The 144179-nt window shown below is 40.0% G+C and overlaps 1 protein-coding gene across 3 annotated transcripts; it reads right to left on the bottom strand.

Annotated features, from left to right (window-relative positions):
- Positions 1-37266: 37266 nt before the first annotated feature.
- On the bottom strand, positions 37267-136429 carry LOC126263694 (SHC-transforming protein 1). 3 transcript variants are annotated; one of them, XM_049960819.1, is made up of 11 exons: positions 136128-136429; positions 124441-124628; positions 115718-115788; positions 100531-100591; positions 71162-71335; positions 67590-67768; positions 57218-57411; positions 52121-52243; positions 51827-51936; positions 38492-38602; positions 37267-38385 (listed from the first exon to the last, which is right to left on the bottom strand). In XM_049960819.1, exons 2-11 carry the CDS (start codon positions 124555-124557, stop codon positions 38263-38265), a joined length of 1263 nt encoding a protein of 420 aa, XP_049816776.1. In that variant the 5' UTR covers positions 124558-124628; positions 136128-136429; the 3' UTR covers positions 37267-38262. The 3 variants fall into 3 exon arrangements, with proteins under 3 accessions (XP_049816776.1, XP_049816777.1, XP_049816778.1); XM_049960820.1 differs by having other exon boundaries at positions 136134-136429; XM_049960821.1 differs by lacking the exon at positions 136128-136429 and adding an exon at positions 133487-133632.
- Between the last annotated feature and the right edge of the window lie 7750 nt (positions 136430-144179).

Below are 144179 nucleotides of genomic sequence, written 5' to 3'. Positions count from 1 at the left end.
TTATTACCGTCTACTGCGCCAGGTATATCCTGCCTATAGATAGTGCAATAGGTCTACGTGAACCACATGACCACCTACAATTTATAGTAGGTGGACTTGGTGAACCAGTACGTAGTTACAGATATGCCCGTTTGGGGCGCTGGTGCATAGATGTACGGATTAGGCGCATCGTGTAAAAGGGACTTACATGCTTCCTGTAAATGTCCTGGTATATACATTAAGCGCCAAAGAAACTGGTAAAGGCATGCGTATTCAAATAGAGATACGCAAGCACGCAGAAGACGGCGCTGCGGTCTGCAACGCCTATATAAGACAAAAAGTGCCTGTCGCAGTTGTTAGATCTATTACTGTTGCCATAATGGCAGGTTATCTTATCAAGATTTAAGTGAATTTAAACGTGGTGTTATAGTTGGCGCACCAGCGAAGGGATACAGCATATCCGAGATAGCGATAGGATCTTGAAGTGGGGATTTTCCCGTACGACCACTTCTCGAGTGCACCGTGAATAGCAGGGATCCCGGTAAAACAGATCTCCGATATCGCTGCGACCGGAAAAAGATCTTGCAAGAACGGGACCAACGACGACTGAAGAGAATTGTTCGACATGACAGAAGTGCAACCCTTCCGAAAATTGCTGCAGATTTCTATGCTGGACAATCAAGTGTCAGCGTGTGAACCATTCAACATACATCATCGATATGGGCTTTCGGATCCGAAGGACCACTCCTGTACCCTTTATGACTGCACCACACAAAGCCTCGCGTGTCCCGTCAACAGCAACATTGAAATGTTGACTGGGAACCTGTTGCCTGGTCGGACGACTCTCGTTTCAAATTGTATCTAGCGGATGGACGTGTTTCGGTATGGAGACAGTCTCATGAATCCATGGACCCTGCATGTGAGCAGGGGACTGTACAAGCTTGTGGAGGCTCTTAATGGCGTGGGGCATGTGCAGTTCGAGTGATATGGGACCCCTGATACGTCTAGATACGACTCTGATAGGTGACATGTACATAAGCATCCTATCTGATTACCTGCATCCATTCATGCCCATTATGCATTCCGACGGACTTGGGCAGTTCTAACAGAACAATAAGACTCCCCACACGTCCAGAATTGCTACAGTGTGGCTCCAGGTACACTCTTCCGAGTTTGAACACTTCCGCTGGCCACCAGAAAATGGCTCGGAGCACTATGGGCCTTAACATCTATGGTCATCAGTCCCCTAGAACTTAGAACTACTTAAACCTAACTAACCTAAGGACATCACACAACACCTAGTCATCACGAGGCAGAGAAAATCCCTGACCCCGCCGGGAATCGAACCCGGGAACCCGGGCGCGGGAAGCGAGAACGCTACCGCACGACCACGAGCTGCGGACGCTGGCCACCAGACATGAACATTATTTAGCATATCCGGGATACCTTGCAACGTGCTGCTCAGAAGAGATCTCCATCCCCTCGTACTTTTATGGATTTATGGACAGCCCTGAAGGATTCATGGTGTCAATTCCCTACAGCAGTACTTCAGATATTAGTCGAGTCCATGACACGTTGTGTTACGGCACTTCGGCGTGCTCGCGAGAGCTCTACACGATATTAGGCAAGTGTACCACTTTCTTTGGCTCTTCAGTGTAACTTGTCATTTTCCCCTTTGTTAGAAAATGAGCCTGTCAAATAAGTTGTCTCTGCTGAAACTTATTCATGGTTCAAATGGCTCTAAGCACTATGGGACTTTACATCTGAGATCATCGGGTCCCCTAGACTTAGAACTACTTAAACCTAACTTAACCTAACGACTTCACACACATCCATGCCCGAGGCAGGATTCAAACCTGCAACTGTAGCAGCAGCGCGGTTCTGGACTGAAGCGCCTAGAACCACTCGGTCACAGCTGCAGGCGAAACTTATTCATGGCTGGATGGCTTTGTCGATAAGTTTCACATTTTTTCCATATAAATATTTGCATGTCATTGTTTGATACATTCGTTCTATAAGTATGCAATAGAACCTCACTTAATGAGCACCTCCCATAACGCGCAATTCGCATAAGGATCATAAAAAATTGTACAAGAATGACTCACTTAGCGAGAGACGTTTCGTACAACGAGTGACGATTTAGTGAGACGTCACCAGCCATTCACGCGCGGCGTGGGAAACGTTCAACAATATGAACACCTTTCACTGTCGGCAGCTGCATATCAACAATGTCTTCAGAAAGTACTGCAGTCTGGGCTTAGAGCTCTTTCTGCTAGTCTCTTCATGCAACTTGTGATTACACGTTTTTGTAAACTTACGTTTAACTTTTTTGTGTGCACATTTTAATAACCTTCGTAGAAATGTCCCCGAAGACAAAGCTGCAAGATGACCATAACTGAAAGAAAATGACCTTAAAAGCGAAACGTAAATTCATTAAAAAACGCGAATGTGGTGTGAGTGTTGCTGGTTTAGCATCCACAAACAATCGGTCTACATCAACTATTTGCACTATCCTCAAGAAAAAGGACAAGGCGTAGTAGATAGATTCTTCAAAGGGAGTGAAAGAGTAGCCAAACAACTGTTTCGTATTCTGGATGACGTCGAATGGTTGCTCCGTGCAGGGATAAATGAAAAGCAATTGCAGGAGACACTATTAACGAGAACATAATGTGTGAGAAGGTGAGAATAATTTTTGCCAACGTCGTTAAGAAGATGCCAAGGTAATCAGCGGCCAAAGAAGTGTTTAAGGGAAGCCGTCATGGTTCGAGAAGTTTAAGAGAAGAATCAGCATCCACAGTGTTGTGAGGCACGGCGAAGCAGCCAGCTCTGACACAAAGGCAGCAGAGAACTTCATCAGCAACTTCAAGATACTCATAGATTCTGAGGGTTACTGCTACAATAGGTTCTTAATTGTGACGAGGCTGGTCTAGTCTGGAAAAGGATGCCAAAGCATAGCTTTTTAACAGCACAGGAGAATGCATCGCCCAGTCACAAGCCAATGAAAAATCGCCTCATACTGCTGTTCTGTGCCAATGCAAGAGGAGATTTGAAAATTAAACTGCTGCTTCTTTACCATTCAGAAACCCCACAAGCCTTCAAGAAGTGTAAAGTCCAGAGGAGCAGATTAAATGTGATGTTGAGGTCCAACAACAAGGCTTGGGTGACACATGATCTTTTTATGATTGGATCAATGAAGTGATGTGGAGGTCCAACAACAAGGCTAGTGATTGGATCAATGAAGTGTTTGGTTCTTTGGTGAAACAATATTTCCTTGAGATGAATCTGCCACTCTATTTCTTGCATGTTGTGGACAACACTCCTGCCCATTTTCCAGGCCAACAATAAACCTCTTACAAGGGAACCTCCCCATCGCACCCCCCTCAGATTTAGTTATATGTTGGCACAGTGGATATGCCTTGGTAAACTGAACACAGATCAATTGAGAAAACAGGAAGAAGTTGTGTGGAACTGTGAAAAAATAAGCAAAATATACAAACTGAGTAGTCCATGGGTCGCATAGGTAACATCATGGACAAGATGAGCTCAGGAATGTCGTGGTCCCGTGGTAGCATGAGCAGCTGCTGAGCGAGAGGTCCTTGGTTCAAGTCTTCCCTCGAGTGAAAATTTTATTTTCTTTATTTTTGCATAGTTATTATCTGTCCGTTCGTTCATTGACGTATTTGTTCACTGTAATAAGTTTAGTGTCTCTGTTTTGCGACCGCATTGCAAAACCGTGCGATTAGTAAACGAAAGGACGTGTCTCTCCAATGGGAACCGAAAACATTTGATCGCAAGGTCATAGGTCAACCGATTCCTCCACAGGAAAACACATCTGATATATTCTATACGACACTGGTGACGGCATGTGCGTCACATGACAGGAATATGTTGTCGACCCACCTAACTTGTACACTTGGTGAATGGGTAAAAAGATTCTTCTACCTTGCCCGATTTAGGTTTTCTTGTAGATGTGATAATCACTCCCAAAAAAGTGATGAAAACATAAGAGTTTGTCACATAAACTGAAAATAAAAAATTAAACTTCACTCGATGGAAGATTTGAACCAAGGACCTTTCGTTCCGCAGCTGCTCACGTTACCACGGCGCTCCTGCACTCCCAGTGTTCTTGATGTTGCCTATCTTCCCATGAACAACTCAGTTTGTATATTTTGCTTATTTTTTCACAGTTCCACACAACTTCTTCCTGTTTTCTCAATTGATCTGTGTTCAGTTTTTCAAGGTCTATCCACTGTGCCAACTTATAACTAAATCTGAGGGGGGTGCGATTGGGAGGTTCCCTTGTTAGAAGAATCTAAATTCATCCCGATCCAATTTCTGCCTCCCAACACCACTCTGCTATTCCAGCCTATGGACCAGCAATTTATTTCTAACTTCAAGAAGCTCTACACTAAAGCGCTCTTCGAGCATTGCTTTAAGTTGACAGAAGCTACCAATTTCACTATCAGAGAGTTTTGGAAATATCACTTCAATATCATCGCTTGCATGGGAGGGGGTTACCAAGAGAACTCTCACTTCTACTTGGAAGAAGTTTTGGCTGGAGCGCATTGTAAAATGTGGCTCTGAGGCATTTGAGTCAGTACCTGTGGAGCCTGTAGTCAACGAGATTGAGTCTTTGGCCAAAAGCATGGGACTAAAAGTGGTGAGCTTGTGAAAGATCACAGCCCAGAAACGACCATCGAAGAGCTTATGAAGTTGCAGTGTGTTTCACAGTGGGAAGTTGTGGAGAGGAGTTCTTCAGAGGAGGAGGAGGCAGTAACAGCAAAGTAGCAATAAGAGAATCAGTAGCATGAGAATCAGTTGCCTTGTACATTGAAAATCATCACCCCAATAATGCAGTGGCTATGGGTGCTACAAATTTATTTGACGATAATTCTGTGTTGCATTATCGCCAACTGTTGAAGTGTCGGCAGAAACAAATGACTATAGATAGCTTCCTAGTAACAAAGATTTACTTATATATTATGAATAATAAAGTACATAATACTGTATGTATAATTTTCTTTGAATAAATGGCATGAGCAAGATAAAACTTTTAGTACTTTTTCTTTATGGTACACATTATAGTATTTTACATTAATTTACATGGGATAAATTGTTTCAATTAACAAGTGTTTTGCACTATGAGTAAGATGGAATGAATTATGCTCGCTATGTGAGTTTGAACTGTGTTTGTTTTAGACTGACTATTGGTTCTGTAACAGAATGCCCAAAACTTGGCATTTTGAGAATAATGTTCCTTTGGATGAGCATTGCCTGTAGAAAAATAACTGCAAAGATTATCGTGACTGCCGCAATTTAACACTAATACCACTGAAAAGATGAATGAAATAAGTCAGTGGTGTTGAGAAACAGCTGAAATCATTAAAATTGAACAAAGCTCCACGGCCCAATGGAATCACTGTGATTCCATACTGGATATGTGGCAGAGTTAGCCACTCTTTTAATTATAGTCTGTCATAGATCTGGAGTATCTTGAACAGAATGACCTCCTCAATGCCAACCACCATGGATTCTGAAAACACTGATCATGTGAAACACAACTCTCACTTTTCTCTCATGACGTACTGAAAGCTTTTGATCAAGGCAGTCAGGTAGATGCAATATTTCTTGATTTCCGAAAAGCATTTGACTCAGTATCATGTTTATTGCAAAAAGTACGATCATATAGGGTATAAACTAAAATTTGTGACTTGATTGAGGATTTTTCAGTAGGGAGGATGCAGCATGTTATCTTGGAGGGAGAGTCTTTGTCAGATGTAGAAGTGACTTCAGGTGTGCCCCAAGGAAGTGTGTTGGGACCCTTGCTGTTCATGTTGTATATTAATGGCCTTGCAGACAACATTAATAACTATCTCAGAACTTTTGCAGATGACGCAGTTATCTATAATGAAGTACTATCTGAAAGAAGCTGCGTAAATATTCAGTCAGTTCTTGATAAGATTTCAAAGTGGTGCAAAGATTGGCAACATGCTTTAAATGTTCAGAAGTGTAAAATTGTGCACTTCAAAAAATGAAAAAAATATAGTATCCTATGACTATAATATCAATGGGGTACTATTGGAATTTGCCAACTCATAAAAATACCTGTATGTAACACTTTGTAGGGATATGAAATGGAATGATCACAAAGGCCCAGTTGTCGGTTAAGGAGGTGGTAGACATTAGTTTATTGGTATAATACTGGGGAAGTGCAATCAGTCCACAAAGGAAACTGCTTATGAATCACTTGTGTGACCCGTTCTAGAATATTGCTCAAGGGTGTGGGACCTGCGCCAAACAGGACTAACAGGGGATAGTGAACATATACAGAGAAGGGCAGCATGAATGGTCACAGATTTGTTTGATCCGTGGTATGGTGTTGCAGAGATACTGAAGGAATTGAAGTGGAAGACTCTTGAAGATATACATTAACAATCCAGAGAAACTCTATGAACAAAGTATCAAGAACTGGTTTTAATTGATGACTCTACCCTATGTGTAGCTTACAAAGGGATTTTGAGGATAAGAGAAATTTCAAACAATCATTCTTCTAATTCTCCATATGTGAATGGAACAGGAAGAAACCCTAATAACCAGTAGAGTGGGCTGTACCTGCTGCCATGTACCTTATGGTGGTTTGCAGAGTATACATGTAGATGCAGATGTAGATTACTGTGAGAAGGAAGAAGGCACAGTCATATTGATAAAAACTGATGAAATTAAATCTTCACTAAAAATCAGACTGTAGCTTCCAAACACAACAATATCAAAAGCAATTATTGGAAGCATACAAAAAACATAAAGAAATCTTGGGAAAAAAAAGAAGGGTTAATGTCCTTATGGATGACACAGTCATTAGCAATGTAACACAAGCCCAGATTGATCGATAAAGGGAAAGCAGGTTGACCACATAATTTCCTCTGGAACCATATTGGTATTTGCCTTTCAATAGTTAAATTAAAACACATTGGTGTGTGACTGGAAGAACCACAAGATCCTTTGAAGAGGTTTCATGAAGATATTCAGTTATCAGTTTTGCGCAGTATTTCTACTGCACATTCTATCAGGTAAATACTTTTCTTAGCTGCATTGCTCCAGAAGATTACTCCACAAGGCAGCGTGCTAGCAGTCCTGCATGCAGTTCAACACAATGAGAGATATTTCTGAGTGCAAAGGAAGCAGAACTAAGTATTTTGGCTAACTTTTAGAGATGCTGTGAAGTAACAGAACCATTTGAAGAATGTCTTGATTACTCCAAGGAGCTGCTGATAAAATTTCATTACTGAACCATTGGTTTCAGTCCGTGGGCCATCATAAACATTTACATTATCGTACTGGGTTATATAAATTTGAAGGGATCAAGTAATAAAATCCAAATTGTATTGTCAACCACAAAAAAATTTATGATTAACAATGTAATTTATATTAAAAATTGACAACAGTGATGAATTCACAGATTTTATTATTTGACCCCACTGATTTTGTGTTGTCTAGTATCATGATGTAAATGTTTTATGAACCTGGTGAAGGTTTGTGGACTGAAACTGGTTGTCAAATAAAGAAATTTTATCAAATATATTATATTTATAGATGGATTTTTACAAATCCTTAACAGCTGTTTTCCTAAGGGAAAAAATAATACTTACAAGAAGTCAAAACAGACTAGGGATCAAAAAAGGAATCAAGGTTTCATTTACAGAAAAAGGACATTTACAGAAAAAGGACATTTACAGAAAAAGGACATTTACAGAAAAAGGACATTTACAGAAAAAGGACATTTACAGAAAAAGGACATTTACAGAAAAAGGAAACTGTATGATATGTTTGGGACAAGCAGAGAAGTAGGACCATTTTCCTGTCAAAAGAAATAATGTGCTGCATTAAGTATGTATTAAGGAAAGTGATTAAAAATTTGTAGAACATCTGAAATTAATAGTTCAGTTAGTAAAAATAAAGCCGCTGTGAGCAATAACCAAAGGAGATACTGAGGAATATGTTTGCAAATGTCAGGATTTTGTTATTACAGAATACAGCCAAATAAATCAAAGCAGTCAAATAGTTAATCATTTCTCACTTCCTAGAAGTATATTGCTATGGACAGTTCAATGTATAAATCAACAGAATAAATGCAAGAATCAGTGCCACATACATATAGACAAATCACAAGAATTACTCTATGCTCTCCCAAAGAAGTTAAGCATGTAATAAAAATCCCTCAAACATAAAAAAATTCTCACATAGTTGATACTATCTCAAGTAAAATACCAAAAACTCATTCTTCACATATATGCAATGTATTGGGTCACACACATACTAGATCACTGTCAAAAGGGATATCTTCCAACAGAATCCTTTACAAGAAAAGTGATAAAATGCATAATATCAATTACAACCAGTCTCATGACTTACCTCCTCCTTGAAGGCACTGGAAAAAGAGAATGTTTGAAGCAATCGTAACACACCACTTGTAGAACACGAAACAGTCTCAGTTTGAATTTCAAAAAGCTTCTCCACAGAACACACTGTTTTTTAATTGACAAATCAGATTATGCAAAATATAATGCCAAAATATTGCTAAATGCTATTTCCCATAACTTGTAAAAGGCATTTTTATTTGGTATCAACAAACCTTATTAGTACTTGGTTTTCATCCTATCCAACTAAAATGATGTGGTGTGCGCATTAAGAAACCTGGGAAGTGTATGCAATAAAACTACATTTTTAGGATGGGTAACAATTGTTACAGTGTACCAAAGGGATCGGCATTATGTCTTCTCTTGTTCTTGTAACACATAAATAACCTGCTAGTATATACCAAATAAGGAGAAATAGTTCTCTTTGCTGATGATGTAAGAATTATAATCAAACCTGATACAGAACCTTTGACACTTGAAAATTTAAACAACATTTTCCTGAAAATTGATCATTGTTTCTCTACAAATGGACTTTCTTTGAACTCAGATCAAGCATAAAGTATAAATTCTGTACTGCACAAGGCCCGACCATTCCAGTAAAAATAATGCAGGACTTAAATCAATAAATTAAATGGAATGTTGTTAGTTCACAGCAGTTTGTATCAGTAAGAACCTGAAATTGAAGTCACATGTTATTATATTATAATCTTAAACATCAAAGCTCTGCAACTTTTGTGCTGTGCATAATATCAGATTTTGGAGATAAACATGTGAAAAAGTTTACTTAGTTTTCCTGTTTTCATTCAACACTGTCTTTTGGCAAATGAACACAATCATATATGCTTGACAACTCCTACTCGACAGAAGAATTTCTGAATGTGTGGTAAAGATAATTATGTAAATGGTAAGCATGTTTATTACAGGATGTCATCTAAATGCCATGAGCCGCACTTGAAATGTTTGTTTGCCAAATCAGTATTTGAGAGTACACCCCATTGTCAAGAGCATCTGATACAGAAGAACAAACTATTGTATGTACATCGATTTCTACAGCATGATAACTGTCAATGTAACAACAGAAATATAAGTCCACTCACATTATGTATCTCTATAGCAATGACATACGTGTCAGTTTATGTCAGACGATATGAAGTCCATCCTATCACATAGTAAACAGTTTATTGTGTATGTCACTGCTGTCAAATCTTAGGCAGTGACAATTCTTGATCATTAATGACATAACCGTCATATAGTGTTAATATGTTAATGACAGGTCAAAGAGTTACATTATCTGTCTTTTGTCATTTCTAAAATCATATTTATATATATCTCGATTTTTTTGTGTATAATTTTGTAACTAGTACTAGGTCATAGCCATTATTAGATGCTGCCTTCTCCAGTGTGTGAATTCAGCAATAATATTCACCTCATTTAAAGGGTATTTGACTAACCTGTCAATCACTGAGTGGAAATATCATATCATGGAGGGTGAGAACTGCTGTGAATTATACAGTCAGATGTACTGGGTTTCTGAAATATGTTGAAAAGGTGGGTATCTCCTTCTATTTTAGTTGCTAGGGCTAAGAAGGTAATACTCCAATTGTCTTCACGTTCTACAGTGAAGGTGATGTTCTTATGCAACAGATTAAATCTTTGACAATATCTGTTACCTTTGGCAAGAGTGCCATAAAATAAGACTAGTGTACCATCTACATAGTGGTGACTGTATATTACTCTTTAGTCAGGCCACTGGGGTTTTCAAAAAAATTACTCTTGATACAATCTAAAAATATAATTGTGAGTATTCTTCATATGCACTTCCCTGGTGTTGTCTGAATTAATTTGACTATTTGAGAAGAAATCATTTCAGTTGGACTAAGACTAAAGAAGAGTTAATTATTATAAAGAGTAGGACAAAGGATGTGCGTTGACCCTAGCAACGAGGTCAATAATGAAAGATCTTTACCCGTTTTAGTAACCTCTGGCACATGAGTAGAAAAGAATTTCATCAACAGCATGGAAGAATTCCACTTGATGATTTTGAGACTAAAACTGCAGCAGCAATCTCCGACAACATCCCTGCAGCAGCTGACCAGCACACTGTATCACTTAGCCCAAGCATGACACATTAGCAGTGCAGTGGAGTCAGCTGATTAGGTGAGCTGTAAATAGCTCCAACATGAGATTTATTTTTATTAGTAATTCATTCTGTGAAGAACTGTAAAAACACTTTTCACTGGCTTTAAGTGATGATGTCAAAACCTAGTAACATTATTTTTAAGTGCTATTCAGTGAATTTTTGTTGTGTATACTGTATGCCGGTTACTACCTACAAGACAGAAGGCATTTTATCAGAAATGCCGAGAAAAATTAGAAGATTTAACAAATAGTGTTAAAGCTACCAAAGAAGAATTGTCTATTACAACCCAAGGGGATGAATAAAAAAAAACTTAAATTTGCACTTCTCAAATTTAAAAAGAAGAGTGAAGGAAGCAGCTACAAAAGTAGAAAAAATTTCTAATATAGAAAATAAGTTACCTGAGGATTTACAAATGGAGATAATTAAGCAATGTGACTTAGGAATGAGGTTCAAGAACAATTTAAAGAAGTAAACGGAAATATACAAAAAATAGAGGAACTGTCAAATCAAATAGCAGATACACAAGGCCGAGTAGAGGCATTAAAATGAAGCAGAGAATTTGGTGAAGTAATTAGTGATCCAAACATTTTGACTAGTTTGGAGGAATGTCTACAGGAACTAGTTAAAGAGAAAGTACAAGAGAAGGTTGAGTCTACTATTGCTACACCTAGTTTCATGAATGAAGTAGCAGGAAACCAAAAAGAATATCTGTATCCTAGCGAGAATAGTAGAGTACATGACGATTGTAACTATAAATATCAAAATTTTTTTATCCACACTGATGGGAAAAATTGCATTACCAAAGTATAATTAATGGAGGATAGCAAAAATTCGGGAATACATTTATCTAGCTAACACATGTAAGTCAAAAAATGGAAAATCCAGGATGGAATGTAACAGTATTATGAAAAGGGAAGTTTCCTCTCTCACTATATAGCGGAGATGCTGAGTCGCAGATAGGCACAACAAAAAGACTGTCACAAATAAAGATTTCGGCCAGTAAGACCTTCGTCAAAAATAAACACCCCCCCCCCCCACACACACACACAGTCTGCAGTCTCAGACAACTGAAGCCACACTGCGAGCAGCAGCACCAGTGCATGATGGGATGGTGCCTGGGTGGGGGTAAGGAGGCGGCCTGAGCGAGGAGGTGGAGGGATGGTAGGGTGGTGTGGCGGACAGTTCAGTGATGCTGCGGAGCGCATATGGACGAGATGGAGAGGGGGCTATGTGCAGTCGGGAGGTTTCGCGGAGGACAGGGGAGAGTTGGGGAGGGGGGGGCGGGAGTAGCAGAAATAGAGAGAAGTAAAAAGACTGTGTGCGATGGTGGAATGAGGGCTGTGTAGTGCTGGAATTGAAACAGGGAAGGGTCTGGATGGGTGAGGACAATGACTAACCAAGCTTGAGGCCAGGAGAGTTTCAGGAACGTAGGCTTTATTGCAGGGAAAGTTCCTGCTTGCGAAGTTCAGAACAGCTGGTGTTGGAGGGAAGGATCCATATGGCACAGGCTGTGAAGCAGTCATTGTAATAAAGCATGTCATGTTTGGCAGCATGCTCAGCAACAGGGTAATCCAATTGTTTCTTGGCCACAGTTTGTTGGTGGCCATACATGCGTACAGACAGCTCGTTGGTTGTCATGCCCGCATAGAATGCAGCACAGTGGTTGCGGCTTAGCTTGTAAATCACATGAGTGGTTTCACAGGTGGCCCTGCCATTGAAGGGATAGATGAAGTAGGAATGGATGAGTAAATTGTTTAGGTTCAGTAGATGGTGCAATACCGCTGTGGGAGGGGTGGGAAGGATAGTGGGCAGGACATTTCTCATTTCAGGGCATGATGAGAGGTAGTCGAAACCCTGGCAGAGAATGTAATTCAGTTGCTCCAGTTGTGGGTGGTACTAAGTTATGAGAGGAATGCTCCTCTGTGGCTGGACAGTGAGACTTTGGGAGATGGTGGGAGACTGGAAAGATAAGGCATGGGCGATTTGTTTTTGTTCAAGGGTGAGAAGATAATTATGTTTTGTGAAGGCTTCAGAGAGACCCTCAGTATATTTTGAGAGGGACTGCTCATCACTGTAGATGCAATGACGATGGGTGGCTAGGCTATATGGAAGGGACTTCTTGGTGTGGAACAGGAGGCAGCTGTCGAAGTGGAGGTATTGCTGGTGGTTAGTAGGTTTGATATGGATAGAGGTACTGATGCAGCCATCTTTGAAGTGGGAGTCAACATCTAGGAAGGTAGGTTGGGTTGAGTAGGACCAGGTGAACCAAATGGAGGAGAAATTGTTGAGGTTCTGGATGAATGTGGATAGAGTGTCCCCCCCTCAACGCAGGTCGCAAAGATGTCATCAATGAATCTGAACCAGGTGAGGGGTTTAGGATTTGGGTGTTTAGGAAGGATTCTTCTAGATGGCCCATGAATAGGTTGGCAAAGGATGGTGCCATGTGGGTGCCCATGGCTGTACCTTGGATTTACTTGTATGTAATGCCTTCAAAGGAGAAGTGATTGTGGGTGAGGATATAGTTGGTCATGGTGACTGGTAAGGAGGGGCTGGGTTTGGAATCTGACGGGCATTGGGAAAGGTAGTTTTTGTTAAATAGTATACTTCTTACTAATAAATAGTGTGCATCTACATAACATAATGTGCCTGACACAGCACAGATTACACTACTAACAAAGCTTGCTCTCTGCAGATATTTAGAAAATAAAGACTTAAGATGCTTTTATGCTCCTGACCCTAGAGAAGGATATAGTATGTTGTGTTGGGGGCACCTTAAGACCATTATGGGTGCAATATGCCTGAAGTAAACCAGTTGTCGACCTGCAGAAAGGTTGAAGGTTTATTTTAAAGCTATATTTTGAATTATTACAATTCTATTTTTACCTCAGGCTCTATAGCATTGTTACCTACTTATTTAATGGTTATGTTAAAATACATGTTCCCCACACCATGGGAACAAGGGGAAAGAGCATGCGAAAGGAAACCATCAGCCTAAGTGGAATGTGACATGCTAACATGCAAATGAAAAAGCAGTAGTTTGCCGAGTCAATTGTGTTACTGCCATAGCGGTAAAACAATGTTCGGTTGATTGTTATATCTGGTCAAAGGGTGCTAATGAGTAGTTGTTTATCAGCTGATGCACAAAAATAATAATAAAAAAAGAGTCAAGTTATCTTTGATGAGAGAAAAATAATAGATAAATGACTTAAGCGAATTAAATAAAAACTGAAAAGATTAAATAGAGACTACGAGCAAACCTAGCAAAACTCTCAACAGAGCTCTAGAAGCTACCGTTTAACACATATTTGTCACTGAGAAAGTGCATTATATCTATAAATCTGACTTATTAGATATCAGAGTAACAAGTTGTAATTACCATCTATGGAACATGGAAATAACTAATTAATTGGTGGGATTTTTTATTTTGCGTATTTAAAAACTCTTGTAAAGGTTAGTCACCCACAAAAATAATGGAGATTAACTCCAATAGACAGTCTGAGATCAGTTACAGAAAATTTCCGGAGAATTGGAAGCTGTCAGAGTAAGGAGGGCTAGATGCTTATGTGTTGCAACTATTGTTACAATCTTTTTAGACACATACAGAAAAGACCCTGACAATAGTAAAACTAAAACACTTTATAGGTCTTTTATGGGTGTTGTGCTCAGAACTGTAATGTACTTCCCTCAAATCTGTTACAACATCACAGCATAGCAAGTGATATGATGGTCATTCAAAAATATTTAATTAAAGTACATCCTCTAATTGAATCCAACAGTGTGCATTCCACAACTCAATGCAGTAACATTATTTAAGTGCTATTAAGTGAGTAGATTGTTCTCTATACTGTACACCAGTCTCTACAAGTGGCATGGAAGATGGTTTACCAGACATTTAAAAAAAAATTAGAAGCATTACCTAATAGTGTTAAATCCATGAAAGAACAGTTGTTTAATAGTATTAAAACCCAATGGGAAGCACTGTCAAGTAGTACTGAAACTCAAGGGAAACCATAGAAGAGACTTTATTGAAGTTACCTAAGGAGTTATAAACGGATATAACTAAACAATTTGAGTCAGAAATGAAGTTAAAGAACAGTTTAATGAGGCAAATGATAAGATGCAACAAATAGAGGAATTGTCAAATCATGAATTCGAAAGTATACATAGTTAAATCTCAGATACCCGAGGCCGAGTATACGTGTTAGAACAAATCAGAGAATTTGGTGAGTAATTTGTGCTTCAAACACTTTGACTAGTTTGGAGGAGTATCTACAGGAGATAGTTGATCAAAAAGTACAAGGGAAAGTTGAGGCTACTGGCGCTGTCACTAATACTTTGGGTGATACTGTGGAAACCAGATGGAATTTCAGAAGTTATGAGAAGTCTTCAGAAATATCCACAAGAACTTAGTAGGAAAATGACCTTCAATACTACTGGGGGTATCAAGTAATTCAATAGAAGGACTGCAACTAGCTCCTTAGCTAAGAAAAGGGAACATCGTAAGAAAACAGATTTTGCACTTAGTTGATTGGTAGGAGAAGTGGCAGAATGGGGAACTGCTCATTCAGAAGACTTTGAATCATGTGACGATTCTCACAAAAAAATTCAAGAGAGAATACTAGTCATCTAGCACACAGGAAAAGTTGATACTAGAATTACTAGAGCCAAAATATTACAACTATTCTTGGGGAAGTTATAAGAAATACATTGAGTGACATCTTACTTGATCTAAATATTTATGTAACCCAATAGAAGAATCATACCTTGTGCATGTATCGATATGCAGATTGCCGCAGTAGCCAAGAAAGGAAATTTAGTATAGAGGGTGGACAGCTGTAAGTCATTTGCTGACCTTCATTGAAGGGCTAGACACTTTTAAAAAAAGTATGCAGTGAAATTGTCAATGGAGAAAACTGGGGTGGTAATAAGATGGAGGGAACTATTTCCAAAAAAAAAAGGTAAACTAATTTATGTCATGTTCATAACTGAGGTATCAATCCACTAATATAAAAGCCCAGAGAAAAAAAAAAATATGCAGTCACAAGTGTTCGTACCAAACACAGACAGCAATGGTCTGGATAATACAAAAACTAAAAATACAGCTTTATCAAATAACAGGGTTATTAAAGGGAATTACCTGTAATTACAGCAGAAAATGTGGAATGTCCTGGCTCAGGGGCTAGGATACAGTATGTGATAATATCATTGTAGAACCATACATAGAAAAGTTTATTACTTTTACATGCAAGATACCTACACCAGAGTGGTTGTTAGGATAAGGAAAAAAGAAGAAAGTCAGCCAAAACTCATACTAGTTGGAATACATAGCAGGAAAGTGGATATTTATGTAGATTCTGGTAGTAAAAAAGCACTGATCTCACACGGTGTATCACAAACAATGAAAAATAAAGACCAGTGTCCCATATGACCTGTTTGTTACCAGTGTATATACTGTAGGGATTAAGGGAAGTAAAAGTAAGTTAATCAAATAAGAAATGCATATATCTGTAAGGGTAGGAAATTTAAATGATTAATGGAAAATCTCATATAAAGATGTGAAACAAATACTAACAAAGAGATAGAAGAGCTGGCCAGTACTTACCTCAGCTCAGTACAGCCGATAGATACACAAAATAGTACAGAAAATTTACATTCCTAGCTTTCGGAACTTTGTTCTTTCATCAGGAAGGAGAGGGGGGGGGGGGGGGGGGGAGAAGAGGAAGAAGGGAAAGTGGATTCAGTTACTCACAACCCATGTTATGAAGCAACAGGGAAAGGTAAACAGGGAGGGTAGCAAGGATGGAGGCATGGTTGTCAGAGGGAAGCCAAAGATATTCTACTGTAAGTACTGTGCCAGCTTCAAACAAAAGAGGATGCAACAGAAGTAAAGAGGTATGTAGTATAAAGATAAACACAACTATGTAGGATGAAAAGATGCGTGAATGGCTAAAGAGGAAAGGGAAAGAGGAGAAGAGTGAAGAGTAAATGGGAGTGAGGTTGGTTAACATAGGTTCCGTCTAGGGGGATGGCGGGATGAAAGGATGTGTTGGAGTGCAAGTTCCCATCTCCGCAGTTCCGAGGGACGGGTGTTGGGTGGGAGAAGCCAAATGGCACGTATGGTGTAGCAGGTTCCTAGGTCCCTAGAATTATGCTGGAGGGCATGCTCTGCTACTGGGCATTGGACATCTCCTAGGCGGACAGTTCGTCTGTGTCCGTTCATGCGCTCAGCCAGTTTAGTTGTCATCATACCGATGTAAAAGGCTGTGCAATGCAGGCATGTCAGCTGATAAATGACTTGTGTTGTTTCACATGTGGCCCTTCTCCTCCTTCCCTTTCCTCTTTAGCCATTCACACATCTTTTCATCCTACATAGTTGTGTTTATCTTTATGCTATATACCTCTTTACTTCTGTATGCATCCTCTTTGGTTTGAAGCTGGCACAGTACTTACAGTAGAATATCTTTGGCTTCCCTCTGACAACCATGCCTCCATCCTTGCTACCCTCCCTGTTTACCTTTCCCTGTTGCTTCATAACCTGGGTTGTGAGTAACTGAATCCACTTTACCTTCTTCCTCTTTTCCCCCCTCTCTCCTCCCTGATGAAGGAACAAAGTTCCGAAAGCTAGGAACGTAAATTTTCTGTACTGTTTTGTGTATCTATTGGCTGTACTGAGCTGAGGTAAGTACTGGCCAGCCCCTCTATCTCTTTGTTAGGGTAAGAAATTTACAGTTTATACAAACGTTATTAATAGTACCTAGTGTTGATCTATGAGTATTATTTGGTGTAGATTGGTTATCGAAACATAAAGTGACATTAGACTTTGATGCAGAATTACTGTTTAGCAAAACTAATTTTCATTTGGAAGTAGCACCTTTTAAAATGACTCCAAAAATTGTAAACAGCATATTATTAGTTGCTAATGCACAATTGCTAAGCAACAATGAATCTGGAGTAGCTATTCAGATTGGTTACAATCAAGTAGGTAGTATAGTTTATCAATCTAATCTCTTACAGGATAAGCAGGAAAAATAATTATACAATATTTCATGGAAGCGTAGATCAGTATTTTCAGACAAGGTGAAAGTACTAGGAGATTACATTTGTTTAAAATAAAAGATGAAAACCTATTCTTTTGTAATTGTTATTCTATACCTTTAAGTTTAATATTTGTAGCAAACAAGGGAATAAATAAGATGATAGACAATCAAATCACTGAACACAGTGTAAGTGTTTACAACAGTGCATTGTTGGTCATTAAGAAAGCTACAGATGGAGTGCACCTGGTCTTAGACATAAGTACTCTCAACTAGTATATAGAGACTGAAAGAGATAGATCAAAGTCAATTGATGAAATGCTAGCTACGTTTTAACAAGCCAGATGTTTCAGTCCAGTGGATTTGACAGATGGATATTAGAAAGCAAGATTACACAAACATTTGAAACACTATACAGCGTTCTTCTTTGAGAGTACATCACATCAGATGAAAGTAGCGTCTTTTAGGTTCCAGATTTGTTTTGTTATTTATTTGTGCTCTAGATAACACACTTGGGAAATAATTGTTACAAGAAATGATTATCTATGCAGATGATATTTTAATAGTGTCCAAGATATGGGAAGAGCACTGTACTCTATTAACAAAAACTCTGCAAAAGTCTTATAAGATAGGTACTCCCAATAAACTGTCCAAATCTCATTTTGGCAGAGAGAAATTATAGTTCTTAGGACATGTTTTATGGATTCATGGAATCATACCAGACCTTAGGAGGATAAGGGCTATAAAAATTGTCCAGATCCCCAGAACATGAAACAATTATGCTCTTTCCTTGGACTAGCAGGATTTTATCGTGTATGTGAGCATGGTCAGGTAATGAATGATCCTACACTGTTAACATTATTGAAACAAAGAGCTAAATGGATGTGGGACAAAGGGCCATTGGAAGCATTTAAGAATATTACAGAAGCATTAGTGAATGCACACCTACTGAACCACCCTGTGATGTATGAGCCATTTAAATTAGCAATGAATGTGTCAGAATGTGGCAGCATTTCAGAATTATTTCAAGGGGAATGTAATCCTGAAGTTTGGGACCATAAAACTGTTGTTTTCATAAGTAGAAGCCTTAATAAACACGAATTAAATTACCCAGCTACAGAAAAGGAGCTACCGGCTACTGTGTGAAGTATTTGAAAATTCCAAACACTGATTTGGGCATTGAGAATAATCATTTACACCGACCATCAGGAGTTCGCATTCTTGATGGAGAATAGATTATTACACAACTATTTAATGAGGTGGATCTTGGTTTCAAAAGAGGTCCAAATAGAAATTAATTACGTAATGGGTCCCAGAACCCAAGTTCCTGATGTGTTGTGAAGATTAGCTACAGGTATAATTAAAAGACATTTACATATAGTTTTAATTGTGGCTCTCTGCAATTTGATGTGTCTTCTTTTATGGTAAGTAGCAATCTGTCTTTTCCTCACATTGTTGATATTCCTACCTAGAGCTTCCATTGTTTGACTACCTTCTGATATGAATGAATTCAAACTGACAGACGGACCTGGTGTCATTTTTGCAGCCAAGTGTTCTAATCTCAGATTATATCAATAATGAAGTTAGAACCCTAGCCTTAAGAATAAAGCAGAGAATAAAAACAGATGAATATTTTAGTATTGAATTTCAGCAATGGGAACAAGCATTGTTGTTAGCAGCTGAGCCAGCATTATGGACAATAAGTGACGATAATTTGGCCTGGAGATTAAATAATAACATATCCAGTCGGAAATTATGCATACCACAATGTGCTGAAGAAGATATAATACAGTTTATCCATGAAGGATATGGACATTTCGGTATTCATACCTGCATAACGCATTTAAATGAAAATTATTACTTTAAGAATTTAAGCGAGAAAATAGTAAAACTACTGTGATCTGGGGAAGTATCTGGTTAAAGATGTTAATAGCCACCTACAGTATATCAAGTAATACTGCAAGAGTTACATGATTTAACTGCTTTGAATTTTTTGGACAGTTAAGTACAGACGGAGAAGGAGTCACATCTTTGTATTAATAGAATGTTGGTCGAAGCACATAAAACTGTATTCTATAAAGCAAACTAACACAGATACAGTAATAACATATTTTTGAGAGACTGTTTAAAAATGTGGGTTAGCCTTACTGATTCTTTTAGTATAATGGATCACAATTACAAGTAATAACTTCAAAGAATTTCTGATGTGGGCAGGAATAAAACATGCAGCTATTTCAAAATACCTAACCCTAGTGAATGAGTAATGAAGGACATTGGACATCTGTGTAGAATATACTGTTCTAACAAGCATACATAGCACATGGGCTGAGTTGACTACTGAATTCCAAACTATTTTGAATGAATTACCTCATATGTCTACAGGTTTATCACCAGTAGAAGTTAAGAATAAAACTTTCCACTATTAATGTTGTTTAAGTGGCCATCTTCAATAAAAACTAAAGTAGAACAACTTTGAATACTGTGAAGGAAACCTTACAGAAACAAATGGAAAGTAGGTTACAAAAATGAAATAAAAAAGCAATTACATCTGCATTCCAGATTAGTGACTTTGTATTAGTTCAGGATTTCCAGCTTAGTTCTAATTTGAATAAGGAAACATACAAATTTTTTCCACACTGTATGGCACCCTTCAAGGTGCTAACCATAACTTATCCAAAAGCGGCATTCTAATTAGGCCAGAGAGTGGTCAAGAAAAGGGATTATACAATATTTATATATTAATGAAATTCATATACCCAGGAGAATCTGCGATCTTTTCAGGTTCAGCAGATTGACGGCTGTCGAGTGTCCGAATTACCTGTTTCAGAGTTCCACATTTTGTTTTCCCTGGATTAGTTTTATTCTTATCTTACTATCCTGTTGTCTTTAACATAAATCCATCTCTTACTGTCCTGTCCTTCACAACAGTTCTATACAGCCCTAGAAGGTGTTAGGTAATAATAAAAGTATGTTACTTATGACCTTAGCATGTCTTGTTGCAACCCTTGTTCACTCAAGTACGAGCAGCCCTTGGCGGCTCGCCATCTTATTTACAACTATTCATGGAGTCGCCTTTCCGGCTTAGATTTTTTAAAATGTGACTTTTAAGTACTGCATCTCTTTCCAGTCAGTACAAACTTTAATTTTATTAATGTATTATATACCTAATATGTTTTAGAACAGTTAGTTTAATTCTGAAGACGACGCTCATAGTAGCATCGAAACCTGGTCAATTTTGACTTAATATTTGTGACCGAGGGCTTATTTATTCTAATATAATTCTGACGCGGTCACTGAACCTTAGCAGCTAAGTTCAAAGTTTAATGTCAAAATACATGTTAGGCACTTCAAATAAATGGCGAAGAGGACGGGAAAGGAACCATTTCCTAAGTGGAACATGGTGTTCTAACATGCAAGCAAGAAAGCGTTAATTTTCTGAGTCAATTGTTTTGCCATTGTGGTTAAGACTATGATTCACATAGGTAAATACTCTAAACAGTACTTTTGCATGGTTTTTGATGTGGGTGGAATGTGACCACTTTGATAATGAAGATAAAAGATGTTGTTGTTGTTGTGGTCTTCAGTCCTGAGACTGGTTTGATGCAGCTTTCCATGCTACTCTATCCTGTGCAAGCTTCTTCATCTCCCAGTACCTACTGCAACCTACATCCTTCTGAATCTGTTTAGTGTATTCATCTTTTGGTCTCCCTCTACGATTTTTACCCTCCACGCTGCAATCCAATACTAACTTGGTGATCCCTTGATGGCTCAGAACATGTCGTGCCAACTGATCCCTTCTTCTAGTCAAGTTGTGCCACAAACTTCTCCTTTCCCCAATTCTATTCAATACCTCCTCATTAGTTATATGATCTACCCATCTAATCTTCAGCATACTTCTGTAGCACCACGTTTCGAAAGCTTCTATTCTCTTCTTGTCCAAACTATTTATCGTCCATGTTTCACTTCCATACATGGCTACACTCCATACAAATACTTTCAGAAACGACTTCCTGACACTTAAATCTACACTCGATGTTAACAAATTTCTCTTCTTCAGAAACGCTTTCCTTGCCATTGCCAGTCTACATTTTATATCCTCTCTACTTTGACCATCATGTTATTTTGCTCCCCAAACAGCAAAACTCCTTTACTACTTTAAGTGTCTCATTTCCTAATCTAATACCCTCAACATCACCCGACTTAATTCGACTACATACCATTATCCTCATTTTGCTTTTGTTGATGTTCATCTTATACCCTCCTTTCAAGACACTGTCCATCCTGTTCAACTGCTCTTCCAAGTCCTTTGCTGTCTCTGACAGAATTACAATGTCATCGGCGAACCTCAAAGTTTTTATTTCTTCTCCATGGATTTTAATACCTACTTTGAACTTTTCTTTTGTTTCCTTTACTGCTTGCTCAATATACAGATTGAATAGCATCGGAGAGAGGCTACAACCCTGTCTCACTCTCTTCCCAACCACTGCTTCCCTTTCATACCCCTTGACTCTTATAATTGCCATCTGATTTCTGTACAAATTGTAAATAGCCTTTCGCTCCCTGTATTTTACCCCTGCCACCTTCACAATTTGAAAGAGAGTATTCCAGTCAACATTGTCAAAAGCTTTCTCTAAGTCTACAAATGCTAGAAATGTAGGTTTGCCTTTCCTTAATCTAGCTTCTAAGATAAGTCGTAGGGTCAGTATTGCCTCACGTGTTCCAACATTTCTACAGAATCCTAACTGATCTTCGCCGAGGTCTGCTTCTACCAGTTTTTCCACTCGTCTCTATAGAATTCGCGTTAGTATTTTGCATCCGTGACTTATTAAACTGATAGTTCGGTAATTTTCACATCTGTCAGCACCTGCTTTCTTTGGGATTGGAATTATTATATTCTTCTTGAAGTCTGAGGGAATTTCGCCTGTCTCATACATCTTGCTCACCAGATGGTAGAGTTTTGTCAGGACTGGCTCTCCCAAGGCCATCAGTAGTTCTAATGGAATGTTGTCTCCCATTTCATCTTCATCTACATCCTCTTCCATTTCCATAATATTGTCCTAAAGTACATTGCCCTTGTATAGATCCTCTGTATACTCCTTCCACCTTTCTGCTTTCCCTTCTTTGCTTAAAACTGGGTTTCCATCTGAGCTCTTGATATTCATAAAAGTGGTTCTCTTTTCTCCAAAGGTCTCTTTAATTTTCATAGTGAGATAAGCCTCTACATCCTTACATATGTCCTCTAGGCATCCCTGCTTAGCCATTTTGCTCTTCCTGTCGATCTCATTTTCGAGACATTTGTATTCCTTCTTGCATGCTTCATTTACTGCATTTTTATATTTTCTCCTTTCATCAATTAAATTCAATATTTATTCTGTTACCCCTCGTCTTTTTACCTACTACATCCTCTACTGCCTTCACTACTTAATCTCTCAAAGCTACCCATTCTTCTACTGTATTTCTTTCCCCCGTTCCTGTCAATTGTTCCCTTATGCTCTCCCCGAAACTCTGTACAACCTCTGGTTTAGTCAGTTTATCCAGGTCCCATCTCCTTAAATTCCCACCTTTTTGCAGTTTCTTCAGTTTTAATCTACAGTTCATAACCAATAGATTGTGGTCAGAGTCCACATCTGCCCCTGGAAATGTCTTACAATTTAAACCCTGGTTCCTAAATCTCTGTCTTACCATTATACAATCTATCTGAAACCTGTCAGTATCTCCAGGGTTCTTCCATGTATACAACCTTCTTTTATGATTCTTGAACCAAGCGTTAGCTATGATAAAGTTGTGCTCTGTGCAAAATTCCATCAGGTGACTTTCTCTTTCATTTCTTAGCCCCAATCGATATTCACCTACTATGTTTCCTTCTCTCCCTTTTCCTACTACCGAATTCCAATCACCCACGACTATTAAATTTTCGTCTCCCTTCACTATCTGAATAATTTCTTTTATTTCATCATACATTTCTTCAATTTCTTAATCATCTGCAGAGCTAGTTGACATATAAACTTGTACTACTGTAGTAGGCGTGGGCTTCGTGTCTATCTTGGCCACAATAATGCGTTCACTATGCTGTTTGTAGTACCTTACCCACACTCCTATTTTTTTATTCATTATTAAACCGACTCCTGCATTACCCCTATTTGATTTTGTATTTATAACCCTGTATTCGCCTGACCAAAAGTCTTGTTCCTCCTGCCAGCGAACTTCACTAATTCCTACTATATCTAACTTTAACCTATCCATTTCCCTTTTTAAATTTTCTAACCTAAGTGCTCGATTACGGGATCTGAAATTCCACGCTCCGATCCATAGAATGCGTTTTCTTTCTCCTGATAACGACGTTCTCCTGAGTAGTCCCCGCCCGGAGATCCGAATGGGGGACTATTTTATCTCCGGAATATTTTACCCAAGAGGACGCCATCATTTAACCATACAGTAAAGCTACATGCCCTCGTAAAAAATTACGGCTGTAGTTTCCCCTTGCTTTCAGCCATTCGCAGTACCATCACAGCAAGGCCGTTTTTGTTAGTGTTACAAGGCCAGATCAGTCAATCATCCAGACTGTTGCCCCTGCAACTACTGGGAAGGCTGCTGCCCCTCTTCAGGAACCACACGTTTGTCTGGCCTCTCAACAGATACCCCTCCATTGTGGTTGCACCTACGGTACGGCTATCTGTATTGCTGAGGCACGCAAGCCGCCCCTCCAATGGCAAGGTCCATGGTTCTTGGGGAGGGGGGGGGGGGGGAAGAGTTTAAAGATAAACTTTATAATCTAGTAGCAATGAATAGGTCCCTGGCAGACAGTCATGACCAGCAAGTATTTGTTGGAAGGTGAAGATTACCTGGAGAAGCATCCATTAATGTTATCAGTAACAAGTGGTAGAATGAAAAGAGGAAGAGTAACATGAGACAAAAGTTTATTATTAGACGATTTAATAGAGCATATTTAAGTTACGGCAAAAAGCATAGGTTAAGATATACAAAAAGAAGGAATCAGGAAAAACCTCACCATTAGGATGTATAAAGATAAAGGTCACAAGCTGTGCATATAGGAAAAGACGTAAGATGAGTGTACCAGTAGGTACTGGAGAGAAAGATAGATGAACCTACAGAAGGGATGGGTCTAATTCTCAGTCAGGTAAATTCATAGATGGAATGACCTGAACTGTATTTTTCCTGTTTTGGAGTGATTAATAAAGAGACATTTCCATTGAAAAGATGAACAGATATTTACACATTATCTCCCCATATAAGGAGGTGTAAGTGCAGCTCTTACAGAGGTAGGAAGTCGTACAGTGACTGCTAATCACACAGTTGAAGTGTTCTCCAAAATAGTTAAAGGCTAATACACTTACCTGGGCACTGATGATTCTTCACATATTCACATATACATTTCCACACATTTGACTTACCACAGAGCTGTAGAGAGTAGTGTACATTAAAATGTCAGCATGTAACTCCATATGGTAAAGGTGAACTTAGACATTTTTTGTCTTAAAAAAATTTGACACACTTATGCTGTTGTGATCAACAAATAAAAGCAAGTAAATGCAGTTGCCTTTGAGTAAGAGTACGGTAATAATGGCATAGCTTGATCAAACAGTGCAAATCTCTCTCATATTCTTACCTACAAAAGGAAACAAAGTATGTATAAAATAACTGCATGATAGTGCAAAGGGAATCAAATACAAATAGGACAATAAATTGCAAAATGAGAAATTCATTTACTAGTTTACTGCATGCAAAGCACAACTGTATGGTTGAATAGACCTACATCAGTATTTTGAACGAAGCGAGTTACGTGTGAAATGAGGCTATTAAAGAACAGTGTACCTTTTAATTACACAAGCTGAAATATGCGACATACTTTAAGAGTGGAAATGCAAAGGCATGAGCTAAGCTCTCATGAATTAAAAAGAAGTGTGTATATGAAATGATGTGTCAGGGCATATGTTACAAATAAAAGGAACGGTAAATGTGATGGTGATTTTTGTAATATGTACAGATAAGTAAGTAGAGATACTGTCGACAATAACTGTCATGTTTATCCTGGCAAAACCAAATATCCATCAATTAAAAAGGACTGAAAGAAATGAAATATGTTTATCCATGTCTTGGTTGTTTGAGGAAATAAGAGGGGGTTTCAAGGGACATTAAGCACAAATAAATAATAATAATTACTGAATGAAAATTATAACTTGTTATTTGATGAACAATTTTTTGTTATGTGATGTTTTTAATTAGTCAAGTAAGTTGGTTTATACAACACCATCTGTCTTAGTGGAGGATATCTGTGGCACATGTCGATTCTGCGGAATAACAGAATCCATTTCTAACCACATAGGCTGGCGAAAGATGTTTGTGGAAACTGTAAATATTGTTTAGGTAGTTGTTAACAGCCTAGTGTGCATGCTATGGTTTGCCATATATGCAGATATGGTGTAAAAGATGTCATCTCAGAACATGAACAAGGCACAATGGGGAGTGTGCATCTCCACATACTGTGTTGGTCCAATTATGCTTTGGTATCATGGCTTAGTGGTGCCTTCAAAGCCATGGAGCAAAGGGTGTGAACAATAATGCCAAAACCAAAAAAATTGAAGACATATATAAGAACACTCATTCTGAAATCTCAAATGAGTACAGCAGTACATATTATGATCTATTGCGAGCTACAAGTTATAGGAGATCTTTATCGCCCACAGTTGTAAATGAAATTGTACAGAAGAAACATTGCGAATACAATACAGATGGGTTATCGCAGAACTGAGTACATTAATTTAGTAGCTCTCTTTCCGCACCCGCCCACTACAAAAGTTGAAGTCACACGTCATGCACTAGTGGCTCTGCATAGCAGGTTTACAACAATAAATAACTTCAAGAGTGGCAACTGCAAGATATTTGTAAGGTATAAAAGTTGGCATACATATCAGCAGGTTGACAGATCGTATGGAGTGAAACACTTCACAATCAAACTCCAACCCTTAATACTCCAGTACCTCTTACAAGACAGCAACCTGTAACACACTCATGTCCCATGGGTGGTCTTGTTTCAGGCATTATACACCATGACAGGTGCACATGCCTGCAAGACAAATGAGCCATGCTCATTCTTCATGTTTGTAAATGTTCCTGACAACAACAAACAGGAATGCACCAATTTGTTGGCCTTGGTATTTCTGTCAGGTGCTGTGATCGCATGTACTATTTTCCTACGACGTCACAACCTTGCCAGCAGCTCACACCATATACATGTGCAGTCAAAGTATTTAGGCCAGCACTAAATCACGAATTGGCAGCTAACATTCAAGCAACTCCTTGGAGCTCCCTGGGCCAGGCGTTGGCTCCTCCACAGCCCATCAATCAGTAGCTCGCTAAGGATTCATCATCAGACAATTGCTGTGCTGTGTTTATCTTCAAATCCCTACTAAGTAACAACTGTGTGCTTAAATTCTGAACATTTCCAGGTCAAAATCTTCAGTCACTAATTCAGTACTGGATTTCCTTGTAAATAACTACTCCATGAAGCAGCTTTGTTTATGTTCTTTAATATTCTAATTAAAACTAGTCTACATTGTTTACCTGGACATCATTTTCATTGTGTCTTCAGTGGCATACCACATCTTCTTAATGTTGCTCATTTTTTCATCCCACAGTGCAACGTATTCATATCTCTTCTACTTAACATTGACGACAAGGATTTTTCGACTCTAGTGCCACCGCACTCTAGTGCTGCCAGCAGAATGTGCTTTAAGACCACAGCACTGCAATTGTGGGCACTATTTTCCTATAATCTGCAGATCGCCAGCTTGGGTTCAGCTTCTGAGCCAGTTATTTCATTGAGCTCTCTGGGCCAGGTGTCAGCTGATCCACAGCTTGAGTCTGCCAGGTATTCATCACACTCCTTGCGAGTGTGGCAGCAGTTTGCACAGACTATTGCTAATTGTTGTGTTGAATATCAGTGTCACCTTAAATACCAGAATTTTGAAATAATTCTGTGGTGTCCACACAATGCCTGTTACATAAGCACATGATTACGTTCCAACTTACAAGAATTCTGGTCGAGGCATTGAACTATTGGGACTCTGTTTATGGATGAAATTGAAATTAGACTATGTGACAACTTTCACAGACACACTAACTATGCACTTCATAAAGAAAGAGCACATAGGAAGACTCCTCACAGTTTATCATTTGATGTAAGTGATGGTGCTGCAGACAATACTGTACAGGTAGCTAGAATGTAATCTGTGGATGCAGTGCGTCCCACCTTACAATGCATCATTTCTGTGACACAATTTCACCAGTCAGATGCCATCCTCTGGGCACAAAAGTAGGAGCATCATCAGTTTCATGGCAGACTTTGCACCTGATAGTAATGATGGAATTAATCTTTGAGAGCCTGGGATTTTATCTGAATTTGTTGTGCCAAGTTACTGAGAACTTTTTTATCCGAAGACTGGCTTCCCAAACAGAAGATGAAATTACAGGAAGACACCCCCCTGCCCCACCTCCCCCTCCCATTTTCATGCTCACATGGCCATAGTCTACAGATATGGATCAAAGTTTTGTATTTGGTGCTGTTGTATTTCTTAAATCAGATTAACGAGCAGAAACTTTGAATAGTGATGGTGCAACATAGATTTAAACTACTGTCGTCTCAAATGCGAATCCAGTGTCTTGCCACCCTACCATCTCAACTGGTGTTTTAAAACAACTGCCATTCACTACATTAATGGCATATTTTTGAAACATTGTACTGTGGAAACTTCCTGGCAAATATGCGAGACAGTTGTTGTGAGTTAGGACAGATGTACTGTTAGAACTGAAGCTGTCAAGGTGGGTCTTGAGTTGTGGCTGGATAGCTCAGTTAATTATGATAATTTTAGCTGTGAAAAGCAAGACTCCGTGAGTTCAAGTTCTGATCTGAAAAAATTTTAACCTTGCAGAAAATTCAATACAGGTGACATTTCACTGCAGAGTGAAAGAGCCTTTCATTTCATTGTTTCTTACTACTATCAGTTTCTAGCATTTTATTCATCATTAGATGGACACCTTACCTTTACAGAGTGAACTTTTAATCAGTTGTTGACTCTTGAGTGCCATGGTGTTTATGAAAGTGTCCCAATTCCAACCAACGTTTTTACTTTTTTGTGTTGCACAGAATATGGACTTGATAAACATACCACAGTATTGCGTACCTCTCCCACCAAGATTAAAAATATTTTGAGTTTAGAAGTGGATCACAATTTGTATTTGGGCAACCTGACATCACTTATCTTCACATGTTTAACCCCTTAACATAAAATCCAGAGTTCTTATTTTTATTATTTTGGCAGAAGCTTAAAATCCTGAGTATACTCAAGTAACTTATTAACAACTCTTGAGAGAGAGAGAGAGAGAGAGAGAGAGAGAGAGAGAGAGAGAGAGAGAGAGAGAGGTTTTATTTTCTTCAGTGCTGACAGTTGAGTATTCAGCCCTCAGAGGGCATCCGGTCCTACATTTGTAGCCTAGCTGTCGAGTTTGGCTGAAATTATTGCCACTAGGTATCGCCTTTACTGTGTGCAGCTTTGGATACTCTACAGCAAAACACGGGCTTTTAGCCTCCGTACTGTATTGTTATTCAAGGAGTGCTTAGAAAAATGGATGGCTACAGTGAACTTGAATTTAGTGGCTCAGAAAGTTATGAAGAATGTGATGTTATTTCATTGGAGACTGACAGTGAAGACAGTTTGCCCGTTGTGCAAGATAAATATGTCTACTGTGCTCCACCCAGCTGCTTGAAGATTCCATTCACAGAAACACATGCTTCAACTTCACGTTTACATAGATACTAAAAATGACTAAGTTTCAGGATACTTCAGTCAAAGTACAGTGCACATGTATAGTCACGATTTTATTATTGGTGATCTTCAAAACTTTTAACTCATTTTGAGCTTTAAAAGCTATCTTTATATACCTACATGTAATGTTAGCCATTAAAGGGAATTTTTCATTAATGAAAAATATTACTTTTGGGAATATAATTTGTAAAACAAAATCAGTATTTTAAGGGGTTAGCATAAGAGTGTTCATGTGCAAGTGGTGATCTACTCAAAACATTAAATCATCAATTTACTGGAAGGTAGCTGTTTTAATATTCATCTTACAATACAACTACAGTACCTCCAAGTGTTGTCTGCTGATAAAATAGGTAAATTCAGATTTAAAATAATGCTCAAGTTCATTACCACCAATAGCACATTTTACAGTAATGAAAAGTGCTTTTGTTGCTGATGGCATGCTATGTAATGGAAGCACATCAAGTAACAACTTCATAATATTTTCTTTAGACCTTGTCACAAACAACCAATTCTGTAGCACATACGTCAAAGTAAATGCTGCACTATAATATTTTACTCCTATGCCAAACAAAGGCGCTTAATGGATTCTGATCCTTCTAAACCAAACAATTACTTACCGGTACACAAATTTATCAAATGAAAGTAAGGGTGCAGTCTCAATTCATATCCCAGTGGATTTGAGTTTCTTGTTCATTGCAACAAATACATCGCCTCCATTTCCCATTAGCCTATCCTTTCAAAATTATATATATTTTCAAAATCTCACAGCTATCAGTTTTGGGTTTTAGCTAGGTAACTTTCTGTAACTAATATTATATGAACACCACTGCTTTTTAGGACTGTTTCAAACACTGGGATTTTGTTGCAAATTCTTTGACAATAGATCACTAGGAACATTTTTGATTCTTTGGGGTCTCTTATAGGTATCACTACCTAAGTGGAGAATTTCTCTTGTGTGCAATTCACACACAGTCAGCCACCTGGGAAGTAAACTGATGTGTAATGCATCCCTGTCCCATTTAGGAGTATCCCACAATTCTCAGCCTTATGGTTTAACTCCAGGAAGTTACAGCCCAGCTTGTCACTGAACCTTCATGTCCCTAGTTCCATACTTTTACTCGGTTAAGACCCAGAGGTACCTGATTAGTTCTAGGGACAATGCTGCAAGATTGAGCACTTTGTTGAAACCCCATGAACAAGGTTGGTCTTCTCACATCACCCGTTACAAAGTGGGCCACAATCTGCAGGTGGTTGCACCTTTTCCCCATTAGTTGCTGCAACAGCATCTTCAACATCACTCCCTTATTGCAGTGTAAGTACTATGTGTTCAGTGAAGTAGTTCCATCTTTCTTCCTCTCTCTGACCAGTTTCATTGAAGTCGGTGTATTAAATTTTACAACTGTGATGTAAACGTACCACTTTTGAATTCAACTGCAGTATTGTAATATTCTGTTCTAAGAATATTACAATTGTCACATTGAGTTTCATTTACTTTCCCACTACATCAGTGGATACCACTGACATTTTGTCGTACATTACACTGTTTCAGACGCTGTTACATGAGTCTATCTGTGAGCATAAAAATTGATGACATTAAGTTTTTTTTAGGAATTCATCAAATTTTATAATTACTTACCCAAACCACCTTAGCACAATAGTTCCTGAAATTAAAGCATTGTTAGCAAGGCTAATTTAAAGTTATTTGTTTATAGAGCAGATAAACATAGCACTAATCGGAATGCAGCCCCAATGCAAATGCTGTACTTGGGTACGGGATGAATTACTTGCTGCTTGTAAGCAGACTGAAATAGCTCCCATTACTGTCACACAACTGGAAGTTGCTTTGAACAGGTGTTCTGGGTGAAATCCTAAGATTCGTGGACCAGAATATCAAAGGTATCTGAAGCACTGTCCTTTCCAATGGACACTGTTTGCGGGAAGTACAGAGGCCATCACTGCTTGTCCACTTCTGTAATGGGCAAGTCAGTGATACTCTAGGAGGAGGAGGATATTGGTGTTTAACATCCCGTCGACAACGAGGTCATTAGAGACGGAGCGCAAGCTCGGATTAGGGAAGGATGGGGAAGGAATTCGGCCGTGCCCTTTTAAAGGAACCATCCCGGCATTTGCCTGGAGTGATTTAGGGAAATCACGGAAAACCTAAATTAGGATGGCCGGACGCGGGATTGAACCGTCGTCCTCCCGAGCGCGAGTCCAGTGTGCTAACCACTGCGCCACCTCGCTCGGTAGTGATACTCTAGGCACCATTACAGAGTAGGCAGTGACCAGGAAAAACAAAGTACTACACCCATCCTCCAAACCAAATTCAATGTGCTGTTTTCAACTGAAACTGCCATCGAGTCAGTGAAACATATTTTACCTGCTGTGACCCGTGTCAGACGAAGGCTAGCACAAAAGGATAAGGGTCTGTTAATTGCTAGCAATTCAAATGCACAGTGAATGATGATATCCCTCAAGAAAATGGCAGCAACGGATGGGAAGGCTCATGTTGTGCACTGAGTGTGTATGCCTGCAGGCTTCATTCAACATGGTGAAGAGGCTGTTATGGCAGCCACTGAAGGAATAAGGAGAAGTCAACTGAAGCTTGTGGTGCACATTGGAGTGAATGATACCTGTTGTCCGGGCTCTGAGGTCATACTGTGATCATTACAGTGACTGGGAATACCAGCCTTACTCACCGAGTTTCAGCGAAGTTCACAATCTGTTGTATTGTGCTGAGAGCTGAAAGGCATGGTTTTTAGCTTGGGCAACTCTCCATCCATTCCAAATAAAGTAGTTGTACGAGACCCCAAGGTATTAGTGAAAGATTCCAAGAAATGGTCTCCACATATGCATGATTAAAATGCTAGTGATCAACTGTCTAAGTATTTATTATACAGTTTGAAGTAGTCCATATAAGCAGTAGACATCATACCACAATAGCTACAGAAAGCTGACTAAAACCTGATTTTTGGTGCAAGAAATAATAGGGCGCTGGGAAATGGAGTTGGTGTATTTGTCGCATTATGCAATAAAATAAAATGCATTAAAATAGAAATTTAAGCTGCATGTGAGGTTATCTGAGCAAGACTCCGTATCAAATGCGGGCATTGCAATTTTTTATCAACTTCTGTTTTATCTCCATGCATGTTATATAAAATTATTCAACATTATGTCACATACTCACGGTTTCACTGTCTTTCAATCACTTTCCATAGATGCTTGCAACAGTAATACACAAACAGATGACCAGCTTCACTGTTTTTAGATGCTCATTCCCAGGTGATGGGCCATGCCAATCAGTTCTTTGTCGAAGTCACTCACGTCAGTGGGTTCCCCCATTTGAGGTTCATATTGTCACTAGAATGATTTCCTATTCACCTCTGCTCCTCTTCTATACTTTCTGTACCAGCAATATTATCAAAACGATAAAATTGCTATTGAGCATTAGCAGGATGGGTGTCATACCGTGGGTCCTCCCCGGCCCCAGCCTCTGTTTTACAGGGGCCGTACACCAACCACTGACAGGCCACTTACAGTCAAATGAGTGAGTGTTGACAGATCCTGAACTTATTGAAGCAGAATCATTATTTGTGGGCGAAGACCCTACTTGAGATACTGTCGATATCTCTGGTATAGGTATCTCAGTAGCCTTCACAGCACACCCATTTGGAGTAGTTTCCAATCACTTGAAACAGTCAGGATAAATTGCAGTACAAAACAACAGAAACTCCTCTCATGTGCAAAAACAACATTCAGAGTGGGTCTACATACCGACTGGTGCAATTTTCATCTGAACATTAAACAAATAATTTTATATTTGCCTCATTGATATTATTATAAGTTTAGGATATGTTACCCTACAAAATTTACAAGTTTTCTCTGAGATCTGAAGCTGTAACACACAAGTAAATGATTTGTGTAAATAATTAGAAAAAAACCTGGGATAAAAGTAACAAATTCCTCTTCATTCATATAGGCAATTATCATAAATATATCTTCAGTTAACTGAGCAAGTTAATGAGGAAATAATTTTTTCATTTCATTTACTGCTCTTTAGATAATATCTCACATTTTCTTTTCTTTTTCAGATGCAAATGTTGCCAAAGTGATTGTGCAGTATTCTGTGATCTACACAATCATTATACAAATTGTACAAACATGTTTGAATTGTATATGGGTGACAACGATTTCTGCAAAATGCTTGCACACACGTTTTTCAAGCTTGCAGTAACTTTTACAGTTCCCTTAGTTTCATGTTGTTATTTTGCACGATAAATCGTGATGATGTAGAATGAGTCATTTTAAATTCACATCACAAATTGATTTGTAAATATGGCCACATGGCCATAGTTTACCTACAAAAAAATAAAATATTATAAAAAAGTACAGATGTTAGTACCCACCACATTTTACACACTAAAATAGTAGATATTAGTGCACACAATCAATTGAGGATGATAAACATTTTGCACAACTCAAATACGTATATACATTCAACAAATGGTCATATACATTTTATATCAAGGGAGGAAGACACGAGGAACAAGAGGGGTGAGGAAGGGAACTGAATTCTATGCTTTTCCTCAGAATTTCTATTTCACCCGCAACTGATAAGAGGAAGGAGTTTTACTTTCCTCATAATACAGAAGGAACAGGTACGCTCACTCAAAAATTAGCATCACTCGCAAACAGAATTTCAAACCAAGCAGATGGATATGTTCGCTAATTAAATAAGTCATATGATATGTTTAAATTTTATTACAAAATAATGAAATGTACATCTCAAATGTAATGAAGTATTACAATCTGTGGTATGAAATAACTTTACGTCTATTTCATAAATCTGCCATACAGGATATTTAACAGTCTCCTCTTATGAGAGCTGCTTAAATTTTATGATGTCTCTTAATCTGATAACATATATAACACAGATCAAATGGAACAAAATAATCATGCTTTCATAACATTCCTTAGTGGTTTACGAAACATTTAAAAAATGTATTTTGGTTTTGTATTTGTCAATGCATAATATCACAAAAAAAGTTACATCTGTAGGTAATGTAGAGATAGATTTGTGTATACAGGACAGATGCAACTGCACCAGGGTAAGATTTTGCAATATTTATTATTCTACTTTTCTAGGAAAGAATGCAGATGAGGAAGGAACAATTACTGAGATACTGTGCACCAAGTAATTACGAAGTACACTGATGCTCTAAAAAGCACATAAGTTGTTTGGTGGGGCTTTAATTCCAAAGCCAGGGTTGCCACAAGTTTCCCCAGGTGAAATTCCCTATTTCCCTGCTTTCCAGAAAATTTTAATATTTTCCCCTGAATTTTGAGATACCAGGTCAGTTAAGATGTAAGCTGCCAACCTGTTTTTGCAGCTAAGGTGCAAGAAACAATAGTGCAAATGAGAATCTAAAATAAATTTGCAAGCAGAGGGCGTTTTTCTGATTTTAGCAAAAATCTTAAGTACTAACATCAGCATCTTTTGTCATGAACTGTTTTTAGATGGAGAAAGCAAGCCAAATGGCATGTGTGTTCCATTAAGACCAATGAAATTATTTTATTTCAATAAAACGAAACACATTTGATGAGAAAAATACACATTTCCTTGGAGTTACAAGATGGATTTAAAATACCTTCACTGATTTCAGAAATAACCTCAGAAAAAAGTAGGCCTCTTGAAAGAAGTGTATAAGATGGGGAAGAATTGTGTAAACCAACACAGTAGGTGACCGCTAATAAAACGTTGCTTTTACTATGTTTGTTATTGTTGGTTATTACCTACTGTGTTGTATCTATTATTTTACAGGTATTGTGAAAATTTTCCTTTTGAGAAATGTACGAATACATAGCGTACAAACTTCCAGCGACTGACAATTTTCTTCTTCCTATCTTTCTATCCTTTCTAACACAAACTACTTTTGAAGTGACAAAATGTACTAAAACAAATAAACTGTCTATAAAATGCCACACTGCGCAACATGCTTGAGGTGAGATAGTTGCAATTCCTGAAATCCATCACCCATGGTCTCTAGCCTGCTGAGGAGCACTGCAGTCCGAGGGTCCATGGATAAACCATGAAAATCTGCTGTATTATGCCACACACAAACAGCCCTGGTCTGTGGGCACTTCGGTGAGACTAGATCCGATGGGCAGAGCCTCCACATTAGCAGGAACTGAATGGCTTCAGATCAACAGGCCTGATCCATTACAGATACCCACAGAAACGACCTGCCGTCATGGAAATCCACTTGCGTGGCCACAGACAGCATGTTGATGAAATGAGACCACGGTGATCAATCCATGCAACAGATAACTTGTTCAAATACTCTGAGAATCAACAATAATGAGGATAGGTAGCAACTCACTGTAAAGGTGATTGCTGAGCTGCAGACAGGCAAGTAGAAAAGACAATTACACTCACAGCTTAATTTTCAGCCATAGCTTTTTCATGTGAGATGACAGTTCTTTCAAGTCACAATAGCAAAAGCATTAGCTATTATTTTCTTCAACTCCAAGATCAAGATACTCGATTGATTACAATTACAGACCTTATTCTTTGCAGGATTCTAGACACTTTCAGTGGGATTTAGGTCTGGATGGTATGGCAGCAGTCTAAGTGGAAGAAGTCTGATACGGAGCTTTTGAAACACCACTTCTACAGTCTCTGAGAATCAGATCCAAACAAACCACTCTTCATCTCTCCTTGCCTCTTGTCGGCAGCTGTTAGGCTAGCAGCAAGAAGTGGTGACAGCACTGACTGCAAGCTGAGGGGAGTGGTAGGAAGGGGAGAAGCTGTAGGAGTGAGGGATTAGGGAAGCAGCGCATGTACTCAGCTGCACCCTCCCAGCAACAATGCAAGAAACCTCAGTAAACAAACCATTTCATTTACTGATACAAACAAGAGATTTTCCCAGTTTTTTTTTTTTTTCAAATTTCCCTGACATGTTTGAAATTCCCTGATTTCTCGAACCTGTGGCAACCCTGAAAACTATTCTTGCAATATTTGCTTGCCTGTATTCTGCAAGCATATATTACAAACTTATCACTTATCTTTCAGTACATATTTCCATAAGCTAACACATAATTAAACAATAATGCATTTCAGGTCAAATTTTTGGATCATTTTCCTCTCATTTATTGATAGCTTTTGTAGATTTTGAAATAGTACTACCATTTTTTCTGTGAAATTTCACTAACAGATTAAAAAAAAAAAATATGCTACTTACTGAGTGGCAGCAGACTAATACTCATGAGCAAATGTTTTCAGAAACAGTAGCTTTCAGACTGAGGAAGAAAACTGAACTGAGTTACAGGACATAGGAATATTCAACAATTAAACAGAAAAGTTAGCTGGTAAATTGGGTGAAACACCAGTTGGTAAAAGAGAGAAATAAAAAATGATATCCTAGCACTGTTTAATGTGATGTGCAATTGCTGTTGCCACATTATGAAACACCATAAAATTTATCACAGTTTATATCACATACAATTCCAATGCTAAACCAAGACACTTCAAACTGACAAATATGTCTGTAAAAGTAAAGTAGCACAACATATCTTCCATGTCACACTGGTTTATAAATGTTCTTATCACAGGTACAGTCTATAGTAAATCCATCATCAACTACATAGAAATAACTGTTATGGGAGATCTTGGTTTTACTACTCTGCAAAAGGCTTTCAACACATATTTCATGCAATTGTCTTACAATTTATAACTGCTTTCTTCAACGAAAATTCTACCAGGACTGGCAATAATTAAGTTTATTTTCTCCCAAAATTGTGCACTTCAAAAATACAAATGTATAGGGAAGAGGGGAAAAAAAAGAGACAATTGAACAAAAATTTTGTCTATGATGATAATCACGGTGATACGATCACATTTATTTCATTTACTGCAACCATAATAATTTACACATACAATGGAAAGTGACTACAGTAAATGATACCAGTATCATAACCAGAGATCCACACCCTTTGTATTGTTTTGTACTCAGTTTAACTACCTTGCTCTTCCAATTCACACCTAACAAGATGTGTCAGCTGATGTCTCATTTTCTTATTCAGATCACAAACAACTACAGTCACCACATTTAGTTACATAGCACATACAATTACATGATACAGTTAAAGTAAATGGCACAGTATATACTTATCAAGGTTGCTGATGTTTAGTCCCTTATAGGAACTATCCACCGTAAAATTAGAAAGGATACTTCGAAACATTACTAACACTACTTTTGAAATATAGCTGTAAGAACTAACTGGCACCAATGAGCACACACAATAATGCAGTTGTCTTAAAAATATGATACACTCTTTATAGAAAAGTAAATAAAATAAAATGACATACATAGCAACACTTATATGCTTTTAAACATTCATGGCTTACAAAACATGTTCCTCGGAAAAACAGTAATGTTCTCTCATAGTACAGCATATAATTTGCTCCCTTTAATTGAGACTGTCACTCCCAGAATACAATCAAATGGCTTTTTCTGTTCAAACTATATGCACCTGAACTACAATTTTATGAAGAGCAGGTAATCAGGTCATGCGTGAAACCATAATGAAAACTAAACAACTGGCGCATTTTGATAGTATCATTAAACCTATATAATAGGAAAATGCGATATCATATACAGTTAACTTATTAATCATCTAATAATAGTACACAAAAGTGTATTTAGTGCTACACAAAAAACAGCAAAAGCTGCACGGCACCACAAAATATACAACAGAGCAAACACAAACAGAAAAATCAATAATTTCCATACACATCTGAAAGTAACAACTGTCTGAACATTTACGAGCAAAAAGAAAATGACAAACCTGCTTCACTTGCAAACAGGACGACGCAGCACAAGTGCACTTTCCGCTGATATGATAGGGAGCTTATTGTGACAATGGTAATTTATGAGATGACTAACACTTTCGAACATCCGATCCTTAGTGCGAACCTGAAAGATTATTTACATCAGAAAATATATAAGTAAGCAAAAATAAAAATTAAAAAAAAATTAAAAAATAATAATAAAAGGTTGCAATTTTTTGATGGCAACTTACCACTCCTTCTGGATCTACAAGAAGCAGATGCTTCTTTACACCACCCTGCATTCCAGTGAGAACATACTGCCCAGGAGATCCCTGAGACTCGCGGACCAGGAAGTCACCATCCTGCCAATTGCATACATTAAAATGAATACAACCACTAACTTAAAAAAAAAGAGTACAATGCAATGCAAGTAATCTACTGTTTTATGGGCCGTGCTGAAATCAATACTTTTACAATATGGCAGATAAATCTTAGGCTGCCATAGAGAAGAAAGTTCAAATGAAAGACTATGGTTTGTATGGAAGTGATTTCAAAGTTAGAAGACACTGTAAAAAGTTCCCACTTTTGCTCAGGAGTGCTCTATGATCAAAACTTTTGTTAAAAACTGGAACCAATAAATTACAAATACAAGTCTCAATAACACCATATTAAGGGGGCCAGTATTACAAATGCAGGTACACTGCTGGCCACCGTAAATGCAACACCCTGAAGGAAGCATCCGAATCAAGTGAAATTTACACCATGGGTTTGCAGCGATGAGATATGCAACTGATTAGAATTTCAGCGCAGACGCACATCACGCGCGCCTGTGGCGCCACTTCATAGCGCCATTTAAGGCTTGGCGATTTCGGCAAGTGTACGTTCGGCACATGTGTTTTCCTTGTGGTTGTTTCACAAGACGATCAGTTATGCGTCGTAGACAACAGCGAACATCGTTTGATCAAGTATCCGAGTTCGACAGAGGAAGGATAGTGGCTTACCGAGATTGTGGATTATCATACAGAGAAATCGCTAGTCGTGTTGGACGAAACCAAACAACTGTAATGCGGATATGTGACCGTTGGATGCAGGAGGGTACAACGGACCGACGTGGTCGATCGCATTCACCTCGGTGCACCACTGCACGTGCTGATAGGCAAATTGTGCGCATGGCAGTGACGGATCGCTCAGTGACATCCCGAACCATAGCACAGCACATTGCGTCTGTAACGCATCATCCAATGTCTGCGCGTACCATTCGACGCTGTTTACAGCAGAGTGGTCTGTCCGCAAGACGTCCATTGCTTCGTCTACCATTGACGCAGAACCACAGACGTCTCCGTCGCCAATGGTGTGATGACAGACGGATGTGGACAGCAGAATGGAATGACGTTGTCTTTACTGACGAGGCACGCTTCTGTCTGCAGCACCACGATGGTCGGATTCGAGTGTGGAGACACCGTGGAGAGAGGATGCTGGACAGCTGCATTATGCACCGCCACACTGGTCTTGCACCGGGTATTATGGTATGGGGCGGTATTGGATATTACTCTCGCACGCCTCCAGTACGCATTGCTGGTACTTTAAATAGCCGGCGCCACATATCCGAGGTGCTGGAGCCAGTTGTCCTTCCTTACCTTCAGGGCTCGGCCACAGCCATATTTCAACAGGATAATGCGCGACCACACGTGGCACGCATTGTCCAAAGGTTCTTCGTCAATAACCAGATTGAATTGCTTCCCTGGCCAGCTCGCTCTCTGGATCTTTCGCCGATAGAAAACGTGTGGTCCATGGTTGCTTAACGAGTGACCCAGATTACATCCCCAGCTGCCACACCAGATGATCTTTGGCAATGTGTGGAAGCTGCTTGGGCTGCTGTACCCCAGGAACACATCCAACGTCTCTTTGACTCAATGCCGAGACGAGTGGCAGCAGTGATCTCCAACAATGGCGGCTACTCTGGCTACTGATTCTGGCAGGAACCACATGTCACAGACGTCTGTAAACGTAATCATTTGATACTTGGTCAACATGTTATCTACAAAATAAATTTTGTTGTGCTACCTCTTGTCTTTCTTGGTGTTGCATTTACGGTGGCCAGCAGTGTATATGCATTTGCTGTGTAAAACAGTCTGTCACTTACATCTTCAGGTCTATCATTAGACTTGAGGTGTTGATTGGTACTGTTGCAAAATTCAAATGCCAAAGGAGTTTTGTGATAAGCAAGAGATTTCAAAAAACATCATTTCAATAAATCATGTAATATGAAATGTTCCTGCATAACCTCTTTCAAGTTGAACATAAATTTTGTTTGTATCTTCTATTCTAAAACAAACCTCCTCAGGGGACACCGCCTTAACTTAGCACTGTCCGTGCGGGCGAGGAGGTTTGCGTGCTCCGGATCCGGAGGGCTATGCCGGTGGTAGCGTAGCTACCAGCAGGGTCACCCATGCCGGACAGGCCAAAGGGGAGGAGCCAGACAAAGTGTGTCCCACAACGATCTATCGCCCCCTTTCCTATCCCAAACCTGTCCTCACCATTTCCTTTTCCTGTCATTCCCTGGTATATGTACAAAAGGGCAGAAAGACCTCTATAGGCGTGGAGAAGCCAATCTTTCTACGGGAGAAAACCCCGAATGAAAAATTCTGGTCCTCCAGGTTGGGGGTTGGCGACGGGCTACCAACCCGTCCTGGAAAATATAATCACCGGTACTAGCATCACAGAAGAGCCTCGGATAGGACTGATCTCTGTAAAACGACCTAAGCAAGAACAAGGACTACGGAAGGAAATACAACTAGGGACCTGGAATGTCAGAAGCCTATACCAACCTGGGGCAGCAAAATGTGTAGTAAGGGAGGCAGATAAGTATCAAATTGATCTATTGGCCCTGCAAGAAACAAGGTGGACAGAAACCGGAGCTACAGAAATGGAAAACTATGTCATATTCCATGGAGCCTCAGAAACAAACCACTCACTACGAACTGGTTTTGCAGTGAAGATATCACTCTGTACCACTCTCATAGATTTTAAATCAATCAACCCCAGAATCTCACTCCTAACCATAGACACGGGAAAACACAAACTCACATATATAAATTGTTATGCCCCAACCGAAGAAAGCAATGACATCAAAAAAGATATTTTCTACGAGGAATTAGAAACGGTTTTAGACAATGTACCAAGTGAACATTACAAAATTATCCTTGGAGATTTTAATGCGAAAATAGGGAAAGAAGCAGCCTTCATGGGGACCATCGGAAAGCACAGTTTACATGATGTGAGCAGTGATAACGGCACTAGGCTGGTTAGCTTTGCGACTGCAAAAGGCTTGTTTATAAGTAGTACTGATTTCGACAGGAAGAGAATATATAAAGGAACCTGGGTGTCTCCAGATGGGAAAACAGTGAACCAAATTGACCACCTAATTGTAGAGAAGAGAATAAAGAAGTGGATACAAAATGTTAGAACGGCAAGAGGTGCGGAATGTGGATCAGACCAGTTCCTTGTCAGGGGAAGGATGAAAACAATATGGAGAGCCAGGAAGCACAAAAGAATGCAAAGAGTCACTCGATATGACCATGAGAGTCTGACTGAAGATAATATAAGAAGAACTTTCAAGATAGCACTAACAAACCGTTTTGAGGCTTTGAATGAAGAGGAAGGAGATACTGTGGTAGATCAGAACTGGAAGGTGATTGCAGAGACCATTAAAGAAACAGCCCAAGAAGTAATCCCAAAGCGAACTAGGGGAAAAAGAGTATGGTTCAATGAGGAGTGTGAGGGAGCTATCAGGGAGAGACAACGGGCCAAACTACTGTGGATACAAAGCAATATGCAAGAAGAAGTAAAATCGAAGTTTGAAGAAACACGACGGCAAACCCAAGCCACATTGAGGAAAGCAAAGAGAAAATATGTTAAAAGATCATGGAGGAAGCTGAACAAGACTTTCATGGAAATAGGTATAAAGAACTTTATAGAAAAGTGAAAAGTTTTAAAGGAGGGACATACCATCAACACAGATTCATAAAAGATGCCAATGGAAGAATGTTAACAGAAGATCAAAAAATTGGAAGAAGATGGATGGAATACTTCAGAGAATTACTAAACTCTGATGAACCAACCGAACTACTTGAGTTTGATGAACCAGTAACAGTAGACCCAGAATATCCTCCACCCACCATTGAAGAGATAAGGAACCAGATTAAAAACCTTAAGAATGGTAAAAGTCCAGGTGAGGACAGTATTCCTGCTGAACTTCTCAAGGCTGGAGACGAAATCCTCTGTTTCAAAATCCACAAGCTAATCGAGCAAATTTGGGTGAAACATGAAATACCAGAGGAATGGAAGGTAGCTGTGATATGCCCCATATATAAAAAGAAAGACAAATCCGTATGTGACAACTACAGGGGCATAGCGCTACTCAACACCTGTTATAAGATCTTCTCCAACTGCCTATTAGAACGAATAAAACCTATAGCAACAGACATAATTGGAGAATACCAAGGAGGTTTCCAGGCAGGGCGATCAACCACAGACCAGATTTTTGTCCTAAAACAGGTCTGTGAAACAATGTACGAATACGGACGAGAGGTACATCTCCTGTTTGTAGACTTCAAGAAGGCTTACGACAGTATACATAGACCTAGCCTGATTAGAACTATGACAGAGTTTGGTATACCAAAGAAGTTGGTCAAACTGGTAGACGTATGCCTAAATGACACAAAACTTAAGGTTAAGGTAGCAATCAAATGACAGAAAGCTTCCAAGTTGTAACAGGATTACGCCAAGGAGATGGGCTATCACCTGTCCTCTTCAACCTGGCACTTGAGAAGGTAATGCGAGATTTCAACAAAGAAAACATCAAGGGCATTCAAACTGGTAATGAACACATTACATATCTGGCCTATGCAGACGACATTGCACTATTAGCATGCACACAAGAAGATCTGAAGAGAAGTATCCAGACCTTGGAGTTATTGGCAGCTAGGATCGGTCTACAAATAAGCTCTGAAAAGACAGAGTATATGACCATAGGAAGAAAGATCCAGAACTCTCAAGATTTAATTGTGAACAACACCAGGTATAAACATGTGAAAGAGTTCAAATACCTTGGATCATTTTTTACAGAAGTAACATCAACTGAAGCAGAGATAAATGCACGACTGCAGGCGGGAAACAGATACTATCACTCTCTAGACCCTATATTAAAATGTAGAAGTGTCTCGCAACAACTAAAGCTATGGTTGTATAAGACATTAATAATGCCAGTAGTGCTTTATGGTTCTCAAACCTGGAGCACTCGAAAACAAGACCTTAAGCGACTGCTAACATTTGAAAGGAAAGTCCTCAGGAAAATATTTGGACCAGTCAGAGATCAGACTACTGGAGAATGGAGAAGACGCCATAACACTGAATTAGAAGAGCTGTACAAGGAGCCTAACATCTTGGGAGTGATGAGAAGCAAAAGACTGCAATGGGCTGGACATGTTGTTAGAATGGAGGCAACAAGATGGCCCAAAATCACAATGGACTGGATCCCGTCAGGCAGCAGACCAGTGGGAAGACCTAGAAAGAGGTGGATCGATGGAGTGAGAGAAGACCTGTTGCAGCTGGGAGTCACGGAAAACTGGAGACAGATAGCAGAAGACAGAGACGGATGGAGAGCTCTAACTGTGGTGGCGCGCGTTCCTCTGGGCCTGATCGCATGAAGAAGAAGATTCTAAAACAAATCTCCTGTGCATTTTCTTTCCAGCTTCAAACCACCTCCCAAAGTCCCACTGTCCAGCCACAGAGGAGGATTCCCCTTGTAACTCAGTACCACCCAGGACTGGAACAACTTAATTACATTCTCCGCCAGGGTTTTGATTACCTCTCGTCGTGCCCTGAAGTGAGAAATGTCCTAACCACTTTGTGGTATTCCAGCATCCACTGAACCTTACAAAACCCCTATTCCCAATTCTTTACCTCATAGCTCGTACCCCTGTAATAGATCTAGATACAATACCTGTCCCATACGTCGTCCCACCACCACCTTCTCCAGTCCTGTCACTAACATCACTTACCCCATCAAAGACAGGGCTACCTGTGAAACCAGTCACGTGGTCTACAAGCTAAGCTGCAACCACTGTGCTGCATTCTATGTAGGCCTGACAACCAACAAGCTGTCTGTCCGCATGAATGGCCACCGACTAACTGTGGTCGAGAAACAAGTCGACCACCCTGTTGCTGAACAAGCTGCCAAACATGATATCCTTCATTTCAATGACTGCTTCGCAGCCTGTGCCATATGGATCCTTCCCACCAATGCCAGCTTTTCTGAACTGCGCAGGTGGGATCTTTCCCTGCAATACATCCTACATTCCCGTGCCCCACCCTACCATCCCTCCCCCTCCCCGCCTCAGCCTTACCCCCAACAAGTGGCTACTCCCATCAAACACTGGTGCTGCCCCTCGCAGTGTGGTTTCAGTTGCCTGAGACTGCAGTCGCGCGCGCGCGTGTGTGTGTGTGTGTGTGTGTGTGTGTGTGTGTGTGTGTGTGTGTGTGTGTTGGCGGGCAGGCAGGTGGGCAGGTGCTCACACGTGTATGTATGCAAAGGTTATTGGCCGAAAGCTTTTAGTGTGAAAATCTTTTTGTCGTGCCTATCTGCAACTCAGCATCTTCGCTATACGGTGAGTAGCAACTTTCCTTCTCATAATATTGTAGCATTCCATCCTGGATTTTCCACTGTTTGATTTATTACACTTGACATGGATTTTATGTTAGCAGTTTACTCCAAAAAGTTTATTTCAGCTTGAAATCAAAATGCAGTCAGAACATACAAAATTGTTATATAACATGATTCCCTAGTGCATTTTTCCTTACTTATACCATTTATGGATGTCCATAAACTTAGTGAAATGATTATTATTTAATTGTGTGTTACATAATAGCCTAACTAAACGAACAGAAACAAATTGTGTTCATAATTCAACAGATAGAAATACACAATTCATGTTTAGGACAATAACAAAATATATTGAATAAGAATAAAGTCAAGTAAAAATTAATTTCTATATAACATAACACGGAAATTTATGACACAGAAACGAGAAGGCAAAAGAAAAATAGAAGGAACATAATTGTCCTAACAAGGCTATGAAATTCTTCTCACATTTGCTTTTGATCAACGTTCACCAAATATAGTATCCATCTCGTTAATTCTAGTTAATTTTCATGTACTTGCACCATAGTCTTTTCTTCTTATATACCTATGGTATCAGTTACTTCATTTCTGAATTTTCATTTGTAGTTAAAACTTTTGGGGTGTACTTCTGGTGGATCATCTTTAAAGAGACATCTAAATTCAGTTTTATAACTGAGCAGTAATTGTTTGCCTGAAAAACTGCAAAATAATTTGCTGAACGACTACTAATATCTGCTACATCACCCGTCCTATACATTGCAGCAGTAATAAGAGGAGAGAAAGGGAAAGGACTATGCAGGTCTGATGGTTGGAAAGAAGACTCAAGCAGATCTGGAGTAGGAGCAGGGAACAGGATGAGGCAGATTGGGGCAGGGACTAGTGAACGTTGAAGCCCTAGCAGGTTATAAGAATGAAATGTATATTGGAGGGAGAGTTCTCACAAGCTACATTTAGAAAAGATGTTGGTGGGAAGAATTTAGAGGCTATAGGCTGTGAAGCAGTCACTGAAATCAAGCAGATCATGTTGTACAGCATGTTCGGTAAATAGATGATCCAATCGTCTCTTGGCCTCAGTTTGGTGGTGGCCATTCATGCAGATAGATTGCTAATGTGTAATGTGTAGAATGCCACACAGTGGTTGCAACTAAGCTGGCAGATCACGGAGCCTCTTTCACAGGTGGCCCTCGACTCTGGCAGGATAGGAAATGTCTGTGATAGGAATAGAGTAGGTGATAGTGGGAGGACAATTACAGGGATATAAATCATGTGGAAATGGACAGGTTGACAGCAGCCTTGGTACAGGTCATGCAGACATCAATGAATCTGAGAAAGGTGAGGGGTCTGTGATTCTGGGGGCCATAAAGTATTCTTCTACACGGCCCACGAATAGGTTGGCACAGGATGGTGCCATATGGGGACCCACTGCTGTACCACTAATTTGTTTGTAGGGACTGCCATTAAAGGAAAAGTAACTGTAGGTGGAATATAGTTGGTCAGTCGTTGGTTAGTGCTTAACAGCAGCAAGACCATGGACACTGAGAAGTTAGTGTAGAGGGAGGTGCCCTCCCACAGGTAGCACTACATCTTCCCCATCCATACAGCAGCTAGCCCTTACCCTCCACAATGCACATCTTTTCTGTATCCACATCAGCCAACGCTGCTTCTCACTGCACACAGTGTCGCAGTTGAGCCTAAGCGCCTGTACATAACAGTGGCCCTTCTGTGGTGAGCAACGATCTATCCCTTTCATAACTGGATGGATAAACAATCTACTTACTAAGCGGTAGCAGGAGAACACATTTATAAAAGGTATTACATATGCAAGCTTTCAGAGCCAGTGGCTCCTTCTTCCTGCAGAAAGGTTGAACGGGAATAAAGATGGATGATGGAAAAGGACTAGTGAGGTTTAGGAAAAGGGGTAGAGCTCAGAAAAGTCACCCAGGACCCTGGTCATGAGAGACTTATCACACAGGATGAGAAGGAAAGACTAATTGTTGGGGGACTGCACCAGACGAGATTTGAAAAACAGAGCTTAAAGGTGGAAAATAGGGTAATATGCTAGACAGAGATTACTGCTAAAACATCATGCATGAGTTAGTAAGAGCAAAAAGATATTTGCATTGCATGTGAGAGAGGGGAGGGAGGGGGGGCAGTAAAAAATAGACTGGTCAGAAAATGGAGTATGCAGGAAACTAAAATGGAGTGAAGAAAGGAATAGTTACTATGAAGAAATGCTGAAACTGAAGAAATTAATGTAAATTAAGGCCAGGAGAATCAAGGACATGTTGTAACAGCAGTTCTCACCTACAGAGTTCTGAGAAACTGGTGTCTGGCGGAACAATCTGGACGACAAGCGTGGTGAAACAAGCATTGAGGTCACGACTGTCATGTTGTATTGAATGCTCTGCAACAGGATATTGTGTGTTGCAGTATATACCCTTTGCCTATGCCCTTTCATCCTAACTGATAAGTTGGTGGCAGTCATGCCGATGTGTAAGACTGATCAGTGTTTACATAACAGCTGGTATATGACTTGTCGTTTCAAAGGTGGCTCTCCATTTGATATTATATGTTTTGCCAGTTACAGGCCTGGTGCAGGTGGTAGTAGGAAGGAGCATTGGGGCATCTCTTGTAGTGGGGACAATGATAGGGTTAGGAGACATAGGATAGGGAGATGGGTGCAGGAGGAGCATAGGGCCTGACAAGGATATGTGGAGATTGAGAGGACGATGAAAGGCTATTCTAGGTTTGGTGGGCAAAATCTCATTTCAGGGCATGATTTTAGGAAGTCATGACCTTGCTGAAGTAGTTGATTAATACATTCAACACCAGGTTAATACTAAGTAACAAGCGAAGTACTCCTAAGTTGTTTTTTGGAGGGTTCAGCAGTACCAGGATTGGATGTGATGGCCCAGGCCATCTGCTTTTGGACTAAGCTGATGAGATAATTATATCCATTGAAGGCCAAGGTGAGAATGGTGGTATACCACTGTAAAGAATCTGCATCTGAACAGATACGGTTGCCTTGAATACTGAGAAAAGGATGGCAACTGTCAAAATGTAAGTATAGTTGTTTGTTAGGAGGTTTAATGTGAACGGAAGTGTGTAGCTGGACTTCTGTGAGAATGAGATCAACATCATGGAAAATTTCATGGGATTCAGAATAAGAATACGAGGAATTTTAACATGTCAGCCTCACCATGAGTCCATATGGCAAAGATGTAATTTATGTCATCAATGTATAGATACAATGATAATGTTTTTGCCAAATGAACTCATGTCGACACTGATCTGTTAAAATTCATAGAATCTCTAAAGATGTTCTAATTAAATTTCACATGGTCCTGTTCTGAAGCCCATACAACTTTCCTTGATGTTGACCTCATCCTCACTGAAGGCCAGCTACACACTTCCATTCACATTAAACCTCCTAACAAACAACAGTACTTACATTCTGACAGTTGCCATCATTTCCAAGTCAAATGCTCCCTCTCATACAGCCTTGGCATTCAAGGCAAACTTATCTGTTCAGATGCCGACAGTTTACAGCAATACACCACCATTTTCACCTCAGCCTTCACTGGTCATCAGCTTAGTTCAAAAGTAGAAGTCCCGGGCCGTCATATCCAATCCTGGTAGTGCTGTCCCATCCAAAAAACAACTTACGAGTACACCATTTGTCATTCAGTATTATCCTGATCTTGAATGTATTTATCAGCTACTTCATGACTTCCTAAAATCATGCCCTGAAATGAGATCCATTTTGCTTGAGATTTTGCCCACCACACCTAGAATAGCTTTTTGTCATCCTCTCAATTTCCACATATCCTTGTCAGGCCCTATGCTCCTACTGCATCCATCTCCCTACCCTATGCTCATACCCCTGTGACTATCCACACTGCAAGACTTGGCCCGGACACCAGTTTCTCACTACTCCACAAGTGGGAATTGGTGCTACAACATGTCCTTCGTTCTCATCGTCCACCTGGTCTTAATTTAAATTAATTTCTACAGTCTTAGCATTTCTTGACAGCAACTATTCTTCTCTTCACTCAGTTTTAGTTTCTACTCCCTCAATTTTCTGATCTGTCTAATATTTGCTGTCCCCTCCCACCTCCATCACATACAATGCACTTAGCTTTTCATTCTTATCAACTCATGCACGATGTTATAGCAATAATCTCTGTCTTGCATATTTCCTTACCTTACAAGTTTAAACTCTCAGGTTTTCAAATCTTGTCTGATGCAGTTCACAGCAATCAGTCTTTCCTTCTCATACCTTCCGGTAAGTTTCCCCTACCCCAGGGTTCTGGGCGACTTTTCTGAACTCTACCCTTTTTCCTAAACCTCACCAGTACTTTTCCTTCACTCCTGTTTCTTCCCCTATAACCTTCCTGCCAGAAGTAACCACTGGCTCTGAAAGCTTGCATATGTAAAAGCTTTTACGTTTGTGTTGCTCTGCCGCTGCTTGGTGACTAGATATTATGTTTTCAAAAATGTATTACTTTTGTTGATACAAACCTATCCATTTCAATATTTTTGTTATTCCATCACTGATTTTTCATTGTTTGGTCATTTATTAAGGTCACAGTTGCAAAGTAATACAGTTCTAACAATTGGTTCGGCCATTAGGGGTCCCTGAACTGGATAAATAATAGAAATATGTTGTTCTGATAATGAGTACACAAACAATACAAAATTAGTCACTGTAATGATGTGTGGAATTCAACAGTAGGAAAAGGAAGAGAAGGGCAAGTTGTAGGTGAATATGGACTGAAAGGAATGAAAGAGGAAGCCGCCTGGTAGAATTTTGCACAGAGTATAACTTAATCATAACTAACACTTGATTAAGAAACATGAAAGAAGGTTGTATATGTGGAAGAGACATGGAGACACAAGAAGGTTTCAGATAGGTCATATAATGGTAAGACAGAGATTTAGGAAGCAGGTTTTAAATTGTAAGACATTTCCAGGGGCAGAGGTAGACTCTGACCACAATTTATTGGTTATGAACTGTCGATTAAAACTGAAGAAACTGCAAAAAGGTACGATGGGACTGGATGAACTGAAAGAACCAGAGGTTGTAGAGTTTCAGAGAGAGTATTAGGGAATGATTGACAAGAACAGGAGAAAGAAATACCAATGAAGAAGAATGGGTACCTCTGAGAGCTGAAACAGTGAAGACAGCAGAGGAGAATGGGTGGGTTTGAGAGATGAAACAGTGAAGACTGCAGAGGACCAAGTAGATAAAAAGACAAGGGCTAGTAGAAATCCTTGAGTAACAGAAGAGAGATTGAATTTAATTGATGAAAAGAGAAAATATAAAAATGCAGTAAATGAAGCAGGCAAAAAAGAAGTACAAACGTCTCATAAATGAGATCGACAGGAAGTGCAAAATGGCTAAGCACGGTTGGCTAGAGGACAAATGTAAGAATGTAGAGGAGATGTATCACCAAAGGCAAGACAGATACTGCCTATAGGAAAATTAAAGAGACTTTTGGAGAAAAGAGAACCACCCGTATGAGTATCAAGAGCTCAGATGGAAACCCAGTTCTAAGCAAAGAAGGGAAAGCAGAAAGGTGGAAGGAGTATATAGAGGGTCTATACAAGGGCGATGTACTTGAGCAAAATATTATGGAAATGGAAGAGGACGTAGATGAAGATGAAATGAGAGATACAACACTGCATAAAAAATTTCACAGAGCACTGAAAGATGTAAGTCGAAAAAAGGCCCCGGGAGTGGCCTTGGGCGAACGAGCCATAAAAAGAGTACCATCTGGTGGGCATGATGTATGAGGCAGGTGAAATACCCTCAGATTTCAAGAAGAATATAGTAATTCCAGTCCCAAAGAAAGCAGATGTCGACAGGTGTGATAATTACTGAACTAACAGTTTAATTAGTCACAGTTGCAAAATACTAACACAAATTCTTTACAGATGAATGGAAAAAGTGGTAGCAGCTGAAGTCAGGGAAGATCAGTTTGGATTCCACAGAAATGTTGGAACATGCGAGGCAACAGTGACCCTACAACATATCTTAGAAGATAGACTAATGAATGGCAAACCTAAGTTTCTAGTATTTGTAGACTTAGAGAAAGCTTTTGACAATGTTGAATGGAATACTCTCTTTCAAATTCTGAAGGTAGCAGGGGTAAAATACAAGGAGTGAAAGGCTATTAGGGAATTAGATTAGGAAATGAGACACCTAAAGTAGTAGATGAATTTTGCTGTTTGGGGAGCAAAATAACTGATGATGAGAGGATTTAAAATGTAGACTAGGCATGGCAAGGAAGGAGTTTCTGAAGAGAAATTTGTTAGCATCTAGTATAGATTTCAGTGTCAGGAAGTGTTTTCTGAAAGTATTTGAATTGAGTCTTGCCACGTATGGAAGTAAAACATGGACGATAAATAGTTTAGACAAGAAGAGAATAGAAGCTTTCAAAATGTGGTGCAACAGAAGAATTCTGAAGATTAGGTGGGCAGATCACGTATCTAATGAGGAGGTACTGAACAGAAGCGGGGAAAAGAGGTATTTGTGGCACAACTTTACTATAAGAAGGGATCGGTTGGTAGGACCCATTCTGAGGCATCAAGGGATCACCAATTCAGTATTGGAGGGAAGCTTGGAGGGTAAAAATCTTTGTGGGGGGGGGGGGGGGAGGGGACCAAGAGATGAATACGTTATTAAAATTCAGAAGGATATAAGTTGCAGTAGTTATCAGAGATGGAGATGCTCGCACAGGACAGAGTAGCAAGGAGAGCTGCATCAAACCAGTCTCTGGGCTGAAGACAATGATGACGATGATGACTACAACAACGAAAACATGGGGAATACAAATATCTGCAACCTTTACTGCGAGGAGACAGTATTATGAGTTCTAGTACTAGTCTAGTAAGTACTTACATGAGTAAGAAGTGCTTCAGCACGCTGTCGACTTACAGGTCCATGAAACCATGCTTCACGCTGCAACTGAGCTCTCTGACCAATACCCTCCACTTCTGTTGCAAATGGTTCTGTTGAGGTAGTTTCAAAGCAGATCCAATGAAATAATTTACACATACAATTTGATCTCTAGGAAAATGATTTTAGAAGCAGAAAGTAAGGGAACAACAGATTATGGCAACAAATAGTTGCATAGGGAGTTTATGGGATGTGTATAATGGACAACAATGCTATGTACATTAAACTTATACTTACGCATGTCAAAAACATCCCTTGTGATGACATCATTAACATATTCGTGTTCCCTACGTGGCATAGGCATTGGTGGTGGAGGAGGTGCTTCTGTGCTCAGATCAATCAGGTTACTGGTCACACCATCTGTGTAGAGAACCACTTGCATGAATCTTAATCAATACGCATAAACAAGTTTTTCACACTGTCAAAAAGTGTTAACATTACAGCATTAAAGGCAAATGGCATTCTATTAGAAATTTTACTTATCTGCAAATGCATAAGTGATACAGCCATAAAGAATAGTTGCAGCTTCCAATATGAATGAATTTTTCAACCATTCATGACAGAGGTTTTATATTTAACAATGTAAAAAAATTCTGAATGTTTCACAGGTAATTTTTTTTATAAGGGGGCAACAACTTCTCTTATGACAATTAACAGTAGGAAGGCAGACATCAAAACAAACTTCAAGACTAGTGATATTAGAAGTTTACCCACTGATTAAAGATATTTGTGATTAATAGCTACAACATCACTTTTTTGTGATATCTTCTTTATGGCTTATATTTTAGACTGCAGTGTTACCAAAGATGCAATTAACAACTTTGGAATTTTCTAGACAGATGATACTATTTTCTTGTGAGGGTACAGAATTGTAGAACATAGTTGGTTACATATTTCATTGTTGGTCCATTAAAACTGTACTCATATCTGTTGTTGTTGTTGCTGTTAACAACAACAACAACAACAACAACAAATATGTGATCATGTGTAGACTTCTTGTCCAAATAGACTAATGTCCAAATTTCCCAAGATCTTGGTCTACCTCTGAAAACAATGCATAAAATGGAAAACTGTATATTAAGTGCCAGAAATCTGAAAAGAACAATGCTAGCTGAGTGGAGACAAAACCTTAGTGCCTTGAAATTTACTGTTAAAAAAGTGCTGATTGGGAAACTTTTTTACTGGAATGTTCACTTTTGCAAATACTTCAACATTTTTTAATGGACTTTGTTTTCTTATTTTTTTATCTTTCAACAAGTGACTGTTCTGCTGAGAAGCAGAAGCATTCCCCCAATCAGTGAACTGAATGTGTATCTGATTTAAGGTTTTCCTCAACATTATTTTTCTTTCCCACGTAATTTGATGATTACAAAATCAGCACAATATTAATTTTGACTTTTTGTGGGTATTCATAACCATGTGACCCATACCTTAGACTGCTATAGACAGAACCTAGAAGGCACATAGTGAAGGAGTAGAACCGAAAATAAATTTATTTGAACGTTAGGGGGAGAAATTTGGTGCAGCTGGAAAACTTGACAGGTTTTCTTTTCCAGTCGCTATAGTGCAAAATCTGGGTACTATATATCAGCAGATGGCTGCGAGTGTAAACAAGCTAGAATTAAGACTGCTGGAGTCGAGAGGAGTGGTGTGGGCACATGAACCCAACCTCCCTCTCATGGGGCAGCAGCCCACACCTGTGTTCTGCGAAAGCAGAACCAACACACTATCACAGGGATCACTGATCCCTTCTGCTGTTGTGAGGATTGCAATCTAAATTTATGATGGGCCAGGATTAGTCTTTTCACTCATTTTAAAATAAGAAAAGTAAACAATGAGCAATGCATAACACAAAGCATTTGGGAATGGTGACTGTGCAGTTCCTTGTCGAGGTTGGCAGGGTATTGTTAATGAGATAGTGCCGGCCCAACCTCTAATGGTATTCGACACAACCACAGTTCAAAACACACACCACTTAAAACTGCCATGATAAAAGTGTCCAATTATACCAACTTTTGAAGTTTAGTTAACAAACAAATGTACAAATTTGTTTGTTCTAAGATGCTAGGTCCCACAAATGAGTACTGTGTTGTGTTACATGGTGTTTTATCTTATACAGACCTTTCAAGCACCCACCACTGGCATGGCACTAGAAACAAGAAGCACACTTACACATAATTGTGTTTGTGCACTTTTTATGCTGCAAGCATGTTGTTCTGCACATCATCTTTCCAAATTGGGCTTTGCCAAACAATGTGCAACACCAGTAACATAAAATGTTACATTTCGATATTCATATGCAGAAAATAAACCTATTTCAAACTATCTCTAATAAAATAGTTAATTTGGATACAAATACCTATGAAATAATGTAATTTAACATTTTTGAATTTAGAGAGAGAATTCACAGCTATACTCTTATATTTATTGCAAAATGCAAATTTTTAAGGTCTCTATTTATAGATCAACAAATTTCCTGTAAGAAGCAAATCACAGGCCACTGACTCCATCAAAACTTGTTGCATTAATATTCCACAATGTGTCCCATCCATAACTGAAAATTGCATTGACCATGACAGTACTGCGGCTTTTCCCTTCTCAATCAGCCAACCACAGGAAACTGCATATGAAATGATTTCTTTTCCGTATCTGTCCATATTCCTGCTATAATAAGCAGTTTCCTCAAACTGGGGAAGTATCAAGAATGGGGTCCCACAGGGTGGTCTTGGGCCCCTTATTGTTCTTAATATATATTAATGACTTGCCACCCTCTAATTCATCAAGATGCAAAGCCAGTTCTTTATGCTGAAGATACAAGTATAGTAATCACACCCAACAAAGAAGAATTAGTTCAGGGAATTGTAAATAGTGACATTCAGAAAATTAATAGGTGGTTCTCTGAAAATGGATTCATTAAATTTTAATAACACAAAATATACGCAGTTCTGTACAGTAAATGTCATAACACCATTATGTACAAAGTTTGAACAGAAGTCAGAAGCCAAGTCGGAATATTCCAAATTTTTGGGTGCATGCAATGGTGACAGACTGAATTGGAAGAAACACACTGATGATCTACTGAAACACTCCGAGTTCAGCTACTTATGCTGTTTGGGTATTGAAAATTTTGGTGACAAACATAACAGTAAATTAGCTTACTTGTCTATTTTCATTCACTACTTATTTTGGGGTAATTCATCATTAAGAAAACACACACACACACACACTTATGAAATTTGTTATTAATAGCCCATCCAAAAAGCATTGGTAATGTGTGTAGCTACAGCACTAGGAGAAAGGCTGATCTTCACTATTCTGGGTTAAATCTACCTTTGACCCAGAAAGGGGTGAATTATGCTGCTACAAAAGTCTTTCGTCACTTACCAAATAGTATCAAAAGTCTCACAGATAGATAACCAGTATTTAAAAACAAATTAAAAGAAGCTCTGAATGACAACTCCTACTCAACAGATGAATTTTTGGATATAAATTAGTAATCACACACACATTAAAATAAAAAAAGGTGAATTATACCATGTAATGAAACTTTTGTGAAAACTGGCATGTTACACATAAAGTGTTGTAGTCATGATCTATGAAACAAGTATTAATGAGATATAATCTATTCATTTTTAATTCTTTCATCATGATCTTACATGTACGAAGTGACAACTTATTTCTAACTTACCTAACTTACAAATGTTGAAAAGTAATTTGGAAAACATAATTTACGACATTTCAATGAGATTTATTGGAAAGTGTCCCCTAATCTGCGAGGAAACATTCAGTCAGTTTGAATGCTTATCTATCATATGCTGTATGTGACACTAAGTCATTTAAAGAAATAGCTGAGTGGCCTTGTTGCTTACGTAATTTCCTGACCTTACTTTGTCTATATAACACAGTTATAGTGACAAGTCTAATTTTAATCATCCAAGTTGCATCCTGATAAGAATACTGAAGGAAATTACCATGAATAAGTAACACAAAACTTCTGTACAATGGGACTGTCTTAAGTATGGGAAATAACTGCACAAAGAAACAGACATGTATGCCATGAATAAGTGTAAAATATACCTGGTGCTATAAATTTGTAAGATGTAATTACACTATGTGGTCAAAAGTATCCGGACACCCCCAAAAACTTACTTTTTCCTATTAGGTGCATTGTGCTGCCACCTACTGCCAGGTACTCCACATCAGCGACCTCAGTAGTCACTAGACATCGTGAGAGAGCAGAATGGGGCACTCTGCAGAACTCGTGGACTTCAAACGTGGTCAGGTGATTGGGTGTCACTTGTGTCATATGTCTGTACACAGGTTTTTCACACTCCTAAACATCCCTAGGTCCACTATTTCCGATGTGATAGTGAAGTGGAAATGTGAAGGGATACGTACAGCACAAAAGCGTACAGGCCGACCTCATTTGTTGACTGACAGAGACCGCTGACAGTTAAAGAGGGTCGTAATGTGTAATAGGCAGACATCTATCCAGACCACCACAAAGGAATTCAAAACTGCATCAGGATCAACTGCAAGTACTATGACAGTTAGGCAGGAGGTGAGAAAACTTTGATTTCATGGTTGAACGGCTGCTCATAAGCCAAAAGCCACACACGAAACCGGTAAATGCCAGATGACACCTCGCTTGGCGTAAGGAGCGTACACATTGGACGATTGAACAGCAGAAATATGTCGTGTGGAGTGACGAATCATGGAACACAATTTGGTGATCGGATGGCAGGGTGTGAACATCATCTGCCAACGTGTGTAGTGCCAACAATAAAATTCGGAGGTGGTCGTGTTTTTCATGGAGGGGGCTTGCACCCCTTGTTGTTTTGCATGGCACTATCACAGCACAAGCCTACATTGAAGTTTTAAGCACCTTCTTGCTTCCCACTGTTGAAGAGCAATTCGGGGATGGCGAATGCATCTTTCAACATGATCGAGCACCTGTTCATACTGCACGGCCTGCGGTAGAGTGGTTATATGAGAATAACATCCCTGCAATGGATTGGCCTGCACAGAGTTCTGACCTGAATCCTAAAGAACACCTTTGGGAAGTTTTGGAATGCTGTCTTCGAGCCAGGACTCACCGACCGATATCAATACTTCTCCTGAGTGCAGCACTCCGTGAAGAATGGGCTGCTGTTCCCAAAGAAACCTTCCAGTGCCTGATTGAATGTATGCCTGTGAGAGCGAAGCTGTCATCAAGGCTAAGGGTGGGCCAACACCATACTGAACTCCAGCATTACCGATGGAGGGCGCCACAAACTTTTAAGTTATTTTCAGCCAGGTGTCCGGATACTTTTTATCACATAGTGTACTACTTACCTCTGCTTGTTGAGCGGTCTGTGGTTGATGGGAACACACTGTTTGTACCACTGCCAACAGCTGTAACTGTACGAGTCTCACGCTGCATTCCAGCTGGCATCGGGGGAACAGGTGGTGGTGGCCCCAGTTCTGGTGGTACCTTGCCTGGCAGATCATTATAATATTCTCGGTCTGCACCCACAACACCACCAGATCTGTAGAAAGTATTTTTCAGTGACCCCACATAGTCTATAAGCCAACAATGGTTAGAGAAAAATCTGCAGCAAAATACCCCACTTCACAAAAAAATTTAAAAACGCTGGAAATTCAAATAATGATTACAAGATCTCTGATCTTAAAAGCCTGTCTACTGAGATGGACATAAGGATGATCCATTATCAAATGAGTAGATATCAGTACTTCTGTTGATAATAACATTGGCGTTGATAGCAGATATTCAATAATTTCATGGCTCATAACGAATAATAAAGAAATGCTACTGAAATTATCAAGTGGTGTGAGTAAAAATACTCTTTCACTACTGGTTTTATGGTAATTAAAATATGTGCAATACCTATACGGATATAGAAAAAGTGCAATAGTAAAAACTATATACAATGCAGAGTCTATAATGAAGATATCTCATTTTAATAACTTTGGTAAGTGATATTAAGCATGGACCCAATACCCTGGAAAAGTGGCTGAGTAGGGTATGTAAATTAAATTTATGAAGAAAGACACTGGTAATTTAATAGAACTGTATTTTTAAGAACCTTGTCCTGATCTGAGTTACGAAGGATTGGGAATCTACTTAAGATGTGCAGCAGCTGCAACAAAACCCCTTCACCACTACTGGCTTCTGGGCAGCTATATCAATGAGAAAACTGAAAAGGCTTTCATCTGTAACAGTTCTGGCAAATATGAGGAAGAAGAACTTGTAAATATGCTTTTTAAAAATCAGTTAACAAGCTTGCCCATGGCCAGAAAAAGAGCAGACATGATGATTTAGCAGACATACTGTGGTGTCACCGCCAGACACCACATTTGCTAGGTGGTAGCCTTTAAATCGGCCGCGGTCCGTTAGTATACGCCGGACCCGCGTGTCGCCACTGTCAGTGATTGCAGACCGAGTGCCGCCACACGGCAGGTCTAGAGACACTTCCTAGCACTCACCCCAGTGGTACAGCCGACTTTGCTAGCGATGGTTCACTGACAAATTACGCTCTCATTTGCCGAGACGATAGTTAGCGTAGCCTTCAGCTACGTCATTCGCTACGACCTAGCAAGGCGCCATTATCATTTGCTATTTATCTTGTGATGCATGTACCGTCAGACCGATGTTTACCAATTATGGATCAAAGTTAAGTATTCCAAAGGCTACGTACTTTTTTTACTAGACTCAACTCCTTTAACTGTTCCAGACCTCACGCCAGCCTGCGTGAGCTTAAACACGTGCCATTCGGCTACCTCCTAGTGGCTTGGCTGTCTTGCCAAGTCACAACACGTACCTCCGTGTGTAACAAATCCAGTCAGCCCTTTGAAATCAAACCTTGAGAAGAATGGAAAAACATGCAGGCCATTTCCCCTGGATTACATAAATAAGCAATAATTAACATTTACTAACATGGTAACTTCAGTGCTTTGCGGTGTATTTTCTCAGAAGCAGGAGCCACAGTTACCCAATAGAAACTGGCTCTCTGGAAATAAGCACCTAGAGAAGTTAGCCAGTGTTTCAGAAATACAACGGTTCAAGCACACAGAAGTCTTCCACTACGCGAATAGTTTTGCTTGTAATAATAACAAACGTATGTGGTACAAAATCTACATCAATCCTATACTTTCATTTGTGTTTGCAGTATGTGTTCTTTCCTGATTATGTTTGTTTATTTTACACTCAAATTGGTTGATGAAGCAGCATAATTTCCATATTTTGCCTTTTATAATAAATGAACCATTTGTGTTCAAGAAAAAAATTAAAAATGCATAAAAAGTAACCAAAATTCGGTATATCGATAAAATAGGTACTTTCAGTCCAATGTGATCAACATATCTACACAACTTTAGGTATTGGCATCAATACCAATTATTGTATGGAATAAAGTATTTGAATGTCTATAGTTAGACAATTTCAATAGCAACATTTGATAACTTATCTTCAATGAGCAACACTTAGATTAAAGTAACTTTGTGTCTGGCATTTCAGTGAGTCGAGTTTTGGGTAACATCTTTTGACTAGTACCAGATAATTTTTTTTTTTCCGCGAAACATTCATTTACATATCATCATCTGTGAATAAAAAACATTATGAATAATGGAAATATTTGAAACCCAGATATTTAATGCTCCAATTCTTTGTCTTTTATTAAACAAGTGTACTTTTTGTTGCTTTTAAGTAAGATTTCAGTACAACTATTTTTATAAACATTTCATCAGAATGTTTATCTGATTTTCAAAGATTTGCCATTGCTGCACACTGAAGAAAATATGCTCCATACCAACAAAGATGATATAATTGTGCATTTTCAGGATAACAATACAAGTATTTCACAATGAATGTTCTTCAGCAAAAATTGAGAAATTGTCAATTCCTTCACAGTTTTAGGCAAATAACTTCGTTGTGATTCCACTTCAGCTTCACCTCCCAAATAACATTCAAAATGATTTTGTTTTTTGTTTTTTACATTACAACGTCATTTGACACTTGTGATATGATTTCTGTGACTTTCTTCAGCTATTACATTTTTGTAGCTTATTGGTTTGCAGCAAAAATTGTAGTTTGCACAGAAAGGCAAAAAAATGTCTTCCAACCACCTCTTGACACTTTCTCAATTTAAAAATGTTGCAAGTGTGCTGCAATATTATGGGTCCCTTTTTGTTGTCAAATTCAATCTGTCTTTCCAAATTTAACGGTCTCAAGGCTTTATGTAACTTTACAGATGCATGTCAAATTCAAAAACTATCCCATCTTCTAAAGAAAAGCTTACTCAGAGTTATTCCTGAAGCACAGCAGCAATCCACACACATTTTAGGAGACATATTTAAAGTCTGTTGATGTTAGTCACTTGCAATCACCAAATTCATACTTCTTTCACTCATTTTGTAGCACTACAAATACTAATGAATTGTGTAATTATATCAAAAAGACTCCCATATCTCAAGTATTGGCAATAATGGAAGCAAGTGTTGCAGGTAAAGAGTTTTTTTTGGTTGCACTCTCATCTTTGCCTATTTACACAAGAGAACTTCATGTCACTAATGTGGAAGTACTGGTAAGCTCAGCGTCAGCTGAATTGGGTCGCATCAGCAGTGTAACTGCCTAGCATCATTTTTACGTTACATTTGTTATGGTGTAAAGCAAGTAAAGCTGTGCTCTGCTTTGCCACGTATGGTGGTGTGCCCTTGCCAACCTTCCACCTCTCAACTGACTTCTACAGCCAGCTAGTGGGGGCCCTACAGTTCAACACAAACTCTAAAACACAATGCAACTTGAATTGGCACTTTTCTCATTGTTGCAGAGGAAAGAAGCAATCAGTGACATAAAAAAATCTTACGACAAGCGGGGGATCGCACCTCAAACCTTTACCTTTGAAGTTTAGAACTTGAACCACTGAATCACATTTCGTTACAAAGCATTACTAATAATACTATGAAAAGGAAAGTTGCTACTCACCATATAGAGGAGATAGTCTGCACAAGGCCTTTGTCGAAACTAGATCTCTCTCACACACACACACACACACACACACACACACACACACACACACACACACACACACACACAGACTATAGCCTCTGGCAGCTGAAGCCACACTGTGAGCAACAGCAGCAGTGCACATCCCCCCCCCCCCCACCTCACCCCTGCCTCCTGACTGAACCTACCTGCCCTACCCTCTCTCCGCCTCGCCCTTATGCACGCCCCAGCAGCACTTCACTGTCCCCCACCTCTAACCTGCTATCCCTCCCCCTCTCCGGCCCTGTCTCCTCCTTACCCCCACCCAGTTCTCGTTCCCATCGTGCACTGTTGTTGTTGTTGTTGTTCGCAGTGTGGTTTAAGCTGCCAGCTGCTGTAGTCCTGTGTGGTATATTTTCGTAAAGGCCTTGTTGGCCAAAAGCTCATATTGTGACAGTCTTTTTGTCGTGCCTATCTGCGACCCAGCATCTCCACTGTATAGTGAGTAGCAACTTCCCCTTTGATAATATTGTTACAAACCATTAATAAGTTATTTATTAAACAGAAACTGCAATGAGCCAAGGGAACAAATACTAGTTACAGAATACAGTACAAGAAGTAAACAAAGGAAATGTGGTGGCATTCTATTTTATTCACTATCTAAGTTACAAATAACAAGTGAAAAATTATTATTTGCATTTTTGGAGAGGACTAATCCCTCTATCTCTGGTTAATTTATTGACATAATCTAATTATTTGAACAATTATCTAGATGGAAATTTATTCAAATAATGCTCATCTCTGCTTACCCTTCCACCTTGTGTTCCTTCCTCTTTCTGGTCAGTGCAGTTAATATTATCTGTAACAAGTCCTATTCATTTGCTTCATTTATTCATGTGAGTCACGTGTAACTGGATTGCATTTTTTTTGTTAATTATAAACAAAGCTGATGCTTTTCACACTTCTCAACGTAAATCTTTTTCAATTGTTCTGTGCAAAACATGTCTCAGTATCAATGAGACTTTAACTGCAGGTTGAAAGTGAGCATTATTTCACCAACTATACATCCACACAAATTTAGTCCTACAGTTAAATGAATGACCTACAATAACTTACAATATTCAATTGCCGCTTTAAGTCCAGCCACAGACAGTGACCATGTGTGTGAGAGTTGTGCTTGTGTGAATGTGTGTGTGTATGCATTTTCTACTTTGGAAGAAGGCCTTTTGGCTGAAAACTAAAATGTATAGCTGTCTTTTTGTTGTGTCCATTGGTGGCGCAGTGTCTCCTCTATATAGTGACTAGCAGTATATCCTTTTCATAATATTGTTGTCACTTTAATTTTTATTATACATAATTATACACGGCCACTGTGGTAATATTTATTGAATTTCATGTACACAGCATACAAGTTATCCACAGGAAAAATGGAAAATCAACAGCTAAATACACTGATTGACAAAAACACCGCAACACCAAAAATACTTACGTAGAGTAACGAAATTTCAGGAATTCATTTGGCTAGGTAATATATGTAAGTGATTAACATTGCAAGTCCAGAGGTTAACGTACAATGGGCATTTGAAAAGTCCGTGCTACGTCCAAGAGATGGCACCACCGTGCATATCGAGGTCATTTTTAGTTAGTAGCATCTTTGGAAAGAATGCACACCAAGTTTCAGCCATATTGGTCTCTTTTTTGTGTTTTTGCATTCGTCTCAATCAAGGAAGTCAAATGATTGTCAAAAAATGGACAAAAATGAATTTCGTGTGGCGATTAAACATTACTTTACGAAAGGCAAAACGCCTCAGGGGACTAAAGAGAAGCTTGATAAAATATTACGGTGACTCTACACGGTGACAGTTTATAAGTGGTTTCAAAATTTTCGGAGTGGCCATATGGGCACAAGTGATGCTGAATGTTCTGGACACCCTGTGGAGGTTACGACTCCAGAAATCATTGATAAGATTCATGATATAGAGATGGATGACAGAAGAGTTAAGATGCGTGAGATTGCTTGTGCTGTGGACATCTTGAATGAACAGGTACATAATATTTTGCATAAACATTTGGACATGAGAAAGCTATCCGCAAGATGGGTTCCGCGATTGCTCATGTTTGACCAAAAACGGAATTATGTGAAGTGTTGCAAGGATGGTATGCAGCTGTTCAGGAAGAATCTGCAGGACTTTAAGCTTCATTTCGTCACTGTGGATGAAACATGGATACATTACTATACTCCTGAGACCAAACAGCAATCTAAACAATGGGTTACCAAGGGAGAATCTGCACCAAAAAAGTCAAAGACCATTCCTTCGGCCAGAAAGGTTATCGCGACTGTCTTTTGGGATTCGCAAGGGATAAGCCTCATCGACTATCTGGAAAAGGGTAAAACTAGTACAGGTGCATATTATTCATAGTTACTGGACCATTTGAAAACAGAGCTGCAAGAAAAACGCCGATGACTGGACCGCAAAAAAGTCCCTTTCCATCACGACAATGCACCAGCACACACCTCAGCAGTTGTGGTCGCAAAATGATTGGAAACAGGATTCCAACTCATTTCACATCCCCCCTATTCTCCATACTTGGCTCCATCAGACTACTATTTGTTCCCCTATTTGAAGAAATGGCTGGTGGGACAAAAATTTTATTCAAATGAGGTGGTGATTGAAGTAACTAATAGCTATTTTACAGACTTGGACAAGTCCTGATATTATGAAAGGATCAACAAATTAGAACAGCGTTGGACAAAGTGGATAAGTCTAAAAGGAGACTACGTCGAAAAATAAAGTAGGTTTACCCCAAACACGTAAGTAGTTTTTATTTTTGCACGGACTTTTCAAATGCCCCTCGTAAGTGAGAGATAAGCCACTGAGATGTGAAATGCTGGTACATTAATAACAGACGTGTTGAATGCAAGCACGAAAATGTGAATGTACTGTGTTGTGCAGGTGCTATATGTCAGTTTGTGGGATGGAGTTCCAATGTCTGCTGCACTGCATCAGACAATACAGGGATCGTTAATGCTATATGTGGATGACACTAGAGTTGTTGTCTGATGATGTGCCACATATGCTTGATTGGAGGCAGAACAAGTGAGTGAGCAAGCCAAGGCAACATGTTGACACACTGTAGAGGATGTTCAGTTACAACAGCAGTATTTGGGTGACCATTACACTGCTGGAATGTGGCTCGTGCAGTTTCGCCATGCAGATGCAGAGCTCTAGTTTAAACCATGCAGCAGTAGCGAACTCACTTTTAGTTTGAGTCTTTAGGGTGTTAAGTGTAAACATGAAGAAATATATATTTCTTTGTCATTTACACCCAACTGCAGTTCCACAAGTTTTTCAAATAATAAAAACATAGTGAAAAGTTTAAATTTTGGATCAGTGTATTTATACATTCCTTATCATATACACATTAAAAACAATAAATATATTTTTTCCTTTCAAATATTTCTTAAAGCTGTTATGTAATGCTCAGATAAATATTATGTAAAAAAGCATGATTAATTTTCCAGAAATAGTAAAGTCATATGGGGCATTAATCAGGATGTCTACTTTTAGTGTACAATGCTTTACCCACTGAGACATTTCCTCATGCATTACAGCCTGGCTCAGAGCTTGGATCTAGTTAAACCTAAATTTTCTCATTGTTCAATTTAACAGGAAGTTACATTTCTAATTTTGTACAGCAAACCTTGGCTAGTTGATTACTTACTTTTAGTCAGTCATCTCAAATTTCAATTAGACAGAAAATGGAATAAATTTATGAAAGTGTAAAATCAGAGAAATGTTATTACATGTTTCTAAAAATGGGAGTGCAGGATACAAATTATTAAAGAAAATATTTATAAAAAACTTGGTTTCCCACTGACAAAAGGATAAGTAAATTCTTGATAAGGTGTCCTCAGGCTGAAGGTAAAGTGATTTAGTAGGCATTGCCCTTGCCTTCCACAGGACTGACTCACCCAGATAGTTACAGGGGTCCTGCAGTTTAATGTGGACTCTGCAGTTTTCACTTTAATAAGAACTGCCAGAGTGAAAGAAGAAATAAGTGACAGATAAAAATTCTGACTGAGTGGGAATTGAATCTCAGACCTTTGCTCTTGTGTGTGTATACAATACCCAGAGCAACTAAACATTTCACTTGATAATAACCCCCTCCAATTCTCCTGACCACTCCAACCTCTACACAGGAATGTGGGTGTGCACATAACTACAGGAAGAGGAATGATTTCTCAGTACACTGAAGCTTGAAAAAAGATTTTAAAAAGTTTGAGGAGGTTCTATTCAACTAAATTTCGGCTGAATTATTTTTGGGAATGTCACCCATCAGCCTCCTGATCTCAATAACTGTGGATTTGACACTAATATTTTACATGTCATCCTCTTCCCGCCCCTTTTTTAGGTGTGACAGGGATGTGTCAGAGAATTTTTTGTCTGCAGTCCAGGAACACATTGAAATCTTCCTTGTGCCACAGCACTACAGCAGACCAACAGTCCGCCTCCGTATCACAGTGGTAGCATTACCGCCTACCACGCAAGGGGGCCCGGGTTTGATCCCCATCAGGGGGACTGGGTGTTGTGTGTCCATCATCATTTTCATCATCACTGACATGCAAGTCGCTGAAGTGGCGTCAAACAAAAATACTTGCAATATGGCAGTTGAACCCCTAAGGGGATATCCTGGCCAATAAATGCCATATGATCATTTCATTCCAGCAGAATAATGGAGAGGCCAGAAGAAAATGCTGTTGTCTGTGTCCACTAGTGAGAGCTAAAATATTCTTGTACAGAGGGATTTCATAGTGTAGCAAGACTGCTGTGTGTAGACAAGACAGTCTAGACACAAGGGAGGTAGCCGAAAGGGCATGCGTCAACTCAAGCCGTCTTGCGTTAAGTCTGAAACAGGATACGTGATGAAAGCTATAAAGAAAAGAACGGAGCTTCTCGTATACTTAACTTTAATTCTTTGTGGTACATTTCTCTTGATAATACAAGTGAGACTCTCTCCAGATATGGTTAATGGCGCCTTGCTAGTTCGTAGCCAGGGACTTAGCTGAAGGCTATTCTAACTGTCTCTCGGCAAATGAGAGAAAGGCTTCGTATGTGTAGTTGCTAGCAATGTCGTCCGTACAACTGGGGCGAGTGCTAGTAAGTCTTTCGAGACCTGCCGTGTGGTGGCGCTCGATCTGCGATCCTGACAGTGGCGACACGCGGGTCCGACATGTACTAATGGACCGCGGCCGATTTAAGCTACCACCTAGCAAGTGTGGTGTCTGGCGGTGACACCACGAAGACTACATATGCACAACTGCATACAAATATAAAATAACGACATAAATTCATTTATTTCGATATAATAGCTGAAACTTTATTACTACAGCCCCACTGCCCACTACATTTCTCAGGAGTATTATATGTCATATAAATAAAATTTAACAATGCCAATGCCTTACAGCACCCGTAATGGAAGGAGAGGGCTCTACATAGAAAAACATCTGTATTACTAAAAGGTTAAAATGGTCATCCAGTGTCAGTCGCAGGTTGTTTATCTATTGGTTCCCAGGGGCAACAAAAATTTGATTTTCATAATTTCATACAATTACCTACCAAATTTAAAAGGATGCCATAATCTACTCATTAAAAGGTGTAATCTTATGTTAAATGCTTAATACAATACGCCCAGTATTAAAGTTAAAAACTGTATATATCTTTAGACAGTTTAACTACCCAGACTATACTCAACAATCCATTTGTTAAGTAATCAGATGTCAGAAGATGATTTATACACGGGAGTTCGATTCTTTAAAGAATTGGGGTGGGGGAGGAGTTACTGGAGTAACAGTTACAAAGGAACCACAGCCAGAAGTAAATGGAAAATATGAGGGTCAATCAAAAGTAAATGACACTTTTTTTTTAAAAAATTGACAATAAAAAATATGAGTGCATGTCGTTTTTCTAAATAGTTACCGGCTTTTGAAACATGTATTTCACAGCAAATAGATGACTTTGATAGTCCATCCTCACAGAATGCAATTGGTTGTGCCTGCAGCCAACTGCATGCACTGCCTTTAACCACAGCATCACTGTTGGATTTTTGAGCTCCCAGAACTGCTTTGTGTGGACCAAAGAGATGAAAGTCACAGGGAGATAGGTCTGGGCTATTGAGAGGGTGCTCAAGTGTTTCCCAGCCTAGTCGCTACAATTTTTGTTTGTTCAAGGCTGCTATGGGGGGATGGGGGCACACATTGTATTGCAGAAGAATCACTTCTGTCATCAATAAATTACATTGTTTGTGGCAGTATACCTGTCCAACCACACTCAAAGCCTCTCAGTAGTAAGAAGCATTTGTTGCCCAACATCTGCACATGCCGGAAACGAGTCTCCCTCCTCCTGAACTTTAGCCCACACACACACACACACACACACACACACACACACACACACACACGATGGAAGCAAGTGGCCTCACTGGATTGATTGCCCACTTCTCATGCCCCACCCAACACAGATAGCAACAGGAACCATCACTTGAGACTACTCCACGTGCAAGGCCAAGAATCATACTTATTTGATTCACCCTCATACATTGATTCCAAATCAACAAGAGGTGGTAACTATTATTTTTTATCACTGGTTGCATACAGCTGTTTCTACACTAAGAAAGTGCACTACTCTACTTATTGTAAACTAGATTCCTTATACCGATACTTACATAAGTGATGCTGACAATGCTGTGGTGGGAAGCGTTAAGAACTCCTTATACCTCATCTGGAATGCCTGCCCTACTGTGATGATTACGTCCTGAGCCAGTCCTCCACCACATTCCAGCACATAACAGGCACGCCAGTCATTGGCATCTTTTGCAACATACGCTACAAAATCTAATGTGTCCTACAACATCAGTAAAACACATGAAAATGCTTCATTTTTGAAAGGAAAAACAATAAATTTTTGCGAAACTTCTTGAAACTACAAATTCTGCACAACTACACATAAAATGATTTTTGTAAATAAGCATGATACAAAGAAGTACTACAAGGGAGATGCAAATGAGGAGAGGAAGAGAGGATGCAGAGGGAGGAATGGAAGTGAGTGAGGGGGGAGAGAAATATGCGTTTTAAGCCTTGATCTTTTTTAGCCCATTTATTAACCAGCAGTTGATTCTGCCCAATGATTCTGTCTGCTTTTCTAAATACAGGGTGACAGGGAATTTGTGTATATTGATGGCAGATCGACATTTAGCTACACACTTATAACCTCCTCCCCTCCGCCATACAAACACACATCATTTCGAAACAGTGAATGATGGAGAATAATTTGTACCAATGCCAGATATTCTCTGTCCACTCCAGTCACAGTGAGGAAAGAGTCACTGCATCTATGGTTTTGTACACATCTAATCTCTTATCTTATTCTTGCAATTCTTATGAGAAGTGACAATGGGAAGTAGAGCTGATGACTAATCTGTTCTGAATCCCAGTTCCCTCAATTTATTTCAGAAGCTTTCACAAGAGCGTCTCCTTTCTTCCAGCTGCTCCCATTTATCCTCACTGAGCATCTCTGTTACATTTCTTCTGGCTTATAACAACGTGTTAAAATACTACAAGCACACATCTGAATGATTTCAATGCCTTCCTCAATCGTCATGATATGTATGTTAAACACTTGAGCAGCACTCTTTAACTGACCATACAAGACCTCTTCTTGCTGTTTTCTTAAGAGATTCCCTGCAATTTCCAAGTATTTTCTTAATTAAAGCTAAATGCTATGATTTTAAGTAGGTATGACTCCAGCTGCATGCAATCAAAATGCATCACATAGCTCCAACAAATTTTCAAATTTTGACTGAATAACTTTCATTCATTATTTTATGCAAATTACTTTTCTTGAAGAAATACAGTACAGGAGTGAGATATAGTCTGAATACCGGCTAGTACAACAGATCACATAATACGCTGAACACCATAAGCTGACAATTTTAGACCAGAAGATGCGTTCCTGAAAAGAAAAATTTTGTACAAACACTATTTGAGTAAAGACTGTCAATTGTAGATATAATCAAGGAGGTGTTTACAAATATGTCTTAATTTCCTTGATTGGCAATTATTCAAACAAAGGCACCCACAGTTTTTAAATCTAATAATACTCACTGATGTCACCATTTGTAGTTTCTCCTCACTCAACATGCTTGATGTTATCACAGCTATGATTAACAGGGCTTACAAGTTCCTCTTAAATAAAAATGGGTCACATAGTTATCTATACACATTCACAAACATCACACGTGTTGGAAGATTCCTTCAATCATTTCCAAGAAATCATGAACAGTAAAACTACTTCAACCTAAATGAACTCAGCAGAGTCCCTGGGACAATAACTTCCAAGAAATCATGAACAGTAAAACTACTTTAACCCAGATGAACTCAGAAACAGAATAAAGGCAATATTCACACTATAGCTATGAAAACTGCCAAAAAACAACAATGTGGAAAAAATGAATGTCAGAAATATTTCAACTTTCTCCTTCACCAGAAGTGCACATACACACACGCGCGCAGCCCCCCACCCCTCCCCCCCCACCACACACAGAAACAACTGTTTGCAGACACTAAAGCCCGACTGCGGCTGCGTCCGACATGAGCAGCAATTATCAGGGATGGATAGTGGGGGTAAGGAATAGGTGAGGAGAGGGATAGCAGGGTAGGGTGGGGGAAGATGTCACTCTTGCCTGTGGGAGGGTGCAGAAATGTGGCGAGGACAAGACAAGGCTTCTAAGTGCAGCATCAGGAGGTGTCACTGGAGAGTTGGGGAGTGAAAGGGGAGGAGGAAAGGGAGAGGAGACAAGTAGAGAACAGAAAAGAACTATGTAGGTGCACTGGTGGGATAGAAAGTGTGAGTAGTATTGAAGTGGGAACAGGGAAGGGGATAGGTAGATAGAGATCATGAACTAGTAAAGATTGAGACAGGGGGGTTACAGGGATGAAGGGTATGTTGTAGGGAGTGTTCTCACCTGTGCATTTCAGAAAAAACGGTGCTGGTGGGAAGACAACAGATGACACATGCTGTGAAGCAGTCATTAAAGTGAAGCACATCATGTTGAGCAGCATTTTTAGCAACTGGTTGGTCCCATTATAACAGCTAAAGTATAAAACTAGCCATCACAGTCAGAGGGGCACCTGGCTACTGTGACATTTAATTTAATTTAATTTAATTTAATTTAATACCTTGCATAGTATTTAACTGTTAATTATCCTTGTAGTAATTGGCATTTGTTTTTACTGATGGTAGTATATTAAAAAATATATCTGGAAATTTGATGTTTTAGAGAAGTTCTTTCAACCAATACTTGGCCATCATGGTCAGCGGACAACCAAAGACCAAATAAGCTGACCTGCCCACATCAGACCAGCACTAAGTGCTTTGACACACCTTGCTACCTTCTTAAGGATTAGCCTATCAATGGCACAATGCTTTGCAAATTCTAAGATGTTCCTGGGATTTTTTATTAAGGGTGACAGATCTAGTTTCTTAAATACAGTCCATTTCAGTGCCTCCTCAACCCACGAGCACTTCTATTATTGCTGTTCTAATTTAAATTTTAGAAACAGTCCCTGCAATCAACTGTACAGGAATTCCTTCTGCTTCACGAAGTCTAAACAAACCTTTAAGACAACATTACATATTTCGGCAGAAGGCTATAAAGTATCCTCTGTGCTGGCACTGCGGAAGTATTATCTCAGTGCAATTTACATTTCAATCCACAGTTCAGTATAAACAAAGATCAACACATAATAATGTGAGAGCAAAAACTGATGTCTGAACCGGAACAGGATGATGTTCTAATTGTTGGTAAACAGACCCCAGCTCCAGGAGGGAGGGAGGGAATCGGAGAAGGGGGGGAGAGGGGGAGAGAGAGAGGGGGGGGAGAGGGGGAGAGAGAGAGGGGGGGGAGAGAGAGAGAGAGAGAGAGAGAGAGAGAGAGAGAGAGAGAGAGAATGGGGTGGGGTGGTGGTGGAAGGGTAGGGAGGGAGTAATGAAATGAACATGGAAAGATGGAAAGTTGCAAGTTACTGCCTTGTCCACACCAAGGTCTTCGAAGATGGAGTACTAACAACTGAATATGGATGACAGAGAGGATTAGCTATGGCAATTATGGACAAAATGTATCAGCACTCATGGGGAATGTAATAATTGTGCAACCTCACTCAGTTAATAGAATACAGTGACAAAAATGTAAACAGAATAAGAAAATTTTGTAGTGACGAAACTAGAAAACATACATACCGTGTCACCACCAGATGCAAAAGAAATTCGTGGCATATCATGTGCAGCAATAATGCGCCCTGTTTCTAGGAGAGTTAGCACTAGACGTGAACTGGACACAGTTAGATTCACATTGGAGCCAGCATAGTCCATTACTGGATGTTCTGCGATTGCTCGTTGAACTCTCTTCTCAACCTGTTGGCATGCCAATACCAATTGTAAATGAATGTTGCGGATCATCATATTTAATGGGTAAACATTGTGTCAGAAGTACAGTGATGTTTGAATTCAGCCACACATTTTGTAACCACTGAAAGTTAGAATCCTTTTAAATCTTCACAAATTTTGAAGAATCCATTAGTTTCAGCCTCAAAGTATTTTCTTTCTTTGTCCACCATATACTGTTTAGTTTATTGGCACAAGCTGAACATTTATTTGAACAGTATTTTATTTTTCAATACTAGCCAGGTTTGCCCTATGGCCATTTTCAAACAGAAATTTTTGTGAATGATGTCTGTGACATATTTGAGACCAATTGCTTTCATATGGGAACAGGAATTTATTACTATACACAGGTCATATTTAATTGTATATAAATCTAACATTATGGTGGTTTCACCTTTGTCTCATACGTAAAATGCAGGGGAGTTTATAATGCATTTGATTCTTTTGGATAATCATCCTTTGGATAATCAAAAATGAATGTTCAGTTTTCATAGTTAACAATTACAAATGAAATAATTATAAACAGTAAAACTAAATAAGAAATAGCTGCAGAGCCAGCCTGAATATTTTCTTCCAGCAACTTGGCTAAAGCATGCAACCAGTACAGCGTGTGGGAACTATCTCATTGCTGTCACAGGTTGGAGGGCCATCATCCCCAACCACAGAGAGTAGCAACAGGCGAAGCAATGTAAGCCAAAACCTAGAAATCAGGAAATTGTGTTTTCGACTTATAGACAGCTTTGCTGGGCTGAAGATGATTCCAATTCTCATGCGACCACATGATTGAAAGTACTAATGGGCTCAAGGCAATTCACCAGCCCAGTTGATAAGATTTGAGTTGTAGAACCCAACTGAATTATAGTTGCAAACAACAGCTTGCGTATTTGTTTTTTACATGGAATTCTGGAACTTCTATCTTTGGTGGGTCTGGTTCTAGTTTCCAAACTCCTGAAATTCTTTTCCAGTGCACACCGTTTACTCTGTCATTATTTCTTAAGGTTCAGAGATTAATTGAGTGAGAGACTAAATAAATGTCATCAGCATACAAAAATTTACAACAGAATTACTGCCAGGTCATAGGTATATAGGTTGAACAGTGCCGTGCATTCTTAAGGATACGATTGTGTCTTCACCTCAGCTATGGCTATCAGCTGTCCTTCATGTGGCCACTCCAAGGAAGATATCTGAGTAGGATATGCAGAATGCTTGATGGAGATGATATATATTTAATGGGACCAGCTGTGTGTTAACTGTAAAAGTTATCACAAAAGGTAGAATTTGCCACGAGGATGCCAAACTGCATTACGAATTGCAAATCAGCGGTAGCATATTCTCCTCATAGGTCAACTTCAATTTAGCTGTCAAACCCATAGAGTTCTCATGTCATTCATTCACACACAATTGTCTACGAATCTCGAGATAGTGGAGAGCCTCGAGGAATATGGAAAGAATCAAAATATACATTAACATGCAAAGCAGTCAATACAAGCTGCTCCTATGAAGCTTACTACCAGACAGTGCTAATCTACTCACACTGACAATTAGTGGAATTACTTCTGGATTACTTTATCAGAAATTCAGTTATTCTGTGAGAGCACTGATCTCCCTATTACATAACTATTGTATGTAAATAATACTCCATACTAAGTATTTATTGTAAATTTGCACAGAATATTATCAGCTATTTATACTGATGAGCCAAAACATTATGACCTCTGTCCATTGAGAGACTGAATACTACGTGGTTGTGTTGAGGGTATATGATGTGGTAAGGAAAGTACACAAGCAGAGCAGTGATGAATGGGGAATCTTTCTAGTGATAATATGGGCTATAGCTGGGGACACCCACTGACATAAGAGACTTTTACAAAATGTATACTGTTATAACCTAGCACTTGGGAGCAAGCATCTTGGAAATGTGCAAGCTTGTTGGCTGTTGACATGCTACAGTTGTGAGCATCTATTGACATTGGCTGAAAGACAGTGAAACCATGAGTAGGTACAAGGTGCTGGACACCTACACATCACGGAATGTGGAGGGCAAATCTGAAAACAGAGTACAATACTGGTATAAGCACAAGTATTTGAGTGCACCACTCTGTCTGCATTGACGAACATAATGGGGCTCTGCAGCAGATGACCCAACACATTCCAATGTTGATGCAACAGCATCCTCAATTATGATTGCAGTGGGCACAGGCCATCAAGACAGGACTGTGGACCAATGGAAATGGGTTGCTTGGGCGAATTAACCACATTTCTTGTTACAAGACACTGATGGTCATGTCTGAATATGCTATCATCCAGGTAAATGGCTGCTCAAAACATGCACTGTACCACAGATGCACGTTTGGGAGGGGGTGGGGGGACTATATCACACTATGGAGACATTCATCTGGGCTTCTATGGGAACTACGGTACTAACTGCAAGTAACCTGACCACTGTGGTCCACGTGAACATTATTGTGGATAACCAGAACCCAGTGGATTGCCACAAGGACAAAATTGTGCTACAGTGGTTTGAAGAGCAAGATGATAACTCAAGGTGATGTCTTGGCCACAGAATTCACTCAGTGTCCGAGATGATGTTCAAAAAAATTTCAGGCTTGCAGCCGGACATCGTAAACTTCATTGCACGGTATTTCGGCTGGACAACTGCCAGCCATCTTCAGGTGAGCTGAATGAGGACTGATGAAGACGTTCTCCGCTCCATCTTATATAGTGCGCTAATAGTACTGCTGAGCATGCGTTGCAGTCGTGGAGACAGAAGGGCCACACCGCCCTGTGACAACGCCCTCGCTGGTGGAACTGCAGTACTCAGCTGCCGTCAGTATCGTCGCTGGCTGCAACTATCAAAGTCTTCTACCATCTTCGTCTCGCTGCGGCCAGCGACAATACCGACAGCAGCTGAGTATTGCAGTTCCACCAGCGAGGGCGCTGTCGCTGGGCGGTGCGGCCCTTCTGTCTCCATGACTGCAACCCATGCACGGCAGTACTATCAGCGCACTATATAAGACGGAGCGGAGAATGTCTTCATCAGTCCTTGTTCGGCTCACCTGAAGATGGCCGGCAGTTGTCCAGCCAAAATATCGTGCAATGAAGTTTACAACGACCGGCTGCAAGCCCAAAATCTTTTTGAACGGTTGATTTGCCGGGAAAATTTCAAATTTTATGTCTGAGATGTTATTGGGCACTAGCTCCTAGTCAGAAATCACAAGCCACCAATTTGTGCAGACCCTGTGACCCGTGCATAGACATCTTGTGCCATATATGCAGGAAACCTACCACGAATTGTCATATCTATGCCACGCAAAACAGTCACAACATTGCTTTTAAAAGCAAAGCAAACAATTAAGCAGGTGGTCAAAATGTTTTGGCTCATTGGTGTATATATGGGTGCTTAAAAACTACTCTAATATGAACATTTGATGTAACTGGAATTTACATCCCTTATCCAGATATTTTGAAAGATTATAGATGTGGCTAATATGGTGTTCTTTCTATGTTATGTCTAATAGCAACTTGTTATGATTTTTGTATCCTGGTAAAGTATGCACACTGTATGTGTAAATTATTTCTACTTCTGAATTTTACAGTTCATCCTAAATTCACACTTGCTATTAACTAATACCATTAGAGAGTAAATAAACTTGGACTCCAAGGTCACTGAACAAGATTTTAGGTGCCAATTTTATACAATATTCATATTGCATAATTTTGTAAAACAGAAACTTTTTGGACCTTTGTCACTGTCTCTGAAGGTTATACCATAGGACAGTGCTGAGTGAAAACATGTGAAGTATACTAACCCTTCCATCTGCAGATCAATGCAAGGAGGGTGATTTGCTAAGTTCAAAGCAAGCAGAACTGAGATTTTTGGTTAATATATCCACATACTCGTGCAGTGTCAGATTATCATCTACACTGATACCTAAGAAGTACTTTGAATGCCCATTGATGTCAACTTCTGTTACTTATAAGTAATCTTTATTTGTTTGAAATCACATAATTAGGCCTTGAAATATTAAGGGTTACAAAGGTTAAGCTCTTCACTGACAACCAGCTGTGTACCTGTTTCTCAACTGCATGGCTGTTACATGATTGTCCTGGCTGTGCCTTGTATGGACGAGTTCGTATCCTAATCAGTGTAGTTCTGTTATTACAAACGTGGCAGTCTTAAGATCTCTACAATGCCTTTTGTGGATCATTTACACTGATGTGACAAGAGATTTGGGATACCTCCTAATATAATGTCGGACCTCGATGTGGTAGAGACTCAAAAAGTTGTTGGAAGTACCCTGCAGAAATATTGGGCCATGCTGCCTCATCAACTGTCCATAACTGCAAAAGTATGCAGATGCAGGATTTTGTGCATGAACTGACCTCTTGATTATGTTCCATAAATGTTTGACGAGATTCATGCTGGGCAATGTGGGTGGCTGAATCATTCGCTCAAATTGTCCAGAAGTTTTTCACATCAATTGAGAACAACGGTGGCCCACTGACTTGGTGCAATGCCATCCAAAAAAATTCAATTGTTGTTTGGGAACACTTAAGTCCATGAATGGCTGCAAATGGTCTCCAAGTAACCGAACATACCATTTACAGTCAATGATCAGGTCGACCAGAGCACCCAGTCCATTCCATGTAAACACAGCCAACACCAATATGGAGCCACCAACAACTTGGACAGTGCCTTGTTTACGACTTAGGTCCATGGCTTCGTGGGGACTGTGCATGCTCTAACCGTACCATCAGCTCTTCCCAATTAAAATCAGGACACATATGACAAGGCCACAGATTTCCAGTCATCTAGGATCAGTCAGGAGCCCAGGAGTGGCACTGCAGGCACTCTTATCAGTCATCTGCTTTGATAGCCCACAAGTTCTTCCACACTATCCTAAAGGATATGTTCATCGTATGTCCCACACTAATTTCTGCAGTTATTTCACACAGTTGAAGTCCCTAATAATTACCTAAATGGAATGTGTCTAGGTCCAACTACCAAATGACAGTCCCGTCTATGCACTGCCCTTTCATACCTTGTGTACGCAATACTACCTCCTCTATATGTACATATCACTACCCCAAGACTTTTGTCACCTCATTGTATGTATGCCAAGGACAGGAGTGGCCAAAACTGAACACTGAATACTTAATATTAAATCTTGCCTTAGTCTAGCGGCAAATTCGTTAATGTAAACCTCAGTTTTTTTGTTCTTAAGATACAAGTAAATTTTTACACAAGTGATCCTTTTAACATTGTAATACTTCAGTTTCACATTAATTTTTCTTGTTTAGTTCTACCAGACGTGATTTCATATATTGCTTTTCCCATAGAGAAATCTTTCAAGAAGCCAACCTACGGTAAGCAGCTATTGCAAGATTATTGTCAGAAACATGGTTTGATATAGCCTTGTAAAGTAGCAGTTTAAAAAAAGCAGTGACAAGTACAACGCCAGCCAGCAGCTACACTGTGGCACATGACATACAGTATGCAACTTTACTTCCTCTACTTGCAAAACAGTAATCTGCTGTTTCAGGATGGACTATCTTCCTGCATCTTTGATTTAGTCAGTGGTCCTCAATACTAGAGATGGGTCGAACTCGTTCATTCCCGTGAAGTACTTCATTCATTTCACTCTTTGCCGTGAAGCGTTCAAACGAAGTAGTTCATTCATGAAGTACGGAGGCCTGGCGAAGTTGCCCAGTTCGCCGTTCAGCCGCAGCTACGCTCGCTTCGCCTCGCTCGTACAATAAAGCTTCGTAATACTTCATATTTTTACCAACAGATGGCCGAACTATGCAGTAACGTGCACGCAACGTTTTGCGTCTTACAGCGTCTGAGTTAACTTAAATACAGGATGGTCGAAGGGGACAAAGGAAAGATAAACAGAGAAGCCTGTCACATATAAAGAAGGTATTACGTTTAATCTTGCTCGACATTTTCTCATGAAGCGCCAAAAAGAGTCTTCATCTGCCAAGTGAAACCTTATTTGTTGTATTTATGGACTGAAAACTAGGGCTACCAACGAAATGCAGTCCAAGTTTATGTTCCTTTTGAAATTTAATCCAAAATAGAATGAGTATGTTTACCACTGTCACAAAGTCTATATACCTACGTTAAGTAATTATTCAGAAGTTTTCCTGGAGATTTTATTTTTATTGAGAATAATAACCCTCTAAATTCAAAACGTAAACTGTCACCTGTAGTCATTGGTACGATTTCAGGTAAAATCCCTCTTTATTTTATTCGAAAGCAGTTTTTGTGTCTGTTCACGTTTATACAATGGCTAGCAACACGCGATCGCGTAAAAGTAGTGAAATTTGGGGTTTCTTCGCCGATATAGGTTATGTGAAAGCAAAGTGCAACTGTTGTTCTAAGTGTATTTCACCGCGCGATTCGTCGACAGGCAGTACAGGGAGGATTGAAGTGAAGGGAGAATGAGTGACGTAGCGCCAATGTAGTGGGAGAGGGAGAGGGGAAGAGAGTGAGTGAACGAACTAGAAAAAAAGTGTGGAGTGTACTATCTGTGGAGAGTTTGAAGTACCAGTTCATTGAAATTGAGTGGTTAGTTCACACTTCACTGGAGTGAAGCGTTCATTTAAACGACTCATTCACGAGCTCCCCATCACTACTCAATACGGCAGCAATGGTGGACGCTCGCTTTCTGGTAGTGTTGTCACATGTTCAAAGTCACTGCTATATTCAAATGAGATATTTCGGTTATGGCATTACGATCTTCATGTTCCCTGTGTAAGCACTTATTTTGATCTGCACTTCAGGACTATGATAAAATGAAATGTGAGGGTTATGGGGACATCTCCATACTTTCAGCTGCTCAGTGTAGGAAGATCATCTTCAACTTCATATATAATGTTTGACATGCATCATAGGCGTCTGTACCGAACAAAGAAGTGCATTAATAATTTTTCAGTTAGCCTAATCTTCCAGACAGGTGTAAAAATCTATAATCTTTCACCTGGATTGTAGCTTTTACATTGGTGTTTGGCACTGTAACATTTCATGATCCTTGTAACAGGTGTCCGATATCCATATGCTTGGTAGCTGCAATACTTCTTCAGTTCAGAAGATGAGCTATTTGATGTAATCATCTCTGGCATATATAGGATGAAACAAACACAACTACCCATCATTATTTCAGCCTCTCGGCCATCGACCGGGAAAAATCACAAGAAAATCTATAGTGTCTTACTTTGCTGTGCTGTATTCAAATGACACATCAGGCAGTATCATACCCTGGTCTCTCTGTTTGATATCGATGTTTACTGATAACATATCTGATAACATCTTATTAAAATATTCCATTTGGCCATTCAACTGCAGGTGATAAGACAGTTGACTATGGACAATGCCACATTGTGAAATTAGTTCTGACACCACTCTCAACTGAAACTTTTTAATGATCCGAGAACATTACATGTGGTGCATCACTTGGCGATTTCTGGAGCTTTGGCAGTTGGTACAGCCTTGCTGACAGTGTAGCATGTCACACAGTCAGTGCACACTACTCTCAATTTATTTCCATCTGCTGATTTTGGAAACCTTCCCAGCAGGTCATTTCCAATCTGGCAAAATGGAACAACTGCACGAGGATTGGTACCAGATGTTCCGCAGGTAACTGAAGCATACACTTCCATTATTGTCCTCCTCACAGTGGCTTAAATAATACCTGACAGATCAGCATACACTTGGCCAATAATACTGTTTTAAGGTTCTATCAAAAGTCTTCCCAAATGATATGATGTCGTAGCATCATGCAAAAACTTCACTATTTGGTAATCCATTGAGGACACTGTAAGATAGTAGACGGACATGAAGTACTTTAATAATGATAATTGAGGCCAACAGCTGTACTGTAATCCAATGTCATTTATTCAAAACATGTTACCAGTTTTGATGCCAAAAAGCATTATCTTCAGGCCCCAAGCATAATCTGCCATCAACACGCAAAACGCAATGACAGAGACCATCAGAGTCTTCATATGAAAACTAACTTATAAAGCCCATTATGCCAGCATGTGCGACCAACAAAGTCAAGTACAGCAGGGCCAAAATCAACAGGATTCCGTATCTTAGCAGTAAAAAGCTCACCTATGGTAAGAGAACTCAAAGACTTCATTGTGGCTAGCTTTAAATGAGCTACAATGATGAGCATTCATCTCTGTCCATTGGGTCATAATCCCTTTTAACTAGTATTCCAGTTCTTCATCTGATGTCCCCTTTGATAGCTGCTCCTTTCTGTAAGACCTCTATGGATCTTCCCTCTATTGGCTGCAGTGTTTGGTGAAAAAATGAAATGATCGTATGCCATTGTTGGCCGGGAGGTAATGTAGTTATGACTGGAATATAATGAGCACTGTTAAGCTCCTCCAATGGATTCTGCAAAACGATAGCTGCCATCCTTGTATTTGCATTATTTTTGTATGCTACGTGACACTGTATATCTTACGGTTCAGCTTTTGTCTTTCCAACTGACGGATCCTTCAAGATCGCCATTCAGAAAAAAGCCAACTGTGAATGGCCTGCCATATAAATAGGGGTCAGAACTCTCCGATTACCAAAAGCACTCTTTCTCAGTCAAAGTTACTCTTCTCAGACTTGGAAAGTATTCTGGAGGCACAAGCAATCGCTCTTTTGGCAACTTCCTTGGACAGCACTTATCCTGCAACCACTAGCAGTGTGAAGTTCCATCGTAGTATCCTCATTAAAAAGTGCCAAAATTTGTGAAAATGACAGTGTCTCCTTAAGGATCTCTTTTGCTCTTCATGTAAATAATAACTGGTCACATCATGCAGAATGTATCCTTTATGAAGCATATGAAGTGGTGCATATTCCAAACAAGCTTCTCATCACAAATGTGTCAAAATGTTAGAATGTTTGTTACAGCTTTTACTAGTTTTTCTAGATTAGGGTGGTCTCCATTACCATCAATTAGCTGCATCAGAATTTTATTTTTTTGGTTGACAAAGAAACACTTCTGCACATTCATGTGAAGATCTGTGTTATAGACAAATTTCAACAAAGTTGTCATGTGGCTTAGATATTCTTCAAGTGTCTTCGAGAAAACAATGTACCCAGACAGCAAAAAGTCAGGCGGTCTATTTAAGATACTGAAACAGGTTGTCAGTCATTTGTTCAAAGGTCACTGGAGCATTTCACAGACTACATGGCATAACTTCGGACACACACAGGGCATCAGGTGTTATGAAGGTAGTCACCTTTAGGGACCTCGACCTGCCAGTAGCCTGCCTATGTATCCTTAGTGGAGAAAGACCTTGCTCTCTTTGGACAGTCTAGGGTATCGCCAATTAGTGGCAACGCGCGCGCGTGTGCGCATGACACCAAGGATACCCATTGTTGATAAAGTAGCTGCATCGCTGAGTTGTTTGGTCTGCCTTGTCTCCTCTTTGGACTTGAATGCACCCAAAGACAATGGCAACACTGGCTAACATTGTTTCCTGATCACGCTGGGATCTATTGGTGGCACGACAGCAGATTCCTCGAATAGACAGTGGGTAGCAAAGCATGATTTTTTTTCCATCAATGGCACAAGGCTGACCCTCCTGGACTGGTTCGGCTACCTATACGCACATATGTTTAGTAACAAATCGCGGCTGTTTGTGGCATTAATGACCCAGGGATCAAGTAGTCCATTTGTGATAGATATTATTATCACTTGCATATAAATTTCTTTGTGGGCAAGTACCTTTTGTGCCAGAGCTTTAGAGCTCAACTGGGGATGGAAGTAATGGACTAGAAGTTCTCTCAGTTAAGAGGGTGGAATAACAGTGTTTTAATGTGTATACAATTGCTGAGAGTAATTGTTGGGTGAACTTGTTGGAGTATCTTTGACAATATGGAGCTTCAGTCTTCCAGCGTAAGATTGCTTGTGATGCTTGCAGAACCCCCCCCCCCCCCCTTTGTTGATAACATTATGGCTATATTCTGGTGAAATGATAAATATGGAGGGTTGTGTTGTGTATGATAACACAAGAGACCTCTCATAACAATGGTTTCTGCAAGGTGAACGTATTTTCCATTTGCAACCTACAGCAAAATGGCCTTTGAATCTCTAAACAATCTTCAGCTGCCGATGATAAGCATCCAATATTACAAAAAATGGCACCTCAGGATGAAGTATGACCTCCATAGATGATTTTCATCAGAGGTGACCTCACTTATGAGATGGTTGCCACATTTTAGTGTTCTAGATTTGGTGGCTGGGCGAGGGATTAGAACCTCCGTACAGTGACAAGGGAATGGCTGAAGCATGCTGGAGAGAGACTTCACTCACGGGTAGCACCACCACTATGTTTTGGATGTTACTGCAGAAACTAGCAGTCCAGCCACAGCAGTTTAAGGCAGCCAGTGGGCGCTGAGGTACTGGTATGCTGGTTGCAGCAATGAGACTTTATAAAGCACGGGGCTGACTAGGCCATGCAGCACAATAATGAAACACAGTGGTAAAATTGGGCTCTTGCATTTCCACACCTCCAGGCCCAGCATTTTTTATCTCAGGTGCGACTGCAAACTGCATGTCAACACGACAAGAGGACGGTGACCAGTACAAACAAACATTAATTTTAGCAGAGGGGAGAGCAGTCCAGCAGCCCCTACTGGAGGGCAGCAGATCGAGACCAGGGTGGTACAGCCGCCCACTTTTCTGTGCTGGTGCGGACATCTAGCTGCCAAGCACTGTCACTAACGTGGGCGAGATCCGCCACCAGGTTGGCTTCCCCCGCAAACAACCCGGCACTCTACAACACTGCTCGCTTTGACTCTGAGATGCTTGCTGGAGCAAATGCCACTGCCTAAGTTTTTGAGTCGGCATTCCTGGGCGTCAACATCACGGCTCAATAGCCATAAGCTTGTCCCACCACGTGCTGTCCTCGCTATGGCTGTGAGGGGGTGTGGTCGCTGCCTTCACCGAGATGCTTCTAGTGTAGTTGCACGAGTGTTAATAAAATATTTTGATTTTTCATGCAGTTTGCTTATGCTACTAGTGGTCTGCTTCCCGCATCTGCACACCTCCATGACCCAATACCACACAGAAGTGATCCTATACCCATGGACTGCTTGCTACGATATGGCAATGGGCTTTGTCTCGGAGATCAGCTGTAATCATCTGCAGTTGCCTGAAATGAATGGAATTGCCTTTTGTTTGATATCTTGCAGCATAGTTTTTGTTGGACATTATTCTTTTTTCTTTACAGATGAGCACAAAGCATGCAGGGTGTCCACAATGAAAACATAACTGTGCTTTCATCATTCTCCACATGTACATTTTTCTGTGTGGCAATGAAGTTGGAAGGAGAGTTGATAACAACTGTGTCATTAAAAACCTTGGAAGCTGTCCGAGGGTTATGACTTAAGACTGGGGTTTCTGATTCCATTCCGTAATGTTGTTGTTTTTGTGTAGAGATTGGTGGCAACGACCAGTGAAACTCTCCTCAAATTAAGACTCCTCATAATTAGGTTAGGCAATCACCACTGTCATTACTAATCTTTAGGTTCAACATTAAAAGACATCGTAAACTCTCGTATCTCTTCTTTTACTATTTTATGTATTATGATGGGAGGTGCTAATGACCTTTGACTGACTATGGTACGACACTGTGACGATTGTCAATGTCTTTCGGCACACTATTTTCTGCTCCAGTGCTGTGATGTGCTGGCACCACTTGTGGTGACATTCTCTAAAAGAAGCCCTTGATAGACATCTTCTGCCATGCCTATCATTAGATGTGAATCTGTCCAGGTTCTGTCATATTCAGGGTCACTGTATGACAACTCCAAAACACACTGCACATATGACAGTGTCATCTCTTACAGTGTGGTTCCATTCTTCAGCTATATGGAATAGCTGCTGCTTGTAACCAAATATTTTATTAACTTCTGTCTGAAATTTGTATTAGCTCTTGGCATTTTCCTCTTTGCCCCCAAAATATTGCTGAGCTGTGCCATCCAAGTAAAAGTAAAGACTAACATCTCACGTGTTGTATTCTGCAACATGACTGACTGAAAACACTGCTGGATGCCTGATATTCATCAAATTCACTGATGGTTTATTACCCATTGGTAAGTTGTCAGAGCTTCATAAGAGGAATGCAATTTTTAGTGATGTCTATGTCTGATATATCCAGTGTCTCCACAAAAACTGATACATATAATTCCTAATAACATACTAATTATGATGGCAATTTTGTTAACACGAACTAGCACTTGACACTGTAAACACACACATTGAATGTTCTTGTAACTTCTAATATCCTATATATAACTAAATTCGAGAACCTTTCTGAAATTACAAATCATAAGTGAAAAACAACAGCAGGAGGCAGGGTGATGTGTGTTGCCAACCATGTACTATAACTGTTATGCCATGGGGGAAAATCTACAGCACACAGTAATATTAAAAAAAAATTTTTTTTTACATATCTAGTTCCATAGGATCAAATTGAGGAGCAGATCTCCAAGGTCACAGAATGCGCCAGTACACAAAATTACACGTAAAAGTAATAACAGATAAAATAAAATGTTTATGAACCCAAAAAAAAAGACAAGTCACAAGTTTATGTAAACACAATCAACAATATAACACAGGAATCAGCTTAATTTTTCAAGTAACTCCTTGACAGAATAGAAGGGGTGACCCATGAGAAAACTCTCCAGTTTTGATTCAAAACTGCATAGATCATTACTAAAATTTTTGAATTCTTGTGGTAGCTTACTGAAAATATGATGCAGCAGTATATTGCATGCCTTTCTACACAAGAGTCAAGGAAGTGCGATCCAAATGCAGATTGGATTTCTGCCTAGTATTAACTAGCTGCTAATTCTGGGGAATAAGCTGATATTGTTAACAAGAAATGACGGTATAGAATATATATACTGAGAGGCCAATGTCAGAATACCCAGGCTAATGTACGGAGGTCGATAAGAGATTCACAAACTTACACCACTTACTGCCTGAACCACCTGATTCTCAGCCAAAAATATCCCTTGAGAGTGGGAAGAGTTACCCCAAAATATAATACCATACAACATAAGTGAATGAAGTAGACTAATTTGTGTTGAACACCTAGAAATCTGAACTGTTCTGTTTCACTAATCATATGCCCATTCTGTCGTAGGAAAGCCGAGCAGAAACCTACTGTACTGCAACTCGCACCAGGCTATATACAACGCAACTATTCTAAAATTTGGGAAAAGGTCTAATTTTGAATGAAAGGTGAAAATACTGGCAAAGCTTCGGTATATTCTATAGTCGAGAATTACAAGTACACAGCCAAGCCCGTGCTAATCCTAACACTGTCATGCACAAACCATTTCATTCACATTAGCAAATTTATGGTAACGTACTTCCAAAAATTTGAACGGCTACTAAACACAGATTGTTCTTAAATGAAAATGTTCACCATACTATTACGTTTATCGGTGTCTAATGCACTCAAGTTTTTAGTCAATGATCTGCTCAATATGCCATGAGAAATTACTGTCTTTTCTCATACACAAAATTACTTAAAAAATCCGTACTTTCTCAAACAAACACCGGATTAAAGATGCCTTCAGTTTAAAACACTTTTGAAATGTGTAGCACAAGTAAAACCAGCCCATTGTAACTTCCTTCGGGGCTCATACTACACATGACTGTAACATTGAAAGGCTGGACTGTGACTCCTTAGACTGCTGTAAGCATTCTGTACATCCAAGAGAAAATTCGCACGAAGAATACTCCATTCCGATTGGTCAGTTTTCTTTAAGGTCATAGAAAAACATTATTCTCCCACGTTAGTCCACACTTTTCATGACTCACCAATCAACAAATAAAACACTTTTGAACTGTACTTTTTCCTGAAATAAATATTTAACATTCTGATATTTCGTTTATACTTTATGTTATTAACTATTTTCATTTGCACTCGAATTAGCTTTCCTTTTACCATAAACTCAGTTAACATATTATGATACCAAATTCCCCATCGTCTGCATTCACACTCTCTTAAAACTTTCTCACGCTACTTCATACAGCATTTATCAGTAGAACAATGATCTACATATTTACTTTAGGCCACATTTACACATCATTCACACCACTAAAAGCATACACAAAACTGTACAAACATAAATAAACAAAAAAGCCTTCAAGAAGTAAACAGAACAGTCCACAAAAACATTCTCTTGACCTGTTTCTTGAATGTCTCTGTGCACTACTGGACTCTGGTATATGAAAATTAGAATTACATACTTGAGTGAACCAACTTCAGATCATCTGTTACTGTGCACATGAGTCATTCTCCCGATACATAGGCTCCAGAAAGGAGCAATATAAGGCCTCACCATCACGCCCTAGTATCCCAGGTTCAAAAAATGGATTCGAAAAAAGCACACTTTTTGTGATAACACCATGTTAGTAAATGTAAATGACATCAAATACTCATCACAGATCATTGCTGGCCACGTTGTGTCACAAACACGCAAATGCACGACACAACCAGAAACCAGGGTAGCATATTCGGGCTGCAGTGACAGGCACATACAAGTCAAGCCATGTCAACAACAGCAAACTTTCGCACAGCTCGTCTGGACTTGGCCAAGCTGGGTGGCCTGGCTGGCCACTGCACTTGAGTAAGTGGGTAGGAAGATTGGGGGATACCAAAAGCCCAGTGGAGGGCAGTTGCATAACACTGAGCTGAGGGTGATCAGTGACTGCAGTACTGCATCAAACCAAGAACAAGGCAAGTAGATGCCTCTCCCCAAAATCAAATGAGACACCATTCCTTTTCCAAGGTTTTTAGGCAAAATGCAAAAATTCCCCGAGTTTTCCAAGATATACATACATTTCTGGACTTTTCCCCATTTTCTAGGATGCAGGCCACCCTGATTATACTGTTTTAGAGTTCACTTATGTCACAAGCTAAATTGTGAAGAAAAACACATACTTTCACGTATTCACATAAGAAAAAATGCACATGGGGGTCATGTCTGGAGATCTTGAAAATTAAGAATAAATAATCAAGTATCCAATACTGAGGCAGCATGTCACTGAGGCACTGTCATATGTTGTTGTGCCAAAGTGGAGCTCCACCTGTTGGAATAAGTAATCACCAGTAAAGCGCATCCCCCCACCAAAACTTATTGTTTAAAGAAGGACGCACCCTTTGCAAATTAGGCAATGTCTTACAATATTTGACGTTAAGCATGTAAAACCTTACTATTGAAGAAGCAAAATCCTAATTGCATTTATATTATCAGTAGTTCATAGAGTTAGTATTAAAGAAATAATGAATTAAAATGTTATGACTGAAGTTGAAATTTTACCATGTGAACAACAAACATTTAGTAACCAATAAACTGTTTTCCTTTCATTCTTTTGTGGGGCTCAAGTTTACAAAAGGTAAGTATTATGTTCGAGCATAATGACTTTTCTGGAGACTAGAAATCTACTCTCTAGGAATCAGCATGGGTTTCGAAAAAGACGATCGTGTGAAACCCAGCTCGCGCTATTCGTCCACGAGACTCAGAGGGCCATAGACACGGGTTCCTGGGTAGATGCTGTGTTTCTTGACTTCCGCAAGGCGTTCGATACAGTTCCCCACAGTCGTTTAACGAACAAAGTAAGAGCATATGGACTATCAGACCAATTGTGTGATTGGATTGAAGAGTTCCTAGATAACAGAACATAGCATGTCATTCTCAATGGAGAGAAGTCTTCCAAAGTAAGAGTGATTTCAGGTGTGCCGCAGGGGAGTGTCGTAGGACCGTTGCTTCACAATATACGTAAATGACCTTGTGGATGACATTGGAAGTTCACTGATGCTTTCTGCAGATGATGCTGTAGTATATCGAGAGGTTCTAACAATGGAAAACTGTACTGAAATGCAGGAGGATCTGCAGCAAATTGACGCATGGTGCAGGGAATGGCAATTGAATCTCAATGTAGACAAATGTAATGTACTGCGAATACATAGAAAGAAAGATCCCTTATCATTTAGGTACAATATAGAAAGTCAGCAACTGGAAGCAGTTAATTCCATAAATTATCTGGGAGTACGCATTAGGAGCGATTTAAAATGCAATGATCATATCAAGTTGATCGTCGATAAAGCAGATGCCAGACTGAGATTATTGGAAGAATCCTAAGGAAATGCAATCCGAAAACAAAGGAAGTAGGTTACAGTACGCTTGTTCGCCCACTGCTTGAATACTGCTCAGCAATGTGGGATCTGTACCAGATAGGGTTGATAGAAGAGATAGAGAAGATCCAACGGAGAGCAGTGTGCTTCGTTACAGGATCATTTAGTAATCGCGAAAGCGGTATGGAGATGATAGATAAGCTCCAGTGGAAGACTCTGCAAGAGAGACGCACAGTAGCTCGGTACGGGCTTTTGTTGAAGTTTCGAGAACATACCTTCACCGAGGAGTCAAGCAGTATATTGCTCCCTCCTACGTATATCTCGTGAAGAGACCATGAGGATAAAATCAGAGAGATTAGAGCCCACACAGAGGCATACTGACAATCCTTCTTTCCACAAACAATACGAGACTGGAATAGAAGGGAGAACCGATAGAGGTACTCAAGGTACCCTCCGCCACACACCGTCAGGTGGCTTGAGGAATATGGATGTATATGTAGATGTAGAAGGTTTAAAATTGTGTGTTAAGTTTGTTGACAGTTGCTAAGTGTTCTCATTCTCAAAAAGTGGATGGATATAGTCTCAGTACTTTGCTGCCTCATCGCACAGTTACTATCTGTAATACTTATTGTATTGAACCTTTAAAGCAATTTTATACATCTTAATGAGTAGATTACAGCAACATTTAACATATTTAAATTCAGTCAATAATTATGTGAAATAATGAAAATAAAATTTTTGTTGCACCTGGAAGCTGTTGGATAGCCAACACGCAACAGGGACTGGGTGAATGTTTTAGCCATTTAGTAATATAAATTACAGTCCTCCAGAAGCTATGGAAAAACCCAAAACCTGTAAACAAGTCATATCGACCATGGAGACCTAGATCTTTGAGAAACTGACATGTCATGGTGGCAATGTGAGTTTTGTTTTCAATCTAAGCATGCAAGCATTTTCAAGTAGTCAACAGGGGTTGAGAGTTAAGCATGTGATGGAAAATAGAGAGAATCTAGAGTGAAACAAAACTGTATTGTTTTTTTGTTTGCTTTGGGGGTCTTCACTTACGAGGGCAGTTCAATAAGTAATGCAACACATTTTTTTTCTCGGCCAATTTTGGTTGAAAAAACCGGAAATTTCTTGTGGAATATTTTCAAACATTCCCGCTTCGTCTCGTATAGTTTCATTGACATCCGACAGGTGGCAGCGCTGTACGGAGCTGTTAAAATGGTGTCTGTAACGGATGTGCGTTGCAAACAACGGGCAGTGATCGAGTTTCTTTTGGCGGAAAACCAGGGCATCTCAGATATTCATAGGCGCTTGCAGAATGTCTACGGTGATCTCGCAGTGGACAAAAGCACGGTGAGTCGTTGGGCAAAGCGTGTGTCATCATCGTCGCAAGGTCAAGCAAGACTGTCTGATCTCCCGCGTGTGGGCCGGCCGTGCACAGCTGTGACTCCTGCAATGGCGGAGCGTGCGAACACACTCGTTCGAGATGATCGACGCATCACCATCAAGCAACTCAGTGCTCAACTTGACATCTCTGTTGGTAGTGCTGTCACAATTGTTCACCAGTTGGGATATTCAAAGGTTTGTTCCCGCTGGGTCCCTCGTTGTCTAACCGAACACCATAAAGAGCAAAGGAGAACCATCTGTGCGGAATTGCTTGCTCGTCATGCGGCTGAGGGTGACAATTTCTTGTCAAAGATTGTTACAGGCGATAAAACATGGGTTCATCACTTCGAACCTGAAACAAAACGGCAATCAATGGAGTGGCGCCACACCCACTCCCCTACCAAGAAAAAGTTTAAAGCCATACCCTCAGCCGGTAAAGTCATGGTTACAGTCTTCTGGGACGCTGAAGGGGTTATTCTGTTCGATGTCCTTCCCCATGGTCAAACGATCAACTCTGAAATGTATTGTGCTACTCTTCAGAAATTGAAGAAACGACTTCAGCGTGTTCGTAGGCACAAAAATCTGAACGAACTTCTCCTTCTTCATGACAACGCAAGACCTCACACAAGTCTTCGCACCCGAGAGGAGCTCGCAAAACTTCAGTGGACTGTTCTTCCTCATGCACCCTACAGCCCCGATCTCGCACCGTCGGATTTCCACATGTTTGGCCCAATGAAGGACGCAATCCGTGGGAGGCACTACGCGGATGATGAAGTTATTGATGCAGTACGACGTTGGCTCCGACATCGACCAGTGGAATGGTACCGTGCAGGCATACAGGCCCTCATTTCAAGGTGGCGTAAGGCCGTAGCATTGAATGGAGATTACGCTGAAAAATAGTGTTGTGTAGCTAAAAGATTGGGGAATAACCTGGTGTATTTCAATGCTGAATAAAACAACCCCTGTTTAGAAAAAAAATGTGTTGCATTACTTATTGAACTGCCCTCGTATTTTACGGTCATTAATGTAATCACCTGCCAAAAGGCTGAATAATAACCTTTTTTAGCACAGACCACTGCAAGACATGCAGGGAAAAAATCAGTGAGGTTCTGGAAGGTACAGGCAGGGATGTGGAGCCATGCCAATTCCAATGCTGTGGCCAGCTGCACTAGGTTTCTCAGTTGAGCATCCATGGCACCAAGAATCTGATTGAGGTGGTCCCCACAGATTCTAGATTGGGTTTAAATTCAGGGAGTCTGGTGGCCAGGGGAGTACAGTAAATTCATCCTGGCGCTCTTCGTGGGGTGTCGAGGAAAAACAAATTGCATGTAGGGGAAGACATGGTCCCCAAGGACACACACGTAATTGTGTTTATCCGTTGTGCCTTCCAGAATGACAAGATCAGGCAGGCAATGCCACGAAAACATTCCCCAGACTACAAAGCTCCGTCCTCCGGCAGGACCCCACCAACTATTGTTGCAGGTTGTTTACTTTCAGACATTTCATGCCAATGGAGCATAAAACATGATTAATCTGAAAAGGTCACCTGCTGCCACCTGGTGGACATCCAGTTGCAGTACAGACATGTAGAATCCGGCCTTCATTGCCAATTAACAGTAGTCAGCAGTCGCTGAACGGTCATTGAGGAGAAATTGATGGCAGCCTCCCAATTCATCTGGGTCGTCAGTTTAACAGTTGCACATCTATTCACCTGTACATATCACTGCAGCTGTCTTTCACCCCTGTCACCTGTGGTGCACCACAAGTGCCTGAGAGCCAATTCTAGATAATGCCGTTTTGCCATGCGTAGTATACTTTAACCGCAGTGGCATGCAAACAGTTTACAAACTCAGTAATTTTGGAAATGCTTCCACCCTTGGCCTGAAAGCCAATGATCATGTACTTTTGGATGTCAGACAAATCACTCCATTTCCACATCACTACAATGACTGCACTGTTTTCCGTGTCCCCCTTAATGCTTGATATACCCTTCATTGTTTGTGCTGCCACCTGCGAGTGTTTATTGTACAGTGTTGTCTAACAGAGGTATTGCTCACATTAATGTGACTGGAATGTGTACGATTGTTTTGATGGGACCTGTCATGACTTCCTCCCCTGTGAATCTCTTTATCTCAAAATAGAATTTACAAACGATACCTTCAATTATTTGGTGCATATATTCCAGTTATGGTCTGCCTCTACAGTTTTTACCCTCTAAAACTCACTCTAGTACCATGGAAGCTAAACCCAAATGTCTTAAAACATATTATATTTTCCCATCCCTTCTTTTTGTTGCTGTTTTACACATATTTCTATCCAGGCTTACTTTGCGAAGAACCTCATTTCTTATCAGTCACTCTAATTTTCAGCATCTTTCTACAGTACCAAATCTTAAACACTTTGATTCTCTTCTTCTCAACTCCCTTTACACATCAATATCATGATGAATGTACTCTCACACTTAGTTTCTTTCCACCTTCTGCTCGTGGTGGCAGCATGTGTACTTTAATTATGTTGTTTGTGCTGGTTTGCTGTCAATTCTGATGAGAATTATTCTATCACTTAATTGTTTAAAGTAACTCACTCTCTGTTCTATCTTCTTATTCATAACAAATCACACTATAGTTCTAGTATTTTCTGCTGCTGTAGATACTGTCCTATAAGGATACTGTCCTATAAGGAGCAGTTAAATGAAAATGAGACAGATGGAAAAATAGGAATTAAGCTGTTGTTATTTCAAAAGCAATCACCGCAACAATTATTACATTTATTCTGCTGTGAGACAAGCCAGTGAATGGCTCTATGAGTAATGTTTGGGGTTGACTATGGAACCATGATTGCACCCAGGTGTTCATCTTTCCTCATGAAATATCGAAATCGAATGGGGATAGATTGGGACTGAAAGGAGGATGTGTAAAGATTTCTCAGCAGAACTTTTGCAGTGTGGTCACAACAATCCTGGCAACTACACTGCAAAAGTTTAGCTGGGAAGCCCTTACAGACTCAATCTCTCCCCATGCAATTTCCATATTTTTAGAGCCTTGAAGAACGACATTCATGGCCATCAATTTGCTTCAAACAAAAGTATGCACACCTGGGTACAATCATTGTTCTGTAGGCAACCAAAAACATTTTTCCATTAAGTAAAACTTACTAACAGTTATGGCAATTATTGTTGAAGTAATAAACAGTTTACTTATTATGTTTCCGTTTGTCTCATTTTCATCTGACTGCCCCTTGTATGTACATCTGACCAGGAATCTTGTTTCCATTTCACTTCACTGATCCCCACTATGCCTAGACAGAGTCTGCATTTCCATTTTTGGATTTTCTAGCTTTTATAGCACATCCAAACCTCTAACATTCAATGCTCTGACTCTTAGGATGTTACCATCTCGTTGGTTATTCCATCTTATTCTTGTTGTCACCTCCTCCTTGTCAGTCTCCTCCAAGGGTTCCAAATGGGGGGGGGGGGGGGGATTAGCCAGGAATCTACTGTCACAGGAGAAATCATCATGACACTTTTTCAAATTACAGGTCACATGTCCTGTGGATGCACATTAAGTATCTTTAATACAGATGTTTCCAATACATTCTGCATCCTCATGCCGTTGATCATTGCAGATTCTTCTGCCAGTTAGGGGCAGTTTCCCAATCCGAAGGCAAGAGAGTGACCTGAGCATCTTTCCACTCTTCTGCCCCCATTGACAAGGGTGTTGGCAGAACTAGGGAGACAACTTATGCCAGTAGTTTTCTGCTGTCAAAGAAGCTACCCCTACAATATAGTGAACATTAGAAATGAGATTAATGCCAATGGAAAGTTATGTAATAAGAAGTTATGAATGAAATTACATCACATTCCAGAGAACTGCAAGCACATGTGAAATGGAAATTGTCTTAAATAGTGTTTGATTTCAGTTTCAATAATTTTTATGGGGAATATTCCAGAGACTTACTAACCAGGATAAAAATAGTTTTGCAAAAACAATTGTGTGTGAGGGTGGACTGGAGTACTGTTAAGTTGAAATTGTTGTCTAATGAACAATTACTTTAATTACAATTGCTTTTGGTTTATTATTAAATATTACTCATGGTATTGTATTAACTATTAAATTACAACAAAAAATGCTTCAAAGTAAAGTAAAAGATTGGAAAGGGGATATGGGACAACTAATAAGCAAACTGCCATAGCTCTCAACATTCCCCAACTAAATAATTTCCAGTGGTCTTTAATTACACAAACATTCTAATACAGCTAGAGAAGGAGAGGTGTTAAAAACTGCAACATTTCAAGATACCTCATTCTAATCATTATATTATCCTCATAAAAGAATGGACCGTATTAACAAGTTAACTTTAGGTGAATCTCCTTCATGCTCAACAATTTCTTGAGGGTCCTGAGATTCCCATATGTGTATGTTAACTTTACTGCTAACATGAAATGTTGCTTCGTCAGTGCAAATTAAGTGCAACAAAATCAGTCATCTGCCATGTGTTCTAACACCCTTTAAAACCAACATGAAGAGTTTGCACTAGTTGTTGTCTGATCTCTGAACAAATGTCACCTTAACATCTGCACAGACAGCCATATGGAGAACAAAGTTCTCTGCATGCACTCTGAATAGACTGATGGACTCCACTCAAAACTTTGCTCAATGCTCTCTGCTCTTCCATCAGAAGAGCAAGGTCAATGCAGATTCTTATTTTTACAGACATCCTGTCTTTTCAAACTGCTGATACCAATTATTAATGTTTTTCACTATAAGCAGAACAACCCCAAAATGCTGATGGAAAACATACAGGGCCACAATCACTAGGTCACACCTGTTCAACTTCAGCGCACAAGAAGCCTTCTGTTGAAGTGCTGTCATTGTGCTCCAGACTTGGGTTACAAAAATGATCCTGTACAGCATGTCATCTAGCAGCAATGCTTTCAAACTCTTGGCTAAACCAATTCTATCACCACACATCTCCTTCCCAGAATACCCATTGTGTCAGAATTTAGATGCTTTGTAATTGGATCGTAAAGAACTTATGACAACACAGCAAAAGAAGTATGGTTATATGAATATTTTGCAATTTGTTTCTTTTGTAGCAAGTGTCCACCAATAAATACAAATTATTAAAATAATTTTTGGAACATACTGCATTTCTGTACTTCATCCTGACTCACTGGGACAATCTGTAACCTATCAATGTTCACACATAAAACTTTTGTAAATTCTACTCAATTCTCTCTCCTCCAATTTATTACTGTCAAAAATAAGGTAGAGTCAGGAGCAGTAGATAACTCAACACACTGTTTCATCTAGTGACCCCCCCCCCCCCCCCCCCACACACACACACACACTTCTTATAATGTGATATACTGTTTCTCAAGTAAAGCCTCCCAACATACAACATCTTTAAACAAATACTGCAAACTGTTATATCCTAGCCAGTAATGCCAACCGAGCCCGCTGCCAAAACGGTTGGCAGCATCAAAGTCGGACGCCGTCCGCATAAGCAGCGCCAGCGATACAGGAAATCGCCGCAAGTCTGCGCGCGCCACCGCTGGCTTCTGGCTTCTTAAGCGCTGGAGTCGCGAGCGCTAGGACAGTTCTGGATTCGCCGCTCAGTTGTAGACTCGCCACCGAATTGTGTACCTGCTAGTCAGTTGTGTGTTCATCGCAGCAGAGTTGTTGTTTGTCGTCAGCCGACGCTGACCTAGCTGCTCCGACTCGAACTAGACAGATTTCTGTAGACCATGTTCACCACTGTGTTCTGTATCGTCGTTAATAAAGATAAGTACCGACTTTCATTTAATCCGGGTGTTTGGGTTTTCATCTTTCTGTTCACTGTTCCAGCGGACCGGTCGGCCCGCTATTAAAAGTGTGGCGGTGACTTCGTAGGCCGTTTCTACAGCGAAGTGTTGTCGCTACGAAGGCCGTCAAAAACTGGCGATGAGGACTTCCGAACTCGTGTGCAGGGCTGGTTTAACTTGTTTCTTGAGATAGAATTTTGGGGGCTGGTTTAATTTGTGTTCACTATGTCTGCCGAATTACAACAGTTGATCTTGTTACAGAGTCAGCAAATACAAAGTCTGGTGGAAGCAATCGCCAAACAAGCGGCTAATCCACCACCACACAAGGAACAAGCACAGGCAGCACCGCCTTTTCGTGCTTTTGAGGCATCACGAGAAGAATGGCAAGAATATTTCGCGCAGTTGCAGGCGCACATGTCAGTCTACAAAATCACAGGTAATGAGCGGCAGCTTTATTTAATTTCCACTGCAGGCGTGGAAGTCTATAGACTACTTTGTAAGTTGTTCCCGGAATCCAAGCCAGAAGCTTTAGACTATGACGTTGTTGTTAACAAGCTTGCTGAGTATTTCGAGTCGCGAGTTCATGTGGCAGCAGCCAGATTCAAGTTCTTCAGATTAAAGAAACTGCCACATCAATCTAATAAACAGTGGTTAACAGATTTACGGGGCCTCACCTGTCAGTGCCGATTTAATTGTGTGTGTGGAGCTTCCTACAGTGATGTCATGTTACGAGACGCTATTACTCAAAACATTGCAGATTCTCGTATTCGTGCTGCTATCTTAAAGTTGCCTGACCCGTCCTTGGAGACTGTGATGAACATTATTGAAGCCCAAGATACTTTTGACTATGCTGAGTGTGAGTTAGATCAGCCATGTATTTTTCAAATTGCCTGTGCTAAGCAAGTTATGTCACGCCCGTGGCCCCACTGGCAGAGTCAGACTGTAAACACTAGCCGGCCGCATCATGTTAAACACATTCGTCAGCCGCGTGTGCAAAATGATAGAGTTAAGTCTTGCCCTAAGTGTGTTCTTGCTCATCCTCGTGAACGTTGCCCGTTAAGAAACGCGGTTTGTCACTTTTGTCAAAGGAAAGGACACATCCAGACTGTTTGTTTGCGTAAACGCAAGAACAATTCTGGTGCTGCCCAGCCCATGGATATTCATGTTCTTCAAAGCCAGCCCGCCCAGGAGGTCGGGTTTAAAGACTCTTCCACGGTTCGTGTGGGTAATAAACTTGTTCACAATAAGCCACCCACCCAGCCCTCTGCTATGCGACCCGAGCGTAATTCAAACGCTGTGAAAAGTAATGTACAGACTGCAAGTGAAGCGGGAGTTGTTGTTCCACCCGCCCAACCCACGAGTTGTCGTAAGCAGCGAACATGCGCTAAACGCGCTGATTTTGTGTCTTCCGCCTCCGCTGCACTGATCCAGAGGCAGTGTAATAAACTATTTGTGAAGCTACGCATCCAGGATAAGACCTTCAATTTTCAATTAGACACTGGTGCGTCTGTGACTCTCATAAATAGTGCTACGTATGCGGCTATCGGCCGCCCTAAACTTTCAGCGGCAAAACATTCTTTGGCTACTTATAGTGGCGAACACATTCCTGTGTTAGGTGTATGTAGCGTGCCAGCCACATTCCGGGGCAACACAAAAACAGTTTCATTCACAGTGCTCCGCGCTACAGACAGTGTAAACATTTTCGGATTAGACTGTTTTGACTTGTTTGGCCTGTCTATCCAAGACAATGTGTTGCAAATTAATTCTGTTGTTGTTCCTCAAGACAGCATAACCGATTTGTGTAAACAATACAGTGACATATTTAAAGACGAACTAGGTTGTGCTGCGAACTTTGCCGCTCATATTACGTTAAAAGATAATGCTCAGCCTTGATTTTTTCGTGCTCGTCCAGTGCCTCACGCCCTCCGGGCACCTGTAGAAGATGAACTTCGTCGTTGGCAAAACAACGGTGTTATTCAACCCGTTTCAGCGAGCCAGTGGGCTTCTCCCTTAGTTATTATAAAGAAACCGTCTGGCAAGTTACGTTTGTGTGCTGATTTTAAGTCGACAGTTAATCCTCAGACTGTCACTGATTCTTTTCCTTTAGACCGGACGAGCTGATGGATAAGTTAGGGGAAGCTCGTTTCTTTTCCAAAATTGATCTCCGTGAAGCATATTTGCAATTGCCCCTCGACGAGCAATCACAACAGTATTTTGTCATAAACACGTCGTTGGGGTTGTTCCGTTTTCTGCGTTTGCCTTTTGGTTGTGCGTCAGCTCCAGCTGTTTTTCAGCGTTTTTTGTCACAACTTCTGGCTAATGTGCCATCGTGTTGCAACTATTTAGACGATATCGTTGTGTCCGGTCGGACGCCTGCTGAACATTTCCGTAATTTGGAGTGTTTGTTTACAGTGTTGTCTCAGGCAGGCCTACGTTGCAACATCGATAAATGTTCATTTTTCCTTACGGAGATGGAGTATCTGGGACATGTTATTAATGCTCAAGGCATTCATCCCTCCCAGTCACATTTAGCAGCTATTCGTCATTTGCCCGCCCCTCGCAATCTGCATGAATTGCAAGCAGTTCTTGGCAAATTGACATATTATATTAGGTTTATACCTAATGCATCACAGATTGCTGCACCGTTGCATCGTCTCCGCCGTAAGAATGTTCCGTTTGTGTGGTCAGCTGATTGCCAATCAGCCTTTCAGCAGCTTAAAGAGGCTTTATTGAATGATCGTTGTCTGGTCCATTACGACCCTAACAAGCCTCTGGTGTTAGCTTGTGATGCTTCTTCTTTCGGCCTCGGTGCTGTGTTGTCTCACCGAGTCGGTAACACCGAACGTCCTATTGCGTTCGCATCTAAATTGTTAAACAAAGCTCAGTGTAATTATAGCCAATTGGACAAGGAAGTGTTGGCTATTGTGTTCGGTGTCACAAAATTCCATCACTACCTCTATGGTAGACCATTCTATTTAATAACAGATCACAAGCCCCTGACGTCACTGTTTCATCCGTCTAAACCAGTTCCTCAGCGGACAGCTCAGAGACTACAACGTTGGGCTCTTTTGTTATCACAATACCAGTATGAGATACTGTATCGCCCTACAGCTCAGCATGCAAACGCTGACGCGCTTTCTCGATTGCTGATTGCTGCGGATGAGGTCTTCGATTCCTCTGACGACTCTTGCCATCAGATTGACGCCGATGAGCATCAATCCCTCCGGGATTTTCCGATTGATTATCATCAGGTGGCACGTGAGACAGCTACGGATCCTCATCTGAGTTTACTATTACGTTTTGTTCAACGTGGTTGGCCGTCCAAGGCAAAGGACATATCGGATCCTGTGGTTCGTCGCTATTATCCGCAACGTCATCTGTTGTCTGTTTCGCACGGAGTTTTGCTGTTACGCACCGAGAATGACCAGCTTCGTGTAGTGGTTCCCCAAGTGCTCCAATCCGAGGTCCTCGACTTGTTGCATCAAGGTCATTGGGGAGTGGTCCGCACCAAGCAGCTAGCCCGCCGTCATTGTACATGGATCGGCATTGATAAGCAGATTACGCGGATGTCTACAGATTGTTCGACGTGTGCCGAACACCAAGTTGCTCCGCCTCAACGCTATTTTGAGTGGGCACGCCCTGCCGGTCCCTGGCAGCGAGTACATATTGATTTCGCTGGCCCATATTGGCATTCTCGTTGGCTCATCGTGATAGATGCATTTAGTAATTTTCCGTTTGTTGTGCCCATGCAGTCTACAACGTCTGCACAAACTATACAGGCGTTGACTTCAATTTTTTGTATTGAGGGTCTTCCAGAAGTTTTAGTGTCTGACAATGGTCCACAATTTACCTCTGCTGAATTTGAAGGTTTTTGTTCTGCCAATGGCATTCGCCATGTTCTTACTCCGCCGTTCCACCCTCAATCGAATGGTGCAGCGGAATGTTTTGTACGCACATTCAAGGATCATATGGACCGCCTTCGTGCTACGCACTCTCGTCAGCAGGCCCTCATCACGTTCCTGTCGTCGTACCGGACCACGCCACGTGACAGCCCTTCGCCTGCGGAGCTTCTCCACGACCGTCGTCATCGCACCCTACTACGGTTGTTGCACCCCCCGGATCGACCCGCCGCTTCTGAGCATCGCACGCGTTTTCAGCGCAACGACGCCGTTTTTTTCAGAGTTTATCACGGTCGCCGTCGTTGGGAACGTGGTACCGTGATAAGTGTCCAGGGTCGCGGTTTTTATACTGTCCAAGGTGCTACTGGGGTGCACAGGAGGCATCAGAACCAGTTGCGCCGCGCTGGCCGCCCGGATTCTGCCGCTCGTTCTTTGTCCACAGATTTGGTCCGCGGCGGGTTCCAGCCGCGCCTTCCGACTTCGCTGCCGCCCCCAGGGCAGCAGCAGCAGCCGTCGCCGCTACCACGCCGACAGCCCGTCCCGTTGATGCCTCCCGCGCAGCTTCATGCGGGAGCGCCCCGGGTGGTCGCTCCGGCGCCTGCGGTCCCTCTTCAGTCGCCACCGCCTTCGGAGCTGATGGACGTCGACCCCTCAGCCGGGCCGCCTTCCCAAGCGGTGGCTGTGCAGCCTGTACTGCAGCCGCTTTCCTTGGGCACCCCCAAGGAGTCTGACACCGCAGCGCCTTGTCCGGCGCCCACTCAGCAGCCGTCGACGCAGCGTCAGGAGACGCTGCCCCTCTTCGTGGGTCCCGATGCCCCGTCGCGTCCAGTACCAGAAGCTGCGCCCGTGGTCACAGGCGTGCACCCTGACCTCGGTTTTCAGTCGGTGTTTCCCGAGGCCCCCCGCAGCCAATGCTGGGGTGTGGACCGGGGACTGCCACCGACAACAGTCTCCGCCCTGGTCTCTTCTGCTACGTCTGCGGCCAGGCCCCTCCCCCGCCGTCGACGCTCGCCACGTCATTATTCAACGACGGTGCGGCGATTTGGGGGGGAGGAGTGTTATATCCTAGCCAGTAATGCCAACCGAGCCCGCTGCCAAAAAGGTTGGCAGCATCAAAGTCCGGACGCCGTCCGCATAAGCAGCGCCAGCGATACAGGAAATCGCCGCAAGTCTGCGCGCGCCACCGCTGGCTTCTGGCTTCTTAAGCGCTGGAGTCGCGAGCGCTAGGACAGTTCTGGATTCGCCGCTCAGTTGTAGACTCACCACCGAATTGTGTACTTGCTAGTCAGTTGTGTGTTCATCGCAGCAGAGTTGTTGTTTGTCGTCAGCCGACGCTGACCTAGCCGCTCCGACTCGAACTAGACAGATTTCTGTAGACCATGTTCACCACTGTGTTCTGTATCGTCGTTAATAAAGATAAGTACCGACTTTCATTTAATCCGAGTGTTTGGGTTTTCATCTTTCTGTTCACTGTTCCAGCGGACCGGTCGGCCCGCTATTAAAAGTGTGGCGGTGACTTCGTAGGCCGTTTCTACAACGAAGTGTTGTCACTACGAAGGCCGTCACAAAACAAACATCATGCTCAAATGCTTCTAACAAGCCAAAGACAATACCAGCTACTGATATTTTGTTGCTCTACTGGTTACTGCGTTAAAAAATGGTACATTCTGTGCAGCGGATATTTAATTCTTAATTGAATTTTGGTAGGTCTGCAAAACTCTGTATTATAGTGCACCTTCAGTCAGTTACAATTTCTGTCTTTGGACCATGCAACACTATAGTTAAGACTGTCAGTATGTATACTGTGTGGTGATGTATCACAAGTGTGATAAAGTACTGCAACTATATGTAGAGAACACACCAGTTAAACATATAAATTCTAAGGTAATTTTTCTATGTGTACAACATACCTTTCTTTTTTTATCAACAGTTTTCAGGCCAGCAGCTTCACATACTCTATTAATGCATTCCCTGGTAACAGAACGTCAAACTTGGTAACAGTTACTTTCACACTAAACACCAACAACACATAATACGAAATGATTTATAAGACACATATGAGAACAGAAAGCATCAAAAGTTGAAAATTTGCATTAAAAGGGACAAAAGGTGTATTTCGCTGCAAGAGCTATCAGAAAAGTAACATTTATGTGCTGCAAGTAAAATATTGGAACAATTAAAAAGGAAATTTACTTAGAAAAATCTTTTGTGTGTATGTGTGTGTGTGTGTGTGTGTGTGTGTGTGTGTGGCATTGAACGGTGAGGTCATTAGTGCCCTTACACTTATCAAATGAAACAAATGTGGAGATATACTAAAATTGTTGGACACTCGTGCACTCAAAATGACCATACAGTCACTCTATCTCGCATGCACTACAATCAATTACGAGAGAAAGCAGCTATACATGAAATTAAAAAACAGAAACAAAACACAGAAGAGCTAAAAGAAAGGACAGAGAAATGTGACTGGCTGACCACTTACAAAAAACTTGGGTAAGCCAGTCACCCTGTTGACACATAAAAATCTTTTTAAAAATGTCGGTCAATTCACAAAACTTTAAAACTCTAACCACACTTGTTGGAACATTGTTTATAATAGAGGACAGATCTGTCGGCAAACTCGCCACAGTCTGCTGGTCAGCAAATAAAATGCAGTCCAATAAAATGTGGCGCACAGTGATCTGCATGCCTCAAGCACTACACATTGGACGATCCTCTTGTCGGAGTAAGAGTCTGTGTGTCACGGGGCAGTGGCCTATGCAAAGATTAGTAAGATGGACCTTGCCCCATCAACGTGGCTAGAAGGAAGTATGTGACAGCCAAGTTGTAGGTTTACTAAATGGAGTTTGTTGTCAGTTACTTCCAGTTACTCATCTTCCCAGCAACGCATGACCTTGTACCTCAACAACGAGGTGATAGCATGCAGGGAGATGGCATACCGAAATACCTGAGGATCACGACATGCCTCCTTGGCTGCTTGATCCGCCCTTTCATTCTGCCACAATTCCCATGTGCCCACGTACCCAGCAGAAAGACAGCTGCTATCCCAGTCATTGTAGCTGGAGGTGGGCATCCTGGATATTCAGAATGACTTTATCTGCTGGGTACAAACTTTGGAGAGAGTAATGGGAGCTCAGAGAATCTGAGCCGACAAGAAATTTAGCACTGGAAGAATGTCTTATCTGCTTCAGTGCCCACAAGATCACATATAATTCTATGTCAAAGATAGTTAATTTCTGAGGCAGTTGGACCTTGAGGACACAGCCCGGGAAAACAACATGGCATCTGTAAAGACACTTACATAGCTGCAGTGCACATATAAAATGTCTGTAAATATCGAATTAAAAAAACAGAAGCAGGGGTGCAAACTCTCCTATACTGCACTAAATCTAAAATGACACTGGCCCTCTGCAGTAACCAGGGTGACAGATGGTTAAAACCCTAGATTTGGGGTTGTACTTGCTCCACACCAAGTGATTCCAGTACACGCTGCACGCGGATCCCCAACGGCAGCATGGCTCGTGAACGAATACAGAAAAGGCATTCCAGAGTTGGACAAAAAACAGTATGGTGTGGGGGTGAAGTTAGAGCTGAGAGGATCTTATATGCCTGATGCACCACAAGGAGCTGCTGCCGGATGGTAAGTGGCAGTTCCCACACCTCAGCACAGAGCCGGGGTGTGGGACTGGTCCTATAAGCACATGTGGCGAGCCGAATCCCCTGATGGTGGACAGCATTTATGATCTTCAAATATGAAGGCCTCGCTGATCCCCACACAGTGCACCCATAGTCCAGCCCTACAGAACTGGAGCAGACACGCCCTGTTCGCTCCCCAAGACCTGTGGTTATGGCACTTTAAGGTATTCAGTGCCTTGAGGGTTCTAACTTTTAGGTCCCTCAGGCATGGCAACCATGACAATTTCTAGTAGAAAATGAGGCCCAGAAACTGCAATGAGTATCTAAAATGTAGGGTGGTGTCCCCCATATGCAAGTCAAGCAAATTAAAAAAAAAAATTTCGAGAATGATTAAAATGAACGCACACATACGCACGTGCAAACGCACGCACTTTTCTGCAGAACACTGAAAACCCATCTTTGCAGCCCACTCCTCTAACCCCCGCACTGTAAGTTGCAACTGATAGCTTGCTGTTGCAACACTGGAGGAGGAGCAGAAAACAGCAAAATGCTAATAATAATAAATATTGGTCTATTATATAATTTTTCTAAAGATATTATTTCTTGGTAATTAATTGCATCATTAATATTTATAGTTTTGGTATTTTTGAAGTAATCTACAAATATTATTCTATTTAAAATAATTAATGTTGATGTAATGAAGATTCGCATTGTTAAAGTAACAATTACAGTAATCAATTTAGGTTGAAATATTTCATTTGATGCACTTCTTGTGATATACATAAATAGGACTAATATACCACCAAGAAATGTTAAAAATAGGATATGGGACAATCAATAACTTTCCATTATTGTTCCTGTTATTAATCCAACAAGAAAAGTTTCAATATTAATGAAAAGTATTATTGATATTGGATGTCTTAATAAAATTAATATTTATTACATTTGATAGTGATACAATTATTATTTTAATCATTTCAGGGGATAGTTTATTAAAATATCAGTTTTGGGAAGCTTTTCCACCCTTTAAATTTTAAAAGTGGGGTCTAGACTTATTTCCTGTTTACAAGACCAACTTTTTTTTAAAACTATTAAAACTAATGTTTATATTTTCTATTTTTACTTATTTATTATTTTATTTTGGTGGTGTTTATGTTTCTTCTTCTAAGGGCAAACATTTATTGATGGTTTTGTTGAGATTAGAGTATACTGCTCTTTCTTTATTTATACTGATTATTATTTTTCTTATTGAATTTGATTATGATTATTTTTCCCTGTTATTTTTTCTAGTTTTTTCCGTTTGTGGGGGAGCTTTAGGTCTTTCTGTTTTGGTTTCAATGATTCGGTCTCATGTTAATGATTTTTTAAATTCTTTTGGTTTGTCTTTACATTAAAATATTTATTCATGACTTTTTTTAATCGCTCTCTGTTTATTAAATAATTGTTGATGGTTGGTTCATTCTTTGATGTTTCTGTCAAGTTTTGTTTTTATGATTTGTGTACATTCATATGCTGATTTGAATATAATTAGATATTATTTTGGTGTTGATTATTTTTCTTTCAGTTTAATTTTATTAAGTTTTTGGATGTGTTCATTAATAATTACTGCTAGAGTTTCAGTTTATTTAACTTCATACCATTCCATTTTTTTTTATTTTTATGGTTTTGATTTTAATAATTATACTTTATTGTTCATTTGCTAGATTAAGTCTTTTAAGGCTAGATGGGTCCCTACTTTACTTTTAATTTTGGGAATTTTGGGTTGGGGATATCAAGCTGAGCATCTAAAGGCTGGGGTTTATTTGACTTTTTATACTTTGGTTGCTAGATTGCCTTTATTGTTAGTTTTATTCAATGTTTATGATTTTGTTAAAACTTTATATTTTCCTTTGTTGTTTGATTTTGGTTCTTATTATTTCATGTTTTATATTTTTATGATTTCGACTTTTTTGGTTAAGATACCTATGTTTTTGGTTCATCTATGACTTCCTAAGGCTCATGTAGAGGCCTCTATTTCTGGTAGAATGATTCTTGTGGGTGTTTTGTTGAAGTTAGGTGGTTACGGTATTTTCTGTGTGATAAAGGTTATTTCTTACTTGGGTTTAAAGTTTAATTATTTCTGGTTACCTTTAGGATTGGCTGGTGATGTTATTGTTCAATTTATTTGTTTTTGTCAGGTTGATTTAAAGTCTTTAATTGCTTATTCTTCTGTTGTTCATATAAGAATGGTTATTGGTGGTTTAATAACCATGAATTGAGGAGGCTGTATAGGTTCACTTTCTTTAGTGGTTGGTCATGGTTTATGCTCTTATGGTTCGTTTTGTTTATCTAATATTATTTATGGGTGTTTAGGTAGATGAAGATTATTAATTAACAAGGGTATAACTAATTTAATACCTAGAATGGCTTTGTGGTGATGCCTTCTGAGATCATCACATATGACTGCTCCTCCATCAATAAATTCTGTAGGTGAGTTGAGATTGTTAAATAATAGATTTGTCTCTTGATCACCTTTTAGATTTTTGGTCCTTATTTTTTTAAACTTTTTTTCGAGCTGTTCATTTATAAAAAATCTTATTCTCAGCATAGTAATTATTATTCTGGGGTTTATACTTGTTCTCTTGGTTATTTTCAGGAGTATCATCTCTTACTTTTACACTGATTGCCTTTAAATATTTTTTGTTTAAAGGGTGAATGTTTCTTTGTTTAAACTGCTTAAGTATTTTAATTAAAACTATTGTTTTGTGGGATCAATGATATGAAGTTTTTCATCTTAGGCTGTGTATTTGTTTTCTATTTGTTCTCTGAGCTTTTTTTCCTTTAATTTTTTTCGAGAAATATATTTTTATTTTGGGTATTTATTATTTAATAATTGATTATAGAGTTTTTATAGAATGAGAACTTTTTAATTTAAATGTTTCTATGGTTGTGATGACTTTAATTTTGGATTGAATATCTCTTATTTTTATGTCTTTTGTTACATGCGTTTATTAGGTTGAGATGGTTTGGGATTCGTTTCTTATTGTTTAGTTATTTATTATCAGAATGTAAAGTCTTATAGTGCTGGTATATTAACTGCTTTATGTAATCGGATTGGTAATGTCGCTATTTTAATTTCTATTGCTTGAATATTAAATTTTGGTGGTTGGAATTATATTTGTTACTATGACTTTATTTCGAGTTCTTTTGAAATAAAGCTTATTACTATACTAATTGTGCTGGCTGCTACAACTAAGAGATCTCAGATTCCTTTTTCTTCTTTGCTTCCTGCTGCTATGGCTGCTCCTACTCCTGTTTCTGTTTTGGTTCATTCTTATCCTCTTGTTATTGCGAGGGTTTATTTATTAAATCGTTTTAGTCCAATATTAGAGACTTATAATTGTGGTTGATTTTAACTTTTGATTGGTTGTATAAGGGGCATTTTAAAAGAAACGAGCCAGAGGCATAATTACATAAACTAGTACCTGTACGTTAGAAGTATTGACCCTGGCTGTTGAGACACTTGTCCCACTGTGACACAAGGTGGTGAATGGTTGTTTCATAAAATTTCCGGGGCTGCAATGTTAACCAGTTCCGCAGGTACAGTTGGACATCGTCGTCTGAGGTGAATTGTTTGCCCCTATGCTGACGTTCTTCTTTGACCAAGGCCCCCTTCTGATTCACTTCCTGCAGCACAGGGCTACAGTGAATGCCCAGCGTTACTCACAAACCTTGACCACATTTCGCCAAGCGATAAAATCAAAACGACCAGGCAATCTGACCCATGGGATCATTCTACTCCACGACAATGCAAAGCCTCATACAGCCAACACAGTCATGGCACACCTGCAGAAGTTCAAATGGGAGGTTCTCTGCCACTCTCCATACAGTCTGGGCCTCTCTACCTGTGATTACAGCCATTTTTGGTCCCCTTAAAAAGGCTATGAGGGGCAAACAATTCACCTAGGGTGACGACGTCCAGTTGTATGTGTGGAACTGATTAATATCGCAGCCCCGGGAATTTTATGAGACAGCCGTTCACCACCTTGTGTCACAGTGGGACAAGTGTCTCAACAGCCAGGGTCAATAGTTCTAACATACAGGTACTGGTTTCTGTAGTTATTCCTCCGGCTTGTTTCTTTTTGAACACCCCTTATATAATTATATTTATGGTTGGTTTTGGAGCTAATTTTGAGTTTGATTTGAAAAAGATTATTGCTCTTTCTACTTTGACAACTTGGTTTAATAATTAGTATTTTGGCTATAGGTTATCCAAAGCTTTCTTTCTTTCATTTGTTAGCTCATGCTTTATTTAAGGTGTTATTATTTATGTGTGCAGGTTCAATAATTCATAATTTAAAGGATTCTCAGGATATTCATTTTATGGATTCTGTTGTTAATTTTATGCCTTTAACTTCTGTTTGTTTTAATGTTTCTAGTTTGTCTTTGTGTGGTATATCTTTTTTGGCTGGTTTTTATTCAAAGGATTTAATTCTTGAGATGGTTTGTTTAAGATGAATTAACTGTTTGATTTTTTCCTTTATTTTTTTTTCTCTACAGGTTTAACGGTTTCTTATTCTTTTCATTTGTTTTATTATTCAATAGCTAGGGATAATGATTTTTATTCAAGATTTTCTTTTGATGATAGAGATTACTACATTTCATTTGGTATAATTGCTTTATTATTTGTTGCTGTTTTTGGTGGTAATCCTGTCTTGATTAATTTTTCCTATTCCTCATGCGATTGCCTTACATTATTATTTGAAATGTTTAACAATTAGGTGCTTATTTGGGTTATCTTATTTCTAAGTTTGATTTCTCTCATAATATATTATTAGGACTCCTTACCGTAGACACAGTAGTAAAGGAGTTTTGCTATTTGGGGAGCAAAATAAGTGATGATGGTCGAAGTAGAGAGGATATAAAATGTAGACTGGGAATAGCAAGGAAAGCGTTTCTGAAGAAGAAAAATTTGTTAACATCGAGTATTGATTTAAAGTGTCAGGAAGTCGTTTCTGAAAGTATTTGTATGGCGTGTAGCCATGTATGGAAGTGAAACATGGACGATAAATAGTTTGGACAAGAAGAGAATAGAAGCTTTCGAAATGTGGTGCTACAGAAGAATGCTGAAGATTAGATGGGTAGATCACATAACTAATGAGGAGGTATTGAATAGAATTGGGGAGAAGAGGAGCTTGTGGCACAACTTGACTAGAAGAAGGGATTGATTGGTAGGACATGTTCTGAGGCATCAAGGGATCACCAATTTAGCATTGGAGGGCAGCGTGGGGGGTAAAAATCGTAGAGGGAGACCAAGAAATGAATACACCAAGCAGATTCAGAAGGATGTAGGTTGCAGTAGGTACTGGGAGATAAAGAAGCTTGCACAGGATAGAGTAGCATGGAGAGCTGCATCAAACCAGTCTCAGGACTGAAGACAACAACAACCGTAGACACAATACCATTTATGGTTATGGCAAATAAGGTAACACTTAAAACACTGCCCTGAGGCTGCTAAAAACAATCTGACAGTGAGGCACCAACTTGGGTCCGAAAAAACCATTTAGACAGGAAAGGGGAAGGTGGCCACGAAAGCCCCATTGATGCAGTTGCGCAAAAATACAGTGTCTCCTAGTAGTATCGCACGCCTTACTGACCTGTCGAAGACTGTACTGATACAGTGATGGCTGCATCGGGAAGACTGCTGAACAGCTGCCTCTAGTAGGGTCAGGTTATCAACAGTGGACTGAAATCTCTGGAAACCACACTGAACGTGGTAAGAAGTTGTCTGGTCTCTAACAACCAGACCAGACCAGACGACAGTTAACCATTTGCCCCAGGATCTTTCCTACACAGCTCGTTAAGGTGATACTCCTGTAACTACTGGGAGATGTACTTTCAAGGTTTCAGGAGAGGTATCAGAACCGCCTCCCTCCATGAGTTGGGGTAGTTGCCTGTCTGCCATATATGATTAAAACATTTGAGGTGGTTTTCCTTTGATGCCACTGGCACACGTCGAAGCATGCAGTACCAGATTTGGTCGTGACCAGGTGCAGTATCACGAGTCTCAGACAGTGCCGTTTCGAACTCCCTAGTTTTTGCAAAATGTTTGCCCAGCGCCTGAGCGATGTCTCTGGGCATCGTTTGGAGATACCACTGTTTCAGCACTGCTGCTATTGGTTAACAGCTGCATTTACCAGTAATCCTCCTGATGGCTTCCAATACTTTTGTAGAACAAGTGGAATGGTTAATGGACTCCAGGAATGCTTGCCATGATGTTTTTTGCTCTCCTTAATGACACATTGAGCCTTGGCTCTCATGGCTCAAAAGGCAGTGAGGTTGTCCACAGTAGGGTGGCATTTAGACCTTTGAAGGGCCACATGTCTGCCTCAGATGGCTGAATGGCACTCTTCTGTCCACCAAGGTACAGGTCGCCTCCTAAGAGGACTGAAAGACAGTTATAGAGACGTCAGCATGATGGATCACACAAGTTATGTGGTCCACCCATTCCTGGATGCTGTCGTGGTGTTCAAACACAGCCGATTGGCCCAGTTAGCACTGCCAGTCATCCATGATGGTGGCTTCTCTTCCACCATTCAGTAGGTGACTGAGGATTGGGAAGTGGTCATTAGAATGAAAGTCGTCTATGATCCCCTGGTGAACAGTGTTGGCGAGGGCTGGAGAGCAGAGAGAGAGATCGATGACCGAGAATGACCCAGTAGCAGTGCAGAAATGAGTGGGAGTACCAGTGTTGGGATGCACAGCTACAGAGATGTCAGGAGGCTCTCCAAAATCCAACCCCGAGGGCAAGTAGAGGTCGAGCCCCACAGGACATGATAGGCATTGAAGTCTCCTAGGAGGAGAAATGGTTGAGAGAGTTGTTCCATAAGATCTGTGAGAGCTTCAGAGTCTACTGCATCCAGTGGTGATAAATACAGAGAGCAAACAGTAAGCCTCCAACCTGCATGAATTCCATCTGCTACTGCTTGCAGGTCAGTAGCCAGGGCGAGAGCAGAAGAATGGTGTGCATTAGAGACAAATCCTTCGACCCCTCCTTTGGCTCTATCCCTCAAGTAGGCCATCCTTGTGATACAGCTTATAGCCCCATAGCACAGGGACATCGGTATGGATAAAATGTGTTTGTTTTAAACACAAGCACAAGGGGTGTGCCTGTGCTAAGAATTTCAGTTCCTCCACATGAGTCCTGAACCCATTCAAGTTCCACTGTAGCATGGGAGACATGCCATTGATGTGGTTTTAATTTACCCTTATCTTTGCACTGGGGAGGTGAACCACTTTTAGAGCGAGGGTGAGTGGAGGGGATGCCTGGACGACTGTGCCTTGGACAGCTTGTGACCTCAACGTCGGGATCCTTTCCGTGCACTCTGTCCCGTCGAGGATGAGGGCGAAAGGGGGCACTGAGAGGCACTATGTGTGCCTTCTGGATGCTCACTGTGGATTTGTTGTTCATCTTTTCTGTTGCAGCTGCCTGGATTACTTTGTCCTTAATCTTTTTTTCTTGGGGTGTACATGTGCAAGTACAGGTGCTTGTGGTGGATACAGGCACACTAGATGTGCCTGCGTTGAAGTGTCCACCTTGGGAATAGGTTTCTGCACTATGAAAGAAAATGAGGTGGCAGAGACGGGGTTTCATTGCATTATATTCCTTTTTGTCTTCAGCATAGGGGATCCACTTGGTCACTAATTTCCCGTATTTTGTGTTCCTCAGCAAAAACAGGGCAGCCTCGGCTCCAGACTGGGTGGTTCGCAGAGCAGTTTACATAGATCACTGGAGATGGGCAGTCAGTCACAGCATCATGAGCTGCTTTCCTGCACTCTCCACAGATCACTTTACCTCATAGTTGTATGGCTGAAACACTGGCATTTATAGCACCACATAAGGTTTGGTATGTAAGGCCGAACATTAAGTGAAAAGAACTGGAGCTGAGAAAGGTGTGCCTCTCAAAAGCGATATCATATTTACCCAGTGTCTGAGATTTCTTAAGAAGTTCCACCTGCTTTGACCTGTTAGTTTCGACCAATAATGAGCCATTACGTAGTCGTTTTGTAGATTTTAAAGTGTCAGCAAGGCCTTCCACACCCTTATGGATATTGAAGGGGGACACTTTTTCAAATGTCCCATCCTTCCTCTTAATCACCAAAAATTCATTATTATTCACAACTCCATGAGCTCTGTTACTGAAGTCCAAAGTATTATTAATACCAGGAGGACTAGCCTCTCTGATTCTCTTGGATGATTGGGAGTGAATACTCCCAGGCAGTACACCCTTCCCGCTGGGGGGAGAAGAAGATGATTTCGAGCATTTCATCCCGGTCCCACAAGCAGCTAGGGAAATAAGCATCCACTCAAACAGAGCCTTGCATGCCTGAGTAAGCCTTATATAACTGAGGTGTGGCAGGTTACCCAGAGGTTGCCCACTAATGACTGTTCCATGCAACCCATAAGTGTGCAGCACACCTCAAGATTATTTTTAATTTAATTTTTTTTGAGGTTCATTCTGTTCTCGCGATCCGGGGGGAGCAAGTCAAGATCCCTGGTCCCTGAGACACACAATGTTCCACCACCGTGCCACATGGTGGTCGCTGAAGCATGCCCAGAGTTTACAGTGATGGGGGACTGGCAGCACTTACTAGTGCCCAGCTCAGGAATGCTGGGGTTACCATGCCCTTACCCAGCACGTGAATGCTGAGACCCTGAGGGCGCATTTTCTGGATAAATTCTTCCATATAAGAATGCACTAAGCTCATGGCAGCAATAAATCCTTTGTCTGTATCCAAATGTTCAAAGCTAAGCCAGTTTTCACATGCATGAAGAGGCGGAAATCCCTTTGAGCAATGATCAGGGTGTGCAACAATGTTAAAAAATGTCTGTGTCGAACTGATGCAAAAATGTTGGTGTTTGCTGTGCAGATGTGGCTAGGTATTGTGTAAAAACATGGAACCAATAATGAAGGAATGACAAGACTTTTTCGAAGGCTAATCCCATTTTCAGAAAATGAAACTATATACTGCAGAACTGTATTTCCATATTAAATAAAATTTACAAAATCAATTCCTTTTGCTTTCCAAAAATACACAGTAGTCAATGTCTCTGGCTGACAGAGTGGCCCCAAGTGTAATTTGCAGAAACAACCTCATGCTAATCAGTAAATAAAGTATACTTCACCTGCCTATTTGCAAGTTATTTGACCATACAATTTATAATAATAAATGATCTAAATCATGATGGAGGCACCAATACTGCCATTTCTTTGAGACACGTTTCATGATTCACTGGACCTATATTTTGCCAATTAAATAGTCAACTGAAGGAGACATGAATCGTCAGCAAACAATCAAGTTTTGGTGACTCTCATCGAAGTAAGAATGGTCCATCACAGTTGGTCTGACTCAGAACCTATAACTACTTACATAGCAATGTGTTCCATATTTTATTGCTTATAATGGACACAAAGAGTGCGTTCATAAAATTGAGATATTTGTGATGAGAGATCACACAGCTTCTATTACTTTTCTTCTTATTCTTTTTTGATTATTAGGAAGCTTATTTGGTACTATCATTTCTGAAATATATCAATTTCTCATTCAGATCTGTTAATTAATTTATGGGTCTGAAATTATTATTATTATTATCTTTACTTTCTCAGACGTTAAGTCTGGTGAGGAATGGAGTGACGCGGACCTTTATCAAGCGTCACTTCCTTTTTGCTGTACGGTATATGTTATATTGCATTTAGGAACTTTCGGGTAATTGAACATGTATCAATAATTACGGATTTCTGTAATTGTATATATATGTTTGGATGTAGCTGTATTGCATTGATGTATTGGTGGATATTGTGTGGTATGACTCCTGTAGTTGATAGTATAATTGGTATGATGTCAACTTTATCCTGATGCCACATGTCCTTGACTTCCTCAGCCAGTTGGATGTATTTTTCAATTTTTTCTCCTGTTTTCTTTTGTATATTTGTTGTATTGGGTATGGATATTTCGATTAGTTGTGTTAATTTCTTCTTTTTATTGGTGAGTATGATGTCAGGTTTGTTATGTGGCGTTGTTTTATCTGTTATAATGGTTCTGTTCCAGTATAATTTGTATTCATCATTCTCCAGTACATTTTGTGGTGCATACTTGTATGTAGGAACGTGTTGTTTTATAAGTTTATGTTGTAAGGCAAGCTGTTGATGTATTATTTTTGCGACATTGTCATGTCTTCTGGGGTATTCTGTATTTGCTAGTATTGTACATCCGCTTGTGATGTGATCTACTGTTTCTATTTGTTGTTTACAAAGTCTGCATTTATCTGTTGTGGTATTGGGATCTTTAATAATATGCTTGCTGAAATACCTGGTGTTTATTGTTTGATCCTGTATTGCAATCATGAATCCTTCTGTCTCACTGTATATATTGCCTTTTCTTAGCCATGTGTTGGATGCGTCTTGCTCGATGTGTGGCTGTGTTAGATGATATGGGTGCTTGCCATGAAGTGTTTTCTTTTTCCAATTTGCTTTCTTCGTATCTGTTGATGTTATGTGATCTAAAGGGTTGTAGAAGTGGTTATGAAATTGCAGTGGTGTAGCCGATGTATTTATATGAGTGATTGCCTTGTGTATTTTGCTAGTTTCTGCTCGTTCTAGAAAGAATTTTCTTAAATTGTCTACCTGTCCATAATGTAGGTTTTTTATGTCGATAAATCCCCTTCCTCCTTCCTTTCTGCTTAATGTGAATCTTTCTGTTGCTGAATGTATGTGATGTATTCTATATTTGTGGCATTGTGATCGTGTAAGTGTATTGAGTGCTTCCAGGTCTGTGTTACTCCATTTCACTACTCCAAATGAGTAGGTCAATATTGGTATGGCGTAAGTATTTATAGCTTTTGTCTTGTTTCTTGCTGTCAGTTCTGTTTTCAGTATTTTTGTTAGTCTTTGTCTATATTTTTCTTTTAGTTCTTCTTTAATATTTGTATTATCTATTCCTATTTTTTGCCTGTATCCTAGATATTTATAGGCATCCGTTTTTTCCATCGCTTCTATGCAGTCGCTGTTATCCAATATGTAATCTTCTTGTTTAGTGTGTTTTCCCTTGACTATGCTATTTTTCTTACATTTGTCTGTTCCAAAAGCCATACTTATATCATTGCTGAATCCTTCTGTTATCTTTAGTAATTGGTTGAGTTGTTGATTGGTTGCTGCCAGTAGTTTTAGATCATCCATGTATAGCAAATGTGTGATTTTGTGTGGGTATGTTCCAGTAATATTGTATCCATAATTTGTATTGTTTAGCATGTTGGATAGTGGGTTCAGAGCAAGGCAGAACCAGAAAGGACTTAATGAGTCTCCTTGGTATATTCCACGCTTAATCTGTATTGGCTGTGATGTGATATTATTAGAGTTTGTTTGGATATTAAGTGTGGTTTTCCAGTTTTTCATAACTATGTTTAGGAACTGCATCAATTTAGGATCTACTTTGTATATTTCCAATATCTGTAGTAACCATGAGTGGGGTACACTATCAAAAGCTTTTTGGTAATCAATGTATGCGTAGTGTAGTGACCTTTGTTTAGTTTTAGCTTGATATGTCACCTCTGCATCTATTATCAGTTGCTCTTTACATCCTCGTGCTCCTTTGCAACAGCCTTTTTGTTCTTCATTTATAATTTTGTTCTGTGTTGTATGTGTCATTAATTTCTGTGTAATGACTGAAGTTAATATTTTGTAGATTGTTGGTAGGCATGTTATGGGGCGATATTTAGCTGGGTTTGCTGTGTCTGCTTGATCTTTAGGTTTCAGATAGGTTATTCCATGTGTAAGTGTATCAGGGAATGTGTATGGGTCTGCAATGTAACTGTTAAATAATTTAGTTAGATGTGAATGTGTTGAGGTGAACTTCTTTAGCCAGAAATTTGCTATTTTATCATTTCCAGGGGCTTTCCAATTGTGCGTAGAATTAATTGCTCGGGTGACTTCATGTTGCAAAATTATCACTTCAGGCATTTGTGGTATCATCTTGTATGAGTCTGTTTCTGCTTGTATCCACCGTGCATGCCTGTTATGTTGTACCGGGTTTGACCATATGTTGCTCCAGAAGTGTTCCATGTCTGTTATGTTTGGTGGATTGTCTATTTTAATGTGTGTGTTATCTATTGTCTGGTAAAATTTCTTTTGGTTTGTGTTGAATGTTTGGTTTTGTTTCCTTCTATTTTCACTTTTTTTGTATCTTCTAAGTCGTTTGGCCAATGCTTGTAACTTCTGCTTCTTTTCATCTAATTGCTCCATTGCTTCTTGTTGTGAGATTTTACCTAACCTTTTTCGTTTTTTGTCTGATATTTCATTTCTTATAAATTGTGTTAGCTGTCCGATGTCTTTTCTCAGTTTTTCTATTCTGATCTGTAGCCTGTGTTGCCATGCTGGTTTTGTGGGTTTCTTCTGTGTGTTGGTTGGTTCTGATCTCTGCCTAGTGTGTATATTTAGTGTAGTGAGTGCTCCTACATAAACCAGTAGTTGTAACTCTTCCATTGTTGTATTTTCATTTATTTTGTTGTGTATGATTGTGTTGATAGTTGTTATTGTTGTTTCGACTTGTGGGTTATTTGGTGGTCTATGCAAGAATGGTCTAATGTCTGTATTTGTGTCTTTGTATTCTATATATGTCAGCTGAAATTTCTCTTCTATATCTAACATGTGTGTCACTTCGTGTTCTATTTGTGCTTGTTCTGGTGGCTGTCTTAAGATGTCGTTTTCCTCTGATTGTTTAATTGATGTGTGTTGTTCTTTGTTTGTTTGCTCTGGGATGTTTGAGTCCATTACTGTATTTTCTTCTTCTTCTTCTTCTGATTGCACATTATTTTGTTCTAGTATTTGTTGTACTTGTTGTTTGATGTTTTCTAATTCTGACTGGGGTATCCTGTTATTTTTGATTATTACACGGATCTGATCAGCTAGTCGTTGTTCTGTTAAAAATTTTAATTCTGGGTATCTGGTAATAAATGTTGTGTGTACTTGTGATCTGTATCCAGTTGTGTTGGTTCCTAGGTTTGTTGCTTGGTAATAACAGAACATGAGGTGTCGATTAACTTCATCTGACCATCTCATCCTCTGTCTTTGTTTTCCTTCTAGGGTGGTTGCAGGAAGCATATCCTGCAAAACACCTCTATTTGGATTTAAATCATTTTCCAGTTGGCTAGCAGTGTCGTTACCATTGTGGGCGGGCATAGGGTTCAAGCGTCGTCCCCGACCATGACGGCGCTTGTCCGAGGCTTCTTTAGATCTGTCCTGAACCAAGTAATCACACTAAAAGGGGGGTTAGCCCTATTAGTGGTTTGTTCTTTTCGTCGCCTTTTACGACTGGCAGAACATACCGGAGGCCTATTCTTTTCCCGGGCCTCCACGGGGGTTATTATTATTATTATTATAATTATTACTATTATTATTACCACTATTTTCAGAAAAGTATACTTACTTCGCTACTTGAGACCTTGTTTCAAAATCCAAGCTCTTCATTGATGTGCGTATTTCAAGGCAGCCAATGTACTGAAAGAGATAAAAATATTTTAATTTTTGTTTGATATTATTTACAACATTCCTTAAAATCATTAACTGGTGAAGAATAACAGACTTAGGAAAAACTAACATTGGCATGTAGTAAGTCAGCTGCTATGCTTACCATGTCTTTATATTATAACAAAGAGAAAGAAATCATGGCATTTGTGAACTGCTTGTATATAATACACAAACTCCAGTATTCAGTTATCCTAGAAATTATAATATGAAACAGACAAAACATAATATATGTAATTTAGTTAAACTGTTGGCCACTAAGATAAATAAGAATCAGTAGGAAACAGTTCTATTTCACACATTTGACAGGAATAATCTAAATTTTGAAGACTCAAATTCAAAATAAATAGTTCTTTCACTTGTGACAATCCTAATGAGGGAATAAAAGGATTCTTTACTACATAAGCTATTCTAAATAAAAATAAATAAAATCAATTACACAGAAGATGAGAAAGGAATACCGACAATGTTTAAGTGTAGTGATACATTTCTCCAAAAGCTCATACAAAAATGAAAATGTTACTGAGATTTCCTTCGGGACTGTTGCACACCTAAAAAAACCACCTTGAGAAACACTAGCTTTTGGAGCATTATGGCTCCTTCAAGCAGTAACAAAAAGGAAAGTGTTTAAAGAAATGGAACAATTAATGACTAATGCAAGAAACATTATTCTCTGTTGAAAGCAATCAGTAATGGATAATTTTACAAACATGTATTTGTTAGAGTCAACTGCTCTGTAGAACAACATGAAGCTGAATCTACAGGTGCCATCACTTATGTTTGTATCTGCCACTAACCACTTTGCCTCATAAGTAAAAATTATCTCCTAGGCAGGATTTTCTAAATCACAGCAATTTTACTCATTTTAGGACACAACAGCAAACTGGCTAGTTACCTAATAGTTATATTAGCACTACACACTGACTGATGCAGCTGGAGCCATCTGTTTAGATGCAATGGAAAATTATGCAAAATGATCGGCAGTTGATCACAGGTCATGCCAAAGATTCCCTCCCCTCCCCTCCTACCCAAGACATTATATGACTACCACATTTGATAATGATTTGTGAATGTGCAAAAAAAAAAAAAAGTGATACTAGGAAATGTAAGATTCTCTGAAGAGGCATATTCATCTTCTAGTATGTGGCACCACAGAGGTTGAACGCTCGCCAGGTGAGATGTTAGGGGGCATCGGGGCTGTGCAGCATTGTGCTCACACACCAAGAGCGCCATCGGCTCAACGTGTGTGCTGTGGCCAACAAGCGTTCCATGCGGCCTATATGTAAGCAGTCACCCAGCACACAATCTCTCAGATCAGTGTTCACACTGGGTACTGTCAGACCTATCTTCACTGTACTAGAACTGCTTGACAACTACCTTGCTTGTCAACCAGTTACTCTGCCTGGTTGTGTCTTTGATTTGTCTCTCTGTTGCTTTTTGTCTTGTTGTCACTGTTGTGGATATAGCTTCTCACAGCTCCTCATTGTTGTCTAGGCTGTTTGTCCTTAGCCTGGTCTGCTGTTTTGTCTGCAGTCCGTGTGTCACATTTTGTTTGCCCATTGTTAGTTTGTGTTACTTTCCACAGATAGCTCACCTGCCTAGCTGCTTCCGATATCCAGCTACCCACAGATAAGGCATTGGTGATGAGGAAAAAGGAAGTTATTTAGTTCAAAAAATGGCTCTGAGCACTATGGGACTTAACATCTATGGTCATCAGTCCTCTAGAACTTATAACTACTTAAACCTAACTAACCTAAGGACATCATACAACACCCAGTCATCACGAGGCAGAGAAAATCCCTGACCCCGCCGGGAATCGAACACGGGAACTCGGGCGCGGGAAGCGAGAAGCGAGAACGCTACCGCACGACCACAAGCTGCGGACAGTTATTTAGTAGCGTGGACGTTAAACTGGTTTGCCTGCTGGAGTAACAGCAGCAGTTAATGCAGCAGCAGCTCAAGTTAGACTTGTTACAACCACCACTTCAGCTTCAGGTGAACACACTCAGAACACCGAGGCCCAGTTGCACCAGGCTGCAGCACTCCCTGCAACTGAAGCCCCCACAAGTCCTCTATTATTTCTGCCTTTCAATGACACTAAGGTGAACTGAGACACATACTTGGATTGTCTGAAACAGCATTTAACGGCATTTCTAGTCACAGATGCTTCATTGCAGTGATAGTTGTTTTTATTTTTGGCTTCACCAGAAACTTTCTTCTCTGATAGATGGCCCCACTGTCAGAACCTATAGCACTCTTCTTTCATGAGATGTGTGTTCTGTTGACTAATTACTATTCCTGGAGATATCGTGTGGTTGCCTCCAAGCTAGAGTTCAATCAATACCATAAACAGCCGGAACAATCAGTGACTTGCAATGCCTCAGCCGCAAATGTGATTTCACTTGCACTAATCAAGGCTGCAAGGCTTTGTATACAGATCCCTTGATGCCTGATGTGGTGGTCAAGCTTGCACCAAATCCCCAAGCAACACTGTCATGATTTGGCTGTGTGACACTTCTGCGGCATCTGAGCCTCTCGTCACATCTTGTCGCAGATTATGGGAACTGCTCCCTTCGTGTCCATAGTGTTCTTCCACTCACTCCCACATGGACTGTCCAGATTGCTGGGGGTCCTGCACGCTTAGTGGCAAAGGGGCATTTCCAATCGGTGTGCTGCAGCTGCACAATATGCTTCCATCCCGACCCACGTGGGCATCAGGACACCATACAGGTGTTGCAGTTAGTAGTCCCATTGGATGACCCTGTCATGTGTAAGTTATGGAAGTAATTTCTCTTGGTCTGCATCTATATTGAGGATGTCCATTTCCAGATGGACACAGGGGCCATTGTCTGTCTGATGAATCTGGCAATGTATGCCACACCAGGCTTGCCCGAGTTCTCTGCCCTTGTGGCGTTTTTTGGCCTACGGAGACAGCTCTATTTCCCTTCGTTGGCAGCTCTTCATCACAGCAGCCTCCAAACGCCTCAACGCCTTTACACTGTTTGGGTTTTCCATTCAAGATGAAGTCAAGGTCCTATCTGCTGCAGTCCCTTTGCAGGAACTGGAGGATCTCTGCTCAGCATTTGCATCTTTATTTAACCTGAATTTAGTAAGTGCCTCAGATTTTCAGGCACACTCCACACTTCGGCCGGAAGCCATGCCTCATTTTTTTCTGTGGCAGACCCATTCCAGTGGCTTTATGCACTGTCGTGAAGCAGTAGCTTCATCGTCTCCAGGTTGCTGGATTGGTTGGTTTAATGATTAAAGGGACCAAGTTACGAGGTCATCAGTCCCTCCTACTTGGATTAGGCAAGTGAATGAAACTACTCCCCAAAGAAGGGCCTAGTGTGCAAAATCCAAGGAAAGAAAACCTCGAGGTCTATTGATGGCCAACAAAGCCTAGAGAAAGGAAAAAGGAAGAAGAAACGGGGGGGGGGGGGGGGGGGGCGAAGAAGAAAGGCATGTGGGGTGCCCGAGTCACAGAGCAGCTGGAGGCCACCCACCATTTACCAGAGGCACACCTCCCAATAATACCCAGAAAAGACTTGCAACATGGACAGGGTGAGAAAAGAACAGGATAACAAAGGAAGAACATCAAGTCAAACAGAACACACGAGAAGAGAGCACAAGAGCACGAGAGAGGGTAGGGCGAGGGTTGGGGTGGCCCAACAAGGAAAGACAGCCACTGCCTGTCTGGGGCAGAAGAGGCAATAAGGCATCCTGCCAACCCCTTAATGGGCTGATAAGGCTGAGGTGATCTCCCTTAGAGAGAGTTGCAAAAACCCCCTTCACAAATAGACCATAAAGCCAGGTGAGCCACTGAGGCATCATCTATTAAGACCAGGGGTACTGAGTTAAGATGACTAAAGAGTCCACTGCAGGGTGGCCAGGTTAGGTCAGTCCAGCAAAATGTTGACCGCTGTCAAACGGGTGCCACAATGACAGTGGAGCAGATCCTCACACGGAGCAGGTGAACATGACTAATCCAAGTACAGCCGACGTGCAGCCGCAAAGGGTGGTGGAGTCTTCGTGACTGGCCCTCAAGGAGGCCACTGGAGTCTTCCTTATTACCCGTAGTTTGTTCGGCAAAGTCAGAGTATGCCATTCCATATTATAAATCGTTAGAACTTGATAGCATAATACTGATTAAAGGAGTGTTTCTGGAATACCGATCTCAAGAGGCGGCTTGCTGGTGACCAAATTGGCCAGCCTATCACCAAGTTCTTTCCCTGGGATCCCAATGTGTTCTGGGGCCTAGACAAAAAGCACCAAGTGTTCACATTGATTGAGGGCAAAAAGGGAACCCTGGATAATCAAGACCAAAGGATGGCGAGTGTAACATTGGCCAAGAGGTTTTAAACTGCTCGAAGAGTCACTACAAATGAGGAAGGACTCACCAGTGCAACAAACAATATGCTCAAGAACATGAGACATGGTTATCAACACCACTGTGAAAACATGCAGCCATCTGGAGTTCATTATATCCTGCATGAACATAAGCAAAGCCAATGTGACCAGGAACTACTTACGAACCTTAAAACATGATGAAAATGAAGAATTTGCAGCAAAAGGTCTCATGATGAGCCAAGTCTTTCAGACCTTGTAGTAGGTCAAGATAGAGCTGCATACAGGGGATGCACTATGGAGGTGTACATGACTGAGGCTGGAGAAAAGGCGATAGAGGGGAAAGCTGGAGTTCTGGAAGAAAAGGAACAGATGTGGAGGGTGGAGCTCTGTATCTGGAAAGAGCAGATGATATTTCAGATGCTCTGGGCAGCAGCTGATGCATAATGCATAAGCAGTTAAATGTTGCCGACTTAGAACCCGCAATGTGGAACCCTTACCTCCACTAGGAGGCTCCAGTCACTAATGTTGAAGGTGACACCAAGCTGTATGCAAACTCCCATAATCTAGACAGAACTGGACCAATGCTTTGTAGAACTGTCTCACAGCAGAACAGTCTGTGTTGCCGAGCCAACAAAGAGCACTGAAGTGTGATCAACACATCTGCCTTAGTTGGAGATGGAAAAGCCATGTCATCTGAGCATCAAAGACCAGTCCCAAAAAATGGTGAGAGTCCACCTCATTGAAGAACTGGCCATCAAGGTACAGATCCAGATGGGGACCGACTGTGCAGTGACGACAAAAATGCATAATGCAGGTCTTGGCAGCTGACAAACGGAAGCCACGAGTGAGACCCAAAGTGTAATGCTCCCTGCAGTCTGCATTCAGCAAAGACCAGAGCGGATGAATAAAAGTAAATGCAAAAATAATCAGCGTACAAAAAAAGCCCCCCCCCCCAGGCCCCACATGACCATAAATAACCACTAAAAAGAGAGGGACACAAAACAAAACTGTGAAAACCCCATTCTCCTGCAGGCAGGAGGCGCTCCAGGAGGCACCAACTTATACCTGGAAACTGTGACATGAAAGAATGTTCCAGATGATAATCAGGAGTAGGCCATGGAGGCCCCACTTATGTAAGGGGGGAAGAGTGTGGTGGCTCCACATGGTATCATAAGCTTTATGCAGATTGAAGAAGACTGCAACACGGTGTTGACACCAGGAAAAAGACGTTCAGATAGCAGACGATGGACCAACACTGAGGCCTGGGCAAAATGCCAAACAAAATGTTCGGTGGTAGAGTTTGGGCTGTTGAGGATAACATCATTCACAGAAAGTCACGGGACACTTGTAGGATGATGATGGCCAAAATGCAATTAATCTTTGCCCTTACCTGCGAAAAGGAATTATGTGGCTCTATGGCAGTGACATATCATTCCCAACAAATCTGTTTCTGGTATTTAAGAAGATAATGGGGCTGGGCATGAAGCCATTCAAAAGGCCAGCAGGAGATGGTCGAGAGATGGATGCCATTTGTAGCACTAGAGGGCACAAAGGCAATCTTTAGCAGCCAGTCTTCCCTCGGGAAGAATCAGAGGAACACGGAGTAGCCAAAAGGATGGCATCAGTCAAATTCCATATGGACTCACCAATGCTGTTGTGGGGTGGGCCAGTTGGGATGGCAGCTGAGGAAAGAACACCTCAACTTACATTAGTGGGCATCAAGGCGAGTGAGGCTGAAGAAAAGATAAGACAGTCACAAAATGGTGGCTGTCACACAAATTGTCATTAACTCCCTACTGAATGGAAGGGAGGAATCCAGATGCCACATTAAAGTGTGTGAAAGCTCAGTGTTAAGGAGGCATAGATCAACACCTGCCAGTAGACCTTCAACAATCCTGTTCCCCATCAGTGGTCGCAGTACCACCCTACAGTGGGTTATGGGTGTTAAGGAGAAGGAATTGGAGGGGGGCAGGGTGGGGGGGGGAGCTGTCGAAGGAGGGTAAGAAGAGCTAGGAGCATGCGAGGCCGGTCTGAGGAGAGATACAGATTTCATATAATTACCACAGCAGGGTGTATATGACCCGGGACAACCAGATCTGGGATAAACACGGGAATTTTTTCATCCGAGAGAAAACCGGGAAAAATCCTGGAATTTTTTTAGAATTCCAGGAATTTTCCATTGTTTTAGTTTTCAGTTAAATTTTTGTGATTTTGACTGCTAGGAACCAATACTCCAACAAAGGATATTACTGTATCGCACTTCTGTAGGATAATACTGCAGCAACAAAACATGAACGAGAGGGAAAAAGAAAACAAAAATAAAACTTACGTTGCAAAGGAAATACACCATATACAACAACAAAAAACATAGTGCTCATACAAGCGTCTGCCAACAGCAAAGTGTGTCAAAGGCTTTAGGAAGACTATGTAATGCCTCCTAATGACAAATTGCCTCCGATGAGCGTGACGTGACAGCTGTTTTGAGTCGCGTATGTGTAGTCACTTCTCCCGCTTCTGGCTATGGATGTGTGGCTGGACACCACTATCTAATATTGCCCCGGTTCGGAAATATTGTAGATCCGCAGCTATGTGCAGTCTATACTGTGGGACCTATCTTTGCTGTGCTAGGGCTGCTTGATAACTATCTTGCTTGTCACCAAGTTATACCTTTGGTCGTGTCTTGGATTCGTCTTTTTGCTGCTCTTGGCCTTGCCATTATTGTGGCAACAGCTTTGCATTGTGCCTCATTGTTTTCTAGGTTGTTTGTTCTTGTTCTGGTTTGTTGTCTCATCTGCAGTCTATCACATTTTGTTTGCCTACTGTTAGTTTGGGTTACTCTTCCACAGGCGGCTCACCCGCCTGGCAATCTTCTACATTTCTTCTGGATAACTGCGGATATAGCACATTTTATTGTTAATCAGTTGACTCCGTATGACCCAGCAGACCATACCAACAGCAAAACACAAAGAGGGAACTTTATCACAACTAACGCCAACACTGAAGAAACTTACAGCTGAACATCTATCCAGTGGGCATTGCAGTGGGCACAAAGATTAAGGTTAACCAAGTTCTATACACTGCAAGCTTAAGTGTCCCTAAGTCCAAGGCTTTTAACGAATGGTACACTTGGAGCAAGTCTGTGTTCTGTAGCTGAGTGGTTAGCATGGCTGTCTGACATGCAGAGGGGCCTAGTCTGATTTCTGGTACGCTAGGGATTTTTCCTTGGTGGGAGGAGTGGTACGTAATGCACTCAGTCTGTGGGACCAACTGAAGAGCTTTCTCCTTTTTTTGTGTCATCAGTCTTCTGACTGGTTTGATGTGATCCGCTATGAATTCCTCTCCTGTGCCAACCTATTCGTCCCAAAATAGCACTTGCAACCTATGTCCTCAATTATTGGTTGGTTGTATTCCAATCTCTGTCTTCCTCTACAGTTTTTACCCTCTACAGCTCCCTCTAATCCATGGAAGTTATTCCCTGATGTCTTAAAAGATGTCCTATCATCCTGTCCCTTCTTCTTGTCAGTGTTTTCCACATATTCCTTCCTCTTCGATTCTGCACAGGACATCATGATTCATCATCTTATCAGTCCACCTAATTTTCAACGTTCGTCTATAGCACCACATCTCAAATGCTTCAATTCTCTTCTCTTCCGATTTTCCCACAGTCCTTGAGGAGCTACTTGACCCATTAGTAGTGGTTCCAAGGTCAAGAAACCCAACAGCAGCTGGACAAGCAGAGAGCTGATTACATACCTGTCCATACTGCATCCAATGACACCACTGGCAAAGGATGACATGGTCGTCAGCCAGGCCCAATTGGCCCCCAAGGGCAGAATGTGGAATTTCACACTTGGAACGAAGTACTACTGTTTGTAACCCAGTCATACTCTGCTCCTTTGGCTTTAAGAGCAATCTGTCACATGCATGAGGAATAATGTTCCCACCATTTTCTACGTGTATAGAACCTGTTATGTGTGGGTGGGGGATCACAAAATGACAGTTAAGACAACAATATTTAGTTACCAAATTAAATATATAAACCAATAATATCAGCTTTTACAGCTGCACCATACATTTAGTTTTTGGGCATGTAAAATCCATTTTTATTAGAATAAGGATGGAAACAATATACGAAAATAGTGCGCGCATGCGCGCGCGCACACACACACACACACACACACACACACACACACACACACACACACAAAATGTGCAGAGGCAGAGAGAGAGAGAGAGAGAGAGAGAGAGAGAGAGAGAGAGAGATATCTAATGACTTACTCTGACAGCATATGTTATGCCTTCTTTGGAAAGTTGCTGGTCTGAATGAGGCCATCCTCGAGCCGGCTTGTTGGCAAAGGAAGAGCCACCAGGCCCATCTGGGAGTGCTCGGGGCATTGTGACAGAACTGCAGGCCTCAAACAATTTGTTACTACTTCAGGTGGCTGCCCCTAATATGTCTCTCATCGCTAGAGCATTGAAAAAGGAATTTCTTTTAGTATTAGAACACAACAACATTAAAAGTACACAAATTAAGCAAGCTGCAATAAGAGAGGAATACAAAAATCTGGAGTTCATCCACCTAGTTTTCTGGTTACAAAGTAAAAAGGGAATCAGTGCTCAAGACATTCCCAATTGCATAATAAATTCATCTTACAAGATTTTCCACTGACACATTAAAATAGGACACACTATAATTGTAACTTCACAGATGTCTATAACTACATACATTTTCCAAAGCTTTTGTGAAGGTAACATAATCAAGTGTCATTACCAATCTGTGTAGTAATGGTATGCTCAATAAGCCACAGTTTGGATTCCAAAGTGGTTTCCACTCAGTTACTTAAAATTTCACAGAGCACATAACAAAACTTTTATATCTTAAAATATCACCCATTGGGATCTTCTGTGATTTATTAAAGGCATTTGAAGGTGTCATTTATAATATTCTATTAGAGAAATTACACTGTTATAGGATACAAGGATATGGAGAGGTTGAAGTTACATGTAATGGGAATTGGTGAATGGTGGTGGCACGGAGAACGGGACTTCTGATCAGGTGAGTAAATGATTATAAATGCAAAATCAAATTGGGGTATTGCAGGAGTCAGGCTAAAAAAAGAATAAGAAAATAGGAAAGTGGATAAGCTACTATGAACTGCATAGTGAATGCATCACAGCCAAGACAGGCAGGAAGTCAATGCCCAACATAGTAATACAAGTTTATGCACCTACTACTTCTACAGATGAAGATGAGACTGAAAGAATATATGATGAGATAAAAGACATCATTCAGATAATTAAAGGAGATAAAAATTTAATTGTGATGAGGGATTGGAATTTGATGGCAGGAAACTGAAGAGAAGGAATAAACAGCACAACATTGGATGGAAGGGAAGGAAATTATGAGGAAACCACCTGATAGAATTTTGCGGAGAGCACAATTTTATCATTGCTGCTACGTTGTTTGAAAATCATCCAGAAGGTTGTATACTTGGGAGAGATCTGATGACACTGGAGACTGATTACATACTGGCAAGACTGATTTTTGTGTGTGTGTGTGTGTGTGTGTGTGTGTGTGTGTGTGTGTGTGTGTGTGTGTGTGTTTGAGGTTTACGGGCACTAAACAGCGTGGTCATCAGCACCCAAACACATAAAAACAGGAACACAGGCAGCAAAGGGACTAAGACTGACAGCGAACAAGGAGAACGGCTAAAAGACACAGACCTGACGCAGTTCCAAATCCTCACACACAAAGGCAAAACAAGAGGAGAAGAAACGCGCGAAAAAAGGAAAGGAAACACAAGGAAAAGAGAACAGAACCGAAGGGAAACGAGGAGGTATTCGTGACTGGCGGACCTCTTACCTAAAACCTGGGTGAGCCAGTCACCCAGCAGCACATTAAAACCCTCTCCCTAAAATCCGAGGCAACAAATTGGACAGGACACAAAACCGTAAGACCTTAACCACAGTTGTTGCATCGTCTTGCAAAATAGAGGGCAAATCCGGTGGCAAAGAAACCACCGCCCTCTGGTCAGAGAATAAAAGACAGTCAAGTGAAATGTGGTGGACAGTAATCTGGATGCCACAAGCACTGCAGATTGGGGGGTTCTCCCGCCGAAGTAAAAAACCATGTGTTAAGGGACTGTGCCCGATGCGGAGGCGAGTGAGGAGAACCTCATCCCGCCTGCATGACTGGTAGGACGTACGCCATGGCCGCGTGGTGGCCTTGACCAGATGCAGCTTATTTTCACCGACTGCCAGCCACTCCTCTTCCCATTGACGCATAACACGAAAACGCAGGAGGGAGGTAACAGCATGGAGGGGGACGGCACATTCAACAATGTGAGGGAGGGAACATGCATCTTTGGCAGCCACATCCGCCAGTTCGTTTCCCCTAACACCCACGTGCCCCGGCACCCAGCAGAAAGAAACCTCCTTCCCCTGCCATTATAGGTAGAGTAGGGCATCGTGGATGTTCTGGACGACCGTATCCGCTGGGTACAAGTGTTGCATGGTCTGAAGGGCACTCAGGGAGTCAGAACAGATGAGAAACTCAAGACTGGGAACACATCTCATCTGCTCCAATGCCCGCAAGATCGCAAACAATTCGGCATCAAAGATGGTAAACGCCGCAGGAAGCCGTAACTTGACGACTCGATCAGGGAAAACAACAGCACAACCAACAGAGCCCCCTTGTTTAGAGCCATCCGTAAATACTGGTACATGGTCGGGATGCTGGTGTAAAATATCGGAAAATAAGGAGGTAAAAACAAACGCAGGAGTGCAGCTTCTCCGGTACTCCGACAAGTCTAAAAGGATGCTGGGCCTCTGGAGCAACTAGGGAGGCAGGCGGGTAAAACCTTGGCGTTGGGGGGCCACACGCTCCACACCAAGGGACTCACGCAAATGATTGGCACGAATCCCAAATGGTCTTGTTGCCCTGGGACGACTGGAAAAGAGACATTCCATAGGCGGTCGGGCAATGGTAGGGTACGCATGGGAGGTAGGACATGCAAGGAATTGACACGCCCGTCACACCATGAGGAGTTTCCGCCAGATGGCGAGCGGCGGTTCCCCTGCCTCAGCACACAGGCTGCGGATGGGACTGGTACGGAAGGCACCAGTGGCCAGCCTGATACCCTCATCGTGTACTGTGTCAAGAATCTTCAGATACGAAGGCCTTGCTGACTCATACACGGCACAACCATAGCCAAACGCGATCGGACGAAAGCCCTATAAAACTGCAGCAGACGCGCCTGATCTGCTCCCCAGGACTGATGGCTCAGACACTTCAAAATATTCAGTGCCTTCCGGGCCCGCACCTTGAGGTCTTTAAGGTGAGGCAACCACGACAACTTGGAATCAAAAGTGAGGCCCAGGAACCTCACAGTGTCTCTAAAAGGAAGAATGGTGTCCCTCAGACACAATTCAGGGGAGGTAAAAATATGTCGAGAATGATTAAAATGAACACACACACATTTGTCTGCACAAAAGGTAAAACCCATCTTCGCAGTCCATGCCTCTAATCGCTTTACCATAAGCTGCAACTGCCGACTAGCAGTGACAAGATTGGAGGAAGAACAGAAAACAGCAAAATCGTCCACAAATAAGGAGCATTGGGCAGGACTCTGCATAGTGGACGCGAGACTGTTAATGGCGACGGCAACGAGGGTGACACTTAAAACGCTTTCCTGAGGAACACCATTCTCCTGCACATACAAATCAGATAACACATTACCAACCCGATATCGAAAGAGGCGGTGGGAAAGAAAGGACCGAATGAAGATGGGGAGATGGCCACGAAAGCCCCACTGACTGAGTTGATTGAGGATAAGGCGGCACCAAGTAGTGTCATACGCCTTATTAATGTCAAAGAATACACCTAGACAATGCTGGTTACGTAGGAAGGCCTGCTGGATGGCCGCCTCAAGCAGGGTCAAGTTGTCTATAATGGAACGACATCTCCGAAAGCCACATTGAGAGGGGGCTAAGGAGCTGCCTGGTCTCGAGCAGCCAAACCAGGCGACGATTGACCATGCGTTCCAACTTCTTCCCGACACAGCTCGTCAAAGCAATACTTCGATAACTACTGGGATGCGTTCGGTCCTTCCCCGGTTTGAGGAGGGGAATCAAAATCGCCTCCCTCCACGAGTCAGGGAATGTGGCGGATAACCATATCATATTAAAACAATTCAGGAGAACTTCCTTGGATGGCAGCAACAAACTGATTTTGGAATCATATTTTAAACTGTAAGACATTTCCAGGGGCTGATGTGAACTGATCATAATCTATTGGTTATGAACTGGAGATTAAAACTGAAGAAACTGCAAGAAAGTAGGAAATTAAGGAGACAGATGATGAGACCTGGGCAAATTGAAGGAACCATACGTTGTTGCAAGTTTCAAAGGGGGCACTAGGCAATGTTTAACTGACTCAGGAGAAGCAACTACAGTAGAAGGAGAGACACTAAATAGTTACAGCAGCAGAGGATCAAATAGATAAGATAACAAGGACTAGTTGAGATCCTCAGATGACACAGGAGATATTGAATCAAATTTATTAAGGGGCTCCGGAAAGGCTCAAATTCATGAAAAGTTCAATTTTTACTTTTTTGCGTTTTCTGAATCTGCAGACTATTACCTTTTAATAGATATATAATTTATTCAATTCCGAAGACTACAACTATTTTCAGAGACTTAGCAGCACCTGAACTGTTGAAAAAGTGTATTCACGGAAAAACTCAAAACCCCAATGAAAGTATAAATAGTGTTATATGGTCGAGAATCCCCAAGACTGTATTTGTTGGAATAGAAACACTTCACTTTGGTGTGTATGATGCTGTTGCGACTTTCAATGATGGCAACATTGTAAGGTGCAAGGTATTTAGAAATATGGGAATGAAGATAGGTTCTAACATGGTACGAGCGATGCTTGCTTTAGACAAGGAACGCCTTCGGGCTGCAGACAGGGCTGTAAAGAGTCTAGAAATACAAGCAAGAGTAAACAGGAGGAGGAACAAGAGGGAGCTGGAGGAGGAGTTTGCAGAGGATGAAGATAATCCATCCTATGGACCTGGAATGCACTAAAAAGTTAATCCAATCTTTGTCGCTCTATTCCCAAAACTTTTATTTTCTCATACTAATTACATGTTTTCTAAGGATCTTCCAAACATATTTGTTTCAAACTTTCAGTAAATGTTACACAGTTCCTTCTGCATAATTTAACACAGCCTTTTTCCAAAAAACTGTATATTTTTGAAAATATAAATAAAAAATTGCAAAAAAATGTTGTGAATTTTCATTACAATTGAAAAAAGTCATCTTTAATAACTGAACTAAAATTTTGTAAAATCCCTGTGTTAAGTTGTAGCCCATATTCCAATAAATAATCTGTAAAAAGTTCAACTTCCTACCTCAAATACTTTGTGAGGAAAGATGTAATTTATAAGCGTTATTTTAACATTGCAAGTATAGGGCGTTCTGGAGCCCCTTAAAGAAGAAAATGTAAATAAGCATTGAATAATGCAGGCACAAGAGAATACCAATGTCTAAAAAATAGACTGGTAGAAAGTGCAAAATAACTTAGTAGAAATGCTCAGAGGGCAAAAACATGACTGTAGAAGCATATATAACCAGAGGTAAGTAAAGCAGGAAAGGCTGAAAGGTGAAGGGAGTAAGTGAACTTGGAGATAAATATTACAGAGATAAGGGGAAAGAGATGCAAATGTGATAGCGATTATTACAATGGGAGACAAATTTGATATGGCAATGAAAGACCTTGGATGAAGCAACGTCACTGGAGTAAACGAAACATCCTAAGAATTATTAGATCCTTGGAAGAGCCAGCAATTACAAAACTATTCCATCTGGTACACAAGGTACATGAGACAGGTGACAAACGTAACAATTCCTGTTCGTAAGATGGCAACTGCTGACAGCTGTTAATACACCATCAATCAAAAGGACGGGTTACAAGATACGGACACAAATCATTTAAAGAAGAAGAGGAAAAAATGGTAGACGCCCACTCATTGAAGCTCTATCTGGGTTCTGGAGGAATGTAGGAAAAAGTATAGCAATTCTTACCATATGACTCCTCTTAGAGGATATGTTGAAAAAGGGCAAAGCTACGGCTATAGTGCTTGCAGATTTCGAGAAAGCTTTCGACTATGTCAATTAGAATACATCCTTTGAAGTTCTGAAGATAGCATTGATAAAATACAGCAAGCAAAAAGTTATTTACAACTTGTATAAACCAGACAGCAGTTATAAGAGTCTAAGGACATAAAAGGGAGCAGTAGCTGAGAAAGGTGTAAGACAAGATTGCAGCCTCTCCTCCACGTTATTGAATCTGTACATTGTGCAAGCAGAAAGGACAGCAAGGATAAATTTGGAAAGGAAATTATAGTTCAGGGAAGATAAATAGAAACTATGAGATTTGCTGATTACATTGTAATTCTCTCAAAGATTACAAAAGACTTGGTAAGCAAATGAACAGAAAAGATAGTGTCTTGCAAAGCTTATAACATTAACATAAGCAAAACAATGATAATCAAATTTGGTTGAATTGAGTGATACAATGCTGAGAGAATTATATTAGGAATTTTTGTTATTTTGACAAGGATGAAGTAGAGAAGGTATAAAATGCACGCTGCCAATAATAAGAAAAGTGTTTCTGAAAATGAGACATTTGTGATTGCTGAATACAAGTTCAAATGTTGTTGTTGTCGTCGTCTTCAGTCCAAAGACTGGTTTGATGCAGCTCCTCATGCTACTCTATCCTGTGCATGCCTCTTCACCTCCGAGTAACTACTGCAAGCTACATCCTTCTTAATCTGCTTACTGTATTCATCTCTTGGTCTTCCTCTACAATTTTACCCCCCCACGCTTCGCTCCAGTACTAAATTGGTGATCGCTTGATGCCTCAGAATGTGACCTATCAAACGATCCCTTCTTCTAGTCAGGTTGCACCACAAATTTTCTTTTCCCCAATTCTATTCAGTACCTCCTCATTAGTTATACGATCTACCCATCTAATCTTCAGAATTATTCTCTGGCACAACATCTCAAAAGCTTCTTTTCTCTTCTTGTCTAAACTGCTTATCATCCAGGTTTCACTTACATACACGGCTACACTCCATACAAATACTTTCAGAAAAGACTTCCTGGCACTTAAATCATACTCTATGTTAACAAATTTCTCTTCTTCAGAAACGATTTTCTTGCCATTGCCTGTCTACATTTTATATCCTCCCTATTTTGACCATCATCAGTTATTTTGCTTTTTAAATACCAAAACTCATCTTCTACTTTAAGAGTCTCATTTCCTAATCTAATTCCCCAGCTTCACCTGATTTAATTTGATTACTTTCCATCACCTTCATTTTGCTTTAAGAATTCTTTTTTGAAGGTATGGAATATTGCCTTATACATAAGTGAAACATGGACTATAAGCAGTTCAGACAAGAAGAGAATTGAAGCTTTTGGTGGTTGTGGTGGAGGAGGGGGGGGGGGGGGCGGAGGGGAGATGCACTACAAAGGAATTATCCAACTGAGACAGAAATTGGAACATAGATGTACATGTACAGGAAACCAAATCACAGCAATTTCATAAAAATTGGATGATTTATTCAAGAGAGAGAGCTTCACAAATTGAGCAGACCAATAATTCATAGACAGATGCATCATTTTGTCTTGTATTTTATAACATATGGTCACACTTATGTGGTAATCATGGAAAAGGTGTAGGTCAGTTCAAGGAAGAATTAGGAAGTAACTACTTGGACACTTTTTGTTTCCAAGCCAAGTACAAGTCTTAGCCATATGAAGGGAAGATATAGGTCCTGCATGCAAAGATTTTGGAGAGGAGTGTCATGCTGCAGTAGTGGGTGGAGCAGGAAACAGTTTTGACCGGGACCATGGCAACAGCATCATGAGTAACATGGTAAAGATAGCTCTACACCTCAACAAGCAATACAAATGTTGAGTTTGTTGTCAGTTTGAGGTGTCACGACCAGCCCCTGCCCCACCTGAACAGCTATTTGATTCAGATCAACTGAGTTTTATCAAATACTTCTGTTAGATGCTGGGTTGAATATAGATTTGGTTTCTGCTGACACTATTGACAGGCAGCATTTTACAAGACATGGCCTATATCTCAATGTATGCAAAACAGAAACTAGGTAGGTTAATAACACAATCTTTAAAGGGGAAGGGGACACTGAGATTCATGGTTGTAGCCATGGTGTGAGGAAAGCAACTTTCCAGAATAAATTCAGATTTCACACTATCAGGATCAAAGCTGGAAATTATGGGCATAAAATATGTGAAGATAAAAAAAGGAGGTTAAAATAAACATATTGCAACAAAATTTTATAGGATTACGAAGTAAAATTAATAAACTGGATTTTTTAAATGTAAACTGCAGCTTGCAAATCATACAGACATAATACATGTTTCTGAACATCACTTGGCAACATTTATAGGAATTCTGAAGGAAGGAAGGATGTTACTTAGCATCCAGTTATGGTGCTGCAGGTCCAGTATGAAGAAAGGAGTCATCACATTAGGAAGGAATACCGTGACATCCAGACTTTGGAGATCGTGCTACAGAAAGAGGTCATTCCATGAAAAGTGAAGGTTTTGTACTGAATAACACATTCTGTTCTTCATTTGGTGGCAAATCAACACAGTTCGCATCATCAAACCTTCACTGCACGCTCCTTGTATTCTAAGTGTCTTATTTTCATGTTAATACTCCAATGTAAATTGTAAAAATGTTACATCCATCATCATGGAATGACCCAGAAGTTGATTTTCATTGAAAGTCAACAATAATAATAACAATAACAAAAACACAATACACAGGATTCCATCTCTTAACTCTGAATTATTTATGAAACACTTTGATACATTATTAAACTTCTTTACTTTTAACCAGAATGAGGTAATATTAAGTGGAGTTTTTACTTTAACTTTTTATAGCCTACTTACTGTTCTACAGTTAAACCAGAGCCCCTTGTCATTTCATATAACTCCACTTACAAAATTTGCAAGTGTCACGAGAAGCAAAAGAACTGCTACCGATAACATTTTTGTACATACACTGAAGCAGGAAAATTATAGTGCAACTAACATAATTGATGAGCTCTCAGATTGCAGTAGTCAACTACTGAAGTTCAGTATTAGAGTGAACGACATAAATAAAAGTAACTGGAAAACTAAAAGGGTAATAAATGAAAAAGGAATTGAGGAATTCAAGATGAATTTGCAAAATACAACTGAGAATTACCGAATGAGGCAGTGCAGCTGTTAGGACACTGACCTGTTTGGGAAGAATGGGCTGCATGTCTGGCCATCCTGATTTGGGTTTTCCTGCATTGTGAAGGCCAATTTTTTGATGGTTCCTAAACCTATACCCTTGCTAGAAACCTGTCCTATCCTTTTAAAGCATATTATGCATGCTGTGTGTTACATTTTGAAACACTGGTTGGTACTGTACTGACAAATCCTTTTCTATTGTGAAATGATCCTGGTATGAATAAAGATAAATAAAGAAATAAAAATACAAACAGGGAAGATGTACACAACACACTTAGTGTACATGTAAAAATATTATATGTATTCTCTAACACAGCCATAGTCTACTTTAGAACCTGATTTCCTAAGAAACTAACCAGAGCATGCAGATTAAATGAATTTAAACAATGGATTACAAATGGGGTCATAATATAATGAAAAACTAGGAGAAGACTCTACTTTGCATCAATGGACACGGAATGGCAGGGTTAAGTCACATTACAAAGTGTATTAGCAAAGTCATGAGAGCATCAAAATGTATGTTATTTCAAAGGGGAAAAAGCTTCTCCAGAACTGAGACAAAACCTATCGTGAACATTGTTAAAATGAGACAGGAAACAAATCAGGAAACTGGAATTTCTTTAAATGTAGATAAAGAACTGATCAAAGATAGCTATAAAATCGCAAAAACTTATAATAACTGCCAATAGCAGATAATTTAGGTATTAACAGTCCCTTGACAAAATTCAGTTACAGTAACATTTCCAAAATAAGTTTTCAGTATTATCAACTGTCTTAAAAATAAATGTTCAAATGGTTATAATCAAATGTTGTTAGTTTAATTCAGTAATATACCGGATATTTTATTTTCCCACAAAAACTGACCTGTTGCTGTGGATTTCAAAAAGGGCTATGAATTGAACCACCTACATTTAACCTGACAGAAGATACACTAGAATCAATAAACCACAAATTACTACCGTTTGGAAAATTTTGTAACTTGGCTAGGCTTTTACTTGTGTGAGCCATGATATCCTAATGAAAAAGTAAAGATATTACAAAACAGTAAGCACAACAGGTTCTTGGTTTTGATTTTTGTAATGTGTATCAATTCCATGATAATCAGGGGACTGATGACCTCAGATGTTAAGTCCCATAGTGCTCAGAGCCATTTGAACCATGATAATCACTTAACAATAGGCACTCAGAATTTGAAGCAATTAGACACAGTGTATCAGAAGAGTAGTTTTTAAGACCTTTGTTGTTGCTACTATATGTAAATGATCTTCCACTTGCAGTTTCAGAAGATGCTAATTTTGTTTTCTCTTCATTTCATACAAGTGCAGGAATAAGAAACTACACCTGTCTTCTTACTAAAAAGCCAGCTAATAAAATATTTGAAACTGTAAACAAATGGCTACAGCAAATGGATTATCACAGAATTTTGACAAGATGTCTCTTAAAGACTCCACAAGCTCTCAAGCAATGAAATACAACAAGCTGTAAGTGTTAAGCTTTTGGGACCACAAACAGATCACAACCTCAAGCGGCGAAGTCAGTGCCTAGAATTAAAGAAGCCCCTTGATTCAGCTGTGTGCAGTATGATGATTATTGCTACGAGGCCAGTCAAAAAATAGAAAAAAATAGTAGTTTTGCTTATTTCCATTCCTCAATGAGTTATAGAATCATTTTCTGGGGAAATTCAGGTTATAGAGAGAATCTTTTCAGAATACAGGCGTGCACTGTAAGAATTATAGGCTCCCTGGTGTTAATTCAAGAACATCATGCACAGATATGTTCCAAAAATGGGTATTTTGACAACTACTACACAATATGTTACATATATTCATTAATGTCCTTTGTCATTGCCAATATTTCTCACACACACACACACGTACATGAGTATACATTTAGGTTCATGAATATTTAGAATCAGTACTGTAAATTTAGAGTAATGTAATGTTTCACTGTATTGCACTTGAATGAACTGTACATCCTTGACTTGTTTCCACAACAGAGACCACTCTCCATTGGATAGGTAACATGGAACATGGCTAATGTAACATTCACAACTTGCAACACTGAATGGACGTGTTAATTTGGGATAGGCCTACTTTTTTTCTGCCGTAAATGACTTCCTGATACAAAACTTCGAGACATTGAAGCTGCACATTTGACTAAATCCATGTACTATATTTCCATTTTGTAGACAATTCTGAGTCACCAGAGAACACATTACGGACACTTAGCTATGAATATGCCAGTGTGTCACCTACCAAACTACAGAAATACTGTATGTCCAGGATAGTATGTTGATACTACAACTTCAGAATTAATGTTCGTTGCACACTTAGTGATGTGACTAATAGTAGTTGTATTCTAAATCCCCACAGAACTCTTAGTTCTCACAATATCCTCAGAGCATAAAAGTACACACTTATGTCATTAAAACCCGAGTCATGCATTTATGTTAAGATACAGATTAAAATCATAAAAGGCTTGTCACGTCATTCTGAATACTGAGATACAGTGCTGAACACTATACTTAATCATAAACTGTCACGTCATTTTTCATCCTAAAATTTACACTACCTTTACTAATCTATCCTGACTACAAATACTTTCGGTCGGGAAAATTATGCTAGTAATGGCTTCGAAAAACTCACATCTACCATTATGCCATGCTGATGTTTTCGTGGCAAATGTAAACAGCCACTACATTATCTGCTGTTGTTTACGTCCAAAATATCATCACCGTCCTTCACACTAAATGCGAACCGTAGCTCATAGCGTAGGTTGAACTCTCAGATTTAGATCTTAATGTGTCGTTCGGAAAAGTATTCCTCACACAACAAACACCATATTTCAAATGTTAGCACAAACGTCAAGCACCAATTTCCAACATCCTCTCTACGCCTTTATGACTCACTTCTCGCTACATGTCTCAGACGTTCTGGATACCAGCGGTCTTTTTTCTGCGAATGCGCTCCACAGATGACACCACATACGTAAACAACTGGTTGATATTTGCGCTTGCTTTAAGTGTGATTAAAAAAGTGGTTACTCGAATAAACTTGGTCTACGTTTACCAATCTCTTTATTGTTCGCAGTTATTCTAAAACATATGAGGAACACGCGCAAATATTTTCTCCAGTTGTCCACATTCTTGTGATTCTGTCAGGCCTGCCGGCTCTGATTACTGGCTGTTCAGTGGAATAGCTGTGTTTTCTTTCACCTACAAATCGACATTCTAGCATATATTTACAAACTGAAATATAACACAGTTTCTCTGTATTAGCAGCTGTGAGGTTTATGAGTTGGATTGTTTTGGGGGAGAAGACCAGACAGCAAGGTCATCAGTCTCATCGTATTAGGGAAGGATGGTGAAGGAAGTCGGCCCTGCCCTTTGGAAGGAAGGTTTATGTTAACGCTGATGTTATTATCGAATTATTGAAACAGTTAATGCAACATAACGTGTGGAACTAGATATTTGGCGCAGAAAATGCAGTTCTAGCGAAATGGAATAATTAAGACTTATCATTCTAACAAAAGAGAATTCACTAATTAGTGTTTATCATGTGAGTACCTCATCCTCCGTAGGCCTCTGCTATCAGTTAATTGAGATTTGATTAGATTATTTATTCTTTGACAATTAATTTAAAACTATAGCCTTTATGTTTATATTCGGCATGCTTCTAACAAAAATGTCTAAAGATAGGAAATGAAGCTAGAAAGTACCCTACAAAGATGTTGGGTCATATGCTACCACCAATAAAAATTTCTATGATACTAAGAATGAAAAATCTGAATCAGAAAAGGAGGGGCAGAAAAACTGAGACACTGCTGTTGGGTAAAACAAAAGGATGCAGTCTAAAGTGAAATCAACAAATATTCCTCAAAAGTAAATAAGCATAAAATTGAACAATTTAACATGTTAGATATGTTCAATTCCCATATTTTTTGTTGTTATGTTGTTATTTTTGTTCTTGATGGATTTTATGCATGGTTTTATTTATTTACATATTTGTTAAATTATCCTCAAGGATTACCATGAATTTCTATACAGTATAATTTTGCAAAAAAGGTGTTGCATTGTGGGACATAGAACCACTGACTCCACCCCCAAATAATATCGCTGCTCTGCCGCAGCAAGAACAACTGTAACTTTGCCAGAGCAGTTATCTGTAGTACGCTCTCTATGCTACACGCGTTGTGTGTACGCTGCACGAATAAAAGTGTTCACAGTAAGTGTCAGGAGTGAGAGTGATTATTTATCGTCGTAATTACCACGCCTGCTGCCCACTACCTACAATATTAAATTAATTATATTCTCGATCACAAAAAAAATATTCGATTTTGGAGCAGCTCAGTTTTTCTAATCATTAAATAAAATTATAAACTTTTAATTCTCTCTTATTAAAGACCAATTCACACTGGCCCCCATGTCGCATCATATGATGTATTCTGAAATAGCATAACAACTGAGCAACAATAATATCGTTAGTAAATCACAGTTTGAATTTCAGAAGAGTTACTCTATTGAGAACGCCATTTACTCGTAAACCCACCAAATTTTAGAGGCATTAAATAAGAAAATTGCATCAGTTGATATTTTCGGTGTCCTGTCTAAGGCATTTGACTGTATGAATCACCATATCCTCCCATATAAACTGCGAACTGATTGTATAGCCAATATCATATCTAACCGAAAGAGTGTGAAAAGTTGTACTTAGTAACTCAATAAGTATAATCAGGGGAGAATACTCTGAATGTGGAGGAATCACGTATGGAGTTCCCCAAGGCTCAATTTTAGGTCCACTATTGTTCCTTATGTAAGTAAAAGATCTTTTACTTAAAATACTACAACCAGAATTAGTTCTTTTTGCAGATGACACTAGTTCTGTAATCAGTGCAAGTATACATACGGCAACAGAAGAAATGGTAAACGATGTTTTAAAGTATATCATTGACTCATTTTCTGCAAATGGGCTCTCTCAGTTTTAAAAAGACACAACATTCAAATTCTGCACATCTAGAGCTACTATACAAATAATAAATGTAACAAATGATGAGGACATTATGTACAGAGTGGAAACTTTAAAATGTTTAGTTATCCATACTGATGGGAATTGAAATCGGAAAAGCACATTTTAGAACTCATAAAGCAACATAGTTCAGCCTAATTATCCACATTTGCACTTAGAATCATTGCAAATCTTGCAGAGAGACGAATCCGTAAGTTGGCATATTTTGCACATTTTCATACAGTAATATCGTATGGAATAATGTTCTGGAGTCACTCACCTTTCAGAAATACAAGGATAACTAAAAACACATTTTATGCTGAGAATTTGAAGGAGAAAAATGACCTCTAATTTGCCTGCAAGTGAAAAAGCAAGCTCCAACTACAACGCTCTCCTACCCTGAAGTTGTGGTCTCACCACCAAGCATAACATCGCTCAAAGAAAAACAAAAAACAACAGAAGAAAATGCAATAATCACACAGACAGCCACACGAATAGCAGATAGATGGAAAGTAGCGCACCCTTCTCATCTAAAAGATTTTTAAGGCAAGCACAAGGAAGAAGAAGCCTCGAAGACACCTCAGTAAACAAACATTACCTTTCAAAAAAATATAAAGGGACTTATGAGCGAAATAGATCAGTTAGTATTTAACATATATGAAAGAAACTGCATAAATAATGCTCAAATATAATGCTTTCAGAGCATCGTATTACAGTTGCGGGCTATCTTGTTATATTTAGATAAACATTGTTAGGCCATATTGTAGGAACAGCAGGGGAAGATGGGGCACACCTATTCTTATTAGATTACATTTATTTCCATTCCAAATGATCTGTAGTGAGAAGGTCCTCCAGGATGTAGAACAGGTGAGAAAAACAATAATACATGACAAATACTTACAAACAAAACAAATAAGCTAATGTACCTTCCACAGGTCCCAAGTGGAATGACCGTTCTTCTTAATGAACACTATATGAAAGGCTCATTTCGCAACGGTCATTTACTAAGATCGCGTTAATGCACTGAATTTAAAATATAAAATTTAAAAAAATATGGAAAAATAAAAATGTAAAAAATGTAATATTTAGAGCTATAGATGTAAAGAAATACTGTTTACAACAATAGTTTTATGCATGTACAATAGAAGTAACATTAGATGACCCAACAGAAATAGTAGTGATGATGTACAGAACACCTTTATGATGTACAGAACATCTAGCTTTATGGTCTTTCTGGTTCAAACAGCATTATTTTTATCTGTTTCATTTTCTAAAAATAATGAAATTACCAAACTTGCGAATTTTAATGTTAACTTTATAAATGAAAGCAACAACAAAATAAAGCTCCAACATCTTGTGAATTCATATGATATTTATCAGTAGTTGACTTTTCACCTAGAATTACACCTGAGAGTCAGAATGAAATAGATGAGGCATCTGTTAAAAATATATTGTTATTTTAAGCACACTTTCTAACTGTGCTCTTGTTTAAAGGTGATGTGAAACAAGAAAAATTTAATCTTTGGAAGTTATCATAATATCTGTAATAATAATGAAAAATCCTAAGTAGTTCAAGGACACTTAAGACAATCAATGTAATTAAAGGAGCGGGACCATGTAACAGTGCAGGCTAATTATTTCTCACAGCTTCGAATAAGTAACTCCACTGTGATTTTTAGCGTAACTGTGGTCTCTGTTCTCAAGTTGCTTAATTCATATTACATGAGCAAAACAGACTTTCTTGACTAGAAAAGATCACAAATTTCAATAAAATCAAGGCTTTGCCTAACTGACAAATACAGGCATAGACTCATCCTTTATCTTTTTAATTAAATTCTTGATGAATATTTTATACATGTATGTGATTGCAATTATCACTACATCCCCTTTTGCAGATCTTATTATTCTTTCATAAGCAACATAAATAATATGCATAATTCTTTTAAACTCATCTTACTCGAACAAGAGAAAATACAAGAAGACAGTTGTAACATGGATAAAGCTGTCAATGTTCTTGAGAAAACAAAACACTAATGGAATACGCTCAACAACATTAGAACATTAAATTGTTTGTGCAAGTGTCTACATATTACTGAAAAATAGAAATAACATTCATGAAAATAGTAGTGCCTGCTTCATCTGACATTACACTGCCCCTGATGTTTCCTTAGCTTTTACGAAGTAACAGGAAGCGAAAAATCTACAGTCATTTAACTGTCTTTTAGTTATATACGAGTTCATCAGTTACACACATTTCACAGATACATAATAAATTGTCTTGTGCAACAGCTATTTCTTCATTAACATATATCAGTGAGAGAAAAGTTTAACTGAATTCGAGAAAAAAACGCAAGAAAATGCAAGTCTACCTTACTTTGTTAGTCATACTTAGAGTCTTTTTAGCATTGACAGTTCAGTTACTGAAGGAAATAAACTTACAGAGGATAATATCTCACCATGGTGAAGGTGTTATACTCAAGAATACATATCTGGGTATTATGCGAAGAAAGAAAACTATCACTTCTCTTAATAATAATAGTGTAATTTTACAATTATCTGGCTTACCAGCAAGAGACGGAGCTTACATAGAGACAAGGTACTACAGCAGGCTGGTGTATTAACTGTGTTCCTGTCTGAATTACTAAACATATACTGCACACACACACACACACACACACACACACACACACACACCTTCATACATACATGCTATACATATTAAAGACACAAGTGTAAATATTATTACATAATAGTTACATACCTATGTACAATAAAGTGATATTGTTTTGTCTCAATACAATTAATTGAAATAGATTTAATGGCTAGTTATTATTTACAAACAGTGATGTATTATAACAGTACAGGAGAACATAGGACAGGTGTTTCTAATACAATTCTTTATTTTTGCTGACTAGGTGACTTGAAAGTTACACATTTTATTCCTTCCTCATGCACCACAGACTAGATTCCTTTAATATGTGAGTTGGGTTAGTTGCATCTAGGCATTCGCACCAGTTCAACAGGAAATCAAGTGAAAAACTGTTGAAGGAATGCTCCAACCTGTAACTACTTCAGATGTAATATGCCAGTGGTGGATGATTATCCCAGGCATCGTACAACTAGGTGTTGATAGATGGTATACGCATATGAGTCTCAGATCACTAACCTAGTGCTGGCATTGTGGTTGCACTGGATCCAAAACTCTGACAATCCCATTTAGTCTGGCTGTTAGTTGTTTACACTGTTCATCTGAGTGATGCTGTAAGCCTTCCAGATAATAGACTGCTTAACTTGAACCAACCACATTGATTTGGATAGCACTTCACACATTTTCTACACCGAGCATAACGCTCAACTTGATAAGTACCTGCGATTATTATTAGCTTTTTTACAGGGTAGAGTGCGCCCCTAATACTCTATCATGGCAGTCTAGGCACTCTCATGTACTATGTACAAAATGGTTTACAAACATGTTAGTCAACACTAAATAAAGTAAACATATATCAAACATGTTCTTCCCTGGACATCAGTTTTTAAACTTGCAACTAATGTCTGTTTAGGAAGCAGTGATTGCACCAGTTTACATAGTTGAATGTCATGAGAATTAAATTATTAAGTTATAAACGGTCATGAACACAATAAGTTATTTACATTATGTATGCACCTATGTGTACTTTCACAATTATTTACTCAAAGACATAATTCGCTTCCCCTCTATAGCTGAGTGATGTATGCATAAATTTATACCAAACATGACCATCACATAGTCCTCCTTCCATTAACGTGCTGAGAGCCCGGTTCTTAGACGAGAGTGACAAACAGAGCACAAATGTATCATGTTTCTGAAAATACTTGCTATCAGGATGAGAGAATATTTAGATTTGCATAAGTTATTGGATCCATTCTTCTGCCCTGACTTACATGTAAAGTCGAGTGCCAACTGTATACCCCATAACGATAATGTAGTGGTTTTCTAGTGCAAATTTTTAGCACTTAATTTTGACTGAAAAACTCTTGCATGAAATATAGTACATATCACATTAAAATGAGTAAAACTGGTGCATCACGAATCTGACTTATATATATATATATATATATATATATATATATATATATATATATGTGTGTGTGTGTGTGTGTGTGTGTGTGTGTGTGTGTGTGTGTGTGTAATATGAGCCACATAAGATGTAACACAAACACACCTTTTATTTCATGAACAGTTCCAGATTATGAAATGAGGTTTTCTGTAATTTTCTACAGAGCCCTGAACTCTGGTATCAATGAAGGTATTTAAAGATTTTTTTAAATGGACTTTTCATAACTGCATTCAATAGCTCTTGGAAAGACTATTAAAGTATATTACTTTTAACGCTCGTTAATACTGACTCTGCAACCTTTTGCAAATGAATCCGATAAATGTAGTAAAACTGGAAAGCAATGCAGCTAGAGTCAGCTATTCCTGTGTAAACACTGCCAAGAAGAACTCGCAAGTCAGGCTCCATTATTATATGCAGCAAGACAGGCCTACACTACTAAGATAAAACCTCATTAACTATACAACATAGATATATGGTCAGCTATGACTTTGTAACGTCTGGTGCATCAGATTGACTTAGGAAAACTATTTTATTATGTGTATGTTACTAGGTTTCTGTGGAAACAGTTTCGCTAGTCAGGTTTTCATTTAAGCCCTCCCCATTGCTGCATGCTTGTGAGAGCTGAAATAGAAATGCTGGTTGTTCATACTTCATAATGATAGACAGCCCTATTCATGGAAGAAAGTATTTATAGTATTAACCACATTAGACTCGAAAAAATAATAATACCTGACTTGTCTTTGCCTGCAGATGCCTGAATGGTTCTTCAGGGTAAAACGCTTGTTGGACAAGTGTGTCTGTAGACGATAATCGACGCTGTAGTTATATAGAATACATTTTAAATGAATTAAAAATTCTATTCAGGATGACTGACGACATATTATCCACAAAATAAATACTTTTCTTAAGAAACAGAGTTTTACACTTTTATTAAGCATGTGCTCAAATTGTTTACCACCGACTTCGAAGTACATTTGTAATCACCGTTCGAGAGATAGATGAACTGGTAAAAGTACATTGTACAATATGCCATTGCATGCTGTGGCGATTCGATGGCGCATATCGTCTGGGGTAATTGGGGCTTCATGATAGACTGCATCTTTCAGTGCCGCTTTAGAAAGAAATGAAGAGAATAAAATCCGGGGACCTGGTCAGCCACTGTACTGTAGCATTCTGTCCTGTCCAACAGTTACCAAATTTTTCATTCAGTAATTGTGCTGTGTGCTGGCAGCCATTTGTTGGAACCATATACATTATCGCTTATCCAGTGGCACCTCTTCGAGAGGGACAGGTAGAATGTTCGTAGGAAGCTGGGCTTATGTATTTCCATTTAATACTTCTGGTTCACAATGGAAATCTCTATGATGCTGACCATATGTTTATGCTCCATGGTCGTTGGTATTGTAGCTGATGAAGCCAGTGTAGAGTTTCAGCTGTTCAGCCATGCATGTTACATAAAGTTACATTAATGTGGTTCGCAAATCTTGCTTCATCCATAAAGAGAAAACAATGGGAAAATGTAGTGTCGTCTCCTAGGCGCTGCAGAACAAACCTTCAAAACTTTATATGATGTTCAAATCGTGTCCTCCAAGTATCT

Source organism: Schistocerca nitens, chromosome 6, assembly GCF_023898315.1.
Source record: "Schistocerca nitens isolate TAMUIC-IGC-003100 chromosome 6, iqSchNite1.1, whole genome shotgun sequence".
Taxonomy (NCBI): Eukaryota; Metazoa; Arthropoda; class Insecta; order Orthoptera; family Acrididae; genus Schistocerca; species Schistocerca nitens.
The sequence above is the reverse complement of the archived record's forward strand: the minus strand, read 5'-3'. Positions and strand labels throughout refer to the sequence as shown.

Excerpts from the sequence above, each read along its gene's own strand:
- LOC126263694 (XM_049960819.1), bottom strand. The coding sequence starts at position 124,557 with ATGCCCCGAGCACTCCCAGATGGGCCTGGTGGCTCTTCCTTTGCCAAC. Across the intron at positions 57,412-67,589 it reads GCATTGTCAGCATCACTTAT|ATCTGGTGGTGTTGTGGGTG; the intron begins GTAAGTATCGGT and ends TACTTTCTACAG. Across the intron at positions 51,937-52,120 it reads AAGGGATGTTTTTGACATGC|AACCATTTGCAACAGAAGTG; the intron begins GTAAGTATAAGT and ends CTACCTCAACAG.